This window comes from Aegilops tauschii, chromosome 3 (assembly GCF_002575655.3).
Source record: "Aegilops tauschii subsp. strangulata cultivar AL8/78 chromosome 3, Aet v6.0, whole genome shotgun sequence".
Lineage (NCBI taxonomy): Eukaryota > Viridiplantae > Streptophyta > Magnoliopsida > Poales > Poaceae > Aegilops > Aegilops tauschii.
In genome coordinates, this window is record NC_053037.3 from 187,023,258 (window position 1) to 187,167,436 (window position 144,179).

The 144,179-nt window shown below is 46.4% G+C and overlaps 6 protein-coding genes across 8 annotated transcripts; 2 read left to right on the forward strand and 4 right to left on the reverse strand.

Moving 5' to 3' along the window:
- The first annotated feature begins 19,449 nt into the window (after nucleotides 1-19,449).
- Nucleotides 19,450-22,544, forward strand: LOC120976614 (uncharacterized). The gene is made up of 2 exons (XM_073510258.1): nucleotides 19,450-20,719; nucleotides 22,019-22,544. Exons 1-2 carry the CDS (start codon nucleotides 19,570-19,572, stop codon nucleotides 22,135-22,137), a joined length of 1,269 nt encoding a protein of 422 aa, XP_073366359.1. The 5' UTR covers nucleotides 19,450-19,569; the 3' UTR covers nucleotides 22,138-22,544.
- Nucleotides 22,545-25,977: 3,433 nt separating this feature from the next.
- On the reverse strand, nucleotides 25,978-26,495 carry LOC109784138 (ethylene-responsive transcription factor ERF109-like). The gene is made up of 2 exons (XM_020342736.1): nucleotides 26,117-26,495; nucleotides 25,978-26,027 (listed from the first exon to the last, which is right to left on the reverse strand). Exons 1-2 carry the CDS (start codon nucleotides 26,493-26,495, stop codon nucleotides 25,978-25,980), a joined length of 429 nt encoding a protein of 142 aa, XP_020198325.1.
- A 7,218-nt stretch (nucleotides 26,496-33,713) lies between these two features.
- On the forward strand, nucleotides 33,714-36,371 carry LOC109784149 (uncharacterized). Its single transcript, XM_020342745.3, has 2 exons — nucleotides 33,714-34,737; nucleotides 35,978-36,371. The coding sequence occupies exons 1-2, from the start codon at nucleotides 33,714-33,716 to the stop codon at nucleotides 36,088-36,090; spliced, it is 1,137 nt and encodes a 378-aa protein (XP_020198334.2). The 3' UTR covers nucleotides 36,091-36,371.
- A 13,479-nt stretch (nucleotides 36,372-49,850) lies between these two features.
- LOC109739695 (presenilin-like protein At2g29900) lies at nucleotides 49,851-51,624 on the reverse strand. The gene has a single exon (XM_020298762.4). It carries the CDS (start codon nucleotides 51,461-51,463, stop codon nucleotides 50,084-50,086), a length of 1,380 nt encoding a protein of 459 aa, XP_020154351.1. The 5' UTR covers nucleotides 51,464-51,624; the 3' UTR covers nucleotides 49,851-50,083.
- A 7,380-nt stretch (nucleotides 51,625-59,004) lies between these two features.
- LOC109756105 (histidine biosynthesis bifunctional protein hisIE, chloroplastic) lies at nucleotides 59,005-62,596 on the reverse strand. Of its 2 annotated transcripts, none has more exons than XM_020314962.4 (5): nucleotides 62,291-62,596; nucleotides 61,523-61,768; nucleotides 61,335-61,430; nucleotides 61,113-61,264; nucleotides 59,005-59,518 (listed from the first exon to the last, which is right to left on the reverse strand). In XM_020314962.4, the coding sequence occupies exons 1-5, from the start codon at nucleotides 62,489-62,491 to the stop codon at nucleotides 59,317-59,319; spliced, it is 897 nt and encodes a 298-aa protein (XP_020170551.1). In that variant the 5' UTR covers nucleotides 62,492-62,596; the 3' UTR covers nucleotides 59,005-59,316. The 2 variants fall into 2 exon arrangements, with proteins under 2 accessions (XP_020170551.1, XP_040259702.1); XM_040403768.3 differs by having other exon boundaries at nucleotides 59,005-59,565.
- Nucleotides 62,597-110,643: 48,047 nt separating this feature from the next.
- LOC109739429 (crossover junction endonuclease MUS81) lies at nucleotides 110,644-118,549 on the reverse strand. 2 transcript variants are annotated; one of them, XM_020298515.4, is made up of 10 exons: nucleotides 118,043-118,549; nucleotides 116,444-116,541; nucleotides 116,210-116,340; nucleotides 115,497-115,639; nucleotides 114,588-114,645; nucleotides 113,412-113,570; nucleotides 111,986-112,065; nucleotides 111,572-111,806; nucleotides 111,380-111,466; nucleotides 110,644-111,162 (listed from the first exon to the last, which is right to left on the reverse strand). In XM_020298515.4, the coding sequence occupies exons 1-10, from the start codon at nucleotides 118,240-118,242 to the stop codon at nucleotides 111,058-111,060; spliced, it is 1,296 nt and encodes a 431-aa protein (XP_020154104.1). In that variant the 5' UTR covers nucleotides 118,243-118,549; the 3' UTR covers nucleotides 110,644-111,057. The 2 variants fall into 2 exon arrangements, with proteins under 2 accessions (XP_020154104.1, XP_020154105.1); XM_020298516.4 differs by having other exon boundaries at nucleotides 110,644-111,215; nucleotides 118,043-118,474.
- Nucleotides 118,550-144,179: the final 25,630 nt, after the last annotated feature.

A 144,179-nucleotide genomic window follows, 5' to 3' on the forward strand; every position in this document is an offset into this window, starting at 1 on the left:
GCAACCGTTACTCTTCGTGGGTTGAAGTCTCCATCAACGTGGACGTACGATAGCACCACCTATTAGAACCACGCCAAAAATCTCCGTGTCTACATTGCATTTGCACACTCCAATCCCATCCCTTTACTTTCTTGCAATTAGCATGATTTACCCTTTCCGCTGCTCATACTCTTGCCATGCTTGCTTGAAATGTATTGTGAATGCTTAAACTTGTGCTAAAACTCCACCTCAACTTGAAGAACTTAAAAAACTGCTACTTTTGCTTGTTCAGTGTCTAATCATCCCCCTCTAGACACCTCTTCTCTATCCTTTCAATGATTCCAATGATGCTCACATAAAAGATAAGAATTGAAACATAAAGAGAGCATCATGAAGCATATGACTAGCACATTTAAGTCTAACCCACTTCCTATGCATAGGGATTTTGTGAGCATACAATTTATGGGAGCAAGAATCAAGTAGCATAGGAAGGCAAAACAAGCAAAACTTAAAGCCTTTCAACACATAGAGAGAGGAAACTTGGTATTATTGAGATATGTAAAAGCATATGTTCCTCTCTCATAATAATTTTCAGTGGCATCATGAATGAATTCAACAATATAACTATCACATAAAGCATTCTTTTCATGATCCACAAGCATAGAAATTTTATTACTCTCCACATAAGCAAATTTCTTCTCATCAATAGTGGTGGGAGCAAACTCAACAAAATAGCTATCATGTGATACTTGATTGACATAATCAATTTAAGCATTAAAATGATGATGACAAGATTCATGGTGATCATTATTCTTTATATCATAAGTGTCATCACAATAATCATCATAAATAGCAACTTTGTTATCAAAATCAATTGAAACCTCTTCCAAGATAGTGGAATCATCATTAAATAAAGTCATGACCTCTCCAAATCCACTTTCATCAATATAATCATCATAAATAGGAGGCATGCTTTCATCATAGTAAATATTCTCATCAAAACTTGGGAGACTAAAAATATCATCTTCATCAAACATAGAATCCCCAAGCTTATGGCTTTGCATATCGTTAACATCATGGATATTCAAGGAGTTCATACCAACAACATTGCAATCATGCTCATCATTCAAAGATTTTTTTGTCAAACATTTTATAGAATTCTTCTTCTATCAGTTTAGCATAATTTTCCTTTTCATCATTTTCACGAAAGACGTCATAAAGATGAATAATATGATGCAACCTCAATTCCATTTTTTGTACTTTTCTTTTTTAAACCAAACTAGTGATGAAATAAGAAACTAAAAGATTCAACTGCAAGATCTGAAGATATACCTTCAAGCACTCACCTCCCCAGCAACGGCGCCAGAAAAGAGCTTGATGTCTACTACGCAACTATATTCTTGTAGACTCGTGTTGGGCGTCCAAGCGCAAAGTTTTGTAGGACAGTAGCAAATTTCCCTCAAGTGGATGACCTAAGGTTTATCAATCCGTGGGAGGCATAGGATGAAGATGGTCTCTCTCAAACAACCCTGCAACCAAATAACAAAGAGTCTCTTGTGTCCCCAACACACCAAATACAATGGTAATTTGTATAGGTGCACTAGTTCGGCAAAGAGATGGTGATACAAGTGTAATATGGATAGTAGATATTGATTTTTGTAATAGGAACAATAAAAAACATCAAGGTAGCAAGTAACAAAAGTGAGCACAGTATTGCATTGCTTGAAAATGAGGCATAGGGTCCGTACTTTCACTAGTGCAATCTCTCAACAATGCTAATATAATTGGATCATATAACCATCCCTCAACGTGCGATGAAGAATCACTCCAAAGTTCCTATCTAGCGGAGAACATAAGAAGAAATTGTTTGTACGGTACGAAACCACCTCAAAGCTATTCTTTCCAATCAATCTATCCTAGAGTCCGTACTAAATAACACCAAGCTATTCTTTCCTATCAATCTAACCAAGAGTTCGTACTAAAATAACACCATATGATACATATCAACCAACTCTAATGTCACCTAGATACTCCAATGTCACCGCGAGTATCCGTGAGTTGATTATACGATATGCATCAAACAATTTCAGATTCATAATACTCAATCCAACACAAAGAACCTCAAAGAGTGCCCCAAGATTTCTATAGGAGAAACAAAGACGAGAACGTGCATCAACCCCTATGCATAGATTACCCCAATGTCACCTTGGGAATCCGCAAGTTGAGTGCCAAAACACATATCAAGTGAATCAATATGATACCCCATTGTCACCACGAGTATTCATAGCAAGACATACATCAAGTGTTCTCAAATCCATAAAAGTATTCAATATGATAAGAACAAAATCCCAAATGGAAAACTCAATTCACAACAAGATAGAGAGGGGAAAACACCATATGATCCAACTATATTAACAAAGCCCGTGATACATCAAGATCGTGACATCTCAAGAACACGAGAGAGAGAGAGAGAGAGAGAGAGAGAGAGAGATTAAAGACATAGTTACTGGTACAAACCCTCAGCCCCGAGGGTGGACTACTCCCTCCTCATCATGGTGGCCGCCGGGATGATGAAAATGGCCACCGGTGATGATTTTCCCCTCCGGCAGGGTGCCCGAACAGGGTCTAGATTGGTTTTTCGTGGCTACAGAGGCTTGTGGCGGCGGAACTTCTGATCTAAGGTTATTTCTGATGGTTTCTCTATTTATAGGATTTTTAGCGTTGGTTTCACGCGAAGATGGACCTCGTTGTGAGCACAACCCACATGGGTGCGCCTGGGCCTCATGGCACGCCCAGGTGTCTTGTGCTCACCTCCTTCACCTTATGGTCCTCCCACAAAGCTTCTAGTGCCTCTTTTGTTCCAAAAAAATTGTCAAAAAGTTTCGTTGCATTTGGAGAAATTTTATTTCTGCACAAAAACAACACCACGGTAGTTCTGCTGAAAACAGCGTCAGTCCGGGTTAGTTCCATCCAAATCATACCAAAACATGATATCTTCATCAATTGACCTCATGACCCGTTGTTGGATCTATTGTCTTATCCAAGCTTTGGTTTGAGTATGGGCTATCATCAAATTAAAATAAGAACCAATGATTTTCATAATGTTGTTTTACTCGAGGATATTTCCTCGAGCATACACCATTATATCTTTTGCTCTGACCAATGCTATCACCTTGTTCACATAGTTATGGAATTCTATCTATATGGAAATCTAGGTGAATTTTTGTTGAGCCCATTGACAACATCTTCATCTTCTCCATGATTCGTGTTGAACATTTAAGTTAGTGTTGGAAACTTTTGTAAGCATTTTCTTCATGCCAACTCATGAAGCACATGTTTGGATGAAAGAAGTGACTTCCTCTAATTCACGTGTTTTTTATGTAAGTTGCCGTAGTGAATTCGAGAAAGCTTGTTTTTTGCTTCCTCTGGAATCATTCCAAGTCAGTCATGCTTGTGCGAAGTATTCTATGGTCTGGTACACTAATCATCTCCATTCCATATGTATTCCCTAGCATATCAAGCCACTGATTGACTTGTTCAAGGATAAGAAGTTCATCGATAAGTGCACAAGGATTTCGATATCCTCGATGATGGTTTCTATCGTGGAATTGTCACGGCAGATGTCCTCGTGCAAGGACTTAGTCGTGGAGCCATCGCAAATAGGAAGCTTAAAGGGGTTAAACAGGACAAAGGACACGAGGATTATACTGGTTCGACCCCTTACGGTGAAGGTAAAGCCTACTCCAGTTGAGGTGGAATTACTTAGGGTTTCGATGACCAGGGAGCTAAACTGCTACGCCTGGCTATCGATCTGATCTTACTTGTCCTGAACCGCCGCTGGGTCGTCCCTTTATATAGAGAGGTTAACGCCCAGCGGCTCTCAGAGTCCCGGCCGGCTTATAAACAGTGTCCGGCTCGGACTCTTAACTATTCTTGCCTTACACTACAAGTCATGCCTTAACGGCGGTTTATCACTATGGGCCTTAAGCCCCCTCTAGGCCTTAGGCCCATTACTGAACCGCCATCCTCAAGCTTGATATTGGGCTTCATGTGATGATCGTCATGACATAACCCGGCCCCTCCTGGGCGGGTGACTCCAGTAGTTATATCCCCAACATTAGGCCCCAGATTGATTTGAACCGGTTCATGTCAATCTTCAATACCTTAATAAAAAATCTTCTGGCTTCTGTCTCCGCAAAGGCTATAACCCGCCATGACGTCATCTTCTGGATTCTTTGTAACCCGCCGTGACGTCATCCGCCATTAATGCATGTTCTGCCCAACGTATCTCAACGGATCCTTGTTTTAATAACTATCCCGAAAATCGAGGCGTCTCTACAGCTGGATAATCACGTCTTCAGCCTCCTCGTTTCTCGTGCCCATTCATCAGCCGTCCCTTATAAGTAGGCCCGGCCCTTAGGTCTTCGTCATTCTTCCCTTTCCATCGTCTTCCTCCTCTCGACGCCTCAGAGCCCGAGCTCCGCCGCCGCCGCCGCGCATCCCGTCTGCACCAACCAAGGCTGCTGCATCGACCTGTCTTGACCAGAGAACCGCGGCGCACCTCCGCTGCTCATCAGCACCAGTAAGTCCTCGCCGTCCCGTATATTAGATCCGCATTAGGGTTCGCGAGTTCTTCTGTGTTCTTCGTGGTTCCTTGCGATTCCTTCGCAGTTCTTCCACAACGGCCTCCTTTGATCCAAGAGTAGTGCATAACTTTGGCGGTAGTCGTTTCACACCCATTTTCAATACTAGCATATCCCTTTTGCTTGCAAAAAGACCTCATTTAGAGCTTATGAACTTCTCTGTATCAGTTTTTAGGTCTAGAAATTTTTCTTTTCTGGACGATCGTTTGATCCAAAATAACCCCTGTAATCTGTGAAACTTGTTTGTGCAACACTTAGGCAGAAAACTACATCTGTTAGCCATGGCGGCTCATATCGCCGGCTTAAAAGAGGCCATGTTTGTGAAATTTCTGGATCATTCATAATAGAGTTAAATAACTTAATTGCTCATGATATCCACGTCGGTTTAAATAACCTGACACAATTAGCCATATATCATTAGGCCCCTTCATAAGCCGCCATCTTGAATACTGAACTGGAATCTTCCTCCGGCTTAAATTTGACCGGAAATTTTATTTTGTCATAGGCTTCCATCTTTCACAATGCCGCCTAGGGCTCCCAAAGCACCCGTCACATGCAACTGGGTTAGATCCAACGTCACTGACAGCATCTTAGCTGATTTTGTAAAGACGGGTTATCTGCCAAGGAAAGAGATCATGTCTTATCGTGCTCCTGACCCGTCAGAAGAGAAACCTCATCCCAAGGAGGGGTAAGTTGTCATTTTCACTGATCACATGAAACGGGGTTTTGCTCCACCCGGCTCCAAATTTTTCAGAGATATCCTGCATTTTTTTGATCTACGACCTCAATACATCGGACCCAACTCCGTGTCAAACATCTGCAACTTCCAAGTATCCTGTGAGGTGTACCTCGGAGAAGAACCCAGCTTGCTACTCTTTAGGGAGTTATTTTATTTGAACCGCCAGAATGAATGTGCCAACGGGCCTAGCTTGGAACTCGGTGGAATCTCAATCCAACGACGGAGAGATTGTCTCTTCCCTTATGCTGAGCCGCCAAGCCACCCGAAATACTGGAACCAGACATGATTCTACTGCCAAGACACTTCTCCGGCTGATGAGAACCCTCTGCCCGGCTTTCGCGCCCTGCGTCTGGAGTCAAATCACCCATTGCCAGACAAATTATCTCAAGCTGAACGTCAACCACTTACTCCCACCATCAACAAAATCAAAGCTCTTCTGGGGAACGGCCTAAATGGCATTGATCTGGTCCGGGTCTGGATTGCCTGGCGGGTGATTCCTTTAAGCCGCCGCCCCGGCTTGATGTGTGATTACACGGGCCAGAAGGATGATCCTCTTCGGCACAGTCCAGACGACTTACCTGAGGATGTGATTGATGATACAACCAAGTCTCTTCTGAACGAGAGCCTGGCAGATTGCGGGAGAGTGGGCTTAAGCCCTTTCTGCAAGGCTAACCCGGCTCCAGCGGTAAACCATTGACCTGAATACTTCACCTTCCATTTTAACGATTTTGTCTTAACTCAATAACCTTTGTTGTATTTTACAGGCTAATGATAAATTCTGGAAGGTCAAATATGACCACGAAGCTGCCAAGAAAGCCAGAAAAGTTAAGAAAGCCGCCAGGAAAGCCGCTCCCCGTAAGAAGGGGAATAAACCTAGCGCCTCGGACCTGCTTCATCTGGAAGACACCTCCGAGTCAGAGGTAGCTCTTGATTCTTTAGGCTCCTTCTTTAACCATCTTATTGACACGGATTATCAGCAGGAGGACACCGGAACAAGTCATGAAGTGAATGAAGAGGTAACTATAATTTCCTCCGACTCCGAGCCTTTGCCGAGACAGAAAGTCCGAAGAGTAACCCGGAAAGTAAGATTTTCACATCCTTTAGCTTATCAAGATCCTCAATTTCTTTTGAAGCGACAGATTTATGAGAGTCAGAAGCAGCCCCAGACCAGCAAAGATGCAGAGCTCTCCTCCGGCTTACCCGAAGCATCAAGGAAGCGCCGGACTGAGGTTATCTCCGACTTATATTCTTTGTATCCTTTGGCGGGCGTCACTCGTCAACCACTCAATTATTCTGACTCAAACTACCAGGGAACTTCACCTTCCTCCGGCGACTCAATGCAGTCCAGCTTGCCGGCTTTCAAAACCGCTCCTGGGTAATGATGATCAGTTTATTTTGTGCTTATCTTACTCATGTTTTTGCACTAACCCTTTGACTTGCAGTGTACAAGTAAAGCCCAGCAAGAGGGCGAAGAAAAATAAGCCGGCCGAAGAACCGGCCCTGGCTGAGCCGGAACTCAGAACGGCTGCTCCTGACGCCTCTGCTGATGAGATGCCGGCTGTACCATCTCCTGATGCCACCACTGCTCCAACTATTGAACAAGCTATGGAAGGTTCTGAGAACCCGGAGATCCCCAGCCCGGCTCATCCAGATGATCCGGACGTTGAGATCACCCGGACTGAGTTTGTCGAACCGGGACGACCTACCGTGCTGGCCAGGTGCTCTGCCAAGGAGGAACTTCTGGAGCACCGTCGGGCCAAGCTGGACATCACTGACTATGCTCATCTGAGCATTGAAGATATTGTCTCTGGCTATGTGAATCAAGTGCACAACAGCCGGGATCTGGAGATTGACATGGTGAAACAAATACAGCAAAAATCTGAGGTATAACTCTCTTTCTTACTCCATAGTTATACTTACCATGCCAGCCCCCAAGTCTATTACTTATGATAAAATATGTTGTAGACTTAATACCGGCTTAGTAATTACTGTAAGAAAACCGGCTTACCTGGTAGCACTCAAGGTCCGGTTTAATCAGCATATCTGAACCGGTCCTTACCTTGTTTTAATCAAGTAGTTGAACAGCAATATGCATTAGCCCCCAAGTGCCAAGTACCTTTGCTTGCAAAGTGATTGGGACTTATTTGCATGAACCGCCACTGTAAATAGAGCTCTTCAGCATACATTAGCCCCCAAGTGCCAAGTGTCTTTGCTTGCAAAGTGCTTGGGACTTAATGTTGCATTACAATCACCCTAACTGTGACCCGGAATTTATACAGGCCGCCTTCAAACAATTTGAATCGAAGATCTCTGATTTAAAGAACTGCCTGAAGACTCAAGAAAATGAAACCAAAAGGCCAACTCCAAGTTTGAATTCAGTATATCTGCTCAAGAGAAACTGAAGAAGAAGTTTGAAGCAGAGAGAAAAGCCTGGGCGGATGAAAAGACGGCTTTGCTCAGCCGGGCCGATCAAGCGGAGGCCACTCTTACTGAAACAGCCGCCGAGCTATCCGGCTTAAAACGCCATGTTTCTCAGATGGTCTCCGCAATCTTTGGTAAGTTACTCTATAAGTGTTTAGCTAGTTTACATCTTTTCCAAAGAGCATCTCAATTGTCATCAGCTTACCTGACTTTGCAATGCAGGTCCCAGGAGCTCCAATCTTAATCAAAACATGCTGACAAAATTGAAGGGGGTTTATACCTTGGTGGAACAACTTTACACCGGGTCACAACGTGCCTTAGCCATTGTGGCTTTGTCAAATGAAGTTCCCACTCACCTGGCGGATGTACTCAGGCGGCTTGCCGTACTTCCTCAACGCTTCCAAGAGTTGAGACGAGCTTCTGCAAGAGCCGGAGCCATAGCCGCTCTGAGCTGGGCCAAGGCATTTCTACCTGAGCTAGACCCGGCTGACATCGCCCTTGGGTATCCCAGTCTAAAGGAGGACGGCACCCCATTTGACCAGAAAGACTTCGCCGCTTGCGTGAAGAGCGTATGCCCTGTGGCCACACTAATTGGTAATGACACAGATCTTACCAAATATCAACCGGGCTATGACGCGGAGAATCAGAGGATCCCAACACCACGTTATGAAGCAATCAGCTTGATTCCGCCAACTCGTAAGCATACCTTCACCCCTGAAGCCGACCCGGCCGGGTTGATTGATGATGAAGCTCAATTTGAAGCCTTGAGTGGCATTGACTGGAAATCATCAACCTTCCAGGACATGGAAACAGCCGGAGGAGCAGAAAGGGATGAACCGGAAGCTTCAGCCCAACAGCACCTTTGAGCTCTCAGGCGGCTCATGGTTATGTCTTAAAAAACAATGCCTCACCTTTTGGACTCGGGGAGTCATGTAATAGAGTAGGACAAGTACTTAATTTTGTCGTGTCATTGCGCACGTGTGTAGCGCTCAACACTGTTTAAGCTGCCCTTTTATATGCTTCCGGGTTATGCTTGATCCTCTGCTTTCCTTATGTTTAAAAAGCTGTCTTTAATTGTCCTGCATAGGAAACAAATCACAAGTCCCTTGGCGGTTACCGCATGGAGAGTCATATATTTTACATATAACCCGGAATATGAATCAAAATCATAATAAACCGGTTCTCGATTATATCTTTGAGATAACCATAACAGCACACCTGTGATCCTTCAAGTACACTTCCGGTTTATTTAACCCAAATAATGAGGTTGAGAACTCCGGTTCACCAGCACATACAATGTTTATTATGTGCTATCAACGTTTATTGATCAAAGTTAAACCAGTGGAATAAAAACCACCCTTGAACACTTTTGATGTGATCAAAAGAACTTGTTTGCAACAAAGAGACTTCAAAAATTTGGAGGCTTCTGATTCGAATACAACCAGAGAACCGTCCCAAAGGGGTTAAGCTAAGATTCGAATACGATCATATAGCCCCCAGTGGCTTTGGCCTATGTTTGAACAGGAAGCCCCCAAATGACCTTGAAAGTTGTTTAACGACGCTGATTCGAATACGATCCACGTCGGTTCCCAAAGGGGGTTGAGCTATGATTCAAATATGATCAAGAAACTCCCTAGTGAGCTCGGCAATATGCCAATCAAGTGGGTATCGACAGCTATGTCCTCTTTGGTTCGAATACGACCTATGTTTGAAAAGAAGCCCCCAAGTGATCATATATTTAACGGCTAGATTCGAATACGATCATAAGCCGGATCAGCCTCCAAGTGATCATGTGATATCATAATGAAAATAACAATGACACATTTACCTTTGGAGGGGAAAAAAGGACAGAGGTCCTGCTTTATTATTCATCATAATATATACATGGCTATAGAAATATGTACATTATGAGAGCCGTTGGCTCAAGTGTAATACGACCGAAGATGAGCAATATTCCACGGCCGGCGGGTCTCCTCCTCTGACTTACGTGAATCTTTGTGCTCTCGAACATCGATGAGGTAGTATGACCCATTGTGCAAGTTCTTGCTGACCACAAAGGGCCCTTCCCAGGGTGGGGATAGCTTGTGTGCATCTGTTTGATCCTGGATGAGCCGGAGCACCAAATCACCTTCCTGAAAGGTCCTGGACTTAACCCGGCGGCTGTGATAGCGGCGCAGGTCTTGTTGGTAAATCGCCGAGCGAGCTGCTCCTACATCACGTTGTTCGTCCAACAAGTCAAGAGCATCTTGACGTGCTTGTTCATTGTCTGCCTCGATATAAGCCGCCACTCGAGCCGAGTCATGACGGATGTCGCTAGGGAAAACCGCCTCGGCTCCGTAGACCATGAAGAAAGGCGTGTAACCCGTAGACCTGTTAGGAGTAGTATTGATGCTCCACAACACAGAGGGTAACTCCTCCACCCAACAACCTGGCGTCCGTTGCAAAGGGACCAAAAGCCGGGGCTTGATGCCTTTCAAGATTTCCTGATTGGCTCTCTCAGCTTGACCATTGGATTGGGGGTGAGCTACTGATGAAACATCAAGCCGAATATGCTCTCGCTGGCAAAATTCTTCCATGGCGCCTTTAGACAGATTGGTACCATTGTCAGTTATAATGCTATGTGGAAAACCAAAGCGAAATATCACCTTTTTCATGAACTGAACCGCCATGGCTGCGTCACACTTACTAACTGGCTCTGCCTCAACCCACTTTGTGAACTTGTCAACCGCCACCAAGAGGTAGGTCTTCTTATCCTTGGATCTTTTGAAAGGCCCAACCATATCAAGCCCCCAGACTGCAAACGGCCAAGTGATTGGAATCATCCTCAACTCTTGAGCCGGCACGTGAGCACGTCTTGAGAACTTTTGACAACCGTCACATTTACTGACTAAGTCCTCTGCGTCAGCGTGAGCCGTCAGCCAATAAAAGCCATGACGAAAAGCTTTCGCCACAAGGGATTTTGAGCCGGCATGATGGCCACAATCCCCCTCGTGAACCTCTCGTAAAATTTCTTGACCCTCCTCAGGGGAAACACAACGCTGAAAAGCCCCAGTAACACTGCGATGATGCAGCTCGCCATTGATAATTATCATTGACTTAGACCGCCGGGTTATTTGTCTGGCCAAAGTTTCATCCTCAGGCAATTCTCCCCGGGTCATGTAAGACAAGTATGGCACTGTCCAATCTGGGATGACGTGAAGAGCCGCCACCAACTGTGCTTCTGGGTCAGGAATAGCCAAGTCTTCCTCTGTAGGCAACTTGACAGAAGGGTTATGCAGAATATCCAAGAAAGTATTAGGCGGCACGGCTTACGCTGAGAGCCTAGCCGGCTTAAGGCATCAGCCGCCTCATTCTTTCTGCGGTCAATGTGCTCCACTTGATAACCCTGAAAATGCCCGGCGATGGCATCAACTTCACGGCGATAAGCCGCCATGAGGGGGTCCTTGGAATCCCACTTGCCTGATACTTGTTGAGCCACCAAATCTGAGTCGCCAAAGCATCTCACCCGGCTTAAGCTCATATCCTTAGCCATCCGAAGACCATGGAGCAAGCCCTCATACTCAGCTGCATTGTTAGTACAGGGAAACATCAACCGTAGCACATAATGAAATTTGTCACCTCGAGGGGAAGCTAAAACGACTCCAGCCCCCGAGCCCTCCAACTGCCTGGACCCGTCGAAGTGAATAGTCCAGTATGTGTTATCTGGTCTGTCCTCAGGCATCTGCAGTTCTGTCCAGTCGTTGATGAAGTCTACCAATGCTTGAGATTTGATAGCAGTGCGTGGCACATACTTTAAATCATGAGGCCCAAGTTCAATGGCCCACTTAGCAACTCTTCCGGTGGCTTCTCTGTTTTGGATGATATCTCCTAGAGGAGCAGAACTAACCACAATGACGGGGTGGCCCTGGAAATAATGCTTAAGCTTCCGGCTTGCCATGAACACCCCATAAACAAGCTTCTGCCAATGTGGATACCGTTGCTTGGACTCAATGAGTACTTCGCTGATGTATTAAACCGGCCGCTGAACCGGATGTTCCTTACCCGCCTCCTTGCGCTCCACCACGACGGCCACACTGACGGCTCGTGTGTTAGCGGCTACATACAACAATAAGGGCTCCTTATCGACAGGAGCAGCAAGGACTGGCGGCTCAGCTAACTGTCTTTTCAAATCCTCAAAAGCAGCATTAGCAGCATCACTCCAGACAAAGTCATCTGTTTTCTTCATCATCTGATACAGTGGTATGGCCTTTTCGCCCAACCGGCTTATAAATCGACTCAAAGCAGCGATGCGACCCGCCAGACGCTGGACGTCATTTATGCACGCCGGCTTAGCCAGAGAGGTGATTGCCTTGATCTTCTCCGGGTTAGCTTCAATGCCTCTGTGAGAAACCAGAAAACCCAAGAGCTTGCCTGCAGGAACACCAAAAACACACTTGGCCGGGTTAAGCATCATCTTGTAGACCCGGAGATTATCAAAGGTCTCTCTCAGATCATCTATCAAGGTCTCCTTCTCTCTGGTTTTGACCACAATATCATCCACATAGGCATGAACGTTGCGCCCAATCTGGTTATGAAGACAATTCTGCACGCAACGCTGGTAAGTCGCCTGTGCACTCTTGAGCCCAAAAGGCATAGACACATAACAGAAGGCTCCAAAGGGAGTAATGAACGACGTCTTCTCTTGGTCCTTAACAGCCATTTTGATCTGATGGTAACCAGAGTACACATCCAAAAAAACTCAAACGCTCACAACCCGTCATAGCATCAATAATTTGATCAATACGAGGGAGAGCAAAAGGATCAGCCGGACAAGCCTTGTTTAAATCCGTATAATCCACACACATACGCCAGGTGCCGTTCTTCTTGAGTACGAGCACCGGGTTAGCTAACCATTCTGGATGAAAGACTTCCACAATGAACCCGGCCGCCAAGAGCCGAGCTACTTCCTCACCAATGGCCTTCCGCCTCTCCTCATTAAACCGCTGGAGGAATTGCCTGACTGGCTTAAATTTTGGATCAATATTAAGAGTGTGCTCAGCAAGTTCTCTCGGTACACCCGGCATGTCAGAAGGTTTCCATGCAAAGATGTCCCGGTTCTCACGGATGAACTCGATGAGCGCGCCTTCCTATTTAGGATCCAGATTGGCGCTGATGTTGAACTGCTTAGATGAGTCACCTGGAACAAAGTCAACGAGCTTAGTCTCATCGGCCGACTTAAATTTCATTACCGGCTCATGCTCCGTGGTTGGCTTTTTCAGAGACGTCATATCTGCCGGGTCAACATTATCCTTATAAAACTTCAACTCCTCTGTTGCACAAACAGATTCAGCGTAAGCAGCGTCACCTTCCTCGCACTCCAAAGCTACTTTTCGGCTGCCATGAACCGTAATGGTCCCGTTGTGACCCGGCATCTTGAGCTGCAAATATATGTAACACGGCCGTGCCATGAACTTGGCGTAAGCCGGCCGCCCAAATAAAGCATGGTACGGGCTTCTTATTTTGACCACCTCAAAAGTCAGTTTTTCCGCCCTGTAGTTGTACTCATCTCCAAAGGCTACTTCCAGCTCGATCTTACCAACTGGATACGCCGACTTACCGGGCACCACCCCATGGAAAACAGTGTTGGACTGGTTGAGGTTTTTATCAGTTAATCCCATACGACGGAAGGTCTCATAATAGAGGATGTTGATGCTACTGCCTCCGTCATGAGCACCTTAGTGAATTTATACCCACCAACTTGAGGAGCCACCACCAAGGCCAGGTGACCTGGATTATCAACCCGGGGTGGGTGATCTTCCCTACTCCATAAAATAGGCAACTCAGACCATCGCAAGTAACGTGGAACCGCTGGCTCAACAGCGTTCACAGCCCTCTTATGAAGCTTCTGGTCTCGCTTGCACAAACTGGTCGTAAACACATGATACTGTCCACTATTGAGCTGCTTTGGATTGGTCTGGTATCCCCCCTGCTGCTGCTGTTGATTACCCCGGTCAGATTGCTGGTTAAAACCACCTTGGTTACCTTGAAAATTCTAAAAATTGGAATTTGAACCGCCGCCCGGGCCATGAAAGCCGCCGCCTCCTGAGCCGCCGCCCTGTCCATTGTTACCGTTGAACATGTTGGAATTCTTGAAAGCTTTCATGATCGCGCAGTCTTTCCATAGATGAGTGGCCAGCTTCTCCCTAGAGCCATGCCTTGGGCAGGGCTCATTTAACAATTGCTCAAGCGTCGGGCCTGACCCGCCAGACCGGGGAGGCTGTCTCCCCTTACGTCGGTGATTGTTACCCTGCGTGTTGGTGTTGGCCACAAACTCCATACCATCATCGGCCTTACGCTTATTACCTCCCTTAATCGCCGGGTTATGCTGAGGGCCCTTGCCGTTGCCATTCTTCTTTCCCTTCCCTGTCTTTTCCTCATCAGACGCGGGATCCTTGGTACTATCAGAGTCGGCGTACTTGACCAGAGCCGCCATCACCGTACCCATATCATTGCAATCGCGCTTGAGCCGCCCAAGCTTCATCTTCAGGGGCGCAAAATGACAATTTTGCTCCAACATCAAGACCGCAGAGTCGGCATCCATCTCATCAGACGAATGTATTATCTCTTTGACCCGGCGTACCCAATGGGTTGTAGACTCGCCTTCTTGCTGCTTGCAGTTAGTCAAATCCACAATTGACATAGATTGTCTACATGTATCTTTGAAGTTTTGGATGAACCGGGCTTTTAGCTCTGCCCATGACCCGATGGAATTGGGTGGCAGTCCCTTCAACCAAGTGCGGGCAGTCCCATCCAACATCATGGTGAAGTATTTGGCCATTGCCGCTTTGCTGACCTCCAGCAACTCCATAGCCATCTCGTAGCTCTCAATCCATGCTCCGGGCTGTAAATCAGCCGTGTAATTAGGTACCTTTCTAGGCCCTTTGAAATCCTTGGGCAAATGTTCGTTACGGAGAGCCGGCACTAGACAAGGGACACCTCCGGTCCTCGTAGCTATTCCCGCCTCGATAGACGCCGTCGGATAAACCGGGAGGGGTTGGTAAGCTGTCAGCTGAGCCGCCTGTTCCGCCTCTTGACGTGCTCTGTCTTGGTCTACCGCGTTAAAGGCTCCATTATGCGCCGGGCCATGGCCAGCTGGCAAGTCACGGCGCCGGACGTTGCTTGAGCCGGTCGCTGAAACCATGTGTCTGCTATAACTTGGGCTCCGGTTTGGACGAGGAGTTGAATGAATCCTGTCCCGGCTATATGAATATGCCTCCTGTTGTGCCAGAGCCGTCTGAAGAAGTTCTCTGACCCTGCGGGTTTCGACCGCCGTTGGAGAGTCACCCTCGACCCGGAGAGCCGCCAGTCGCGCCGCTGCAGCGATCATGTTTTCCAACGGATTAGAATAATGACCCGGCGGTATTGGCACCTATTGAGGTAGGGCAGTATTCACACGGGGAGGCCCCATCACTTGCGGCTGAACCGGCATTCCAGCCCCGGGTGCTGTGATTTCTGGCGGATTACTGGGCCCTACACCGGGCGCGTTGAAGAGGTTTCGAGGATCATAAACCGGAGGGAGCCGAGATTGAGCCTTCTGATGCCTCCTTCTCATGATCTCATTGGATGCGTTCTGATCCATCGTGAGCCGGAAAGACTGCGCCTGAATCAGTTGAGTCTGGGCGTCCAGAGCCACCCGTTCTGCAGCCATCCTGATTCCTTCCCCTGCCAGATCTTCCTTGGCTCATGCTATATCCAGCTTTAACTGTGCCACCTCCACATCATGTTGAGCTTGCTCCGCTGGGACGACCGTGGCGGTTAGCAGGGCAGTCATCTTATCCGTGAGATCCATCAGCACCTGAGCCGGTGAGTGCGCAGGGCCTCCTGCCCCAGCGGCGGAGTTTTGAACAGGTTGCGTGCCGGCCATGAAGATTCCAACCCGGCTTGGCGGCTCAAAAGGGTCCGGAATACTGTTGCCATCGGAACAACCCCCGAGCCTGCCGTCTTGAAGTTGATACAACGAGTCCGTCTCACCTGTGGATGATTCATCATCAGAGCAGATGGCCGTCCCGTCGTTAGATCTAGATCCTTCAAAGAGTCCTCCGTGGATGCATCCCACGAAAGCACGTTTCAAGGCGGGCAGAGTCCGGGCGGGTCTCGCACGCTGAGCCGTCTCGATGAGGTCGGTGCCGATGTCCGGCTCAGGGCCCGGCTCGCCGATCTTGCCAATGAAAACGTGGATTCCGCCGAAGGGGACCCGGTACCCGTACTCGATTGAGACGGCGTCGGGGCCCCAGCCTGCGTCGTTGATGTAGAGCTTGCCGCGACGACTCTTGGTCATCCGGCCCACAGCGTATCCCTTGAGCCCTTCGAAGCTGCCCTTCAAGAACTCAAATCCACCGTGCGCTGGCCCCACGGTGGGCGCCAACTGTCGTGGAATTGTCACGGCAGATGTCCTCGTGCAAGGACTTAGTCGTGGAGCCATCGCAACTAGGAAGCTTAAAGGGGTTAAACGGGACAAAGGACACGAGGATTATACTGGTTCGGCCCCTTACGGTGAAGGTAAAGCCTACTCCAGTTGAGGTGGAATTACTTAGGGTTTCGATGACCAGGGAGCTAAACCGCTACGCCTGGCTATCGATCTGATCTTACTTGTCCTGAACCGCCGCTGGGTCGTCCCTTTATATAGAGAGGTTAACGCCCAGCGGCTCTCAGAGTCCCGGCCGGCTTATAAACAGTGTCCGGCTCGGACTCTTAACTATTCTTGCCTTACACTACAAGTCATGCCTTAACGGCGGTTTATCACTACGGGCCTTAAGCCGCCTCTAGGCCTTAGGCCCATTACTGAACCGTCATCCTCAAGCTTGATATTGGGCTTCATGTGATGATCGTCATGACATAACCCGGCCCCTCCTGGGCGGGTGACTCCAGTAGTTATATCCCCAACAGTTTCCAACCAGAACTCGGTAGCGTTTTGTTGTAAGACTTATATGTGGTCATGCTTCTCTTGCACAGCGTGTTCACATGTATCTTGCAATCCAACTCATGTTTTGGAGTTCAACTTTAATTTGGTTGTGTTTTTCTCGTGGGACAGGGTGCTCGAGGCCACATTTCTGTGGGACGTGCTTCGTGCTTGGTTCAGCATCGCTTGTCCGTTTGCGTTGCATGACCAATGGTTGCGTTTTGTGCTGCGTCCTTATAGTGTTTGTTTGTGACGTTTGTACACCATTTCTGGATGTTGTTTCCCTGTTGTTGGCCCTTTGCCCACTTGTCTCACACCTCATGTGGTGGGTTTAGTCCTCTTGCTTGCCTCCGCGATCTCGTTGGTCACACATCTTTTTTCTTACTATAATTGTGTTTTCCTTTCCGCTTGTTCCTTTATGCCGCACGTCAGACGCCGTGCACACTTAGCCTACCTCTTGCTTCACTTCACAACTTCTGGTTCATCCAACTTTATTGCTAGTGTTGTTGTTCATTTGCATTAGTCCTTGCTTCATCGGTCGGCGTGCCATTTGCTTCTCCCGTCGATTGAGTTTTTGGTACTTTCCCGTGATTGTCACGGATATGCCGCCTTCCTCACAATCCTTCTTATCTCGTCTTCGTGTTTGCATGTGTTTGGGTTTGTTTCTTTGTTCTTCAGTCCTGGCTGTTTCTGTCCTTCGCTTCACACGCTGACTGAGGTTCAGGTTTTGTTTCCCTCTTATCCAGGTTCGATCTGGCGTTCTTACTCAATGTGTTTTTCCTATTGTTGCCTAAAGGTGTTTGGAGCCCCATGTGTCTTGTTCAGCTGTACCTATTCCAGGGCCCTATGTCTTCTGTTTGGGGTCAGTAGCTCCTTCATTCCATTGCCCGTGTTCTCTTTCGTTACTGTCATTTTCCTTTCATCGTAGCATTACAAGACATAGGGCCCTGTAATAGGTACTGAACAATGAAAGTTACTACTGGTGTATCCTCTGGCTGTTTTTGTTGTTGTCGTTTTTTCTTCTCAAGAATAAAAGCTCTTAGTGTTACATTTTAGTGTGTGTTTCAAGAAAGGTTTATACAAGGATTTAACCATCAGCATGTATTTCAAGAAAGATTTATACAAGGATTTAACCATCCACTACGTCTAGGATTCCGATGTTGTTTCATTCTAGATAGTAGTATTCATTCCAAACAAAGATTTGAGCGTACGTACATTACAATTAGGATTTTGACGGGATTAGGATTACTCCCACCCTCTCTCATAGAACTTTCTCTCGGCGTGGTCCTCTTCAGTTTTGTCGGGGGAAAAGGCGTAGAGGTTTCTATAAGAGTGCGTGCGCAGTGTGTTTCGTGACCACGACGATGGCTTAGGCTATGCTAATAACATGGCAAAATTTCATGATAGCGAGGAAGCTCACTTTGTTTCATGATTTTGCGCATTTTCATGCGCCATGGATGTGTTTGCACAGAACACCACATATTGGGGTAATTCGTTGCAACTAGGTCTAATCCATCATTTGGGTGTGTCGACATGATTTCTGACAAGTGGGTCCAGTTTTTAAGTGCATCACGGCAAAAAAAAACATTTCGCATCAGCACCCAACTAGAACTGTCAATATCTCACAATTCTTTGCTTCAATTGAGCTGATTTTTTCCCAGAATATTAGTGAGTGTATGTACGATTTATTGGCTTTTTTACATTTTGTTAATATGTTAAATTTGAACATAAAATTGAACGAGTCAACTAATATTGCAAATATCTCACAAACTGTTGGTCCAAATGAGCTGCCTTTTTTCCAAAATAGTATTGGATACATGTGTGATTTACATGATTGTTCTGCATATTTTTTTTGAAAATTTTAAATTTTGAGTAAAAAAATTGTATAAGCCAATGTAAACTGTGAATATCTCATTATAATGTGATCCAAACCAGCTGAAACTTTCCAGATTCATTACTGGTTACATTTAGCTTAGCACACCACAAACTTTCATGTGAAACACGTAAGATTGCTATACAAATCTAAAACGATTCATAAATAGGCACAATATTCATAAAATAAAATAAGTAGCAGCAAGATATGCCAGATATTGTCGCTGTCAGGCTTTAGCATCCAAGTGGTTTCCATAAAGCCATTATTGACATCATCAAATCTCACGCACCAAAATATTACTGCCATAAGGTTTTAGCATCCAAGTAGTTGTCACGTGACTATTACAGACATCTTCAAGTCGTCCACACCAAAAGATTACCGCCATTAGGTTTTAACATGCAAATACTGGATAGTTTTGCAATATTAGTTGGCTCGTTCAATAATTTTGTTCAAATTTAACGTTTCCAAAAGGTGAAAAAAATCATGTGTGCACTCACTAATATTCTAGAATTTTTTAGCTCAATTGGAGCAAAGAATTGTGAGATATTGACAATTCTAATTGGCTGCTGATGTGGCTGTTTTTTATTACTGATGCACTTACAAACTGAACCCACTTGTTAGGAATTATGTCAACATACTCAAATGATGGATTAGACCTAGTTGCAATGAATTACCCTAAAATATGGTGTTTTGTGTAACAAACCTGTAAAATAAGGGTTGGGTGCAAAACTAGCACCAAAAGTAGGTGTTTGTGCAATTTTCTCAAGACCAGAAGGAACCGGGCAAAACGACAAGAAAATGACAACACAAAGCATTTGAGAGGACGCGACGTTCAAACTTCAAAGGCTGCCATCTCTTCTCTTCCGGCAGCTCTGCGCCCCCTCTTCCCCACCCACCACCACGCCAGGCCAGGCCAGGCTAGGCTTTCCCATTCCATTCCCCTTCCCCTTCCGTTGCGAGCCCAGCCCATCCCCAAATGGCGCCTCCGTCCTCCTCGTCCGCCCCGCCGCCGTCGTCGTGGGTCATCCTAGGCAGCATCCAGCGCGTCTCCGCACCGGCCGGCGGGGGCGACGCCTCCCTCGCGCTCGCGGCGCCGCCGCGCGTCTCGATCCTCAACGTCTCCCAGAGCGTCTTTCCGGAAGCGGCCACGCCCCATCACTTCCCCTTCGTCCTCGCCGCCGACCCTTCCGGCCTGCTCCTCCTCCAGGCCAACCTGAGCCGCCCGCCCAGACGCGAAGTCCTCGACGGCCCCGCCAGCCATGGCGTGTACTGGAAAGACTCCACCTCGCGCTACTTCGTTCTCGACGCCACCACCGCCCCGGGGACGGCGTTCCACCTCCCCGACCCCGAGCCCCCCAACACCATCCTGCACCAGGCCCTCCTCGGCCTTCTCGCCTCCCCTGCCGGTGGCGGACACTACATGGTCGCGGAGCTCCAGCCCATCATCGGCCTGGACAAAGCCACGCTCCTCTGCTTCTCCACAGAGGTCGGGGAGTGGGTCGAGAAGCGCGTCCACTGCCCGCTCCCGCCACGCCCGCTGGTTCCCATCGGCGTGGTCTCGCACCACGGGAGGTTCTGGTGGGTGGACCTCTCATGGGGCGTCATCCACTGCGACCCCTTCGCCGACAAGCCGGTCCTGGGCTTCGTCCCCTTCCCGCCGGAGAGGGTCCTCAAGTGCAGGGAAGGCTGGGGTGTCACCGACGAGTACCGCTACGTGGGCGTCAGCGATGGCAAGCTGCGGTTCGTTGACACGTACGTGCGCAGCGGCGACGCTCCCAAGGTCGCCGTGTGGACGCTGGCACATCCAGACTCCACGGAGTGGACGCTGGAGCAGGAGACGACGTTTGCGGAGATCTGGGGCGACAAGAGCTACAAGGCCACCAGGCTGCCCAAGAAGATGCCCGTGCTTGCACTCATCCACCCCAAGAACCCGTGCGTCGTCTTCTTCTTCCTGGAGCAGCAACTCTTCGGCGTCGACGTGCGCACGCGCAAGGTCGTGGACTGCAAGCCCTATGGGCTAGTTGCGCCGCCGAGCTGCTACATCGCCAGCCGATTCGTTCGCGCTTGGGAGTTGCCGCAGCCGCTCCCCTCAGATAATAACGCAATGCCATCCTCCTGTCCTGTCGGTATATATGTTTCTTGTCCATTGATCATGGTCATCTGCCGTATGTCCAATTCGTCAAAAATTTCCCCTTTCTAAGCCAGGGGATGTCTTGTGTGTACTATCTAGCTCTGTAGGAGTACTTCCTTGCAAATATCATGTGATCTCTTCCTATATGCCTCTTTGGTTTGAATATGCATCTTTAAGAGGGATCAGTGAACTGCCATAAAATTTGTGGGGCACATATACGCTTGAGTTATTACCATATGTTCAGTAGTCTTACTTACTGGTTGCTCGTTCCTTCATTCTCATGATCTCACCGATCGCATTGTTCGGCTGAGATGGTCGGCAAGCTTCAATTGCTATATGAGCAATGTTAATGTTTCTTATGCTGGTTCTTGCATCTGGAAGATCATTCTGTCGTGCTCATATAGCATTTCAGCTGTTAGACTAGTCCCATTCTTTCTCCAACCCTTATCAATGTAAAGAGATTTCTTGTTGTCATCAAAGTTACAAACTTATCAAGCTAAACTGAATTGCATCTGCTTATCGAACATTCTTATGTTGATAGGCATTGCTTCTTTATCCAAGGCTAGTTGTTATGTGTTCATGTATATCTGACATATTTAAATAGTTCATGCATGACTAACTGAGGATGATTTTTGGTCATAGATCTGAATATTTGCTCTCTTTGCTGTGCTTAAGTAAACACCACAGATTCTGCACCAGTATTTCAGTTTAAGTCCCCCAAATAGTGCACGTGGCCATAATAGCAGTCATGTTAGTTGGTTGTACGAGTAGCTTATAGTACATGCATACAAATTGATGCTTTTCTAATAAGCAAATTGATGCTGGCATACTAGCTACTCCCTCCGTTCCCAAATATTTGTCTTTCTACACATTTCAAATAGACTAAACATACGGATGTATGTAGACATATTTTAGAGTGTAGATTCATTGATTTTATTTCGTATGTAGTCACTTGTTGAAATCTCTAGAAAGACAAATATTTAGGAACGGAGGGAGTAGTAATCTTACCATGGACTGTAGGACTAACTTTTACTGTTGAATTTTCTGAGGAATTGCTGATTTTTGTGTGAACGATAGCTGTGATAGAATTAATGTATGTACTCACTGTGCGTCGTGAGTATAACATATCAGTTGTAACAAATGTATAAGAATTAGACCACCATTATACTTTACATATGCATATTATACATTATTTTCACAGATGATTGATCCATTAACATATTCAGACGATTGATCCATCACATTTTACATTGTATGTGCATTAAGTATTTATTAATACTGCTTGTGTTTGTAGGGATGCTTAACTGGTGCAAGGGCATCAAGGCTAAAAAAGATAAAGCACGAGCACCCCACAAGCCATCGCCAGGGTATTACCACTTGGTGGGACATACCAGGCAGACATTCATAGGATGAATTAGTGGGGGAGTATGAAGCAGGCCTAGCAGTTTTCTTGGTGAGCTAAATTTGAGAATCTCTATGATCTTGATTGCTGATTCAAACTCCAGGCAACCGTAGAAGTAATGTTCTTCTGTCAAAATTTCATTTCATCCTGGTTCTTCAGTGCTCAATTCAAGTTATGCTCAGTCCGGGTTACCTGCATGTTTTGGCATTTTGGCGCAAAGTAGCTTAATCTGTCTCCTCTCTTGGTCTCTCGGAATTGGATGGTGAAATGCTACTGGAACAATATCGGTTGCTGCATTCTTAATATCCCTTGAGTTTGGTTGGTCATGTTTCAGTGACAACTGTTGAACTGCAAGTCTATGCTGCAGTGACTTGTTGCAACTCTAATTCCCTGCACTCCTTAGTGTTACATGCTTATATATCTCGTTGTTGCTGCGTGCTGAGTAACTCTAGCAGTTACCTGTTGACGTCGTCACCTTTGTGGAATCAGAACGGGAGACGCGTTTCCATTTATTTTTCCTTGCTCAGTCGCTCCATACAATTGTGTGCATCCGACTCCGGTACAAGCTGCCAGTCATGTGCGTGCTTGGTTTCTTTTCATTCAGTCCTGATCATTTGAATACGGTACTCGAATTAGGCTTTCGCCCTGCTTTATAGTACATCATAAAGCCACTCAGACGAATGATGCATGGTGTTTGGAGAACCTCATACAAAGAAATTCCGATCCATTATGAGTTAAACACAGGGTTTAGGGTTTTGCGTGGGTGGTTGACATCCAGCCTCACGTCTCAATATATAGATGATCACAATTATAATACATACGTATACGAATACGTGTACAAGGACAATATACTAGACCCTACTTTACATGCCCCCTCAATCTGAACTACATACAAGATTCAGATTGGTTCTAAAACGGTCTAGCATATGTCTAGTAGCGGGTTTAGTAAATACATCCGCTAAATGATCATCTGTAGAAATAAACCTGACTTCCAGTTCACAAGCAGCTACTCGTTTCTCACAAAATGGAAATCAATCTCAATGTGTTTGATCCGAGCATGAAACACTGGATTGGCCGTCAGGTAAGTTGCCCCTAAGTTATCACACCATAATATAGGAGTGCGATGCCGTGGGACTCCAAGTTCTGTGAGAACTGAGTCTGTCCAAATGGCTTCAGCCGCGCCATTGGCCAATGCCTTGTACTCTGCCTCGGTGCTTGATCTCGAGACTGTGGGTTGTTTCTTCGAGCTCCAAGATAGAAGGTTAGGTCCAACAAATATAGCAAAACCACCAGTGGAGCGCCTATTATCAACACAGCCTGCCCAGTCTGCATCGGTAAATATACTCACTCCAATAAATCTGGACTTACGAATCCGTAGTCCCATGTCTAGCGTACCTTTGACATATCTCAGAATACGCTTGACTGCTTCCCAATGACCCTCCGTTGGCTGAGACAGGAACTGACACACTTTGTTCACTGCGAAGGAGATATCAGGACGAGTGAGGGTCAAATACTGAAGTGCTCCAACCACACTGCGATACCGAAAGGAGTCATCTCTACCCAGTAGTGCACCACTATGACGTGAGAGACTCTCGGAAGTAGCAAGCGGAGTGGAAGTGGCCTTGCAGTTCTCCATGTTAACGCGATGAAGAAGATTCAAAGCATACTTTTTCTGCGTCAAGGTCATGCCCCCCTGAATGAAAGGACGCTTCCAAACCAAGAAAGTACTCGAGGCGACCCAAATCTTTGATGGGAAAGCTAGCAGACAACGACTGCACAAGACGACCCACCACGGCGGGGGTAGAGCCAGCAATCACAATATCATCAACGTACACCAGCATGTATATCTGTATTTTACCCTGGGAGAAGATGAACAGAGATGCATCTGATCTGGAGGCAACAAAACCGAGCTGCGAAAGGCGCTGACTCAACCGAGCATACCAGGCACGAGGCGACTGCTTGAGACCGTAAATAGACCGCTGAAGTTTGCAGACATGAGAGGGATAAGTGGCATCCTCGAACCCAGGTGGCTGCTGCATGTACACATCTTCGGCCAAGAACCCATGTAAAAAGGCATTGCTCACATCAATCTGTCGGAGGCTCCAACCACGAGACACAGCAAGAGACAGAACCAAGCAAACCGTGGCAGGCTTCACCACCGGGCTAAAAGTATCTCCGTAGTGAATCCCATGCTGTTGAGTGAAACCGCGAGCAACAAGACGAGCTTTGTGCTTATCAACAGACCCATCCGGACGATGCTTGGTTTTGAAAATCCACTTGCAGCTCACAATATTAACACCAGGTGGCCGAGGCACCAACACCCAGGTGTTAGTGTGACGGAGAGCAGCAAACTCCTCGGACATGGCGGCACGCCAGGCAGGTTCACCCAGAGCATCACGATGGGAAACCGGCGCGGCGAAGAAGGCACGGCGGCGAGAGTCATACCGAACCGTGCCATCAGTGTAAGACTTCTCCTTGCGCGTATGACCACGATGGCGTGTAACCATAGCATGCGCCGGAACGGCATCGCCGGTAGGAGAATATGACGGCGACGAGGGTTCGGCCGAGGGTGTCGCGGCTGAGGGGACCTCAGCAAGGGGCGACACGGGCCGAGAGACAATGGTGTCCGACCGAGGCGAGGATGGCGGCCCAGGCGACAGACCGGGCGAGGGTGGCGACCCAGCTGTGCCGGGAGAGGGTGGCGACCAAGCCGCGTCCGCGGTCGCGCCATCGGGCGCCGCGCCTGCCTCGGGCGGCGGGACATGCACATCGGGCGCATCAGGAGGCGTCGGAGCAGCAACACGTACTTGGGGGGGACTCAAAGCAATATCACCTGCAAAAGACATGTATTGAATTCATGCTCCAACCAACTCATCCAAAAGTCCGAACTGATGGAGGGAGGTGGGCAATATATATCAACACTCCCCCTCACGTCTAGGCTATTTTAGTCCTTAGACGTGCGATCGATGTAGGCCGCAGAATCGTTTTATTTAATACTGCGTTGGCAGGGTCTTGAACTCAAGACCTCTTGGTTCTGATACCATATTGAATTCATGCTCCAACCAACTCATTCAAAAGTCTGAACTGATGGAGGGAGGTGGGCAATATATTTCAACATTATGGACGTGTCACTTTTACGGAGTGGAAGCATGTAGAGGAGCGTCTAGAGAAACGGTTGAGGAATTAAAAAGGCAAAGTGCTTTCAGTCGGAGGACGGCTGGTTCTGATTAACTCTATCCTCACAAATATGGTTCTCTATATGCTTTCTTTCTTCCAACTCCCAAAGAGGGTCTTGCAAAGACTGGACTATTTTAGATCTAAATTCTTTTGGCAAGGAGATGGTGGAAAGAAAAAATACAGACTGGCCAAATGGAGTATGGTTTGTAGGCCAAAAGACCAAGGTGACCTTGGAATTCATGACCTGCAGGTCAAGAATGAGGCCCTACTTAGAGCATCTCCAACAGCCGCCCAACGCGCGGCGCGCTAAAAACCCATTTGCAGTGCCGGATCGCCTGTTTTAGCGGGGCGCGGTGCGCTTGCTCCAGAAGCCGCTACAAAATTTACCGCGCGCGAGCCGCTCCAGCAGCCGCTGCAAAAAACTGCGCGCGCTCTCGCACAAACAACATATGCACACCGAACTAAATATACAAAAAACATATGCATAGCTTAAAAAAACGATACATAGATATTTCACAATGCGTACATAGTTCATCATAGCATAGATAGATAAAAAAAACTAGTCCAACACGATAGAAAAAAAAAGTGGTACAACTAGATAAAAACTACGGTGCAACTAGAACCTACTCCGAGTCGTCATCATCATTCTCGCTGGTGTTGTTCGAGGTATCGAGTCACACGTCATCCCAACGATCATCGTCTGACGAGAAGAACGACTTCCCAGCTGCGTTAACGAGATCGCACTGTGATATGGCCAATGCCTTCCGCCGACGCCTGTCCGCCCGCTCCGCGCGGCGCCTTGCCGTCCTCTACGTCTAGAAGGCGTTCTCATTGCGACGTCCTCCGGGTGGCGCCGACGCCACTCCGCCATGGCGCGCTCGTCCTCCTTGGAGATGAGGAGGCGGCGCTGCCGCCGACAGTGTTCCTCACGGTCCTGGTCTGTTATAAGACGAGGCGGAGGGGCGACGACCTGCGTCTGCTCGCGCGTGTAGACGTTGTGTAAGTTCATCTGCGCGCGAGGCCTCTCTAGGCACCACGCCGCCGAGTCGTACACGCGGGCGGCCTCGTGCGCGGTCTCGAACCTGTCGAGGCCGAGGCGGACATCGCTGGACCAGATCTCAGCGTAGAAGGCGCCGGAGGGGCGCTCGCGGACGCCGCGATAGCCTGAAGATCCCAGGCGGCGCGGCGGCATGGTGGTGCGGTGGTGGCGGGGCGGGGAAGCGGCGAGGAAGCGATAGAGGAAGCGGGGAGACCGCACGTGGCAGTGTGGATAGCACTGGGAGCCCACGTGGCGAGCGCCGCAATTTATAGGCGCGTCGGAAGCGGTGCGCCAAATCTAGCGCCCGACCGCCCGCTTTCTCCCGCGCGCACGCAATCTTTTCCCGCGCGCGCTAGTTTCCCGCCTCCGCTGGAGCGCGCGAAAACGTCCCGCGCGCGCTAAAATGGCAGTTTACCGCGCGCTCGTCTTTTGGCGCCGCTGTTGGAGATGCTCTTAGTAAATGGTTGTTCAAACTTCTTACTAAGGATGGTGTTTGGCAAACCATGCTACGTAGCAAGTATCTAGGCCAAAAGGCAGTGTCTCAGGCATATTGGAAACTTGAACACTCGCTCTTTTGGGCTGGGCTAATGGCGGCAAAGAAGCATCTTTTTCGCTTTGGGTCTTTTGCGATAAAGGACGGATCGGAGATTCATTTATGGGAAGACATCTGGCTAGGCAATGCAAGTCTACGAGAACAATATCCATACTTGTACATCATTGCTCGTGATAAGAATAATACTATTGCGCAGGTGCTCAGTTCATCCCCACCAAATCTTTCGTTCAGGTGGGATTTGATTGGCCGCCGTCTTGTGTCATGGCATAATCTATTGTCCCGTCTGGATTCGATTAACCTGACACAAGGTCGAGATGTGTTACGTTGGAACCTTACTACATCAAGGTCTTTCACAGTAGACTCTATATACTGTGTGCTCACGTATTTTGAGGTGCCAATGAGTAATAACAAAAAAAAACTGGAAGTCGAAGATCCCATTAGAAGTTAAAATCTTTATATGGTATCTTCGTAGGGGAGTCGTGCCAACCAAAGACAACCTCGCACGACGCAACTGGCAAGGGAGTAAGAAGTGTTGTTTTTGTACTCATGACGAGACAACCAAACACTTGTTTTTCCAATGCAAGTTTGCATGTTCTACATGGCCAGTTATCCAAATAGCGTCAAATTCGTACCGCCCACAAGTGTTGCCAATATTTTTGATCATTGGTTGAACGGTATTTCAAATAGATTCAAAACGTTAATAAAGGTGGGAGCGTATGCCTTAAGTTGGTCACTTTGGCTATGTAGAAATGATATGGTTTTTAATGACAAAAACCATATTTGTGTTTGCCTTAAGCTTGGCTTTGAGCGCTCGCTTTTGTCTGTCATGGATCCATTTGTTCCCATATTTACGTTTAGTTTGGGTCCAGGGCGGATAGTGGGCGGACGCTTTGTCCATTTCGGTCGCCTCGTTTGGCCATCTTTTCTGTCCGGATAATCCAAACGGATAAAATGGGTCGCCCCCATTGGAGTTGCTCTTAGAGACCATGTTTGAACTCAACTCCTTTTTTTTACAAAGAGGGGAGCTGTTGGAGATAGTTGAACGTTGCTTCAAAATCTGTCGCCATGCCATTTTGCAAAGTGAAGTAAAAGAAAAAAAATCTTATGGAAAGCTCATGTAGAAAGCGACAAGAAATAGGATGAGCGGAGAGGAGAAGAGACGAGACGTTCAAACTAGAAAGGCTGCCACTCCCCTGTTCCCCGCCGGCTCGCTCAGCTCTCCCTCTGCGCCTTCTTCTGCACCACCGCACCACCCATCCCACCCACACCATCTCCACTTTTCCCAGTCTCCTTCGCTCGGTTCCGTTGCGAACCCAGATCGATGGCGCAGCCGCATCCGCATCCGTCCTCGTCCTCGTCCTCCTCCGCGCCGCCGTCCTCCTCGCCGTGGGTCATCTTAGGCAGCATCCCGAGCGTCTCCGCACTGCCGGACGCCGGCGACGTCTCCGTCGCGCTGGCGGCGCCGCCGCGCGTCTCGATCCTCACCGTCTCCCCGCGCGTCTTTCCGGACTTCCCTGTAAGACTATCTCATATATATAAGGGGTACACCAAGGTGTACGATACAATATACAAGGCATATACAGAAGCTATATGTAAATACATTCTAACACCCCCCCTCAATCTTAACTATGCCCTGAAGTACAAAGTATGTTAAGATTGCGCCTGCAGCCTACAAACTGAGGTTGTGGAAGAGGCTTCGTGAAGATGTCAGCAAGTTGATCTTTGGAGGAGATGAACTTGATGTGGAGTAGCTTCTGTGCAACACGTTCCCGTACAAAGTGATAGTCAACTTCAATGTGTTTTGTCCGAGCATGAAACACTGGATTAGATGAGAGAATGTAGCTCCAATGTTGTCACACCAAAGAACAGGCGGCTGAGTTTGAGAAACTCCCAACTCTCTCAATAAGGATTGTACCCATATGATCTCAGCTGTAGCATTTGCAACTGCTTTGTATTCAGCTTCAGTGCTACTCCTGGACACTGTAGTTTGTTTGCGAGCAGCCCAAGCGATCAAGTTAGGACCAAAGAAGACAGCATGTCCCCCGTGGATCGCCTGTCATCTGGATTACCAGCCCAGTCTGCATCTGAAAAAGCAGAGAGCGTAGGAGACGGTGCTGGCTGAAGGAGTAAACCATATGAGGCAGTAAAGCAAACATAGCGAAGAATGCGCTTCACCGCTGTCCAATGAGAAGTCCGAGGAGCATGAAGAAATTGGCAGACACGATTGACTGCATATGAGATATCTGGCCGAGTGATAGTTAAGTACTGCAGGCCACCAACAATGCTACGATACTCAGTGGCGTCATCAGAGGTGAGAGGATCTCCATCAAAGGCAGACAGACGGTCAGTAGCAGACATAGGAGTCATGGCATGTTTGCAGTTCAGCATACCTGCCCGTCGCAACAGGTCCAGCGAATACTTATGCTGCGCGAGTGTCAAGCCATCAGAAGAACGTGAAACTTCCAGGCCAAGGAAGTAATGCAACGTTCCTAAATCCTTCACCGCAAAATCACCACTCAAGGAAGATATCAGACGATCAGCAGCAGCATCCGAGGAGCTAATGAGGATAATGTCATCAACATATACCAGAAGATACATCGTCACCTGAGGCCGATGCAGAAGGAAGAGCGAGGTGTCGGCAGTAGAGGGAACAAAACCAAGTGACCGAAGAACAGAGCCCAATCTGGCATGCCAAGCACGAGGAGCCTGCTTCAGCCCATAGAGCGCCTTGACCAGGCGACACAGGTGATGAGGGCGAGCAAGATCAACGAACCCCGGGGGCTGATGCATGTAAACCTCCTCATCCAAAACACCATGAAGAAAAGCATTCTGAACATCCAGCTGACGAAGAAACCAGCCCCGAGTAACAGCCAAGGACAACAGAAGCCGTATAGTCGCTGGTTTGATCACCGGACTGAACGTATCCTCGTAGTCAAGACCATACCTTTGCTTGAACCCTTTCGCCACTAACCGTGCCTTATAGCGTTCAATAGAACCATCGGCATGCTTCTTAACTTTGAAGACCCACTTGGAATCAATAATATTGACACCAGAGACCGGGGGAACAAGCTGCCAAGTACCATTTGTCAACAATGCCTGATACTCTTGCTCCATAGCTTGGCGCCAATGAGGAATCCCGAGAGCAACCTGAAAGTGACGCGGTTCAGCCAAAGGATCTTCCTTGACATGAGCAACACATGCCGCAAGCCAGGCCACCGTCACATCTGTGCGTTGCTTGGGACACACAATACCGGATCGACTGCGAGTATGTGGTCGAAGAGGAACAACCGCAAGTGGTGCAGCAAGTGGCGACGGCACCGGCGATGAAGAAGTATCCGGCGAAGCAGCCGGTGACGATGCAGTGGTGACAGGCGAGGACGAGGCCGACCCAGGCGAGGCAGCCCCGGGCGAGACAATCGACTGGGTGGGCGAATCAGTCGTCTCGAGGCCAACCAAGGCGCGGCAGCCCGGCCCAGGCAAGATCGCCGGCTCGGGAGAAGCAGGCCCAGGTGAGATCACCGGCTCGGGGGAGGCCGGCGCAGGGGAGACCAGCCCAGGCAAGGCCAGCCCAGGCGAGACCGGCCCAGCCTCAGAAGAGGCCGGCACGGGTAGAGCCCGCGCTGAAGAGCCCGGTCCAGACGCTGAAGAGCCCGGTCCAGGCGTGCATGGCGCATGCACGAGGCCACTCCCCACGTCAGGTGCAGTTGATGGCTCCGGCTCCTCCAGCAACTCAAGGCGAGCTCCACGACCCGTTCCTGCAGCATGATTAGGCAACAACGCAGGAGAATATGCAATATCAACAAATTGAGCAGGCAGTGGAGGGGTGGATTGCGAGGAGGAGACTGGAGGTGTGAGAGTGGTGGACAAAGACGAGAACGGGAATACACTCTCGTCAAACACAACATCACGCGAGATGTAGACACGGTTGGATGGAATATGAAGACACTTGTACCCTTTGTGAAGAGAGCTATACCCAAGAAAAACACAAAGTTTTGACCGAAACTCGAGCTTACGTTTATTATAAGGACGAAGATGAGGCCAGCATGCACAACCAAAAACTTTGAGAAAAGTATAATCTGGAACTTCATTAAGCAACAGTTCAAGTGGTGTTTTCATCCCAAGGAGTCGTGTAGGAAGCCTATTTATGAGAAAACAGACAGTGGAAAATGCATCACTCCAAAACCGAAAAGGTGCCGATGCATGAGCAAGTAAAGTGAGACCAGTTTTGACAATGTGACGATGCTTACGTTCAGCCGTGCCATTCTGCTGATGTGTATGAGGACAAGACACGCGATGTGAAATCCCAAGCTTATTAAAAAAGGAATTGAGGTTGTGATATTCACCCCCCCAATCTGACTGAACATGAATGATCTTATGCTTAAGAAGACGCTCAACGTGAGCTTGAAATTGTAGGAACACATCAAACACATCAGATTTACGCTTGATAAGATAAAGCCAAGTAAACCGACTATAAGCATCAATAAAACTGACATAATAATTATGACCGCTCACAGAAGTTTGGGCATGCCCCCATACATCAGAATAAATAAGCTCAAGTGGAGTTTTGACGACACGACTCGAATCGGAAAATGAAAGCTGATGACTCTTGCCTTGCTGACAGGCATCACAGACTGTGGCAACATCTTTATTGGGCACAACGGGAAGACTATGACGATGAAGAACACTATGAACTATGGGAGTGGCAGGATGGCCGAGCCGTGCATGCCAATGAGTAGGCGACACACGGACACCAGTGAGTGCTTGAGGGGCAGAAGGCAGATCAAGTGCATATAATCCATCGCGCAGGCGACCTCTAAGCAGAACGTCCCTCGTGGCCCGATCCTTGATAAAAAAAATAAAAAGGATGAAACTCAGTGAAAACATTGTTATCACGAGTAAGCTGAGGAACAGACAATAGGCTACGAGTAGCAGAAGGAACTCTAAGGACATTACGAAGATGGAGAGATTTTTGTTTATGAGTTAAAAGAGAGGCCTGACCAACATGTGATATGTGCATACCTGCTCCACTGGCGGTGTGAACCTGATCATGACCACGGTATGGCTCCTGAACCGAGAGTTTGCCCATCTCGCCCGTCAGATGATTCGTAGCGCCCGTGTCCATATACCAAGTCGGATCAATGGGATATGATGGTGTGTGGCCTGCTTGACGAGCAGGCTCGTGAGTGGCCAAGGCAGCTTGTTTCTCGTTGCCTTTGCCATTGTTGCCGACGCCAAGGAAGTCCTGCTTGAAGCGGCGATGACAACGGGAAGCAACGTGACCTGGAATGTTGCACAGTTGGCAGGGGAGCTGAACGCCACATGAAGGGCAGCAAGCACACGAACGGCCACCCCCGGTCGGGGGGGAGGGGGCAGCGGCAGGCGACCGTGGAGCCTGTGAAGTCAGTGGTACTGATTTGCCCGCTGCAGATGACTTGAAGGGCTTCCCTTTTCCACGAGTGGCAGCGTTGGCAGCAATGAAATTCGGGTTGGTACGGCGGGACTTGACGCGCTGTTCCGTGGCAAGGAGGCGGGCGTAGAGCTCACGGGGTTCAAGTGGAGTATCACGACCATTGATGTTCTCAGCAAGGTTATCATAGTCGTCGTCCAGGCCGTTCATGACGAAGGTGGTGAAATCCTCTTTGCGAAGCGGTTGACCAATGGAGGCCAATGTGTCTGCGAGACGCGTCATCTTGCCGAAGTAGTCGGTAATGCTGAGGTCAAGAAGCTTGGTCTCCCCCAGCTCCGTACGAAGAGTGTGAGCATGGGCCTGCTGCTGAGATGCGAAGCTGGTGTGAAGGGCAGACCACGCCTCCTGGGACGTGGCAGTGAAGAGGACCAAGGAGGACACCGCCTCGGTGAGCGACGACTGGATCGCCGAAAGGATGGCCTGATCCTGAGCCACCCACGCATGGTATGCCGGGTGATGTGGTGGAGGACACGGCAAGGAACCGTCGACGTAACCCTCCAGGTAGCGACTGCGGAGAAGTGGCAGCACCTGTGCACGCCACGACAAATAATTGTCCGTCGTCAGCTTCACTGGGATTAGATGCACGAAGTAGAACGGCGCACTGGCCACGGCATGATCAGCAGGAGGAGGCGACGTGTGGTAGCTCATGTGGGATGAACCACCAGGTGCAGCCATGGCCGGAGGGTAGTAGCCGCCGTAGGGCAATGGCGGTGGCGGGGCCCTGTCCGACCCGGCGTTCGCGGCGCCAGGTGCAGCCGCATAGGGTTGCGGGTTTGAAGACGCGTAGGGCGCCGCTGTGACGGCGGCAGGAGGTGCAGCCGCAGCGGCCGCGTAGGGCGAGGCGCCATACGCCGCGTTATACGCGGCACCAGGTGCAGGCGGCGCCCCGTAGTGGCCCATCGACGGAGGAGCCGCCCCGTAGGGGCCGTAGGGCAGCGATCCGGCAGGGACAGGCGCCGCCCCGTAGGGGCCTGCTGGCGGCGGGGGAGCGGCCCCGTAGGGCCCGTAGGTCGCCGATCCCATCCAGGGACCAGCGTACGAAGGATCTCCCGGGACCAGCGGAGGCGCTACCGGTGACGGCGGCGGTGGCTGATCCGAGGAGGCGCCCACCATCGAGGACTGGCCGGTGTAGACCGAGACCAGGGGGCGCGAGGAGAGGAACGGCGATGCAGGTGCCGTGACAGGGGCCGGCGCGACGGCGGCGACGGAGTTCGGTGCGATCGCGACGGCGGCAGCAGCGGAAGACATAGGACCGGTTAGGGTTGATACCATGTAAGACTTAGGGTTTTGGGAAACTGCACGACACCCGTAAAGGGTGTGGCTATCTCATATATATAAGGGGTACACCAAGATGTACGATACAATATACAAGGCATATACAAAAGCTATATGTAAATACATTCTAACGTTCCCCACGCCCCGCAACTTCCCCTTCGTCCTCGCCGCCGACCCCTCCGGCCTTCTCCTCCTCCAGGCCAACCTGCGCTGCGCCCCGACCCGTGAAGTCATCAATCGCCCCGACCACCAGGGAGTCACCTGGAAACTCACCGACTCTCGCTACTTCGTGCTCGACACCACCACCGGCTCGTCGTTCCAGCTCCCCGACCCTGAGGCCACCATCATGCACCAGGCCCTCCTCGGCCTTTTGGCCTCCCCCGGGGGCGGCGGCCACTACATGGTCGCTGAGCTCCAGCCCATCTTCGGCAGCGACGAAGCCACGCTCCTCTGCTTCTCCACGGAGGTAGGAGAGTGGGTCGAGAAGCGCGTCCACTACCCGCTCCCGCCACGCCCGCTGGCTCCCATCTGCGTGGTCTCGCACCACGGGAGGCTCTGGTGGGTGGACCTCTCATGGGGCGTCATCACCTGCGACCCCTTCGCCGACGAGCCGGTCCTGGGCTTCGTTCCCTTCCCGCCGGGGAGGGTGCTCAGGTACAGGGAAGGTTGGGGAGTCACCGACAAGTTCCGTTACGTGGGGGTGAGCGGCGGCAAGCTGCGTTTCGTCGACATGTACATGCGTAAGCGTGCAGGTGCTGGTCGTGGCGGCGCTCACACTCCCACGGTAAGAGTGTGGACGCTGGGCGATCCAGACTCGAGGGAGTGGACGCTGGAGCAAGAGGCGAGCTTTACCGAGATCTGGGGCGATGAGAGCTACAAGGCGGCCGGGCTGCCGGAGAAGATGCCCACGGTCGCGCTCATTCACCCCAAGAACCCCGACGTGGTCTACTTCTTCCTCAAGGAGCACCTGTTTGGTGTTGACGTGCGTGCTCGCAAGGTGGTGGAGTGCCAGGTGTATGGTCTTGTTGCGCCGCCGAGCATCTGCTTGGCCAGCCGCTTCGTTCGGGCTTGGGAGCTGCCACGGGCGCTCTCCTCCTCAGGTAAATGCTTTGCTCTGCTGCCCATCATCATGTTTTAACATTTGCCCTCCCGAATTACTAGCTTTTACAGTAGTATTCTCAATTGTTACATGAGTAGCTTCAAAAAATACCTCTTTTCTGATTGATATTGTGTTTGTTTCATGTCTGTACACGACCATTTCGTGAATCATACGTGCTGCCCATATACGTACATGGCATTTCCACCATATACTGGTCTGAGATTATTTGTTAGTGTGAATGTGATGCATTTACCAACTTATCTTGCTAAGAGCATAGCTAACTCTACTGCATCTGGATATTTCTGATTGATATTGTGTTTGTTTCATTCATGCTCTCTACACGACCATTTCTAACTCTACTGCATCTGCATATTTCTGCACAAGCATGGCTTCTCTAGTTGTTCAGTATTCATCTGATATATTCAAATGGTTGATGCATGGACTACTTGAGGATCGGTGCTAATTAAGGCCATAGAGTGTGCAGTGTGCACTAATATTCTTCTTGGGGTCCCAAAAAATGATGAACATGTTGATAGTATCAATAATATCAACTTAATTGTAGAACTACTTTTACATGTGTACAATCCATGCTGAGGAACTAGTTATCTTGACTAGGGGTATTGAATTCATGCTCCAGTCAACTCATCCAAAAGTCCGAACTGATGGAGGGAGGTGGGCAATATATTTCAACACTCCCCCTCACGTCTAGGCTATTTTAGTCCTTAGACATGGGATCGATGTAGGCCGCAGAATCGTTTTATTTAATATTGTGTTGGTAGGGTCTTGAATTCAAGACCTCTTGGCTCTGATACCATATTGAATTCATGTTTGAGCTAACTCATTCAAAAATCTGAACTGATGAAGGAAGATGGACAATATATTTCAACAAGGGGAATTACCCGGACCTTTGTGTTAAAAAAAAGAATTACCCGGACCTTTGTGTTAAAAAAAAGAATTACCCGGACCTCTTACTGTGAATTTATGAATGAGTGAGAATAAGATTTTACTACTGTGCTCTATAACCGATAGTATTAGTATATACACTTACAGTCGAGAATGTATTAGTTAGATCAACCATTTCCACTTCCCAGTATATAAATTTAGTCATTTGGTTTATCCTTGAAGTTTGCTAGCAGTACCAAGTCTAGTGGGAAAAGTACAAAAATAATAATGCTACAGTACATTATGTATTTGATATCCAGATTTGTGTGACTAGCTAATACTGCTGCTTGTCTTTGAAGGGGAGTGGTCTAATGGCATCAGCTTGGCTGAGAGCGCTAATGCACGTCCATACCAGCCATCGGCAGGGGATTATCACTTGGTGGGGGGCTCCAGGATAGCATGCAAAGGATGAACTGGAGGTAGGAACATGAAGCAGCTAGTAGCTGTTTATGGGGCTAAGTCAGTTTGCCATGGCATTTGTGCTTGCGGAAACACTATGGAATAGTACTTGAGTTTTTATCATCTCCCCTTGGATGGAGCACTTGTACCGGAAGTGTGACTTGGGTGTGTGTGCGTCATCGATGGTTCCAGTCACCATTTGAACCGCATGCCGGGCTGTGATTCTCTCCAGTGATTTGCTCTGTGTTGAACTCCTTTTATGATCTCTCCAATGCATTTGAATTTTGAACTGCATTTGAACTCCTCTGTTTACTTCCCTGCATTTGCTCTGTGTTGCATCCAACATGTGATGTGTGCTCCCGTCAAACCCTGCCTGCGTGGCACGTATTCTCGCTTCTATTCGTCAACCCTGCCTAGCATGGTCTCTTTCACGAGACCTCTTTCAATGCATTAGTGCTTTAAAAATGTTTTTTAAGTGTATTAAAAATCTTGTTAACTAATCTTCTCAATGCATAGCTGCTTGGCTTTTGGAGCTAAGATTTCTTCATTTTGATTGTTTAGCAACTAGTAAACTACTTCATGCATTGTTTAGTATACATTTTGCATAGGTCCGCACGCTTGACATCGTCTCTTCCTGTGCTCGCCGAAGTGCTCTTTTTCCTCCTTAATTGCTTTGTCACATAACCTTTTAGTCCATGTAGCATTGTTAGCACCCGTACACCGTGAAGCATTGGAAAGGGTTTGACTCGCAAGTCCCACTTGAGCTCTAGAGTCTAATTCAACAATGATATTTGCACAGCCTCTTCAGCAAGTCCAGCCCTTTTTGCAATGCCACCTCCTCGGAACATGTAATCAAGCAGCAGGAAGAGCCAGTTACAGCCTCATCGTCAGGGCTGATTCTAGGCCATGGCAAGAAGTGCAACGGGCAAGGGCCAATCACAAGTAAGGACCCATTACATCTACTTACATAAATACGTCATCAAAATGTGTTTTGTAGAACATAACGTCAACACTGATAAAAGAATTGGCTTTGCTAACGGACTCTAGACCTCATGTCCTTCGACCTCACCAGCTTCAATGCCCACAACCTCCCCTTTGTTGAGTAAATTAGTAATTTTCTTATTAATCTAATTCAGAAATAAATTATGAACATAGCATTGACAATATTAATCCATGTAGACACGTACTACGCATACATCAAATATATCTGTGTAAACCGCAAGTATATCCAACACAAGAATATACAAGGAAGGGATAAACCGAAAATCCGTTTTGGAGGCCGAGCTCCAATGAGGCCGGTTTTTGAAAAAAATTATAACTCATCAAAATTCATATCTTCACATTTCAAAAAATTCTGAAAAAAGTATATGGATATATATGGAGGCATAATGCACAAGTGTGTAAATTTTCAGGACGAAATACATTGAAATGAGGGTTCTGCAAAAAAAGATAAATCTTGGGCTTTTTTTTGGATGGTAATACGTGTCTCATTTATATCATAAAGAACAAAGTACAAGTCACGTAAAGACCGACATGACAAAACCGAAAAGATAGCAGAACATCTCTGAGCTTGACACCAACGCCCGTCACCTGCCTCCGGTACCACCACAGCAGCCACCGAAGAAAAGAATGACGAATCACCACCTCACCCGAGCTCGACGCTGCTCCATCGCTGATATGCAGCTATTTAACACAAGTGTGTAAAATATGGGGCTTTTTAACATATGATACTATTCAAATTTATCTCTTTTGTACAGATCGCATTTCAAGGTATTTCGTCCTGAAATTTTACACACATACGCATAACATCCTTGTTTACTTATACAAAAAATTTCAGATTTTTTTGAAACTGAAAAGTTTGAGTTTTGGTTTTATTTTATTTTTAGAAAATAGTGAAAGCTGAATAAAACTGTTGCTTATTGATGATTTGGTGCGGCATACAAGAGTATATAAGAGGGTACAAACCGACTTGGGGTAGGGGTACAAAACTGACTTGGGCTAGAAGTCGTATACCATAATGACTACTCTAACATCCCCCCGCAGTATCAACGGCAGGCTCGATGACGTTGAGACTGAAACAGATATCTTGAAACGGCTTAGTAGGCAGTGCCTTGGTGAAAATGTCAGCAAACTGACCCGTAGAGGGAACATGAAGCACCCGAACCTGACCAAGAGCAACCTTTTCACGAACAAAATGAATATCAATCTCAATATGCTTTGTGCGTCGGTGTTGAACTGGATTGCTGGTCATGTAGACTGCTGATATGTTGTCACAGTAGACAATAGTGGCCTGCTCAATAGGCCTATGTAGCTCGGAGAGTAACTGCCGAATCCAGATTGTATCTGCAACGGCATGTGCCACAGCGCGATACTCAGCCTCGGCCGACGAACGTGAGACTGTAACCTATCTTTTCGAAGACCAAGAAATCAAATTGTTACCAAGAAAAACACAAAAACCGAAAGTGGACCTTCGAGTGTCAGGACAACCAGCCCAGTCTGCATCAGAGTATGCGGTAAGCGAGTTTGGAGAAGAATTATTGAGGTGGAGACCATGATTGAGAGTTCCTTTTAAATACCGAAGAATGCGTTTAACATGATTATAGTGAGGAACCCGGGGATCATGCATATAGAGACATGCTTGTTGAACAGCAAAAGAGATTTCAGGACGAGTAATGGTGAGATATTGGAGAGCACCTGTTAGGCTACGATAGAGAGTAGGATCGGAAAAGGGTTCACCGGTAGCCGAAAGTTTAAAACTAGTATCGACAGGAGTGCGAGATGATTGACAGTCAAGCATACCAGCACGATTAAGAAGATCAAGAATATACTGGCGTTGGGAAAGAAAAAGGCTGGAGGAATCTCGAACAACAGCAATGCCTAAGAAATGATGAAGGAGTCCTAGGTCAGTCATAGAAAATTCAGATCTAAGAAGAGAGACAATATGATGTAAGAACTTTTGAGAGGAGGCGGTAAGAATGATATCGTCTACATAGAGAAGTAAATAGGCAGTGTCAGAAGTTTGATGATACACAAAAAGAGAGGTGTCAGAGAGAGATGGAGTGAAGCCTATTGTTTGAATGAAGGAGGAGAAGCGTTGAAACCAAGCTCGTGGGGCCTGTTTAAGACCGTAGAGAGATTTCTGAAGAAGAAATACATGAGTTGGAAAGGATGGATTTTCAAAACCCAGAGGTTGCTGGCAGTAGACAGTTTCTTGAAGGGAACCATGAAGGAAAGCATTTTTCACATCAAGTTGGTGAATGGGCCATGAAGAGGAGACAGCAACACTAAGAACGGTGCGAATGGTGCTAGGTTTAACAACAGGAGAGAAGGTTTCTTCGTAATCAATTCCTTGTTGCTGAGAAAAGCCACGACAAACCCACCTGGCTTTATATCGTGAGAGGCTCCCATCGGAGTGGAACTTTTGGCGAAAAATCCATTTGCCAGAAACAATATTTGTATTGGGAGGACGAGGAACAAGTTGCCAGGTGTTGTTTTGAAGTAAAGCATTATATTCTTCTTGCATGGCAGCGGCCCAATTGGGATCAAGTAGAGCAGTTTTGTAATTCTTTGGAAAAGAAGTGAGAGATACGGAGGTATGAAGGTTTAGGCGGTCTTGGGGTTGATGAAATCCTGATTTGGTCCTAGTACGCATGCGATGATCATTAATCGGGGTTGCTGTAGGAATAGCACGAGGGGGTAAGGTGGGTACTGGTGAGTCCGGCGCAGCGGAAGAGTCGGACGAAGGAGTAGGGCTGGGTGGTGGAGTGGGAGCAGGGCTGGGTGGTGGAGTGAGAGGAGGGGCCGGGGGTGTTGGGGAGGGAGCAGGGGTCGGGGGTGTTGGGGACGTCTCAGGTGGGGTGAGTGTATGGTTGGGATTGGCTATGGTGGATGTTAATGGTGGTGGTGATAAGTTGTGTTCGGCAGGTAGGGGAGTATATAGTTGGAAAGGACGGGGAGAGGGGGTGTTTGCGGAGCTAGGGGTGTTGGATGGTGTAGTAGTGCGTTGTGAGAAAGGAAAAATGTGCTCAGCAAACGTGACATGACGAGAGACATGAACGTGTCCGGTGTGAAGGTCGAGACAGCGATAGCCTTTGTGCTCGTCAGAGAAGCCGAAAAAAGCACATGGGATAGAGCGTGGTGACAATTTATTTGCAGAAGTGGCGTAGGCATTGGGAAAACAGAGACAGCCGAAAACACGAACCGCGGAGTAGTCGGGGTGGGAAAGAAAGAGGGAATAATAGGGAGTAGTGTTGGGTTTATTTTTAGAAGGTCGAATATTTAGAAGGAAGGTGGCCATGTGTAGGGCTTCAGCCCAAAACTTGGGAGGCATAGATGATTGAATGAGGAGAGTGCGAACTATATCATTGAGGGTGCGAAGAGAGCGTTCTGCTTTACCATTTTGAGGGGAGGTGTAGGGACATGAGAACCTAAGCAGGATGCCATGTTGTAAGAAGAAAGTACGATTTTTAATGTTATCAAACTCACGACCATTGTCACATTGGATAAAGCGAATTAGGAGGAAGAAGTGAACACACACATAGCGTTGAAAATTAAGGAAAAGAGAATGGACCTCGGATTTGTTGCGTAGAGGAAAAGTCCAGACAAAGTGGGTGAAATCATCTAGGATAACAAGGTAGTATTTAAAACCCGAAACACTTGCAATGGGAGAGGTCCATAAATCACAATGTATTAATTCAAAGGGATAAGTGCTACAAGAACTAGAGGAACTAAAGGGAACACGCACATGTTTGCCTAATTGACAAGACTCGCAAAACACAGAATTATGAGAGTCCCTATTACATGGTATGGTAAATTCACTAAGCATAGAAGCTAAGACGGCGGGGTTGGGATGGCCCAAGCGACGATGCCAGAGATCGACGGAGGCCAGCATGGATGTTGGAGGGGTGGCGGCAGGAACTCCATTAAGAGAATAAAGATCACCGGAGCTATTGAAGCGAGCGATCTCGGCCTTGGTCAGGTAATCCTTCACAGATAGACTAAAAGGGTCAAATTTAGCCGAAACTAGATTGTCGCAAGTAAATTGGCGAACAGAGATAAGATTTTTAATGAGGGCGGGTGCAACTAGAACATCGCGAAGTAAAAGAGGTTTGGTGGAAGAGGGAAGTTGAGCCTGACCAACACAATATATAGGAATAGATGATCCATCTCCAAGGATAATGGAAGGGAAAGGAGATTTAGTGCAAGAAGATAACCAATTACTAGATGCACACATATGACTAGAGGCCCCTGAATCAAAGATCCAATCCGTACCTGAGTTTCCTTGTGCAGCAAAGTTATTCATGGCCTGGAGAAAGGCAGCTTGATCCCAGCTCGGCGTCGCAGGTGAGGGTGGCGTCGGAAGCAGTGCCGGCGGATACGATGGTGAAGGCAGTAGGGCCGGCTGGGGAGTGTAGTAGGCATTGGCCGGCTGTGGTGGAGATCAAGCTGCCTTCAATGGTAGTAGTTGTGGGCGGCGAGATCAAGAACTATGGGGATGTAGGGGCTGACGTCGGAGATTGTGTCAGCAAGAGATATTGGTGCGGCGAGGATGGGTGCAGGGTAGTTTTGTGGAGCTATGGTGAGGGCCGAGAGAGAAGCGGCCGCGGCGTTGGCAGCCTTGGCGATGAGTGCGGCCCGACGCTCGAAGTAGCCGGGCGGCGGCGGCGGTGGCGTTGGCGGAGCCATACCCTAAACCCTAGGACCGGCATCTGATACCATGAAAGCTGAATAAAACTGTTGCTTATTGATGATTTGGTGCGGCATACAAGAGTATATAAGAGGGTACAAACCGACTTGGGGTAGGGGTACAAAACTAACTTGGACTAGAAGTCGTATACCATAATGACTACTCTAACAAATAGGGCTCCATGGAGGCCGAGACGCAAAACGCCTCCACCCTGGATAAACGGATTATACCCTCTGGTCAGCCCGTCATTGATCCTGACGGTGACCCGTTATCCAAGCGCCAGGATGTATGGCGGTAGTAAAAGGGTCACATCCGGTTAAACTTTCAAACAAAGGTCAAATTGCGCCAAAGTTTCGTCAAAAGGTCAAAATAGTGGTTTTGGACCGGGATGCGCACGCGGGGAGAACATGGGCAATGGCGAAATCACTAATTAAGGAGTACTCGATGCAAAGAACACTCCACTTTCCTAGGTCGCGACAAGTGGCGCACATGCAGCGCGCCACTTGTCGTAACCTGGGAGTTTTCCCTTTTTTCGTAGATCCGTTTTATTCAAAACGTTTTATCTCTTAAACCGTGCGTCCAAATCTTGAACCGTTTTCATCATTGAATTCTTCGCGTCGAGATCTTCAAAAATAGATCCCATGTTGATAGGTTCTGACGAACTTTTTTTTCACGAAAAAACCGGGGCGAAAAAACTGAACCGAGAGCACGGTTTTTTTCCTTTTCCGAAAGAGGCACGCCCGTGCCTCTCGCGAAATCACAACCGTGCCTCTCGTGGAAGCAAAATCTTGACTCCCGTGGAAGGAAAAAAACAGAAAACGCGTTTTTTTTTCGTTTCCGAGAGGCACGGCCGTGACTCTCGCGAAAGTACAACCGTGCCTCCTGCGAAAGCAAAACCGTGACTCTCACGAAAGAAAAAAACAGAAAACGCGTATTTTTTTCCCTTTCCGAGAGGCACGGCCGTGACTTTCGCGAAAGCACAACCGTGCCTCTCGCGGAAGCAAATCGTGACTCTCACGAAAGAAAAAACAACAGAAAACGTGTTTTGTTTTTCCCTTTCCGAGAGGCACGGTCGTGACTCTCGCGAAAGCACAACCGTGCCTCTCGCGGAAGCAAAACCGTGACTCTCGCGAAAGAAAAAAAACAGAAAACGCGTTTTTTTTCGTTTTCGAAAGGCACGGCCGTGACTCTCGCTAAAGCACAACCGTGCCTCTCGCGGAGGAAAAACCGTGACTTTCGCGAAAGGAAAAAAACGCGTTTTTTCGCACAAAAATTTTTTTTTTATTTTTTTTATCGAAAAGCTAAGAAAGACCGGGGGGAAACCAAAACGTCAAAAAAACCCGGGGAAAAACCGTTCAAAAAGCCGAAAACGCGTGCGGAAAAATAAAAAAAACAAAATCCAAAGGAAGCGTCCAGAGCGCGACACGTAGCGAATGGCTGAGAGCGCGCCAAGTGGCGCTGATCGTTGCGAGGCTCCCGAAGGAGCGCTCGTTAACTAGTTGCTCCCGGGCGATGGGTTTCGATTTTCACCGTGCACACGCTACTCCGTGCAGATTCTAGGCTAATTGGGCTTTTCCAAGGTCCAAACGTGGCCCAATCCAGCCCATTGTCTCTCCCGAATGTACCTCTTGTTCCTACCCCTAAAAAAAAGAAATCCAGTCTTGTTCCTACCCCTAAAAAGAAAAATTCCAGTCTTGTTCCTCCTACGACACAGAATTATAGATGCCGCGCCGCCGCTGGCCTGGATTGAACTGACTACACCCGCCATCGCCACCGCCTGCCTGCTAGAGGAAGGATAGGTAGGGAGAGAGACTACTCCGCCACCAGCGACCGACCCTGCTCAGAGCACGGGCTCGGCTCGGCTCGCTGGCAGACGCGGCCTCCTCCCTCCCTCAGGGTCAAGCAGCAGGTCTGAAACATAACGCAAGTCTCAAACACCCTTCATTACCTGAAGGCACGCACACTGAGGCCTCATTTGGTTGCAGTGTATCCCGGGGGGATCCCGGCCTTTTCCCTGGGGGAGGAAGCCACGGGCCGACTTCGCCCCGGGCCGCCCAAGGCGCCATTTGGTAGCGCACTGTCGGGAGGGACCCCCGCCCTTTCCACGGCCGTTCCCAGGGAGCGATTTCCTGATCTCAACAGGTCGGGCAGGAAATCCATGAGAAGCGATGAGCCGATGACGCTGACTCAGATCCTCCCGAGCTTCTCCGCGACTGCCTGTCTCCTCGGACGAACAGCAACGAGACACCTAATCGAAAACTTAGCTCTCCGCTTCTTCAGTTTTTTGTTTCCCAGGTCTACCGTCGGCCAAATGAGGATGTTGATCTTCCACGGGATGTCAGTTTGCATAAGATGATTTCACCCCGGGGGGCTCTTCCCTGGGAATAGCTCCCCTAGCATCCAAATTAAGCCTGAGAGGATGATGGGCAATTCTGCCCCTGGATGGATACTCAACAAACGCCACATTGTATGTACAACAAAAATGTTGTGAGGTGACAAATCAAATTATATGTCAAAATGACACGAAAACAAAGAACATGTACAGCTCAAGTACTCCTAGTAGATTCTGTTAGAGTATACGTAGTGTACCTGCGTACGGATTGTGTATACGGCACGACCTCTGGTCTGTGCGTGCGTGAGAGTAGTGGGCATGCTGTTAGCCCACGATCGCCTGTAGTGGCACATGAACCTCTATAAAACTGTATATAACCTTAGCCTGCAGAGCTAATGAATGTGTGTTGAATCCCATCGCTTCTTCCTCTTCCATCATGGTATCAGATACCGTCGACCAGGCCAATCCCTTTGCTCCGGTCGTCGATCCCGCTTCCGCTGCCATGGGTGACCACCCCAGCCCTCCTCCCTCTCCTACTGCTAGCGACTCCGGCGCTCCCGTCGCTCCTCCCCCATCTCCAGCGCTCCTCCCCGCCGTGCAACCGGCTGCTCCCGCTCCGCCTGCCGCCATCGCGCCGACGCCCGTGTCCCCGCTCCCCTCTTCAGTGCTTCAGACCATCGACATACGCCGCCACGTCCCCGTCACTCTCGATCTCCTTGCCGGCAACTATGCGCAGTGGCGCCGTCACTTCGACACGGCGATCGGCATGTTCGGGCTGCGCGCTCACCTTGACGTTGCGGCGGTGCCGCACTTCGACGATCCCGAGTGGGCGATGGCCGATCATGCTGTCGTCCACTGGCTCAACACCACTGTTGCGCCCGATCTCCTGGACGCCGTGATGCAAGAGGAGGACACGGCGCTCTCCGTGTGGACGTCGATCGACGGCGTCTTTCGCGACAACCAACTCGCCCGGGCGGTCTACATCGACGCCGAGTACCACGCCGTGGTGCAGGGCGACCTGACGATCATGCAATACTGCACCAAGCTGAAGACGTACACCGACCAGCTGCGCGACCTCGGCCAACCGGTGACGGAAACGCGCCAAGTCTTCCATCTTCTGCGTGGGCTCGCGCGCCAGTACCATGGTGCCATCCCGCACATCACTTCGCGCAACCCCCTCCCCACGCTTCTTCAGACGCGCTCCTTCCTCCTCCTTGAGGAGGACCGTGCCGAGCAGACGGCGCGTCTCCAGGGCACGCACGCGCTTGTCGCCGGGCGCGGCACTTCACCACCAACCGCTCCGCCTGTCGCCGCTCCCCCCGCCGCTCCCGGGCGTGGTGGCCGCGGGCGCGGCTCTGGCAACGGTGGCGGCTCCGGCACCAGTGGTCTCCCTTAGCAAGCGCCTCCACGCGTCCCCGGCTTGCCCGCACCCGTGCCCGGCGCCAACTCTTGGACTGGCCTTGTCCAAGCGTGGCCCATGCCCTGGCGTGCTCCGGGTTCTGGCGTCCTTGGGCCCCGGCCCGGCACTCCACCACAGCAGGCCATGTATGTTGCTCCTGCGCCCCCGCTCCCTGGCGCATATGGCTACGGCGGCTACGCACCGCCCGGCTACGGGCCCGTGCCCAACTACGCCACCGTGCCCCCCGGCGTACCCCAGCGGCACCAGCACCAAGCTCTGGACATGACTTCGCTCCAGGCCGCGCTCCACAGCGCCATGGCTGGCCCGTCGTCCTCCGGCAGCTCCTCCGAGTGGTACATGGACTCCGGCGCCGCTGCACACATGACCAACTCGCCTGGTACTCTCCAGTCCCTCCTCCCCTCCTCCTCTTCCTCTCATATTATCGTTGGCAGTGGTGAGCATCTTCCCATTACACACACTGGTTCTGGTTCTCTCATTACTAGCACCTCCCCCGTACAGCTACGCAACGTTCTTGTCTCACCTTCCCTCATCAAAAACCTCCTTTCTGTCCGTCAAATTTGCCGTGACAATCCCGTTTCAGTGGAATTTGACTTGCTTGGTTTCTCTGTCAAGGACATGCGAACTCAGGTGGTGATCCTCCGTTGTGATTCTGATGGCGACCTCTACTCTGTGACGGCGGCCCGGTCCACTGTGCTTCCCTTCGCCGGCGCTGTCACCACCGATTGCCTGCACCAGCGCCTTGGGCATCCAGGACTCGCACAATTTCAGCATGTAACTAGTCAGTTCCCATTTAGTTTCACAAAATCAGCGCCTCACTCTTGCCACGCATGTCGCGTTGGCAAACATGTGCGCTTGCCTTTTTCAGATTCTCTTAGCTGTACTTATTTCCCATTTCAACTACTGCACTTGGATGTATGGACATCTCTTGTTCCTAGCATTTCTGGCTACCAATTCTACCTGGTTGTTCTTGACGATTACACTCACTATGTCTGGACCTTCCCTCTCAAGAACAAATCTGACGTGCTGCCCATTTTGCGTGATTTCTATGCCTACACGCGCATTCAGTTTCAGTTGCCAGTGTTTTCTGTTCAGACTGATAACGGACGCGAGTTCGACAGTCACGCTTCCCGTGCACTCCTCGCTTCCCACGGCACCGTGCTCCGGCTGTCTTGCCCGTACACCAGCCAGCAGAACGGCAAGGCGGAACGCACTCTTCGCACCCTGCTCTTCCATGCCTCGCTGCCGCCACGTTTTTGGGCCGAAGCCCTGAACACTGCCACCTACCTGCTCAACAGACGCCCCTGTCATCGCACCTCGCCGTGCACTCCACATGAGCTCCTGCTCGGTGTGGCACCCGATTACGCCTCGCTTCGTGTTTTTTGGCTGCCTGTGCTACCCTAGCACTGCTGCTACTTCGCGCCACAAACTCGACGCTCGCTCGTCGGCCTGCGTTTTCCTTGGTTATCCCTCTGATCACCGCGGTTACCGCTGCCTCGACCTTGCGTCTAAACGAGTACTCACCTCACGCCATGTCTACTTCCATGAAGACACCTTCCCCTACGCTTACAGCACTCCACCTATTGCTCCGCCGGCGCCTCCGCCCCTTGGCGCGCCGCCCCTGCTTCAGATCGCCCGTCAGGTTCCTTCTTCACCTGTCGTTCGACCATGCACGCCGCGGGCCGTCGGATCAGGACTGGACGGCATCGCCATCCCGTCCCCTCGCGCGCCATCTGCTGGTTCAAACACAGCCGCTGGATCGCGCGCGGACGGCTCCCGCGTTACTCGATCAAGCGCGTGTTCTGCTACTTCAAACACGGCCGCTGGATCGTGCACGGACGCCCCCTGCTCCTCATCGTCGAGCACGCCTTCCGCTGACTCCAGCGTCTCCTCCGCACCGCCCGCTCCGGCCGGCCCGTCGCGGCGTGTGCTGACCCGGGCTCAGGCCGGCATCTTCAAGCCGAACCCCAAGTACTACGACGCTGCGGCTGCTCTGCCTTCCACTTCGCTCTCTCCCGTGCCAAGCTCTGTGCGCGTTGCCGTCCGCGATCCGCACTGGCTCGCGGCCATGCGCGAAGAGCACGTCGCGCTCGTCGCCAACCGTACTTGGGAGCTGGTTCCACGTCCGCCTGGCGCCAACCTGATCACAGGCAAATGGGTCTTCAAGCACAAATTCCGCGCTGACGGCTCTCTGGAACGCTACAAGGCGCGGTGGGTCGTCCGCGGCTTTCATCAGCGCGCGGGCGTGGACTACGGCGAGACCTTCTCGCCGGTGGTCAAGCCGGCCACCATCCGCACTGTTCTCACCATAGCTGCTTCGCGAGGGTGGCCCGTCCACCAACTGGACGTCAAGAATGCGTTCCTGCATGGGACGCTCGCCGAGGAGGTGTACTGCCTCCAGCCCGCCGGCTTCGTCGACGAGGCTCGGCCGCACCATGTCTGCCGTCTGAACAAGTCGCTTTACGGGCTTAAACAAGCTCCCCGCGCCTGGTTCCAGACGTTCGCCGGCTTCCTCAAGACGGTCGGCTTCACGGCGACGCGCTCCGACTCCTCCCTGTTCATCTACACCAGCGGGGCGGACACAGCGTTTCTTCTTCTTTAGGTCGACGACATCGTCCTCACCGCCTCGACTCCGGCTCTTCTTCATCGCATTGTGCACCGGCTCAGTGGTGAGTTCGCCATGAAGGACCTTGGCGCGCTCCGCTACTTCCTCGGCATCCAGGTGACGCGCACGCAGGCGGGCTTCTTCCTCTGTCAACAGAAGTACACCGAGGAGATCCTCGAACGCGTGGGCATGGACACCTGCAAGCCGTCGCCCACGCCCATCGACACCAAGGGCAAGCTTCCTCAGGCTGGCGGCCCGCGTGTGCCTGACTTGTCGGCGTACCGCAGCATCGCCGGGGCTCTCCAATACCTCACCATCACGCGACTCGAGCCCGCGTACGCCGTCCAGCAGGTTTGCCTGCACATGCATGATCCGCGGGACTGCCACCAAGCTCTCGTCAAGCGTGTGCTGCGCTACGTGCGCGGCACGCCCGCCCACGATCTCCATCTACGCGCCTCGTCTACACTGGTTCTCCGCGCCTACACCGACGCCGACTGGGCCGGCTGCCCGGACACTCGCCGCTCGACATCTGGCTTCTGCGTCTACCTCGGCGACGCCCTCGTTTCCTGGTCGTCCAAGCGCCAGGCCACGGTGTCGCGCTCCAGCGCCGAAGCCGAGTACCGTGGCGTCGCCAATGCTGTCACCGAGTGCGTGTAGCTTCGTCAGCTTCTCGGCGAGCTGCTCCTCCCAGTCCGCACGGCGACAGTGGTCTTCTGCGACAATGTCTCGGCCTGCTACCTCTCCGCGAACCCAGTGCATCACCGGCGCACCAAGCATGTGGAGCTCGACATCCATTTTGTACGAGAGCGCGTGGCGCTAGGCGAGTTCAGAGTCCTTCACATCCCAACCAAGCAGCAGCTCGCCGATGTCATGACCAAAGGCTTGTCCACGGACGTTTTCCTCCAGCTCCGGGACAGTCTTTGCGTCGCTCCGGCCGACGCCAAGACTGCGGGGGGTGTTAGAGTATACGTAGTGTACCTGCGTACGGATTGTGTATACGGCACGACCTCTGGTCTATGCGTGCGTGAGAGTAGTGGGCATGCTGTTAGCCCACGATCGCCTGGTAGTGGCACACGAACCTCTGTAAAACTGTATATAACCTCAGCCGGCAGAGCTAATGAATGTGTGTTGAATCCCATCGCTTCTCCCTCTTCCATCAGATTCACTGAGCAATGCAAAGGGCACAACAAAAGACTCGGGCACTTCTGCTCACTACAACTAAATACAGCTAAATGCGTGGCTCTCCAGCGTCCATGATAAACAACATAAAGCACAATGCAGTAAAATAAGCACCTACAAACTAACCAATGGCTTGATTTTGTTACTCCTATCACTCGAAACGCTGTGAATTTGAACACAAGGAGTTTCATGCTATTTTTCCTTCAAAAGACAAACAAAAACGAATATTCTCAGCTTGTCAATTCAAGCAGACAGGAGGAATATGGTCCCTAGAATCAAATGAGAAAGGCAAACATTACCAAGTGCTGCTGAACTCCTGAAGTGCACATAAATGGTTTTCAAATTAATGCATTTGCTTGATAACTCTATTCTCTATTTACTCCCTCTGTAAGGGGGTACCATATAAGAAAAAAAATAACAGACATGAAAAGAAAATTGCAGGCTGATTGTTTAAAAGCATGATCACTTTACTTTATCACTATAATCTAAGGGAGAACACCAGCAAAAAACAAGAAGAACGCAAGAATGAAAAATGAAACTGAAATGCAAATGTGTTCTTCTCGAATACCATGCCATGTTGATAGAACTATACGACGAGACATGGACTAGTTGATCCCAGATAAAACTGACGTTACGTAAAGTCTCAATGACATTTCCTAGTCATAACTACATGACTCTCTACCTACAAGATGTGACCAACAAAGTAGTAATCACTCCCACATGATGTTCTCAATTGCTTTTTAGCTTGACAAACATGTAACAACGACAACAGAACATTAGTCAGAACTCAGAACATCACCAAATTGGTCGAAGCACCGACAACGAATGGCTCCATCAGCAACCGCGTCAAGAAGTAGAACACGACTCCCAGCATGATGGAGACCGGGAGTGCGGGCAATGCGTGCCTGCATATCGACAGCAGGATGAGGGTGCAGCCAAGCCCAGCGATGATGGCAAGGTAGCACGCATACACCGTCATGAGATCATACATGGCAGCCCTCCCCACAAGCACACTGTAGAAGACAAAATCGCCAAGCCCCAGCTTGATGCCCCTGCTAGACTCAAACATCTCAAACTCCTCCTCGGGAGGTTCTGATGAAGAAATTTGTGTATGCTCCTCATTGGCGACAGTAGGGTTGGCCGATGCTCCTGACACCAATGGAGCTGTTTCTTCTTCTTCCTGACGCTGCTCGATCTGAATGACAGCATGCTGTGCGCTCCCACCTTGATTTGATGTCTGCCCTGTTACACCTTGATTTGAGGTAGCCATGTCACGGCTTGTTGAGCCAAGATCCCTCATTTCTACCATGGCAGGACCCGAATCATCCTGCTGACCCACCCTGTCATACAGGTTTGGGCCCGATCGGGCGGCAGAATCGGGGTGCTGCGACTCCTCGGACCACATTGCCGGAGCATAGGAGGAGGAAGTCTCGGCTGGGCCTACCGTGGGGCGTGATTCGTAGATGAGCGCCGGGAGTTCGTCGTCCCTGGAGGATGCGAGCTCCACAAGCATCCTGAGCGGGCCCCTTGGCGCGAGCACGGCGACGAGGTCATAGACTGCGAGGGCGAGGAGCATGATCCAGGTGGTCCACTCGGGGAGCCTGGAGAGCCAGGCGGCGACGATGACGGCGAGCGCGACCATGTAGCCCTGGCGGACGAGGATGGGGACCGCGGAGGCGAAGACGGAGAGGACGCCGACGGCGGATGCGTTGAAGAGGAGGAGGAGCGCGGTGGGCGCGTCGAGCGGGGCGTCGAGGCGGCGGAGGAGGGCGACGGCGATGGCGCCGCCCATGGAGAAGAGGACGAAGAAGGCGGAGAAGCGCATGTAGTTCTTGAGGAAGCCGGTGCAGCGGTAGTAGTAGAGCGCGACGAGGATGAAGGTGACGACGGCGACGAGCGCGACGAAGACGGCGGCGTCGAGGAGCGCGCCGACGAGCTTCTGGGCCGGGGAGTCGGAGGGGGACTCGAGGTAGACGAGCGTGGCGGCGGTGACGGGGGGCGGCGCGGAGGGGGAGGAGGAGGGCGGCGCGAGGAGCGTGATGAGGAGGACGACGAGGGCCATGCAGATGGAGACCGGGGACATGACCGCGAGCACCTCCTCGCCCAGGGTGTCGAGGACGGTGGCGGCGGAGCCCGGCGGGTCCGGCGCGTCGGCGACGGGATCCATGCCGTGCGGCGGAGGGGAGGGGATGGGAGGGGGGAGATGGGGAATTTTTCCCGATCTCGGCCTGGGTCGGTCGCTCCCCGCGGCGGTCGGTGTCGCACGGGTACGGCGGAGGGTTTGGTGGTGGGTGTCCCTTTCAGTTGGACTCACTCTCACACGTTCCCTGAAAAACTCTTGTGCAATGTTCAATAGTATGTCAATATGGACTTCCCAAATGGACAATAATGACTCGCCAGTAAGACTAGCTACAATGGGTAATAACATAGAGTAGTACTATGTTACTACCTCTATAGTGGTGAGTAATATATGTGTGGTAACATGCAACACTTCATTTATTAGACTATAGATTCATCTTGCCTTGATATGTGTGATGTTACTCATACTAATATTAACTAGCTATGTTATCACATGCCTCTTTTTTTCATTTATTGCTTGACACATCATCTATTTTATCTAGATATATGCGATGTTACTATCTATATTACTTTTATTGTGGGTAGTCTAAGTTTGATTTAGCAAGGAAAACTCCTCCTTCTACTACTACTGTAATTAATAATAACCACATTAATCGAGCCGGTGTTTCAGTTCAGAACTCGTAGGTTTGGCTATCCGATCAATTTCACGCGTTTTGTTGTTAGAATTAATGGGCTAGGCCCATAGCAATTTCTGAAATCTCAAAGCCCATGTGTAAAATGGCAAGTGGTGGTGCTAAGTTTAGTCCCACCTTGAAATATGAAGAAGAGTTGGACCTCTTTATATAGTGGGTTCTCTCCACCACTCTAAGTGGTGTGTGGGAAGAGAAAGGGAAAACCACACGCGCGCTCGCTCGCCTCGCCTGGCCGGGCCGTGGCGAGGCGAGGCGTACATGCGACATGCGCGTGAATGGTCCGCCGAAATTCGGTCCGTCTCCTTGCAGGAGCGCAGCTTCCTTTTGCCGTTTTATTTTTATGTCTTGGCAGACAAGTTTTTGATTTCTTGTCCGGTAAGTATACGAATTAGAAACCGAGTCGGTTTGAGATTGTGGTCGCGACACAATACCGCCTCTGGTCCTAATATATATACAGCTACCGGCTGCGGCCAGAGACACACCGAAAAACACCTAGGGTTTTGCCTCATCTCACAACTTGCGCCGCCATCGTAGTCTACTCCATCCCAAACGCCGGCGTGCATCGGCGCGTGGGAGAGCAGGTCTCCGGAACCGTTCGTCTTTGCGATCCTGCACCGGGAGAGGACGAATTAGGTTTTTGGGAAGCGCTGTGCGCGACTGCTCAAATTCATCATCACGGGTCGTCTTCCGTCCAAGTCGGGCGGTGCTACTCATCGTCGTATTCATCGCCGTCAGCAGCAGATCGTCGCCAACATCGTCATCAACACTGTCGCACCCATAATAGCTAACGATCAGTACGTCCAACATCCTCTGCTCATGTCTGTTTCTACAGCTATTGTTACGTGTTTGCTGCTGTTATGCATGTCTTGCTGTTCTTCTAGTTTGCTAGATTATTGCATGCTAGTATCTCTTCTAGTCATGAATTATTTACTGGAATTAATCATGAACTTGCCTAATATTCCAACAATCCAAAAACCTAATTATAGGCAATTTCCTGAGTTAACTATGGCTGGATTCGCTGATGCACTGAGGCCGGATAAGTTTACCGGTGTGCACTTTAAGAGGTGGCAGGTGAAGACCACGCTCTGGCTTACTGCTCTGAAAGTTTTCCACGCTAGTGTTGGTGCTCCAGAGGGAATGACCGACGAAGATCGGAGAAAATTCCAGGAAGCCAATACTATGTTTGTGGGATGCATTCTGAGTGTTCTTGCTGACCGTCTGTGTGATGTGTACATGCACATAAACGACGGAAAAATTCTGTGGGATGCACTGAATGCAAAATTCGGTGCAACAGATGCAGGCAGTGAACTGTACATCATGGAGAGTTTTCATGACTACAAGATGGTGAATAACCGTTCTGTGGTTGAACAAGCTCATGAGATACAGTGCATTGTGAAGGAACTTGAACTCCTTAAATGTGTTCTACCCGACAAATTCGTGGCTGGGTGCATGATTGCAAAGTTGCCTCCTTCATGGAGGAATTTCGCCACAACTCTGAAGCATAAGAGACAGGAGATATCAGTTGAAAATCTGATTGCATCTCTTGATGTTGAAGAAAAAGCTCGGGCTAAAGATACCACTGAAAAAGGAGGTGAGGTTCAGCCTACTGCTAACATGGTGCAGAGGTACCCACAGAACAAGAACAAAGGGAAGAACAAACCTGTTTTCAACAAGCCTACCAAGACTACTACCTTCAAGAAGAAGAAGTTCAACAAGGCTGAGCTAGAGTGCTACGCCCGTGGGAAGCCTGGACACTTTTCCAAGGAATGCCCTGAACGTGCAGACCGCAGAGGGAAAACAAGCTCCAAGACTGTCAACATGGTGACCGCTAGCAATACTGATGGGTATGGTAATTTACCTATTGTGCTTTCAGTATTTCAATCATCTTCGTGGTGGATTGATTCGGGTGCTAACGTTCATGTGTGTGTTGACATCTCCCTGTTTACTTCTTATCAGGTCGCAAGGGATTCTTCCGTCCTAATGGGGAATGGGTCACATGCTTCTGTTCGTGGCATTGGCACGGTGGATCTGAAGTTTACTTCGGGAAAGATCGTGCAACTAAGGAACGTGCAGCATGTCCCTACTATGAACAAGAATCTAGTTAGCGGCTCCCTTCTATGTCGAGATGGATTTAAGGTAGTTTTAGAGTCCAATAAAGTAATCGTGTCAAGATTTGGACAATTTATAGGAAAAGGCTATGAGTGCGGAGGCTTGTTCCGCTTTTCTCTTTCAGATTTTTGCAATAAGTCAATAAACCAAATTTGTGCTAATGTTAATGATGATGCAAGTATTTGGCACTCTCGTTTATGTCATATTAATTTTGGTTTAATGTCTCGGCTATCCAGCATGAGTTTAATTCCGAACTTCACAGTTGCCAAAGGTTCTAAGTGCCATAGTTGTGTGCAATCTAAGCAACCTCGAAAGCCTCATAAGGCTGCCGAGGAGAGAAACTTGGCACCTCTAGAACTCATACATTCTGATCTTTGTGAGATGAATGGTGTGTTGACAAAAGGTGGAAAGAGATATTTCATGACTTTGATTGATGATGCGACTAGATTTTGCTATGTTTATTTGTTGCAAACTAAAGATGAAGCATTAGACTACTTTAAAATCTATAAAGCTGAAGTTGAAAATCAACTAGAGAGAAAGATCAAGCGTCTTAGGTCCGATCGTGGTGGAGAGTATTTTCCAAAAGTTTTTGATGAATTTTGTGAGGAACATGGTATTATTCATGAGAGGACGCCTCCCTATTCACCTCAATCAAATGGAGTGGCCGAGAGGAAAAACCGCACATTGACTGACTTGGTGAATTCCATGTTAGACACTGCTGGTTTATCTAAGGCATGGTGGGGGAGGCTCTATTGACTTCATGTCATGTCCTGAATAGAGTTCCCAACAATAATAAAGAGAAAACCCCTTATGAGGAGTGGGTTGGGAGAAAACCATCACTTTCTTATTTGCGCACTTGGGGATGTTTGGCAAAGGTCAATATTCCTATTCCTAAGAAACGCAAACTTGGACCAAAGACAGTGGATTGTGTCTTTCTAGGGTATGCTCAACGGAGCATTGCTTATAGGTTTTTAGTGGTAAAATATGAAGTACCTGATATGCATGTTGATACTATAATGGAATCTCGTGATGCAACATTTTTTGAGAACATATTTCCTATGAAAGATATGCATAGCATTGCTAGATTTTCTTCTGAGATAATTCCTGAATCTAGTACAACTGATGAATATTTCGAACAATCACATGAGGAAGTCCTTGAGAAGGATAACAATGAAGTTCCTAGAAGGAACAAGAGACAAAGGATTGCAAAATCCTTTGGTGATGATTTCATTGTATACCTTGTGGACGACACACCCAAGACGATTGCAGAAGCATATGCATCTCCGGATGTAGATGATTGGAAAGAAGTTGTTCATAATGAGATGGACTCAATTCTTTCTAATGGAACTTGGGAACTAACTGATAGACCATATGGTTGTAAACCTGTGGGCTGTAAGTGGGTGTTCAAAAAGAAGCTAAAGCCTGATGGTACTATTGATAAGTACAAGGCGCGGCTAGTGGCCAAGGGCTACACTCAGAAAGAAGGCGAAGATTACTTTGACACCTATTCACCCGTTGCTAGAATGACCACCATTCGAGTGTTACTTTCCTTGGCTGCCTCTTATGGTCTTATCATTCATCAAATGGATGTAAAGACAGCTTTTCTCAATGGAGAGTTGGAAGAGGAGATCTATATGGATCAGCCTGACGGGTTTGTGGTAAAGGGTGAAGAGAGAAAGGTGTGCAAGTTGTTAAAATCTTTGTATGGTCTGAAACAGGCACCTAAGCAATGGCATGAGAAGTTTGAAAGAACTCTGACTTCTGCAGGATTTGTCATTAACGAGGCTGATAGGTGTGTTTACTATCGCCATGGTGGGGGGCAATAGTGTCATATTATGTTTGTATGTGGACGACATACTGATCTTTGGTACAAACATTAATGCAATTAATGAGGTCAAGTCTTTTCTATCAAAAAGTTTTGACATGAAAGATCTGGGAGAAGCCGATGTAATTCTAAACATCAAACTTATTAAGGATGAGAGTGGGATTACATTAACGCAATCTCACTATGTTGAGAAGGTCTTGAACCGATTCGGTTTTATGGATAGCAAGCCTTCTCCAACACCTTATGATCCCAGCGTGACACTCAGAAAGAACAAGAAAGAAACGAGAGATCAATTAAGATACTCTCAAATTGTCGGTTCACTCATGTACTTAGCTAGCGCTACAAGACCAGATATCTCTTTTGCTGTGAGCAAACTGAGTAGGTTCATGTCCAACCCGGGTGATGATCATTGGCATGCACTAGAAAGGGTCTTGCGCTATCTGAGAGGTACTATGAGTTACGGAATTACTTATTCAGGGCATCCTGCTGTGCTAGAAGGATATAGTGATTCAAAATGGATCTCCGATGTTGATGTACTTTACGCAACAAGTGGGTATGTATTTACTCATGGTGGTGGCGCAGTGTCATGGAGGTCTTGCAAGCAAACCATATTGACGAGGTCAACTATGGAAGCAGAATTAACTGCTTTGGACACAGCTACTGTTGAGGCAGAATGGCTGCGTGAGCTCTTGATGGACTTGCCGGTTGTTGAAAAACCTGTACCGGCTATTCTTATGAATTGTGATAACCAAACGGTTATCGCTAAAGTGAACAATTCTAAAGATAATGCAAAGTCATCAAGACACATGAAAAGACGTTTGAAGTCTGTCAGGAAGTTGAGAAACTCCGGAGTAATAACTGTTACGTATATACAAACAGACAAAAACCTGGCAGATCCCTTTACAAAGGGACAATCACGAAATGTGATAGATATTGCATCGAGGGAGATGGGTATGAGACCCATAGATGTTACACCATAGTAGTAACCCAACCTTTGTGATCGGAGATCCCGTGAATTAGGATCTGGGAAGAACAAGCTATTGGTTAACTGAGGAGAGTAATAACTTATGATCGTCTCCAAGTGAAGATGCAAAACTCTCAGAGCTGTAAGGCTCAGATCTGTAATGCAGGTTGGCAACATGCCTTAATGTGGTTCTATTGGCTATAATTAGCAAAGATGCTGTCCTACAGAGCAGTCTTGAAAGAACACACCTATATGAGTTCTGACTGTAAACGTCGCGGTCTATGAGATTTGGGTGATCTCTAGTAAGCTCACGAAGAGACCAGGGAGTATGACGTATAAGCTCCAAACCGCGGGGTAGCCTACTGGCGGTCAGGTACTGGTTAAGACTTTGAGTGAAACCTGTTCACACAAAACTAGCAATTCAAGGCATAGTCCATTGTCAAGTTGTGAATGGATGTAGCTTAAAGTTCTAGGCAGAAGTTCAACTTAACAGTCTCTGCTGAAACACTGGTATATTAAACAAGTGGTGAGAGAAGGCAAATCTCTAAATGGGTATTTGAGATCTGGTGGGGGATTGTCAGAATTAATGGGCTAGGCCCATAGCAATTTCTGAAATCTCAAAGCCCATGTGTAAAATGGCAAGTGGTGGTGCTAAGTTTAGTCTCACCTTGGAAGTTGAAGAAGAGTTGGACCTCTTTATATAGTGGGTTCTCTCCACCACGAGAAGAGAAAGGGAAACCACACGCGCGCGCTCGCTCGCCTGGCCTGGCCTGGCCTGGCCGGGCCGTGGCGTGGCGTGGCGAGGCGGCGCGTACATGCGACATGCGCGTGAATGGTCCGCCGAAATTCGGTCCGTCTCCTTGCAGGAGCGCAGCTTCCTTTTGCCGTTTTATTTTTATGTCTTGGCAGACAAGTTTTTGATTTCTTGTCCGGTAAGTATACGAATTAGAAACCGAGTCGGTTTGAGATTGTGGTCGCGACACAATACCGCCTCTGGTCCTAATATATATACAGCTACCGGCTGCGGCCAGAGACACACCGAAAAACACCTAGGGTTTTGCCTCATCTCACAACTTGCGCCGCCATCGTAGTCTACTCCATCCCAAACGCCGGCGTGCATCGGCGCGTGGGAGAGCAGGTCTCCGGAACCGTTCGTCTTTGCGATCATGCACCGGGAGAGGACGAATTAGGTTTTTGGGAAGCGCTGTGCGCGACTGCTCAAATTCGTCATCACGGGTCGTCTTCCGTCCAAGTCGGGCGGTGCTACTCATCGTCGTATTCATCGCCGTCAGCAGCAGATCGTCGCCAATATCGTCATCAACACTGTCGCACCCATAATAGCTAACGATCAGTACGTCCAACATCCTCTGTTCATGTCTGTTTCTACAGCTATTGTTACGTGTTTGCTGCTGTTATGCATGTCTTGCTGTTATTCTAGTTTGCTAGATTATTGCATGCTAGTATCTCTTCTAGTCATGAATTATTTACTGGAATTAATCATAAACTTGCCTAATATTCCAACATTTGTTTTGCGCAGGTTCTCAGAATTTTATCTCGTAGGTGTTTCAGAATTTTATTATCTCAGGAAAATGGGACGTCGCTTGCACGCCGGGGGTGATAGGCCTGTCCTGGCAAAAACGCCCAAGCGCGATAAATTATTGCACATGGTCGTCAGTCGCTTCCAAACAAACGAAAACAAAAGAGTGAAACAACCATATGAATCACTGTACACGATGTTGGGTCTAATGTGGAAAACAGTACGCGTGCATTTTTCGCTTTCGGTGATCGCACAGCGACCTAATGACACTAGTCAAATTCCTTTTTTTTTTCTTTTTTCTTTTTTTGCGGGGAACACTGGTCAAATTCCAACTAACAGCACCACCCACATGAACATTGTAAGGGATAAAACACAACTTTTTCACCCCCAACAAAGAGTAGGAGTATTTAGCAAGTCCTCTTGCTTTAATACTTCTTTCTTCCAGTAAACTTTCGGTCTATTCGTAATCCCTGTCATGGCACAGTACATAGAACACCACAAGTACAGTAACAACTAGGTCCTCTCATTTTCCATTTTGCACGACAAAACATAGTTTCCATACTATAAATCACCCACATATATCATGGGTCAGAGACTCATATTATGCTTTATTGGCCAAAGCAGCAACAACGCCACTGCGACTGTGCAAGGGAAAAGGTAAAATAAAAAACACAAGACAAGTTCACAGTCTTCTTCTTAGAGAGCATGATGAGAAAACATAAATCTCAGGTGGTACCATAGCAGAACTGGACTACTCCATACTACACCCTGCCCAATCACATGGAATTCATCCATCCACCTACATGCCATCATGCTAAGATTTCTTGCGGCTAGCCTTCTCCTCAACGCCAGACTGCGAAAATCGTCTCCTCAGGACCTCCAGCACCTCCTCCATCTTCACATCCCTCACGCTGAGGAGCACCATTGCGTGGTACAGTAAATCAGCCATCTCCGAGGCTGTACGAGATTTGTCCTCATTCTCAAGCAGTGTTTCAATTAGTTCACCTGCTTCTTCACTGAGATACCGGAAACAAATGGCCACCAGCGTTAACAGAGAAATATTCTGGCATCAAAAGAATAACTGGAAGAGGTCAAACATGGAATGGTAACAAGAGAAAAGGTACTATCAAGTATGCACTTGCCAATACTTTCACACCATGCCATCAATATACTTAGAGAGAGATGAATCGTTACAATGGTACAAGTATTGACAAACAACTCCTTACATCGACACCAAATAATGTCGAATAACCCACCTATCAGTCTAAATCTTGCAAGTTTTTTTTTTGAGAAAAATGGTATGTTGAAATTGTCGCTTATATTGTTATACACGTAGCAATACTCCATACCAAATGGCGCCGTTGCACCTCATATGTACTCGAAAAATTATACTGATATCTTCTTAGGTTAGCCTCTGACAAAAGTTATTCCAGCTGATACATTGTGCCAAATTTACTGGTATGGGACAAGCTCATGATAATTATATCCAAAATTCACATGTTTGTAAAGACATATTAGGTGACAAAACAAACTGTGCATGCATGGAGCATGGATAACTCTATGCTCTGAGTAACTGTTATGGTGATATTTTCGGACAAATGCATTCTGTCATATAAAATTGTTCAAAGGAGCAGCTAACAGAAGCAAAACTTTAAGAACTATACAAATAACAGATCTAAACAAATTATTGTGATACTGTCGGACATATGAAGTTGAGAACAAAGCTGATCAGATAATGATCAATACCCATACCGTACAATTGCAAATAATCTAATGAATAGTCTTATCTAATACAGTATATCACCTAAAAGCATAATATGGACCGCAGAGAGAATTGTTTCTATCAAAAACAGGAATACATCATGGCTAACCTCAAGTTATATGCTTTTAATCAAAACAATTGTCACAAGCTACCCCTACTTATTTTATAGGAGTCCTATATATCAAGAGTTGAACTGGATCTACTAAAAATGGGTTCTATTAAGACCTCTGGTACCTTTTAAATCTTACTAATGAGCCAATATCAACAAAGTTTTGATGTAAAGTTTCATGCACAAAATTTGGGCATTAGCTTCCCATTCAACATTTGCAAAATGCAGGTCATCAAACCTGAAATAAATGCAGTCTACACTCTACAGTCTGTTGCAGAATTAGATTTTTCTAGTAGATTACTTCCTCCAATAAGAAAAACTTAATGTGGGAGGATCACTGCCAATCTTTTTAACCCTTGGGCAATACCTTCTTGCAAAACTACATTCATCCAGGAACTACTGTCATAATGCTGTGCTTAATTCCATAATACTGTGACAAAAATGCGTAATGTTCATGTGAACAACGCTAGTATACACTAAACAATGTTATATAGCGCTTTTCAACAAAAAAAAGGAAGAATTCTGTTGTAGGCTGCCGTTTAGTAACAATTGTGCCCATCCCCACCAGATCACCAGTATATGTCCATATCGAACAATAATGATGACAAGATTAGAACAAGATAAACCAGGCTAGAGAAACAAAGAACTACTACGCTATTCTAATCGATTGTCTTGACACATTAATGATATATAGACAGATATATAATAGAACATGAGAATTAAACGGAGCAACACTTACCGTATTTTTGAGCAAAGCAGCTGGTTATCAAGCAGTAGTTTTTTCGTCCATGATGGCTTACCACTCCCTTCAGTAACTATCTCCTCCTTCCGCCTACTGATCGTATCTTCAAGCGAGTAGAGAGTTGTGGCGACCTGCCTCTCTTGATTGGACTGTGAAATACAATAATACTTCAATTCAAGTAAATTCATATTCACAGGAAGGTTCATTAAAGATAAATACCTTTGAACCTTGTAGTGCATCATAGACTGAAGAATAGTAGCAGGTCTCTGCCCCTGTATGGCATGTAGGTCCATCTGGCGTACCAAGGTATATTATCTAACTTCCAAGAAAACACAAACACCCCAGTTAGTATCAACTGAAGCCAGACTAACCGCTCTGATGCATAACACAAAGCAGAAGATGCTTACTGAATCACGGTCACAGTCCAAGAATATGTCATGCACATTGATGAAGTTCATGGATGTCTCCCCTTTAGTCCACAATGAAGACCGTGAACGGCTATAGAATGTAGCTTTTCTGGTTGATATAGTTGCTGCAAGGGCCTCTTTGTTAGCAAAGCCCTGCATAAGAATGGCTCCAGTATCCACATTTTGCGCAATAGCAACTGCCAGCCCTTTGACGTCCCACTTCACACTGTCTAGTAACGCTTCAACCTAAAATTTTCACACGACGATGACAAGCCGATGTTAGATATTTGCTGTGCTTTTTTCTATTTCTCTAAGGGCAATACTATCGCAAACAAAGGTTCTCTTTCCGTGTACACTACAAGCTGCTAACAGTGGCAATGCATCTGAGAAAGCAAGGACTGCTAAGTAGTTTTATTTGTACTAATGTGGGGGCATAACAGGACCATTTGATTATATTCCTGCAGAATTGGTTTGCATTGCAACCAAATCCCATGAAAAATAATTGATGGATGAATTCCTCCCACTGTCTTAATGCTTTGCTAGTGCATATCAACATACTTGTGATCTCCATCAGGCAAACCATAAACCATTACTTTCATGATGTCACTATATTGTGCAGGTTTCGCATAAGAAGCCACCAAAGCCAAAGCCTAAGATAAATGTTCAAAGCAGAGGAGCACACCAGTCCACCCCAGTTCCTAACTTAGAAGGCCTCCCGAGTGAGAAGGGGGAGGGGAGAAGATTTTGCGGGTGAATCAATCGACAGACCTTGGGATCGACGGCGAGGGCTGCTGGCGTCGACCGGGCGGAGCCCGGCGCAATGGAGAGCACCGGGCAAGGCTGCCTGCGCCGCCACCCGAGGGCCCCCGAGGATGGCGCCGCGGCCGTGCAAGGGTTGGAGCGGGCTGGACATAGGGCGGCGCGGCTCGCTGGGGAGGAGACGGGGGCGCGAGGCAGTGGAGCCGCCATGGGAGCCGACTCAATCGGAATGGGAAGCAGTCGCTGCTCGACGCGGCGGTTGGTCGAGTTCGAGTCCGGTCAAGTCAATTGAGTCTCTCAAAGGCACACCAGCGACTAGCTATGCTTGATGGAGGAAGTTCGTTTAGAGCATCTACAACCGGACCCCTTAAACCCGTCTCAAACGTCTGGGCAGACCGCCCGGTCACAACCCGGTCATGACTTTTTGATTCAGACGAGCCTCTCAAACGGCTCTCAAACGCCCGGGCTAACCGGCACCGCTCATATCCAGTCCAAATATGAGATGGATATGGGGATGCCCAGGCACGCCCGCTACGTCGCACCCGGCCCACGCTGGCCTACCCGACCCCACATAAAATCCTTCCCATCCGTTCGCCGGACCAAACCCTAGCCACTTCACTCCTCCTCCCTTCCACTCCCCTCCGCCACCCAAGCTCGTCTCCGGCTCCTTCTGGTCCTCTTCGGCATGGCGGGCAGCAGATCCGAGTCCTTCACCTCCAGATCCGTCGACCCCGAACTCATCCCGAGCGGCCCCCGAGGAGATAGTCGTTTGGCTTGTGCTCCGCCATGCCCGGGAGGAGGCCCGTGGACGGCTGCGCTCGGACTCCATCCATCGGGAATCCATTGCTTCCGCCCAAATGGGGCATGGATCCGGCGCTAGGCCTGCCATAGCTGCCTTGCCGGAGGCCGTGCGGCCCATCTAACGTCCGAACGCGTTGGCGGACGCGCAACCCCTCCGGTGACGCGCCGAGCATCGGGACGCACCATGGACGAGGCCATGGCACGACGTGCCCGCCGTGCAAGGCACCGGGCGCGGGAGGAGGCGGCAGCCCTCGCGGCGGCGGGTGTCGGTGAGGCGGAGTCGCATTCTCCGGCGCCCTGTATGGTGCATCAGTCCGGGCGCCGCAACCGCATCGTGGTGGAGGTCGGCGGCTCGTCCCCGGATGGATCCATCATCGATCTGACGTCCACCGGCACCGTTCGGGTTCTGGTGTCCGACGAGGAAGAGTAGGGCATGGGAGACAGCGGGGCCTTGAGTCTCGTGAGCCAGCTCGTGTCCCATGCCCTACCCTACCTTGCCGGCGACCGGCCCAACACTCTGAGGAGCGCAGCCGGCCGCCGTACATGGCCAGGGCGGAGCCGGGCGAGCGGGGAGCGGAACTGGACGAGCGGGACTAGACGAGCTCCGCGTAGATTAGGTTTCACGTTGCATGTAATAATATGGACTTGAGGTTTCTGAAGGAAATATGCCCTAGAGGCAATAATAAAGTTGTTATTTATATTTCCTTATATCATGATAAACGTTTATTATTCATGCTAGCATTGTATTAACCGGAAACTTGATACATGTGTGAATACATAGACAAAACAAAGTGTCCATAGTATGCCTTTACTAGACTAGCTCGTTAATCAAAGATGGTTAAGTTTTCTGACCATAGACATGTGTTGTCATTTGATGAACGGGATCACATCATTAGGAAAATGATGTGATGGACAAGACCCATCCGTTAGCTTAGCATAATGATCGTTAAATTTTATCGCTATTGATTTCTTCATGACTTATACATATTCCTCTGACTATGAGATTATGCAGCTCCCGAATACCGGAGGAACACCTTGTGTGCTATCAAACGTCACAACGTAACTGGGTGATTATAAAGATGCTCTACAGGTTTCTCCGAAGGTGTTTGTTGGGTTGGCATAGATCAGGATTAAGATTTTCCACTCCGAGTATCGGAGAGGTATCTTTGGGCCCTCTCGGTAATGCACATCACTATAAGCCTTGCAAGCAATATGACTAATGAGTTAGTTACGGGATGATGCATTACGGAACGAGTAAAGAGACTTGCCAGTAACGAGATTGAACTAGGTATGAGGATACCGACGATCGAATCTCGGGCTAGTAACATACCGATGACAAAGGGAATGACGTATGTTGTTATTGCGGTTTGACTGATAAAGATCTTCGTAGAATATGTAGGAACCAATATGAGCATCCAGGTTCCGCTATTGGTTATTGACCGGAGATGTGTCTCGGTCATGTCTACATAGTTCTCGAACCCGTAGGGTCCGCACGCTTAACGTTCGATGACGATTTGTATTATGAGCTATGTGTTTTGGTGACCGAAGATTGTTCGGAGTCCCGGATGAGATCACGGACATGACGAGGAGTCTCGAAATAGTCGAGAGGTAAAGATTGATATATTGGACGAAGGTATTCGGACACCGGAATGGTTTCGGGACGTTTCAGATATTTATCGGGGTACCGAGGGGTTACCGGAACCCCCCGGGGAAGTAATGGGCCTTCATGGGCCATAGGGGAGAAAGAGAGGGGAGCCCGCAGGGTGGCGCCCCCCCCCCAAGGGAGTCCGAATTGGACAAGGGGGAGGGGCCGCGGCCCCCTTTCCTCTTTCCCTCTCCCTCTCCTTCCCTCTTTCCCCTCCATGAGAAAGGAAAAAGGGGGGGCGAATCCTACTAGGAGTGGAGTCCTAGTAGGACTCCCCCCTTGGCGCGCCCCTTGGTGGCCGGCCTCCTCCTCCCCTCCTTTATATACGGGGGCAGGGGGCATCCCAAAGCACAACAGTTATTCTCTTAGCCGTGTGCGGTGCCCCTCTCCACAGTTTACTCCTCCGGTCATAGCGTCGTAGTGCTTAGGCGAAGCCCTGCACGAATCACATCACCATCACCGTCACCACGCCGTCGTGCTGACGAAACTCTCCCTCGACCCTCTGCTGGATCAAGAGTTTGAGGGACGTCATCGAGCTGAACATGTGCTGAACTCGGAGGTGCCGTACGCTCGGTACTAGATCGATTGGATCGTGAAGACGTTCGAGTACATCAACCGCGTTAACCTAACGCTTCCGCTTTCGGTCTACAAGGGAACGTGGACACACTCTCCCCTTCTCGTTGCTATGCATCTCCTAGATAGATCTTGCATGATCGTAGGACATTTTTTGAAATTGCATGCTACGTTCCCCAACAGTTTCTAATTTGAGGCATCCGGATGTGGAATGCGTTTTTTGAGGGGTGACCGATCACTGTCCATGGACGCGCCTGGGCGCATCCGCGGGCGTTTGAGGGGTTGGATTTGCCAAGTCCGACTGTAGATGCTCTTAGATACAATTGTTTTGGACGCCAATCATCACGCACGACAGAACACCACCTGTTAGAGCCAACCCTAGTAACAAACGCTGCACCGGGCAAGAGGAGTGAGGGCTCATATGTCTTATTTTCCTTTCTTAGGTTTTTGATTCCCTGACGATATTGACGGGGTGGCGATGCCTATAGCGTGTTGGAATAAGGTCTCTTTGGTCTTTCCATACCTCGACGACGCCAGATCCGGCGTCAACAAAGGGTCTGTGAGATTTGTCTCCTTAGATCTGTTGGTTCCCTTCAAATCTTGACAATTGGTGTGTCTTTTTTTTCAAAGAAACTTATTGGCTGTTGAAAGTGCAACTAATCCCCGGGTGGTTTTGGTAATTCATAACAACATATAGCTCATTGAACTAATATGCATTCAAGTTTAACATTTCAGAAAGTTCAATGAATGGCATGGCATGGACTAGAGATGTGGATCCCTCAAAATGCTGGCAAAAGCTCAAGACTCTTCATTTCTATTTTAGTGATCCAAGATCACATTGAGTCCATAGGAAAGCCAATACTATTAAAAGGGGATGAGGTGTTTCTTAATGGTCTACTTGCTCAAATTGCTTAGTGATATTGCTCCAAAGCCCTCAACCACTTTCTCATTCTAAATATGCCAAAAACCCAAAGTCAAACTCGGCCCCACCGAATCATCCTATCCGGCGCCACCAAGTTCATATGAGATAACCACTGCCAGAAACCCTAAATAGTTTGGTCACACCGATATGGATCTCGGTCTCACTGAGATGGCCTTGCAAACGCTCTGTGACTTGTTGCATTATTTGGGTCTCACCGAATCATGCAATCGGTCCCACCGAGTTTGCTTGACATTCTCTCTGTTGCCTTATTGCTGTTGGGGAACGTAGTATTTCAAAAATAATCCTACGATCACGCAAGATCTATCTAGGAGAAGCATAGCAACGAGCGGCGAGAGTGTGTCCACATACCCTCGTAGACCGAAAGCGGAAGCGTTTAGTAACGCGGTTGATGCAGTTGAACGTCTTCGCGATCCAATCCAAGTACCGAACGCACGGCACCTCCGTGATCTGCACACGTTCAGCTCGGTGACGTCCCTCGAACTCTTGATCCAGTTGAGGCCGAGGGAGAGTTTTGTCAGCACGACGGCGTGGTGACGGTGATGATAAATTTGCCGGCGCAGGGCTTCGCCTAAGCACTACGACGATATGACCGAGGTGTAAAACTGTGGAGGGGGGCACCGCACACGGCTAAAGATCAACTTGTGTGTCTATGGGGTGCCCCTGGCCACGTATATAAAGGAGGTGGGAAGAAGTGGCCAGCCCTAGGGGGCGCGCTAGGTGTGGGGAATCCTACTAGGATTCCCCAGTCGAAGTAGGATTCCCCTCCTCTTTCCTATTCCTAGTAGGAGAAGGAGGGAAGGAGGAGGAGGAGAGAAGGAAAGCCCCCCCCCCCCCCCAACCTATTCCAATTCGGCCTCCTGCCCAAGGGGGGGCGCACCAGCCCCTTGTGGGCTGGTGTGCTTCCCTCTTATGGCCCATAAGGCCCATAACTTCTCCCGGGGGGTTCCAGTAACCTCCCGGTACTCCGGAAAAATGCCCGAACCACTCGGAACCATTCCGATGTCCAAATGCAACCCTCCAATATATGAATCTTTACCTCTCGACCATTTCGAGACTCCTTGTCATGTCCGTGACCTCATCCGGGACTCCGAACAAACTTTGGTCATCAAATCACATAACTCATAATACAAATCGTCATCAAACATTAAGCGTGCGGACCCTACGGGTTCGAGAACTATGTAGACATGACCAAGACACATCTCCAGTCAATAACCAATAGCGGAACCTGGATGCTCATATTGGCTCCTACATATTCTACGAAGATCTTTATCGGTCAAACCGCATGACAACATACATTGTTCCCTTTGTCATTGGTATGTTACTTGCCCGAGATTCGATCGTCGGTATTCTCATACCTAGTTCAATCTCGTTACCGGCAAGTCTCTTTACTCATTCCGTAATGCATCATTTCGTAACTAACTCATTAGTCACATTGCTTGCAAGGCTTATAGTGATGTGCATTACCGAGAGGGCCCAGAGATACCTCTCCGATACACGGAGTGACAAATCCTAATCTCGATCAATGCCAAGACCCCCTTGGTCTTTTGGTCGACAAATAATGTCCCATTTGGCGAGTCTGTATTTTCTTTTTAGTTCATCACTTTGCTAAAAGAAACGGGATCGATAGAAGTCCAGCCTTTTCCTAACTCCAACTGGAACCTCAAAAAAAGACAAGATAAACGTAGGCATACTCGTGAGAACCGAATTAATAAGAATTAATCGGCCTCCGTATGACATGAGCTTGCCCTTCCAGCAACTCAGTTTCTTCTCAAATCGATCCTCAATACACTTCCATTCTCTGTTTGTTAGCTTACGATGGTGAATTGGTATACCTAGATACGTAAAAGGTAGAGCCCCCAATTCGCACCCGAACAATTGCCTATAAGCCTCTTGTTCCTCATTGGCTCTTCCAAAACAGAACAATTCGCTTTTATGAAAGTTAATCTTTAACCCGTTCAAATAAGCATAACACCAGCTTCATATTTCTCGCTTTTGCCAAGTCATGCTCTATAAAGATGATAGTATCATCGGCGTACTGTAGGATGGACACACCTCCATCCACTAGATGAGGCACCAAGCCACCCACCTGACCAGCTTCCTTAGCCCTTCCTATTAGAATTGCCAACATATCAACTACAATGTTGAACAAAATAGGAGACATCAGATCACCTTGTCTCAGACCCTTATGTGTCTGGAAATAATGACCTATGTCGTCATTCACTTTAATTCCAACACTCCCTTTTTGCATGAAAGATTCTACCTGTCGTTGCCAGGCTTCATCAAAACCTTTCGTACGCAAGGCCTGTTGAAGGAAAGGCCATTTGACTTGATCGTACGCTTTCTCAAAATCCACCTTGAAGACAACTCCATCTATTTTTTCGTGTGAATTTCGTGGAGCGTTTCATGAAGGACCGCAACCCCTTCTAGGATGTTTCTATCCGGCATGAAAGCAGTTTGGGAGTGCTGCACCACAGAATGCGCAATCTGTGTGAGCCTATTGGTCCCGACCTTGGTGAAAATTTTGAAACTAACGTTAAGAAGACATATCGGCCTGAACTGCTCAATTCTCACAGCCTCTGTTTTCTTAGGAAGCAAGGTTATTGTTCCAAAATTCAGGTGAAATAACTGAAGCTGTTCAGAGAATAAATCATGGAACATCGGTAACAAACCCCCCTTAATAATATGCCAGCATTTTTTGTAGAACTCCGCCGGAAATCCATCCGGCCCTGGAGCCTTATTATTTTTCATCTGTGAGATGGCTACAAACACCTCTTCTCCGAAAATGGGGCAGTCAAAATTTCATTCTCATCTGCAGCCAGTTGAGGAACATCCTCAATCCTAGACTCATCCAGGGATACACAATTATCCTCCGGAGGCCCAAACAACTACTTGTAGTATTTGGTTATGTATAATTTTAGGTTTTCTTGTCCTAAAATCGTTCCTTCGTCTTGTTCAAGCTGAAAGACTCTTTTCTTTATGTGCTTTCCATTAGCAATCATGTGAAAGAATTGAGTGTTCGCGTCCCCCTGGACAAGTTTGCGAACCTTAGCCCACAGCGCCCACTTCAATTCCTCTTCACGGAGAAGCTCTTTCAATCTCATCTCCACCTCAAGTTTAGCAGTAAGCTCCGTAGTGTGAAGGATTGTGGACTCGACTTTTAAATCTAGGGACTGAATAAGTGTAAGGAGCCTTTCCTTTTCAACCTTATAAATCCCACTAAGATGCTTAGCCCACCCACGCAAAAAACTCCTCAAGTGTCGTATCTTATTCTGCCAACGCTCAATCAAAGTTCTACCTCCTGCATCCTTAGCCCATTCCCTGGCTACCAGATCCAAGAATCCTTCTCTTTCAAACCACGCTAGTTCAAACGAAAAATAGTTTTTGTTCCCCACGTGGGTTGCCTCACCGGAATCCACTAGTAATGGCGTGTGGTCCGAAATTCCGCGCGAAAGCGCCTGGACCGTTACCAAGGGAAACTTCTATTCCCATTCGACGCTCGCAAGGACTCGATCCAACTTCTCAAACGTCGGGTTTGGCAAGGTATTATCCCAGGTGAATTTTCTACCCAGAAGCTCTATCTCTCTCAGATCCAAGCTTTCAATGATGGTATTGAACATAAACGACCACCTGCCATCGAAATTATCATTGTTCTTTTCCTCTATCCTTCTAATAATGTTGAAATCACCCCCAACCAAGATTGGAAGCTGCTCAGAACCGCAAATTCAAACTAGATCTGCCAAAAACTCCGGTTTGAGTTTGGGCTGTGCAGCACCATATACCGCCACCAGTGCCCAATTAAACCCATCGGCCTTCGACCTAACCCGAAACTTAACTGAGAAATCTCCCATCACGACACTTCGCACTTCTAGTGATTCGCATCTAACTCCAAGTAAGATCCCTCCCGATCTTCCTCTCGGAGGAAGGCAGTGCCAATCAAAATCAACACCTCCTGATATGGTACTAAGAAACTGGGGAGAAAAATTATCTCTACCAGTTTCCAAGAGAGCAATAAAATCCAACTTATACTCGATGGAAGCATCTGCAAGAAACCCTCTTTTAGCCAAGTCTTTCAGACCTCTGCTATTCCAAAAGATTCCTCTCATATTTCGTCATGAAATTTTTTAGTAGTACGGATCCTAGCACTCCTGCGCACCGCCGAAGCCGGGTAAATCTTCCGCTTCCACTTGCGTTTAGGTTTGTTTTGATCCTCCACCCGGTCCTCACAACCGGGCTCCATGGATCTAACTACTTCACCCTCGAAAGTGCCATCCTCTTCCTCTGACTCAGGAAGGGATGGTGCAAGGTCCGCACAAAAATTATCAAGCACCCTAACTCCCAATGCATCTATATCAGAGTCATTCATGGGTTTGACCGCTGCTAAGTTTTGAATCATTTCTAAAGCGAGCTTCCAAATCCAGGATATCATTAACAGACTTAGAGATTTCACTATCATTACTACCTAGTGAAACTCCTAATTGATTTGCATTATTAATAATCTCATTATTAGAAAAATGCAAAATGGAATTAGAAGTGTTGACCGACATACCAGTGGTGACCTCAATGTCATGAAGCTTGGCCGCCCTCATTGCGCACCGCTGCTGCATGTCATCAACCTCCGGAAGATCCTGGAGGCGGCAGCTCATCCGTCGCCCCACAGATATCGGATCCGAAATCCCTCCAAACACGGTGACCTCCTCCCGAGTGGCCCCGCATGAAGTACGCCCTCCGGCCTCACCCCGAACACACTGCGGGGCTGCACCCGTCGAAGAAGCTGCAGGAGCTGCCGTGAGCAACGGAGGGGGGCTCCAAGGCCTCGTCGACATCGGCCTTGAACCGACGCCCTGGGGCGCAGGCGCGTAGCGGGAGGGGATTACGTAGGCCGCCTGCCCGTACTCCCTGCCCGCCCCGGTCCTCTGGCTAGAGGGAGTCGCAGGCGCCACAGGTGGTGCAGCCACCCTAGCCGCGGGAGGAGGAGAAGGGGCCGCACCTGCCCAGGACCCCTCCCCTAGACTTAACCACTGTCGTCGTTTCTGTCGCCCGGGCTGAGGCAACGGTCAGAGCGGGAGAAAGAGGGGCCTCCTGCCCAAGCTCCTCCCCCCTCATCGACCGAGGTCGTCACAGAGACAATCACCTCCGAGCCCCTGAGCACGGGACCATCAGCAACATCAATGTCTAGTGGAGGTAGTGTACGCTCAAGCACGTCATCGGACTCCATCCGGTCACTCCAGAGTCTGGGAGGGGCAGAAGCAGGTTCAAACGACCCAAATCTCAGAGCGTTCATCGGCACCGAAGAGGATGGTGTCGTCCCATCCCCGGGCATCTGAGAGACGGACCCCGAACCGTTGGACAACTCTCGTCCAGCATCATCCACAGGCGCCTCCTTGGCACCAGAACTATCATCTCCCTCGTGCATGTCTACATCAGTCCCATTGATGGCCTCAGCGAAAAGATCGGTATCCTCAAACTCAATCTTGAGGGTGAAAATTTCGCCCTTATATGTCCACTTAACCGCATCAGGCACAAACTCAATATCCAGAACACTCACCAACAGCCGGGCCACCCCGTGAGCTCGGGTGAAGGCCATATCCACTCTCTCAGTTTTCCCCACCAAAATACCCAGGCTAGCAAAGACCCGAGCATCCTGCATCGGCTTCGAGGGAGCCCCAGAGAAACGTAACCAGACCTGAGTAAGAGGCTTGCCCTGTGGCTCATCCTTCTTCCACTCATGGAACTCCAGGATACATTATGTGCCAGGCACTCTGCACAGCCCAAAACTCAGTAGTCTCTGCAAATCCTCAACAGAGGGGAAGTCAACCTTATACATGTTGCCCTCGAGACTGACAAGCTCTCACTGGTAGTCACCTGGAACTAACTCCATAAGCCTCTCCACAATCTGAGTCTCAGAGACATCACTTTTGGTAACTTTCACAATTCCAGTGGTCATGCTCTGGGTCTCCTCTGGGATCTCCCTCGCACTAGGAGACTCAAAGAATATCAACTCAGCACAATACACTCCATAAATAGTAATAGTCGGCATCTGATCACGCAAAATCGGGCACTCCCCCGTATCATGTGCTGGCTTGAGGCAGGTATCACAAAGCTCAGTCACGCATTCCGCAATAAAGTGGCCCTTCTCACCACAACGATAGCACAACATCTTCTCCTTCTTGCATGCCCACTTGGATGCTCTATCAGAGTCTGCCTTGTCTGCAACCTCGACCGAACCCGTCGCTGTGGTGTCAGCCGTAGCCAGCGCGGTGACCACCTCCATAGCGTGATCAGACAGTTCCGGCATCTGACCGGGATCGGCCGCCTCCGTGGAGTCCGTCTGCTCAACGACGACAGGCGGAGGAGGCTGACGTTGCCGGTATCGGCCACCTCGACCACGATGACCACGGTAGCCACCTCGCTGCCGGTAGTCAGGGCCTGATGCCCCCTCAACAAAGCCACCCGGAGGGCCATAAAAAGGTCTCTCAGCTGTACCATCGCTCTGCCAAGCATAACCACGGCCGCCACCCATCGACGACAAACCTCGGTGTTGACCTTCACCATACACATTGTGACCATCGTCCCCCCCCCATTGTCCTGGGGCGGTCCGTTAGCACCACTGTTGGCTGGGCCATGGGGCACACTCGCCCCTCCAGCACCAGACTGAGGCGGCGGAGTCTGTGTGTGCGGCGGCCTCGCGACATGGTGCAGCGGCGGCGCAGCGCGAGGCTGATGGCCGGGCGCCTGAACAAGCCCAACAGTAGGCCTAGGCAGCGGTGGCCGTGGCCCTTGCGCAGCGCCACCCTGTCCCGCAGCCGCAACCGGACCTTGCGGCGGTGGCCGAGGCCCAAGAGCAGCCCCGCCCCGACCCGCGGCAGGCACCGCAACCGGTCCCTGCGCCGGCGGCCTCTGCCGAAGCTGACCTCCACCGCGTCCCGCAGCGGCCGGCGCTGCGCGGGGCAGCTGGGTCGAGGCCCCCGCACCCGGCGGAATCTGCTGCTGGACGGGCGGGCGAGGCGGAATAGAGGACCCAGGCGCCGCCGACTTGGGCCCTGGCGGCCTGGCACTGCAATCCGCCATGCACGCGTTGAGGGGAGGGATGCGGGCCACACGTCCCGCCGGGCACGACGGGAACCCAGGGACCGCACGGCGACGAACCCTAGGCGGCGGCGGAGCTTCACGATCGGAAACAATGATCATGCATGCAGGAGGTACATCGACTACAGGAGGACTCGGTTTTGCCCGGGTCTCATGCCCAGCTAGTCCCGATCCAGACTGCAGCGAATCCCGCTGGGCCAAAAGCCCAATCGATGGCCCACCCGAACCTCTCTTCGCAGCCGCTAGCTCGCCAGGGCCCAACAGCAAATTCAAACGCGTGATCCGCGCTTCACGGATCATGGCAGATCGGTCGACCACCGGCGCCGACACCTGCGCTGCCGCCGGCCACCGTCGCTTCTTCCTCTTCACTACTTTCCACGAATGATCCGTGACAAAATCAGACAGAGCAGTTTCGGAAGACTTACCTTAGGAAGCGGTCCCTTCCAAGGCCTGATCGCCGTCACCGCTGTTCGACCGGACGTGCCACGTCTCAACGCCGGCTTACTCACCGGAGCCGGATAAAGATGAATTGACCCCGCCGGCTTCAATACCAATGGCACTGACGGCACCGGCGCGGAGCACCCGTCCACGACCTCCTCATCTGTGTCTTCGTCCTCCTCCTCGGCGAGTACCCAAAATCTTCCTCCGACCCTCGGCTCCGTCTTCACATCGTCCCGCTCGGTCGATAAATCGACCACCTCGATGCAGTCCTCTTCAATCTCCGGGACCTGTAACAGGTTAAGAACAAACACCTCATAATCATCAATCATGAACTCTGCACCTTCGGAGATGTGTTCGCCGTCGTCGAGGTATCGGCCAGCGAGGATGTCTTTGTCATGATCCATCATCACCATCCAGCGCGACGGAGAATGTGCATGCAAGAATCCGTCAAACCAAGCCTCTCCATTCCGGACGACGGCGAAACGAATCCACCACCGCGTTGGGTTCAAAAAACTGACATCTCGATCGGAATGCGGATAAGGCGATCCGCCAGGATCCCTCTGCGAGAGCCCGCGGTCCCCATGCGGCGGCCGTGGGTCGAATAACCATATCGCAACAAACATGATCCAATCATATTTATCCTCAACGCAAACACCAAATAACATTTATTTAGTTCCAATACTAATCCCGAAGGTAGAGGGAGTATGCGATGGTGATCTTATCATCCTTGGAATCATTTCCAACACACATCCTCACCTCGCCCTCAACTAGTCTTTGTTCATTTTGTAACTCCTATTTCAAGTTACTAATCATAGCAACTGAACCAGTATCAAATACCCAGGGGCTACTATGAACACTAGTAAGTACACATCAATAACATGTATAACATATATACTTTTGTTCACTTTGCCATCCTTCTTATCCGCCAAATACTTGGGGCAGTACCGCTTCCAGTGACCAGTCCCTTTTCAATAGAAGCACTCAACCTCAAGCTTAGGTTTAGCTTTGGGCTTCTTCATGGGAGTGGCAACTTGCTTGCCATTCTTCTTGAAGTCCCCTTTCTTTCCCTTGCCCTTTTACTTGAAACTAGTGGTCTTGTCAACCATCAACATTTGATGCTTTTCTTGATTTCTACCTTCGTTGATTTTAGCATCACGAAGAGCTCGGGAATCGTTTTCATCATCCCTTGCACATTATAGTTCATCACGAAGTTCTAGTAACTTGGTGATAGTGACTAGAGAACTCTGTCAATCACTATTTTATCTAGAATATTAACTCCCACTTGATTCAAGCAATTGTAGTACTCAGACAATCTGAGCACATGCTCACTGGTTGAGCTATTCTCCTCCATCTTGTAGGCAAAGTACTTGTCAGAGGTCTCACACCTCCCGACTCGGACATGAGTCTGAAATACCAATTTCAGCTCTTGGAACATCTTATATGCTCCGTGGAGTTCAAAATGTTTTTGAAGTCCCGGTTCTAAGCCATAAAGCATGGTGCACTAAACTATCAAGTAGTCATCATACCGAGCTTTCCAAACATTCATAACATTTGCATTTGCTCCTGCAATAGGTCCGTCACCTAGCAGTGCATCAAGGACATAATTCTTCTGTGCAGCAATGAGGATAATCCTCAGATCACGGACCTAGTCCGCATCATTGCTACTATCATCTTTCAACATAGTTTTTCTCTAGGAACATATCAAAAATAAACGGGGAGCTACATCGCGAGCTATTAATCTACAACATAGTTCTGCAAAGACTATCAAGACTAAGTTCATGATAAATTAAAGTTCAATTAATCATATTACTTAAGAACTCCCACTTAGATAGACATCCCTCTAATCATCCAAGTGATCACGTGATCCATATCAACTAAACCATGTCCGATCATCACGTGAGATGGAGTAGTTTTCAATGGTGAACATCACTATGTTGATCATATCTACAATATGATTCACGCTCGACCTTTCGGTCTCAGTGTTCCGAGGCCATATCTGCATATGCTAGGCTCGTCAAGTTTAACCCGAGTATTCTGTGTGTGCAAAACTGGCTTGCACCCGTTGTATGTGAACGTAGAGCTTATTACTCCCGATCATCACGTGGTGTCTCGGCACGATGAATTGTAGCAACAATGCATACTCAGGGAGAACACTTGTACCTTGAAATTTAGTGAGAGATCATCTTATAATGCTACCGTTGTACTAAGCAAAATAAGATGCATAAACGATAAAAATCACATGCAATCAAAATAAGTGATATGATATGGCCATCATCATCTTGTGCCTTTGATCTCCATCTCCAAAGCACCGTCATGATCACCATCGTCACCGGCTTGACACCTTGATCTCCATCGAAGCATCGTTGTCATCTCGCCAACTATTGCTACTATGACTATCGCTACCGCTTAGTGATAAAGTAAAGCAAGTACATGGCGTTTGCATTTCATAAAATAAATTAACAACCATATGGCTCCTGCCAGTTGCCGATAACTGTTACAAAACATGATCATCTCATACAACAATTTATATATCATCACGTCTTGAGAATATCACATCATAGCATGCCCCTACAGAAACAAGTTAGACGTCCTCTACTTTGTTGTTGCAAATTTTACGTGGCTGCTACGGGCTTCTAGCAAGAACCGTTCTTACCTACGCATCAAAACCACAACGATTTTTTGTCAAGTGTGCTATTTTAACCTTCAACAAGGACCGGGCGTAGTCAAACTCGATTCAACTAAAGTTGGAGAAACAGACACCCGCTAGCCACCTGTGTGCGAAGCACGTCGGTAGAACCAGTCTCATGAATGCGGTCATGTAATGTCGGTCCGGGCCGCTTCATCCAACAATACCGCCGAATCAAAGTAAGACGTTGCTAGTAAGCAGTATGACTATTATCGCCCACAACTCTTTGTGTTCTACTCGTGTGGGGAATCCTACTAGGACTCCCCAGTCCAAGTAGGATTCCCCTCCTCTTTCCTATTCCTAGTAGGAGAAGGAGGGAAGGAGGAGGAGGAGAGAAGGAAAGGGGGGTCGCCCCCCAACCCTAATCCAATTTGGCCTCCTGCCCAAGGGGGGCGCACCAGCCCCTTGCGGGCTGGTGTGCTTCCCTTTTATGGCCCATAAGGCCCATAACTTCTCCCGGGGGGGTTCCGGTAACCTCCCGGTACTCCGAAAAAATGCCCGAACCACTCGGAACCATTGCGATGTCCAAATGCAACCTTCCAATATATGAATCTTTACCTCTCGACCATTTCGAGACTCCTCGTCATGTCCGTGATCTCATCCGGGACTCCGAACAAACTTCGGTCATCAAATCACATAACTCATAATACAAATCGTCATCGAACGTTAAGCGTGCGGACCCTACGGGTTCGAGAACTATGTAGACATGACCGAGACACATCTCCGGTCGATAACCAATAGCGGAACCTGGATGCTCATATTGGCTCCTACATATTCTACGAAGGTCTTTATCGGTTAAACCGCATAACAACATACGTTGTTCCCTTTGTCATCGGTATGTTACTTGCCCGAGATTCGATCATCGGTATCATCATACCTAGTTCAATCTCGTTACTGGCAAGTCTCTTTACTCGTTCCGTAATGCATCATTCCGTAACTAACTCATTAGTCACATTGCTTGCAAGGCTTATAGTGATGTGCATTACCGAGAGGGCCTAGAGATACCTCTCTGATACACGGAGTGACAAATCCTAATCTCGATCTATGCCAACCCAACAAACACCTTCGGAGACACCTGTAGAGCATCTTTATAATCACCCATTTACGTTCTGACGTTTGATAGCACACAAGGTGTTCCTCCGGTATTCGGGAGTTGCATAATCTCATAGTCAGAGGAACATGTATAAGTCATGATGAAAGCAATAGCAATAAAACTAAACGATCATTATGCTAAGCTAACGGATGGGTCTTGTCCATCACATCATTCTCTAATGATGTGATCCCGTTCATCAAATGACAACACATGTCCATGGTGAGGAAACATAACCATCTTTGATTAATGAGCTAGTCAAGTAGAGGCATACTAGGGACACTCTGTTTTGTCTATGTATTCACACATGTACTAAGTTTCTAGTTAATACAATTCTAGCATGAATAATAAACATTTATCATGATATAAGGAAATATAAATAACAACTTTATTATTGCCTCTAGGGCATATTTCCTTCAATTGCTTCATTTCGGTCTAACCGAGTTGATGCAATCGGTGCCACCAAGTTTATGTTTGCCCTAAACCCTAGCACATCGGTCACACCGAGTTGTTCCAATCGATCCCACCGAGATTCCCAACGTTCACATTTTGAACTAAATCGGTCTCATCGAGTTCTTTTATTCGGTCTGACCGAGTTGGGTCAAATGTGTATAACGGTTGGATTTTGTGTGGAGGCTATATATACCCTCCACCCCTTCTCCATATGTGAGAGAGCCATCAGAATGTGCATACACTTCTAGCATACATTTTTTGAGAGAGAACCACCTACTCACGTGTTGAGATCAAGATATTCCAATCCTACCACAAGATTCTTGATTTCTAGCCTTCCCCAAGTTGCTTTCCACTCAAATCATCTTTCCACCATATCCAAATCTGTGTGAGAAAGTTGAGTGTTGGGGAGACTATCATTTGAAGCACAAGAGCAAGGAGTTCATCATCAATACAACATCTATTACCTTTTGGAGAGTGGTGTCTCCTAGATTGGTCAGGTGTCGCTTGGGAGCCTCTGACAAGATTGTGGAGTTGAACCAAGAAGTTTGTAAGGGAAAGGAGATCGCCTACTTCATGAAGATCTACCCGAGTGAGGCAAGTCCTTCAGGGACGATGGCCATGGTAGGATAGACAAGGTTGCTTCTTCATGGACCCTTCGTGGGTGGAGCCCTCCGTGGACTCGCGCAGCCATTACCCTTCGTGGGTTGATGTCTCCATCAACGTGGACGTACGATAGCACCACCTATCGGAACCACGCCAAAAATTTCCGTGTCATCATTGCGTTTGCACTCTCCAAACCCTTCCCTTTACCTTCATATGCAATGTTTTACTTTCCGCTGCTACACTCTTAGAATTGCATGTGTAGGTTGATTGCTTGACTTGTGCTAAGTTGCTAAAATCTGCCAAAACTAAAATTAGGAAAAGGTTAGATTTTTATTTGGTCAAGTAGTCTAATCACCCCCCATCTAGACCTACTTTCGATCCTACAAGTGGTATCAGAGCTTTGGTCTCCATTTGCCTTGATTTCCATAGCTTTGGTGATCATAGCATTGGTTTCACAACCTAGGAGAGTATGGCGTCTAGCGAGGGAAATTACCATCGTAGAGGTCCTTACCTTGATGGTACTAATTTTGCTAGTTGGAAGCATAAGATGAAAATGCATATTCTTGGTCATAACCCCGCCATTTGGGCTATTGTGTGCATTGGCTTGTAACGTGATTTCTTCGAAGATGGAAAAGAACCGGATCGTGAAGCGTCCGCGGAAGAAATGAAGATGTTGCAATACAATTCACAAGCTTGCGATATTCTCTTCAATGGATTGTGCCCTGAAGAATTCAACAAAATCAACTTCCTTGAGAATGCAAAGGAAATTTGGGATACTTTGGTTGATATGCACGAAGGTACCGAGTCCGTCAAGAAATCCAAATTGGATGCATGTGCTACAAAGTCAACTTGACAAGTTCAAGATGAAGGATGGTGAAGGAGTTCCTGATGTACTCTAGGCTTGCTATCATCACAAATGAGATTGCCGACCTAGGAAGCGAAGAGATGGCCGACAAATTCATCATCAAGAAGATCCTAAGAGCCTTGGATAGAAAATATGATATTGTGTGCACCTTGATCCAAATGATGCCCAACTACAAAGATCTCAAGCCCACGGAAGTCATTGGTAGAATTGTTGCTCATGAGATGTCACTCAAGGATAAGGAAGAGCTCCACAACAAGTCAAGTGGTGCTTACAAAGCTTCATGTGATGCTCCTACAACATCAAGTGAGAAACAAGTCTTTAATGAGGAAGTCAAGATCCTACAATGACAAAAGATCTTCTAGTCATGATCGTAATTGCTACAATTGTGGAAGACCTGGACACTACTCCAATGAGTGTACGGCTCCCTACAAGAAAAGAGAAGATTCACCAAAAAGGAGGATTAAAAGAGATGAATCACCTCCATGAGAGAGAAGGAGTAGAGATGATCGTTATGAACGAAGACCCTCTCGTAGAAGCAAGGATTTGGAAAGGAAGGACAAGTCATCAAAGAGCTACACAAGACGAAGACATCAAGCTCACGATGGTGAATGGGTATCTGGTTCCGACTCCGACAACTACTCCGAGAGAAGCTATCACCCCGACTCCGAATATACTCAAGATGAAGGTGTTGCTGGTCTTGCACTTGTGTCATCCAACTCCTACGACATATTTGACTCACCAAATGAAGGAATTGGAAGATGCTTCATGGCTAAAGGCCCTAAGGTATCACACCCCGAGTATGTTGATTTCAATAGTGATGAAGATGATTTGCTAGGTGATGATGATTTACTTGTTGACAATGCTAGTGATCAAAACTATGATGAACTTGCTATTAATCATGCTAATCAAGATTAAACGAATGACAATGATAAGAAGGAGATTGAGCGTCTAACTAAAGAACTAAAAACTCTTAAGTTAGCTCATGAAACATCTGTAGAGGATCATCGAGAGCTCCTAAGGACTCATGAGAAGCTAAATTTAGAGCAAGAGCATGAGTTCCTAAAAGCTATCAATGATGATCTTTGAAAGAAGAGTTCTTATTATCTTGCCAAGCGTCTCGTCTTGTCTACTTATATGCCACAAGTAAAATCTAGCAACAAGAACAAGAAGGATTCTTCCTCTAGTAGTAACAATAACAATGTTAAATCCAACATTGTTGCTTCTAGTAATTCTCTTGGTTCCACTAATGATTCTCTTAGCCAAGTCACACTTGAGCAAGAAAATAGCTTATTGAAGGGAATTATCGAGAAAGGTGTTTACAAGAGCCTTGCCGGAAGTAAGCAATTTGAGGAATTTGTACGCAAGCAAGGAAGGCACCGAAAGAATCAAGGTGTTGGTTTTGAACGAAAGTTCAATGCCAATGCAGTTGAGTGGGAAGAACATCAATATCCTAAGACGAAGTTCGTTCCTCAACAAGAGAAGTATGACCCCACTTATTTCAAGGGAACACAAGCTCAAGATGATCTTCCACCACAAGCTAAAAGGCAAGGACAAGCTTCAAGAAGAGATTGATTCATTTGAAGAAGCTCCTAAGGCCATGGTAAAGTGGGTTCCCAAGACTACGTCAAGTTCTACTTCATCAAGTACGACCACAACTCCAAGGATTCCCATCAAGTTGATGTGGATCCCAAAGAAGAAGAACTAGAGAGTTCTTGAGGGTGACTCCGCCAACATACTTCACTCATATTCATTTTGGCGCGGACATGTGCACTCAACTTTCATATCTTGCACTAGTTCAAGGAGTCACAAACCCTCTTGTTGGTAAGACAAGGGACAAGGTAACCTCAAAGTGCAACTATCCCTGGGTGGTTTTGGTAATTACTAACAACATATAGCTCATTGAACTAATGCTATTTCAAGATGATCATTTCAGAAAGTTCAATGATTGGCATGGATTAGGAATGTGGACCCCTCAAAATGCTAAGGACACATATTGGCTCAAGATCAAGACTCTACATTTTCATTTTAGCGATCCAAGATCACATTGAGTCCATAGGAAAAGCCAATACTATTAAAAGGGGATGAGGTGTTGCTTAATGGCTTACTTGCTCAAAATGCTTAGTGATATGCTCCAAAAACCCTCAACCACTTTCTCATATCCACATATGTCCAAAACCAAAAGTCAAACTCGGGCCCATCGATTTGTTCTATCTGGCGCCACCGAGCTCATTTGACATAGCCACTGCCAGAAACCCTAGTCACTTAGGTCTCACCGATAGGGATCTCGGTCTCACCGAGATGGGATTGCAAACTCTCTGTTTCCCTTCGTAGCGTTTCGGTCTAACCGAGATGAGCGATCGGTCCCACCGAGTTTGCAATGCAAACTCTCTGTTTCCCCTAAGTAACATTTCGGTCTCACCAAAATGAGCTAATCGGTCCCACCGAGTTTGCCTGACCAACTCTTTGGTTAGCTTATTACCAAAGTCGGTCCCACCGAGTTTGTGTAATCGGTCTCATCGAGATTATGTTATGCCCTAACCCTAATGACATCGGTCCCACCGAGTTGACATGTTGGTCCCACCGAAAAGCCTAACGTTCACATTTTGAACTGAATCGGTCTGACAAAGTTTTCTGATTCGGTCCCACCAAGTTTGGTGAATTGTGTGTAATAGTTAGATTTTGTGTGGAGGCTATATATACCCCTCCACCCACTCTTCATTCGTGAGGAGAGCCATCAGAACATGCCTACACTTCCAACATACATTTTCTGAGAGAGAACCACCTACTCATGTGTTGAGGTCAAGATATTCCATTCCAACCACATAAATCTTGATCTCTAGCCTTCTCCAAGTTGCTTTCCACTCAAATCATCTTTCCACCAAATCCAAATCCATGAGAGGGAGTTGAGTGTTGGGGAGACTATCATTTGAATCACAAGAGCAAGGAGTTCATCATCAACACACCATCTATTACCTTTTGGAGAGTGGTGTCTCCTAGATTGGTTAGGTGTCACTTGGTAGCCTCCGTCAAGATTGTGGAGTTGAACCAAGGAGTTTGTATGGGCAACGAGATCGCCTACTTCGTGAAGATCTACCCTAGTGAGGCAAGTCCTTCGTGGGCGATGGCCATGGTGGGATAGACAAGGTTGCTTCTTCGTGGACCCTTCGTGGGTGGAGCCCTCCGTGGACTCGCGCAACCGTTACCCTTCGTGGGTTGAAGTCTCCATCAACGTGGATATACGATAGCACCACCTATCGGAACCACGGAAAAAATATCTGCGTCTACATTATGTTTGCTCCCTCCAAACTCCTCCCTTTACCTTCATGTGCAATGTTTTACATTCCGCTTCCGCTGCTATACTCTTAGACCTGCATGTGTAGGTTGATTGCTTGACTTGTGTTAAGTTGCTAAAATCTGCCAAGACTTAAAATTGGGAAAATGCTAGATTTTTATTTGGTCAAGTAGTCTAATCACCCCCTTCTAGACATACTTTCGATCCTACAAGTGGTATCAGAGCTTTGGTCTCCATTTGCCTTGATTTCCATAGCTTTTGGTGATCATGGCCTTGGTTTCACAACCTAGGAGAGTATGGCGTCTTGTGAGAGAAATTACCACCGTAGAGGTCCTTACTTTGATGGTACTAATTTTGCTAGTTGGAAGCATAAGATGAAAATGTATATTCTTGGACATAACCCCGCTGTTTGGGCTATTGTGTGTATTGGCTTGCAAGGTGAATTCTTTGATGGCAGAGAACCGAACCGTGAAGCTACTGCGGAAGAGTTGAAGATGCTGCAATACAACGCTCCAGCTTGCGATATCCTCTTCAACGGATTGTGCCCCGAAGAATTCAACAAAATCAGCCGTCTTGAGAACGCAAAGGAAATTTGGGATACTTTGATTGATATGCACGAAGGTACCGACTCCGTCAAGTAATCCAAATTGGATGTGCTTCAAAGTCAACTTGACAAGTTCAAAATGAAGGATGGTGAAGGTGTCGCTGAAATGTACTCTAGGCTTGCTCTCATCACAAATGAGATTGCCGGCTTAGGAAGTGAAGAGATGACCGATAGATTCATCATAAAGAAGATCCTAAGAGCCTTGGATGGAAAATATGATACCGTGTGCACATTGATCCAAATGATGCCCAATTATAAAGATCTCAAGCCTATGGAAGTCATTGGAAGAATTGTTGCTGATGAGATGTCACTCAAGGATAAGGAAGAGCTTCACAACAAGTCAAGTGGTGCTTACAAAGCCTCATGTGATACTCCTACATCATCAAGTGAGAAACAAAACTTCAGTGAGGAATTGAGCCTAACGATGAAGAATTTCAACAAGTTCTACAAGAGTAGAAGCAAGGAAAGAAGTTCCAAGTCAAGGTCCTACAATGACAAAAGATCTTCGAGTCGTGAATGAAATTGCTACAATTGTGGAAGACCCGGACACTACTCCAATGAGTGTACGGCTCCCTACAGTAGAAGAGAAGAATCACCGCCAAGAGAGAGGAGGAGTAGAGATGATCGTTATGAATGAAGAACCTCTCAGAGAAGCAAGGATTCGGAAAGAAAGGACAAGTCATCAAGGAGCTACACAAAACGAAGACATCAAGCTCATGTTGGTGAATGGGTATCCGGCTCCGACTCCGACCATCACTCCAAAATAAGTTATCACTCCGACTCCGAATATACTCAAGATGAATGTGTTGCCGGTCTAGCACTTGTGTCAACCAACTCCTATGACATATTTGACTCACCAAATGAAGGAATTGGAAGATGCTTCATGGCTAAAGGCCCAAAGGTATCACAGCTCGAGTATGTTGATTTCAATAGTGATGAAGATGATTTGCTAGGTGATGATGATTTACTTGTTGACAACTCTAGTGATGAAAACTATGATGAAGTTGCTATTAATCATGATAATCAAGATAAAATGAATGATGATGATAAGAAGGAGATTGAGCGTCTAACTAAAGAACTAAACACTCTTAAGTTAGCTCATGAAACTACCTTGGAAGATCATCGAGAACTTTTAAAAACTCATGAGAAGTTACACTTTGAAAAGCTCAATCTTGAGCAAGAGCATGGGTTCTTAAAAGCAATCAATGATGATCTTCGCAAGAATATTTCTTCTTACATTGCCAAGCGTTTACTCTTGTCTACTTACATGCCACAAGTTAAATCTAGCAACAAGAGTAAGAAAGATTCTTCATCTAGTAGTAACAATAATCATGCTAAATCCAATATTGTTGCTTCTAGTAGTTCTCTTGATTCCACTAATGATTCTCTTAGCCAAGTTACACTTGAGCAAGAAAATAGCTTATTGAAGGGAATTATAGAGAAAGGTGTTTACAAGAGACTTGCCGGAAGTAAGCAATTTGAGGAAATTGTACGCAAGCAAGGAAGGCACCAGAAGAATCAAGGTGTTTGTTTTGAACGAAAGTTCAATGCCAATGGAGTTGAGTGGGAAGAAGATCAATACCCCAAGACGAAATTTGTTCCTCAACAAGAGAAGTATGATCCTACTTCTTTCCAAGGGACACAAGCTCAAGATGATCTTCCACCACAAGACCACAAGAAAAAAGGCAATGATAAGCTTCAAGAGGAGATTGATGCATTTGAAGAAGCTCCTAAGGCCTTGGTCAAGTGGGTTCCCAAGACTACATCGAGTTCTACTTCATCAAGTACGACTACAACTCCAAGGATTCCCATCAAGATGATGTGGCTCCCAAAGAAGAAGAACTAGAGAGTTCTTGAGGGTGACTCCGCCAACATACTTCACTCATGTCATTTTGGCAAGGACAAGTGCAAACAACTTCCACATCATGCACTAGTTCAAGGAGTCACAAACCCTCTTGTTGGTAAGACAAGGGACAAGGTAACCTAATGCTTTCATGGACATCATCTTGTGTGAACATCACTCTATGTCTACGGATATCATTGTTTGTTCCTTGTGGGACTAACCCATGTAGGTATTGAAAGTGCAACTCACTCCAATGGATTGCTCTAAATGATCTACATCAACATTGAGCATCCACATCTTCAACATCTACATGAAGTCATCATCGACAAAACCCAAGGTTAGTTCATCCCTCTTAGGGGGGATATCACATCTAGGGGGAGCTTTACTCTAATCAATTGAGCTAAAGCAACTCTAATGATGTGAACACAACAATGCTTTATGTAAAAGTGGTAACCCCACTTGTGCTTAAACGATGAGTATGGCCTATGATCAAATGTTCTCATTTGACTCCTAAGTCAATATACTCATATATAGATGACCTAGTCATCTCCAATTGCTTGATAGATGCTAGAATGTTTGTGCATGCTTTGTCACATATTTCATTTGCCATTTTATTGTGTGAGCATGTTGAATGCATATTTTACTCATTCGAGGACATCCACTTGTTGTTTTGATTGTTTGGCTTTTTCTCGTTTGCCAAGTGGATGGACAAGAATGCCTAAGAACCTCCTCTAGCTATCTATGCTTTTCTCGTCTCAATCTCTATTCATGCTACCTCACAAAGTTTGATCAAGTCAGATTCGAACCACTCTGTGTGAGGAGCACTCGGAGTCCCCAATTCGTCATAGACTTAAACTTCCAAAACCTCTCTGTGCATTTCGGTCTGACCGATTCATCCTTTTCGGTCTGACCGAGTTCACTGAGTTGATCTAGGTTTTCAATCTCGGTGCAACCGATTAGAACTTTTCGGTCACACCGAGTTGCAGTAACCGCTTGCGATTCTGCATCTCGGTGCCACTGAGTTGTTCCACTCGGTCACACCGACAGGGTCGGGATATATATACCACGGGTGAGATTTTGGAAATTTCTTCAAAATTCCTCAGCCCGCGCGTGTCCTGCTCTGCCGCCTCGGGTCTCCAGATTGTCTCCTTGTTTCCAGCAACCTCCCGCCACTAGTCTCTGTCGCCGTCAACGGGATTCTGCCCCGCCATTGTCGCCATAGCGAACTCACCACCGAGATAGGATATGAGTTCGATCATTTGTGCTATTTCCTTACTCTGATTCGTAGCACATTGCTTTGCCATGATCTTTACCAAGTATGAAATCAATCTATCCAGAGAAAACATCCTTTAGGTTAGGTTTGATTCGAAAATTTAGGGTTAGGTTTCCGCCGAACTCATCTCGGACCGACCGAGTTGTAGAAATCGGTCTCACCGATTTGGCTTAGGCCATTGCACATGTGTTTTTTGGTCTGACCGAAAATTGCAAATCGGTGCAACCGAGTTCAACTCTCTGTGAAACCCTAGCAATCTCGGAGCCGCCGAACTGTGACTCGTTCTGACCGAGTTCACTAGTTTAGACTCCAAAAGTTGCTTTGGTATCACCGAGTTTAACAAATCGGTAGCTCCGAAATGATTTCTGTGGAGAACTAAAACTAAGTTTTTGACTCATCTGTTTTGCAAAAACTCTGCACTTTGTGATACTCATCTACTCTACCTCATCTATATCTATTCATAGGGTTTGCTGTCAGTTTGCTTGCCAAGATGTCTGACCAGAGTGATAGCCAAAACAGGTCTGAAGAGCAAGTGCAAATGAGTGAGGGCACTAGTCCCTCAAGTACCTCTGATGATGGTAGCAGGAGCACTCCCAGTAACTTGCCAAAGGCAGCCACCAGAACAAGGAAGAAGAGAACCTTAGATTCTGAGGATGAGGACTGTGTGGCTACAGAGGAGGAAATGAGCTCCAAAAAGAAAGTCTTGAAGGAGTATGGCACAACTGCTGCAACCAAGCCAGGGTTGCATAAGAAGGCACCAGCAAAGAGAGTTCCAATGTCTAAGGCCAGGGCCTCCACTCAGGAAACCATGGAATTCACACTTGAACCAAAGGAGGCTGGTGAGGGCAAGAAGAGGAAAGAAAGGGTCAAGAAGACCACTGCCAGAGTCATTGGGAGATCCTCTATGTTTAGAGATCCAGAAGAAGAGGAAGAGGATGTTGCTCCAGCACCCAAGTCCCACAAGCTCATGGGAGATGCTATCAAGTCAGGGGCTGCTCCATCAAAGCCCAAATCTTCTCCCAAAGCTACTGCTCAAGCTCAGAAGCCTTCTAAGCCCAAGAGAAGCACCAGGAACATACCAGCTGAAGAGAAGAATAAGGCCCTAGTGCCTAAAGTTGAAGAAGAAGAAGATGAAGCCCTAGTGCTGATAAAACTCAAACCAAAGATTCCAAACCACAATGATACTCATCCAGTGGCAGAGGACATGAACATCAGGAAGGATGCAGGACTGAGACTTTGGAGATAGTCTGATTCATATGCTGTAAGGAGGAGGACTGTTGTGGACTACATGTTCCACACCAAAGAACAACAAGACTTCTATGAGACCATTCTGCTTGACAAGAAGCCTATTGTCTGTGCTATGAAGTGGGTTGATTGGGAGTACGTTGATGAGAATGAAGATCACTTCCCAGGTGTACATGAGAGCTTCAAAGCTTGTGGAGTTGACAAGTGTGTTGGACAGAAGTTGACCAAATGGAATGATGAACTCATCATGCAATTCTACTCCACTGCTCATTTCTATCCAGATGGTAGAATTGTTTGGATGTCTGAAGGTACAAGGTACCAGTCAACTATAGATGAATGGGCCAAGTTGATCAATGCCCCAGAAGAGCATGAGGATGATTTTGATGTGTATGCCAAGAAGAAGAAAGACCACAACTCAATGGCAAATATGTACAAGGAGATCCCAGAAAAAGCTTTGGAGAGACACAAGTTTGGATCTGTACATTATTTGTTGTCTGGTCTGCCTACTATCAACACCATCTTAAGGCATACTCTGCTACCCAAGTCTGGAGATCACAAGATGATAAGAGGACATTCCATCAACCGGTTGCAGATATTTGATGTGCCTCAAAAATTCAAGGTCATGAGTCTGATTGTAGAGACAATCAAAATGACAGCTGCTGATCAGAAAAGATCTTGCGGGTATGCTCCACACATTCAGGTGCTCATCAACTCCAAGATGGGCACAGACACTTACTTGTTAGACAAGGAGCATTTACCTTTGCACCCAGAATTTGAAGATAACACAGTTGTGATGAATGAGGATGAACCATCATTAGTGCAAGCATAAGAGAAGAAAGCAAAGGCTAAGGCAGAAAAAGCTGCAAGGATGCCAAGTGTTGAGGAGGCATCAGAAGTGTTCTTGAAGAGCAAACAAGATCAACTAGCTTATCTAATTCAGGCAACATTGAGGATTGAGAAGGGCTTGGCCACCCTGACTCAGAATCAGGAGAGCTTGGAGAGGATTATAGAAACAAAGTCCTATGATCTTGATCTGAAAGTCACTGAGATACAGACTGTAGTTGAGCAGCTTCAGGAGGAAGCAGAGGAGAAGAGAGGACAGGGTACTACAGATGCTTTTCAGCGAGTGCCTAGAGGTCAGAGGTCTGCTGCAGTGCCAGTACCAGATACTAGAGCTACTTCATCTGCACCAGCAGCAACAGCTTTAGTGCCACCTCCAACAGCCACTCCACCAGCTCTAGCTACATCAACTGATGCCTCCGTCCTTGGAGTTCTCTCTACACCACCTCCCGAAGACCAGGCCTGAGAGACGCATAACACTATGCATTTTCAAACTTTTTGGTAACTTGTTGCCAAAGGGGGAGAAATGTATAGATCATAGGCTTCGAGAGAGAGTGTTGCTTTCTTTGTCTCTCTTGCACTTTGGTTGAACTTTTGTGTGTGCTCGTTTGATACATTATGTCTGTGTGTGAGATACTTATATGATCATGTGTTTGATCATATCATACTTAATGCTTGTTTGGATGATAGTATTTCTTATATCCCATATATGATCATTCACTTTTCTTGGTGATGAGTGCATGTTTTAATTCCTATCATTTTGAGCGCTCCACCAAGATGTATGTGACATGGAAGAGTAACCCATGATCCTAATCGATTGTGCATTTGCATTCAACAGCAAATTTTAAATAATGCACAAATTTAGGGGGAGCTCTTGCTTATCACATACTTCTCAAAGCGACGATGTATTTTAAATCTTATTATCATTTGTCGAAGCTTTGATCTATATGTTGTCATCAATTACCAAAAAGGGTAGATTGAAAGTGCAACTATCTCTGGGTGGTTTTGGTAATTACTAACAACATATAGCTCATTGAATTAATGCTATTTCAAGATGATCATTTCAGAAAGTTCAATGATTGGCATGGCATGGATTAGGAATGTGGACCCCTCAAAATGCTAAGGACACATATTGGCTCAAGATCAAGACTCTACATTTTCATTTTAGTGATCCAAGATCACATTGAGTCGATAGGAAAAGCCAATACTATTAAAAGGGGAATGAGTGTTGCCTAATGGCTTACTTTCTCAAAATGCTTAGTGATATGCTCCAAAAACCCTCAACCACTTTCTCATATCCACATATGTCCCAAACCAAAAGTCAAACTCGGCCCCACTGATTTGTTCTATCTGGCGCCACTGAGTTCATTTGACATAGCAACTGCCAGAAACCCTAGTCACTTCGGTCTCATCGATAGGGATCTCGGTCTTACCGAGATGGGATTGCAAACTCTCTGTTTCCCTTCTTAATGTTTCGCTCTAACCGAGATGAGCGATTGGTCCCACCGAGTTCGCAATGCACACTCTCTATTTCCCCTTCGTAACATTTCTGTCTCACCAAAATGAGCGAATCGGTCCCACCGAGTTTGCCTGATCAACTCTCTGGTTAGCTTATTACCAAAGTCGGTCCCACCAAGTTTGTGTAATCGGTCTCACCGAGATTACGTTATGCCCTAACCCTAATGACATCAGTCCCACCGAGTTGACATGTCGGTCCCACCGAAAAGCCTAATGTTCACATTTTGAACTGAATCGGTCTGACCGAGTTTTCTGATTCGGTCCCACCGAGTTTGGTGAATTGTGTGTAACGGTTAGATTTTGTGCGGAGGCTATATATACCCCTCCACCCACTCTTCATTCGTGAGGAGAGCCATCAGAACATGCCTACACTTCCAGCATACATTTTCTGAGAGAGAATCACCTACTCATGTGTTGAGGTCAAGATATTCCATTTCAACCACATAAATCTTGATCTCTTTCCTCTCCAAGTTGCTTTTCACTCAAATCATCTTTCCATCAAATCCAAATCCGTGAGAGAGAGTTGAGTGTTGGGGAGACTATCATTTGAATCACAAGAGCAAGGAGTTCATCATCAACATGCCATCTATTACCTTTTGGAGAGTGGTGTCTCCTAGATTGGTTAGGTGTCACTTGGGAGCCTCCATCAAGATTGTGGAGTTGAACCAAGGAGTTTGTACCGGCAAGGAGATCGCCTACTTCGTGAAGATCTACCCTAGTGAGGCAAGTCCTTCATGGGCGATGGCCGTGGTGGGATAGACAAGGTTGCTTCTGCGTGGACCCTTGATGGGTGGAGCCCTCCGTGGACTCATGCAACCGTTACCCTTCGTGGGTTGAAGTCTCCATCAACGTGGATGTACGATAGCACCACCTATCGGAACCATGGAAAAAATCTCCGCGTCTACATTGCGTTTGCTCCCTCCAAACTCCTCCCTTTACCTTCATGTGCAATGTTTTACATTCCGCAGCTATACTCTTAGACTTAAATGTGTAGGTTGATTGCTTGACTTGTGCTAAGTTGCTAAAATCTGCCAAGACTTAAAATTGGGAAAAGGCTAGATTTTTATTTGGTCAAGTAGTCTAATCACCCCCCCTCTAGACACACTTTCGATCCTACATGACCTAATGCCTTCATGGACAACATCATATGTGTGTTTCACTCTATGTCTATGGATATCCTTGTATGTTCCTTGTGGGACTAACCCATGTAGGTATTGAAAGTGCAACATGATACGTCTCCATCGTTTCTACTTTTCCAAATACTTTTGTCCTTGTTTTGGACTCTAACTTGTATGATTTGAATGGAACTGACCCGGACTGACGCTGTTTTCAGCAGAATTGCCATGGTGTTATTTTTGTGCAGAAATAAAAGTTCTCAGAATGACCTGAAACTTCATAGAGAATATTTTTGGAATTTATAAAAAATACCGGCGAAAAAATCAAGACCAGGGGGCCCACACCCTGTCCACGAGGGTGGGGGCGCGCCCCCTGCCTCGTGGGCCCCCTGGTGCTCCACTGACCTCAACTCCAAATCGATATATTCACGTTCGGGGAGAATAAAACAGAGAGAAGGATTTATCGCGTTTTACGATACGGAGCCACCGCCAAGCCCTAAACTCTCCCGGGAGGGCTGATCTGGAGTCCGTTCGGGGCTCCGGAGAGGGGAATCCGTCGCCATCGTCATCACCAACCTTCCTCCATCACCAATTTCATGATGCTCACCATTGTGCGTGAGTAATTCCATCGTAGGCTTGCTGGACGGTGATGGGTTGGATGAGATTTATCATGTAATCGAGTTAGTTTTGTTAGGGTTTGATCCCTAGTATCCATTATGTTCTGAGATTGATGTTGCTATGACTTTGCTATGCTTAATGCTTGTCACTAGGGCTCGAGTGCCATTAATTCAGATCTGAACCTATTATGTTTTCATGAATATATGTGAGTTCTTGATCCTATCTTGCAAGTCATTAGTCACCTACTATGTGTTATAATCCGGTAACCCCGAAGTGACAATAATCGGGACCACTCCCGGTGATGACCGTAGTTTGAGGAGTTCATGTATTCACTAAGTGTTAAAAGGAGGCCTTAATATCCCTTAGTTTCCAATAGGACCCCGCTGCCTTGGGAGGGTAGGACAAAAGATGTCATGCAAGTTCTTTTCCATATGCACGTATGACTATATTCGGAATACATGCCTACATTACATTGATGAACTGGAGCTAGTTCTGTGTCACCCTATGTTATAACTATTGCATGAAGAATCACATCCGACATAATTATCCATCACTGATCCAATGCCTACGAGCTTTTCACATATTGATCTTTGCTTAGTTACTTTACCGTTGCTACTGTTACAATTACTACAAAGCTGCTACTGTTACTTTTGCCACCGTTACCGTTACTTCCATACTAGTTTGCTACTAAATACTTTGCTGCAGATATTAAGTTTTCCAGGTGTGGTTGAATTGACAACTCAACTGCTAATACTTGAGAATATTCTTTGGCCCCCCTTGTGTAGAATCAATAAATTTGGGTTGAATACTCTACCCTCGAAAACTGTTGTGATCCCCTATACTTGTGGGTTATCAAGACTATTTTCTAGCGCCGTTGCCGGGGAGCATAGCTCTATTCTTTGAGTCACTTGGGATTTATATCTGCTGATCACTATGAGGAACTTGAAAGACGAAAAAACCAAGATTTATCCCTCAACTACGAGGGGAGGTAAGGAACTGCCATCTAGCTCTGCACTTCATTCGCCTTCTGTTTTGAGTAAACTTGCGACACCTAAACCTGCTTCTGCTATTTGTTCTGATATGTCGCATGTTAGTGATGATGCCACTTCTGCTATGCATGATACTTATGATGAAACTACTTCTATGCTTGATAATACTGTGCCTCTAGGTGAATTTCTTGATGAACAACTTGATAGGGCTAGAGAGAATGAAATTATTGAAACTGATAATATTGATGAAAGTGATGATGAAGATTCTCCCCCTAGATATGAATTGCCTGTTGTGCCTGAGGGTTATGTTATGGATGAAGAAACTGCTAGAGAATTTCTTGCTTGCAATGATAGATATGATCTTAAGAAATTATTAGCTAAGCTGAAAGAAAAATCTTTGAATGCTTGAATGAAATATGACCCTGCTTTTGCTACTTCACCTATCTATATTTCTGATAAGGATTATGATTTCTCTATTGATCCTGAGATGATTACTTTGGTTGAATCTGAAACTGTTGTGGCAAATCTTACTAAATTAAATGATATAGCCACCCTATTCACTAATGATGAGAAAACTCGATACTACTATATCCTTAAATTATTCCCGTTCTCATTAAAGGGTGATCCTAAAACTTGGTTTAATTCTCTTGATCCTGGTTGTGTGCGTAGTCCCCAGGACATGATTTATTACTTCTCTGCTAAATATTTCCCTGCTCATAAGAAACAAGCTGCTTTAAGGGAAATATATAATTTTGTGCAAATTGAAGAAGAGAGTCTCCCACAAGCTTGGGGGAGGCTTCTCCAATTACTTAATGCTTTGCCTGATCATCCTCTCAAGAAAAATGAAATACTTGATATCTTTTATAATGGACTAACCGATGCTTCCAGAGACCACCTGGATAGTTGTGCTGGTTGTGTTTTCAGGGAGAGAACTGTTGATCAAGCTGAATTGCTATTGAATAATATGTTGACTAATGAAAATAATTGGACACTTCCTGAACCAACCCCTAAGCCAACCCCGAAGAAGAGGGGTATTCTATTTCTCAGTCCTGAAGATATGCAAGAGGCAAAGAAATCTATGAAAGAAAAGGGTATTAAAGTCGAGGATGTTAAGAATTTACCACCTATTGAAGAAATACATGGTCTTGATAACCCGACACAGGTAGTAAAGGTAAATTCTCTCTATAGATTTGATGAAGGTGATATCCCTCATTATAAGTCTGCTAGCCAATGCTTAGATGAGTTTGATAATTTTATTGTTAAACAAGAAAACTTCAATGCTTATGTTGGTAGACAATTGAAACGTAATGCTTATATGATTGAACACTTGAGTGATTATATGTCTAGAGTTAAAGGTGAACTTAAACTTATTAGTAAACATGCCTCTATGGTTACCACTCAAGTAGAACAAGTGCTTAGAGCTCAGAATGATTTGCTCAATGAATTAAATAATAAGAAAAATGATAATGTTGTTAGAGTTATGACTAGAGGGGGTAAAATGACCCAGGAACCTTTGTATCCTGAAGGCCACCCTAAGAGAATTGAGCAAGATTCTCAGAGAACTAATGTTGATGCATCTAGTCCTTCTAAAAAGAAGAAAAAGAAAAATGATAGGACCTTGCATGCTTCTAGTGAACCTGTTGTTGACACACCTGAGAATCCCAATGATATTTCTATTTGTGATGCTGAAACACAATCTGGTAATGAACATGAACCTAGTGATAATATTAATGATGATGTTCATGTTGATGCTCAACCTAGCAATGACAATGATGTAGAGATTGAACCTGCTGTTGATCTTGATAACCCACAATCAAAGAATCAACGTTATGATAAGAGAGACTTTGTTGCTAGGAAGCACGGTAATGAAAGAGAACCATGGGTTCAGAAACCCATGCCGTTTCCTCCTAAACCATCCAAGAAAAAGCATGATGAGGATTTTGAGCGCTTCGCTGAAATGATTAGACCTATCTTTTTGCGTATGCGTTTTACTGATATGCTTAAAATGAATCCTTATGCTAAGTATATGAAAGATATTGTTACAAATAAAAGAAAAATACCGGAAGCTGAAATTTCCACCATGCTTGCTAATTACACTTTTAAAGATGGAATAGCTAAGAAACTTGGAGATCCAAGAGTACCAACTATACCATGCTCCATTAAAAGAAACTATGTTAAAACTGCTTTATGTGATCTTGGAGCCGGTGTTAGTGTTATGCCTCTCTCTTTATATCGTAGACTTGATTTGAATAAGTTGACACCTAATGAAATATCTTTGCAAATGGCCGATAAATCAACTGCTATACCTGTCGGTATTTGTGAGGATGTGCCTGTTGTGGTTGCAAACGTTACTATTTTAACAGACATTGTTATTCTTGATATTCCCGAGGACGATAGTATGTCTATTATTCTTGGAAGACCCTGTTTGAATACTGCAGGGGCTGTTATTGATTGCAACAAAGGCAATGTCACTTTTCATGTTAACGGTAATGAGCATACGGTACACTTTCCGAGGAAACAACCTCAAGTCCATAGTATCAATTCTATTGGAAAAATTCCAGCGATTACTATTGGAGGTTTTGAATTTCCTCTTCTGTCAAGAAGAAATATGATATTCTTATTATTGGGGAAGTGCATATCCCCGTTGAGGTAACTTAGTGTTATTGGTTTCATGCGATTCGGAATGAGATTGTTAACAAAACTTGATCGACCTTGTTAGTGGATTCCTTTTGATGAGCATGAGATGGATGAAGTTAGAAAGCACAACCTTCTGTACCCTCCTTTTAATTTCTGTTATTTAGAATAAATAAAGCAAAAATAGTATTTTCTGTCTATTTTCTGAATTATTCGTGCAATAAAAAATACCCCGAAAATAAAAGTTCTCCAAATGCCCTGAAATTGAAATATGATTTTTTTCTAGAATATTTAAGAATATTTGGCACTGAGAACACACCAGAGGGAGCCACCACCTGGCCACGAGGGTCCAGGGCGCGCCCTACCCCCTTGGGCGCCCCCTGCCTCGTGGGCTCCACGTGGCCCCCTCCACTTATTCCAGCACCCACACACTTCGTCTTCCTCCAGAAAAAAATCACCACACAGCTCAAACTCGTGTTCTAGCTCATTTTGCTGCGATTTTTGATCTCCTTGCTCAATGCTCCACTCACAAAACTGCTTTGGGGGATTGTTCTTCGGTATGTGACTCCTCCAATGGTCCAATTAGTTTTGTTCTAGTGCTTTATTTATTGCAAATTTTTGCTGCTTAGGTGACCCTGTTCTTGAGCTTGCATGTCAAATTTATTTGGTCCCAAGTAGTTCTAATGCATGATATAATCTCTAGGCACTTGTGAGAGTAGTTGCTATCAATTTTGTTGAGTTTGGTTCACTTTTATTTTGAGTCACTAAAAATTTCAGAAATATTTCAGAGGAAGAAATATGTTTAGGAAAATGTACCAAGGTGGTTCTTCAAGGAAGCAAGGACCCAGGCCTGCAATATCTGAGCCGGACCATGAACCACCAAGAGAAGCTCAAGTGCAGCCTTGTGAATGGCCGTCAGAAAATTTCATGGTACAAGCAGGAATTAAGGATGAATTTGACGCGTATGTGCGTAATGCTGAACTTGAGGGTTTCATGTCAGATAAGTGCCCCCAACATTACTACCTAACTGACTCCTTTGTGAGGAGGTTTAAATTTACATCATCACGCAATTCTCACATGGTCCTGTTTGATCTTTATGATAAATCTTATACCATGGATTTAGAGGATTTTAATACTGCTTGTAAACTCCCGCAGTGGGGTAGTGCTAGTGAACCTCGACAATATGAATATAAAGACTTTCTTGCTAGTATAACAGTGGGGGAATCTAGGGAAATCACGCAAGCTACCATAGGGAGTATTCATTTTCCCGCCATGCATTATTTTGCTCTCTTTATAGGTAGATGCATTAACGGTAAGGACGAGGCATGTCACATGTGCGTTCCCGATCTTAGTGTTCTCAAGAGTGTTGTATTAGGAGATAAACAATATAACTTGGGAGCTATTGTTGCACGAAGGTTGCATCATAACAGTATTAGCGGAGATTTTATTGGTGGAATTTATGCAACCCGTTTAGCTAATTTTATTGAGGTACCCATTCGTGAAAATGATATGGAGTTACCTCCTGCTTTTCTAGACTTTAATGCTATGGTTCGTCATCAGTTTGTTGAGAGGAATGAACAGACTCTCCAGTACCGACTAATCTTTGACAGAAGTCGTGTTGTCCATATTACTCTCCCTGCTCCTACTTTCTTTGACTTTCAGGCAAAAAGGAGATATGTTATAACCAGGGAGGAGGCGAACGAGTACGAGAGGAGGACGGAGGCATCTCGCCTCCAAGCTGCAGCTCTTGAGGCAGTAGCTGCTGCATCTCAGTATGACCCCAATTACAACTTCGGATATCCGCCAGGCCATCTGTGGCCATAGACCAAGTTAGGCCGAAAGCCTAAGCTTGGGGGAGTACGTATTTCTCACAGACATTACATTCATGTTCACACACTCATTCTAGTTGTCGGTGCTCATACTTTTTCACTTTACTATCCATGCTAGTTTATTTTCCTTTTTCTCGCTTTCTTCTTGTGTGTTTGAAAAACCTTAAGAAAACAAAAAAATTGTAGCTTTTAGTTAGTTTACTTTCCATGCCTGTAGTAGTAATAATTAAAAGAAAACCCAAAAAGATTTCGCGTTCTTCTTTTGCTTGTTGGGAGCTTTCCTGTGTAAATAGTTTTATTTCTTTTCTTTTCTTTGGGGGTCGAGAGGAGAAGACCATAATGGAAATGTTGAAGTGGCTCTTATATGCATTATTGTTGATTTAACCAAGAGCCCATATTACCTTGTCTTCTTCCTTGAATTAAATGCTCACAGATTCCAGCTTAGTCCAATGCACGTGAACTATTATTATTATCCACACCGTTCGGTCGTGCAAGTGAAAGGCAATAATGACGATATATGATGGACTGATTGAGATGAGAGAAGCTGGTACGAACTCGACCTCTCTTGTTTTTGTAAATATGATTAGTTCATAGTTCCCGATTCAGCCTATTATGAATGAAACATGTTTGCAATGACAATTAGAGATTATATTTGCTTATGCCATGCTTAATTAGCTAGGATTTTATAATGGTTTACCTTGCGTGCCAACATGCTATTAAAATGGTTGTGATGTGGTATGATAGGGTGGTATCCTCTTTTTAACGATTTGAGTGGCTTGACTTGGCACATGTTCACGCATGTAGTTGAAACAAAATCAACATAGCCTCCACGATATTTATGTTCATGGTGAATTATATCTTACTCATGCTTGCACTCAGTGTTGATTAATTTTTAATGCATGTTCATGACTGTTGTCGCTCTCTAGTTGGTCGCTTCCCAGTCTGTTTCTGGCCTTCACTTGTACTAAGCGGGAATACTGCTTGTGCATCCACTTCCATAAACCCCAAAGTTATTCCATATGAGTCCACCATACCTTCCTATACGCGGTATCTACCTGCCGTTCCAAGTAAATTTGTATGTGCCAAACTCTAAACCTTCAAATGAAATTCTGTTTTGTATGCTCGAATAGCTCATGTATCAACTAGGGTTGTCTGTATCTTCCATGCTAGGCGGGTTATTCTCAATAGGAGTGGACTCCGCTCCTCACTCACGAGAAAATGGCTGGTCACCGGGATGCCCAGTCCCATGCTCAAATCAAATCAAAATAATTGCAAACAAAACTCCCCCAGGATTGTCGTTAGTTGGAGGCACCCGCTGTTTCGAGCAAGCCATGGATTGATGCTTGTTGGTGGTGGGGGAGTATAAACTTTACCATTCTGCTTGGGAACCGCCTATAATGTGTGTAGCATGGAAGATATCGAGATCTCTCGGTTGTTATGTTGACAATGAAACTATGCCACTCAAAATATTATTTATCTCTGTTTCAAAAACCAATCTCTGGCACCTCTACAAATCCCTGCTTCCCTCTGCGAAGGGCCTATCTATTTACTTTTATGTTGAGTCATCATCCTCTTATTAAAAAGCACTAGTTGGAGAGCACCGCTGTCATTTGCATCCATTATTATTAATTTATATTGAGTATGATTGGATCTCTTTTACCATGAATTACAATGTTTAGTCAGTCCTTGATCTTCAAAGGTGCTCTGCATTTATGTTTTGCGGTCTCAGAAAGGTCTAGCGACATACCATCTTGTTATATCATATTATGATTGTTTTGAGGAAGTGTTGTCATTCGAGATTTATTATTATTGCTCGCTAGTTGATTATGCCATTGATATGAGTAAACATGAGACCTAAATGTTATTGTGAATATGGTTAGTTCATAATCTTTGCTGAAAACTTGAATGCTGGCTTTACATATTTACAACAACAAGAGCAAACAAAGTTTGTAAAAGTTTTTCTTTATCACTTTCAGTTTGTCAACTGAATTGCTTGAGGACAAGCAAAGGTTTATGCTTGGGGGAGTTGATACGTCTCCATCGTATCTACTTTTCCAAACACTTTTGCCCTTGTTTTGGACTCTAACTTGTATGATTTGAATGGAACTAACCCGGACTGACGCTGTTTTCAGCAGAATTGCCATGGTGTTATTTTTGTGCAGAAATAAAAGTTCTCGGAATGACCTGAAACTTCACGGAGAATATTTTTGGAATTTATAAAAAAATACCGGTGAAAGAATCAAGACCAGGGGGCCCACACCCTGTGCATGAGGGTGGGGGGCGTGCCCGCCCTGGGCGCGCCCCTGCCTCGTGGGCCCCCTGGTGCTCCACCGACCTCAACTCCAACTCTATATATTCACGTTCGGGGAGAATAAAATCAGAGAGAAGGATTCATCGCGTTTTACGATACGGAGCCACCTCCAAGCCCTAAACTCTCTCGGGAGGGCTGATCTGGAGTCCGTTCGGGGCTCCGAAGAGGGGAATCCGTCGCCATCATCATCATCAACCTTCCTCCATCACCAATTACATGATGCTCACCGCCGTGCGTGAGTAATTCCATCGTAGGCTTACTGGACGGTGATGGGTTGGATGAGATTTATCATGTAATCGAGTTAGTTTTGTTAGGGTTTGATCCCTAGTATCCATTATGTTCTGAGATTGATGTTGCTATGACTTTGCTATGCTTAATGCTTGTCACTAGGGCCCGAGTGCCATGAATTCAGATCTGAACCTATTATGTTTTCATGAATATATGTGAGTTCTTGATCCTATCTTGCAAGCCATTAGTCACCTACTATGTGTTATGATCCGGTAACCCCGAAGTGATAATAATCAGGACCACTCCCGGTGATGACCGTAGTTTGAGGAGTTCGTGTATTCACTAAGTGTTAATGCTTTGGTCCGGTACTCTATTAAAAGGAGGCCTTAATATCCCTTAGTCTCCAATAGGACCCCACTGCCACGGGAGGGTAGGACAAAAGATGTCATGCAAGTTCTTTTCCATAAGCACGTATGACTATATTCGGAATACATGCCTACATTACATTGATGAACTGGAGCTAGTTCTGTGTCACCCTATGTTATAACTGTTGCATGAAGAATCGCATCAGACATAATTATCCATCACTGATCCAATGCCTACGAGCTTTTCACATATTGATCTTTGCTTAGTTACTTTACCGTTGCCACTGTTACAATTACTACAAAGCTTCTACTGTTACTTTTGCCACCGTTATCGTTACTTCCATACTACTTTGCTACTAAATACTTTGCTGCAGATATTAAGTTTTCCAGGTGTGGTTGAATTGACAACTCAACTGCTAACACTTGAGAATATTCTTTGGCTCCCCTGTTGTCGAATCAATAAATTTGGGTTGAATACTCTACCCTCGAAAACTGTTGTGATCCCCTATACTTGTGGGTTATCACAACACTCCAATGGATTTCTCCAAATGATCTACATCAACATTGAGCATCCATATCTTCAACATCTACATGAAGTCATCATCGACAAAACTCAAGGTTAGCTCACCCCTCTTAGGGGGGATATCATATCTAGGGGGAGCTTTACTCTAAGAATTGAGCTAAAGCAACTCTAATGGTGTGAACACAACAATGCTTTATGTAAAAGTGGTAACCCCGCTTGTGCTTAAACGATGAGTATGACCTACGATCTAATGTTCTCATTTGACTCCTTGGTCAATATACTCATATATAGATGACCTAGTCATCGCCAATTGCTTGATAGATGCTAGAGTGTATGTGCATGCTTTGCCACATGTTTTACTTGTTATCTTATTGTGTGAGCATGTTGGTTGCATAATTTTCTCCATTCAAGGAAATCCATTTGTAGTTTTGATTGTTTGGTTTTTCTTTAGCCAAATGGATGGACAAGAATGCCTAAGTACTCCCTCTAGCTATCTATGCTTTTTCTAGTCTCAAACTCTATTCATGCTATTGGAAATATGCCCTAGAGGCAATAATAAATGGTTATTATTATATTTCCTTGTTCATGATAATTGTCTATTGTTCATGCTATAATTGTGTTATCCGGAAATCGTAATACATGTGTGAATACATAGACCACAACGTGTCCCTAGTAAGCCTCTAGTTGACTAGCTCGTTGATCAACAGATAGTCATGGTTTCCTGACTATGGACATTGGATGTCATTGATAACGGGATCACATCATTAGGAGAATGATGTGATGGACAAGACCCAATCCTAAGCATAGCACAAAAGATCGTGTAGTTCGTTTGCTAGAGCTTTTCCAATGTCAAGTATCATTTCCTTAGACCATGAGATCGTGCAACTCCCGGATACCGTAGGAGTGCTTTGGGTGTACCAAACGTCACAACGTAACTGGGTGACTATAAAGGTACACTACGGGTATCTCCGAAAGTGTTTGTTGAGTTGGCACGGATCAAGACTGGGATTTGTCACTCCGTATGACGGAGAGGTATCTCTGGGCCCACTCGGTAATGCATCATCATAATGAGCTCAATGTGACTAAGGAGTTAGCCGCGGGATCATGCATTACGGTACGAGTAAAGTGACTTGCCGGTAACGAGATTGAACAAGGTATTGGGATACCGACAATCGAATCTCGGGCAAGTAACGTACCGATCGACAAAGGGAATTGTATACGGGATTGATTGAATCCTCGACATCGTGGTTCATCCGATGAGATCATCGTGGAACATGTGGGAGCCAACATGGGTATCCAGATCCCGCTGTTGGTTATTGACCGGAGAGGCGTCTCGGTCATGCCTGCATGTCTCCCGAACCCGTAGGGTCTACACACTTAAGGTTCGGTGACGCGAGGGTTGTAGAGATATTGTATGCGGAAACCCGAAAGTTTTTCGGAGTCCCGGATGAGATCCTGGACGTCACGAGGAGTTCCGGAATGGTCCGGAGGTGAAGAATTATATATAGGAAGTCCAGTTTCGGCCACCGGGAAAGTTTCGGGGGTTATCGGTATTGTACCGGGACCACCGGAAGGGTCCCGGGGGTCCACCGGGTGGGGCCACCTATCCCGGAGGGCCCCATGGGCTGAAGTGGGAGGGGAACCAGCCCCTAGTGGGCTGGTGCACCCCCCACGGGCCTCCCCCTGCGCCTAGGGTTGGAAACCCTGGGGGTGGGGGGCGCCCCACCTGACTTGGGGGGGGGGGGGGGGGTTCCCCCCTTGGCCGCCACCCCCCCCATAGATGGGATCCCAGGGCCGGCGCTCCCCAGGGGGCCTATATAAAGGCGGGGAGGGAGGGCTGCGGTACCCTAGCCCCTGGCGCCTCCCTCTCCCTCCCGTGACACCTCTCTCTCCCGCTTGCGCTTGGTGAAGCCCTGCCGGGATCCCCGCTACTTCCACCACCACGCCATCGTGCTGCTGGATCTCCATCAACCTCTCCTTCCCCCTTGCTGGATCAAGAAGGAGGAGACGTCGCTGCTCCGTACGTGTGTTGAACGCGGAGGTGCCGTCCGTTCGGTGCTCGGTCATCGGTGATTTGGATCACGACGAGTACAACTCCATCAACCCCGTTCACTTGAACGCTTCCGCTCGCGATCTACAAGGGTATGTAGATGCACTCCTTCCCACTCGTTGCTAGTAGACTCCATAGATGGATCTTGGTGATGCGTAGAAAATTTTAAAATTCTGCTATGATCCCCAATAGTGGTATCAGAGCCAGGCCTATGCGTAGTTACTATGCACGAGTAGAACACAAAGCAGTTGTGGGCGTAGATGTTGTCAATTTTTCTTGCCACTACTAGTCTTATCTTGTTTCGGCGGTATTGTGAGATGAAGCGGCCCGGACCGACCTTACACATACGCTTACGTGAGACAGGTTCCACCGACTGACATGCACTAGTTGCATAAGGTGGCTAGCAGGTGTCTGTCTCTCCCACTTTAGTCAGAACGGATTCGATGAAAAGGGTCCTTATGAAGGGTAAATAGAAATTGGCATATCACGTTGTGGTTTTACGTAGGTAAGAAACGTTCTTGCTAGAAACCTCTAGAAGCCACGTAAAAACTTGCAACAACAATTAGAGGACGTATAACTTGTTTTTGCAGCATGTGCCTTGTGATGTGATATGGCCAAAAGGATGTGATGAATGAGATATATGTGATGTATGAGATTGATCATATTCTTGTAATAGGAATCACGACTTGCATGTCGATGAGTATGACAACCAGCAGGAGCCATAGGAGTTGTCTTTATTTTTTGTATGACCTGCGTGTCATTGAATAACGCCATGTAAATTACTTTACTTTATTGCTAAACGCGTTAGCCATAGAAGTAGAAGTAATCGTTGGTGTGACAACTTCATGAAGACACGATGATGGAGATCATGATGATGGAGATCATGGTGTCATGCCGGTGACGAAGATGATCATGGCGCCCCGAAGATGGAGATCAAAGGAGCAAAATGATATTGGCCATATCATGTCACTATTTGATTACATGTGATGTTTATCATGTTTTGCATCTTATTTGCTTAGAACGATGGTAGTAAGTAAGATGATCCCTTATAATAATTTCAAGAAAGTGTTCCCCCTAATTGTGCACCGTTGCGAAGGTTCGTTGTTTCAAAGCACCACGTGATGATCGGGTGTGATAGATTCTAACGTTCGCATACAACGGGTGTTGACGAGCCTAGCATGTACAGACATGGCCTCGGAACACACACAATACACTTAGGTTGACTTGACGAGCCTAGCATGTAGAGACATGGCCTCGGAACACGGAAGACTGAAAGGTCGAGCATGAGTCGTATAGAAGATACGATCAACATGGAGATGTTCACCGATCTTGACTAGTCCGTCTCACGTGATGATCGGACACGGCCTAGTTAACTCGGATCATGTTTCACTTAGATGACTAGAGGGATGTCTATCTGAGTGGGAGTTCATTGAATAATTTGATTAGATGAACTTAATTATCATGAACTTAGTCTAAAATCTTTACAATATGTCTTGTAGATCAAATGGCCCACGTTGTCCTCAACTTCAACGCGTTCCTAGAGAAAACCAAGCTGAAAGATGATGGCAGCAACTATACGGACTGGGTCCGGAACCTGAGGATCATCCTCAAGCTGCCAAGAAAGATTATGTCCTAGAAGCACCGCTAGGTGAAGCACCCATCCCAGAAAACCAAGACGTTATGAATGCTTGGCAATCACGTGCTGATGATTACTCCCTCGTTCAGTGCGGCATGCTTTACAGCTTAGAACCGGGGCTCCAAAAGCGTTTTGAGAAACATGGAGCATATGAGATGTTCGAAGAGCTGAAAATGGTTTTCCAAGCTCATGCCCGGGTCGAGAGATATGAAGTCTCCGACAAGTTCTTCAGTTGTAAAATGGAGGAAAATAGTTCTGTCAGTGAGCACATACTCAGAATGTCTGGGTTACACAACCACTTGTCTCAGCTGGGAGTGAATCTCCCGGATGACGCGGTCATTGACAGAATCCTTCAGTCGCTTCCACCAAGCTACAAGAGCTTTGTGATGAACTTCAATATGCAGGGGATGGAAAAGACCATTCCTGAAGTATATTCAATGCTGAAATCAGCGGAGGTGGAGATCAAAAAGGAACATCAAGTGTTGATGGTGAATAAAACCACTAAGTTCAAGAAAGTAAAGGGTAAGAAGAACTTCAAGAAGGACGGCAAGGGAGTTGCCGCGCCCGGTAAGCCAGTTGCCAGGAAGAAGTCAAAGAATGGACCCAAGCCTGAGACTGAGTGCTTTTATTGCAAGGGAAGTGGTCACTGGAAGCGGAACTGCCCCAAATACTTAGCGGACAAGAAGGCCGGCAACACCAAAGGTATATGTGATATACATGTAATTGATGTGTACCTTACCAGTACTCGTAGTAGCTCTTGGGTATTTGATACCGGTGCGGTTGCTCATATTTGTAACTCAAAACAGGAGCTGCGGAATAAGCGGAGACTGGCGAAGGACGAGGTGACGATGCGCGTCGGGAATGGTTCCAAGGTCGATGTGATCGCCGTCGGCACGCTACCTCTGCATTTACCTACGGGATTAGTTTTAAACCTCAATAATTGTTATTTAGTGCGAGCTTTGAGCATGAACATTGTATCTGGATCTCGTTTAATTCGAGATGGCTACTCATTTAAATCCGAGAATAATGGTTGTTCTATTTATATGAGAGATATGTTTTATGGTCATGCCCCGCTGGTCAATGGTTTATTCTTGATGAATCTCGAACGTGATGTTACACATATTCATAGTGTGAATACCAAAAGATGTAAAGTTGATAACGATAGTCCCACATACTTGTGGCACTGCCGCCTTGGTCACATTGGTGTCAAACGCATGAAGAAGCTCCATGCAGATGGACTTTTGGAGTCTCTTGATTATGAATCATTTGACACGTGCGAACCATGCCTCATGGGTAAGATGACCAAGACTCCGTTCTCCGGAACAATGGAGCGAGCAACCAACTTATTGGAAATCATACATACTGATGTGTGCGGTCCAATGAGTGTTGAGGCTCGCGGTGGCTATCGTTATGTTCTCACTCTCACTGATGATTTAAGTAGATATGGGTATGTCTACCTAATGAAACACAAGTCTGAAACCTTTGAAAAGTTCAAGGAATTTCAGAGTGAGGTTGAGAATCAACGTGACAGGAAAATAAAGTTCCTGCGATCAGATCGTGGAGGGGAATATTTAAGTCACGAATTTGGCACACACTTAAGGAAATGTGGAATCGTTTCACAACTCACGCCGCCTGGAACACCTCAGCGAAATGGTGTGTCCGAACGTCGTAATCGCACTCTATTGGATATGGTGCGATCTATGATGTCTCTTACCGATCTACCGCTCTCATTTTGGGGCTATGCTTTAGAGACAGCCGCATTCACTTTAAATAGGGCTCCGTCGAAATCCGTTGAGACGACACCGTATGAATTATGGTTTGGGAAGAAACCTAAGCTGTCGTTTCTAAAAGTTTGGGGATGCGATGCTTATGTCAAGAAACTTCAACCTGAAAAGCTCGAACCCAAGTCGGAAAAATGCGTCTTCATAGGATACCCTAAGGAAACCATTGGGTATACCTTCTACCTCAAATCCGAAGGCAAGATCTTTGTTGCCAAGAACGGGTCCTTTCTGGAGAAAGAGTTTCTCTCGAAAGAATTAAGTGGGAGGAAAGTGGAACTTGATGAGGTGATAGTCGCCCCTTCCGAACCGGAAAGTAGCGCAGCGCGGGAAGATGTTCCTGTGGTGCCTACACCAACTGGGGAGGAAGTTAATGATGATGATCATGAAGCTTTGGATCAAGTTACTGTTGAACTTCGAAGGTCCACAAGGACACGTTCCGCACCAGAGTGGTACGGCAACCCTGTCCTGGAAATCATGTTGTTAGACAACGGTGAACCTTCGAACTATGAAGAAGCGATGGCGGGCCCGGATTCTGACAAATGGCTAGAAGCCATGAAATTCGAGATAGGATCCATGTATGAAAACGAAGTATGGACTTTGACTGACTTGCCCGATGATCGGCGAGCCATAGAAAATAAATGGATCGACAAGGATGGTAACGTGACCATCTATAAGGCTCGACTTGTCACTAAGGGCTATCGACAAGTTCAAGGGGTTGACTACGATGAGACTTTCTCACCCGTAGCGAAGCTGAAGTCCGTCCGAATCATGTTAGCAATTGCCGCATTCTATGATTATGAGATATGGCAAATGGACGTCAAAACGGCATTCCTTAACGGCTTTCTTAAGGAAGAATTGTATATGATGCAGCCGGAAGGTTTTGTCGATCCTAAGAATGCTAACAAGGTATGCAAGCTCCAGCGCTCCATCTATGGGCTGGTGCAAGCATCTCGGAGTTGGAACATTGGATTTGATGAGATGATCAAAGCATTTGGGTTTACACAGACTTATGGAGAAGCCTGTGTTTACAAGAAAGTGAGTGGGAGCTCTGTAGCATTTCTCTTATTATATGTGGATGACATACTATTGATGGGAAATGATATAGAATTCTTGGAAAGTATAAAGGCCTATTTGAATAAGTGTTTTTCAATGAAGGGCCTTGGAGAAGCTGCTTATATATTAGGCATCAAGATCTATAGAGATAGATCAAGACGCCTCATTGGTCTTTCACAGAGTACGTACCTTGACAAGATATTGAAGAAGTTCAATATGGATCAGTCCAAGAAGGGGTTCTTGCCTGTATTGCAAGGTGTGCAATTGAGCACGGCTCAATGCCCGACCACGGCAGAAGATAGAGAAAAGATGAGTGTCATCCCCTATGCCTCGGCCATAGGGTCTATTATGTATGCCATGCTGTGTACCAGACCTGATGTAAACCTTGCCGTAAGTTTGGTAGGAAGGTACCAAAGTAATCCCGGCATGGAACACTGGACAGCGGTCAAGAATATCCTGAAGTACCTGAAAAGGACTAAGGATATGTTTCTCTTTTATGGAGGTGACGAAGAGCTCGTCGTAAAGGGTTACGTCGATGCTAGCTTCGACACAGATCTGGATGACTCGAAGTCACAAACCGGATACGTGTATATTTTGAATGGAGGGGCAGTAAGCTGGTGCAGTTGCAAGCAAAGCGTCGTGGCGGGATCTACATGTGAAGCGGAGTACATGGCAGCCTCAGAGGCAGCGCAAGAAGCAATCTGGATGAAGGAGTTCATTACCGACCTAGGGGTGATTCCCAATGCGTCGGGCCCGATGACTCTCTTCTGTGACAACACTGGAGCTATTGCCCTTGCCAAGGAGCCCAGGTTTCATAGGAAGACCAGGCATATCAAGCGTCACTTCAACTCCATTCGTGAAAGTGTTCAAAATGGAGACATAGATATTTGTAAAGTACATACGGACCTGAATGTAGCAGATCCGTTGACTAAACCTCTCCCTAGAGCAAAACATGATCAACACCAGAACTCTATGGGTGTTCGATTCATCACAATGTAACTAGATTATTGACTCTAGTGCAAGTGGGAGACTGTTGGAAATATGCCCTAGAGGCAATAATAAATGGTTATTATTATATTTCCTTGTTCATGATAATTTGGGTTGATTTCTAGCCTTCCCCAAGTTGCTTTCCACTCAAATCATCTTTCCACCATATCCAAATCTGTGTGAGAGAGTTGAGTGTTGGGGAGACTATCATTTGAAGCACAAGAGCAAGGAGTACATAATCAACACAACATCTATTACCTTTTGGAGAGTGGTGTCTCCTAGATTGGTTAGGTGTCGCTTGGGAGCCTCCGACAAGATTGTGGAGTTGAACCAAGAAGTTTGTAAGGGCAAGGAGATCGCCTACTTCGTGAAGATCTACCCAAGTGAGGCAAGTCCTTCATGGACGATGGCCATGGTGGGATAGACAAGGTTGCTTCTCGTGGACCCTTCGTGGGTGGAGCCCTCCGTGGACTCGTGTAGCCGTTACCCTTCGTGGGTGGAAGTCTCCATGAACATGGATGTCCGATAGCACCACCTATCGGAACCACGCCAAAAATCTCTGTGTCATCATTGCGTTTGCACTCTTCAAACCCTTCCCTTTACCTTCATATGCAATGTTTTACTTTCCGCTGCTACACTCTTAGAATTGCATGTGTAGATTGATTGCTTGACTTGTGCTAAGTTGCTAAAATCTGCCAACAACTAAAATTGGGAAAAAGGTTAGATGTTATTTGGTCAAGTAGTCTAATCACCCCCCCTCTAGACCTACTTTCGATCCTACAACTGCCTATTGATGCGGCGACTTTGATTTCTTCCGTGTTGTTCCACGACATGGTTCGGTTTCTTCAACCCTCTAAATTGGTTGTGATGCATTGCAAGCCTGCACTACGTGGGGGTGATGCTCCAGCCGATGTTGCTTCAGTGATTTGTAGACCTCGTCTCAAGGAACGAGTGACTATTATGGTTTTAAAAATCTGGTATGATGTGGGCATTTGCAGGTGTCCCTCACCTTTACTGTTAATCAGTGCAATTTTGCATACAATTGGAGAAAGAAGAATGATAGTATGATTTTCAATGTATATTTTCTTACTCATAATTCTGTGGCTAACTATCTGTCCATTGTACTAGCTTTCATTTTTCTTGATATTAATTAGATATAAGATGCATTTGGGTGTCATTATTAAATAAAGTACTCTATAGAAAATCAGCCTCTAGCGCTCCTTTGCGGCTGCAAGTGCCCCATTGTTCAGAAAAACCTCACACACGCCAAGGAATCCCAATCGAGACTTCTTCGCTTGAGGGGGTCGTGAAAGCAAGGTAAAAACACAAATTCCTTTACATTTGCAATTGGCTATACGATTCTTGTTGCTTAGAACAATACACGCATGCATAGAGGATTCACTTGCAACACATGGATATGGGCTGACCTTATGTAAATCAAATGTTAGACTAGTTTTATTAATCATTGAGAGAGAAGCTAGATGATGTGATGATAGACGCACGCGAGAAACAAGTCCAAATCAACGAGAAGCAACTCCAAATCAACAAGATGTAAACCGAGTGAATGAAATTTAAGAAGCTTCTTCTTTCACTCATAGTTGTTGTAATAATTTGGTTCATATTCGTCAACAATAAATGTTCTTGTGTGGGAACCATGTCATTGATGATGTTCTTAGTTTCAGCGACGACGATAGAGCCGTCTAGCATTAAGTTTTTATATGTTTTATCTTGACACTTAACCGAGTTCAATGTCGATGTGGTAGGTAATTAACTATTTAATTATGTTATGTATGATGTTAATGTGGTACCTAAATCGAATTATGCACCGAGCTAGTTCTTGTGTTTCAAATGGGTTTGTGTACAAAAGAAGTTGTGCTTAAATTTTGTTAAGGGATTTAGAGAAACTATTAGATAAAGAAAAAATTTATTCCCTAAAAACACAAGGAACTGACTGCCAAAACATCTTACATTTATGAACGGAGGGTGTACATTTTGAACTTTTAGGTGAGATGGGAGATTGGGGATCGGATGCAGGCCATTTAATTAACTGTCTCCTTGTAGCAGCCCAGAGAACAATGACCAAAGCAGAGTGGAGCACTAGGAACCAGGGGAGATGAGGGGACATGACCTCAAGTCTGATACCATATTAAGATATACTCCCTCTGCTTATAAATATAAAGTCTTTAAAACGTCTTATATTTATGAACAGAGTGAGTACCTATCAACCATCTTAAAAGACCGATGTATAGGAAGATGAGATATAATATACTTAACACTCGTATCCAACAATTGTGTCATATTTACTGGTAAACGGAAATATGTTTCCAACTAAAAAAACAAGCTTTCTTATGACACAAATAACACACCGAGTCGCTCTTCTATTGATTTGCACAAGCCACATGGGGCAATCCCAGATTCAAATTCTCTTATCATCTCGGAGGCTTCCATTCAAACTTGTTTCAAATAACACAAGACAATGCATAGTACAAGACACTTAATACATTTTGTTTCGACACTTAATAATACTCCCTCCGCCCCACAATATAAGACGTTTTTGCAAGCTAACATAGCCAGCTCATTGCACGGCATGCAGGTCTACTACAACAGGGAGGTAACCACCTGATCGGGAGGTTTTTAGGTGATGAAACTTCCAGCGCCCAAGGCACCACGGCACAGAAATAACCGTCTTAATTTACCTTCGGAACATACAGGTTATTATGCGACGACAGCTCCAGGAACAATGGAGCTTCATCACAAGAGCTGGCGCCAAAATCATCGAGATGGTGACAAAAGGCCGGTTGAACCAAGTCAAGTCAGGAAGGAGTCCATATAGGCAACTAGGTAAGGAATAATATTTCACCCTTCACCCCAGACAAGCTTGAAGATATTTCTGCTAGCCCCCGCATTTACCATCTTGCTCTTCATGTTCAGCATCTTCTCTTGGGCAGGGGTATCACCATCCTTATAAACATTACAGGAGCAAGTTTTAGTTCAAACACCAAGTTATAACCCATCTAGCAGAAATAGAAGCAATATTAGTACCCTTTCCTTTGGCTGGGCATTCTGAATACTGAGTTCAACAAAGTGTTGCAAGTATTAATTTTAAAAAATACAGCTAGCTAACCATGATGAACATCGTACGAGACTTAAATTTAAAGGGGAAAGGAGGACTGCTCACAAGCATGGAGTACGCCCGAGCAAGTGAGACAAGAGTAGGGTAGAGCTCTATAACTGCAATTGCAGTTTCTTCTGTCACCTGTGGTACCTGCATTAATTGCCAAGAAATTGATGGAATAAATCTTGCACCAAATTAGGCCACCAAATGAATTAGCAGTATTTATTGGGTGAACTGTGAAGGTTGACTGGATACCTGCATAAGTTGTAGGGCGAATATGTCGCTCACAGTTAACTTCTTGGGGTCACAACACTTCTTCACAAACTCGTCATAAGTTAAGCAAACTCGACAAGTGTTAGCACCGATTGAGAAATTTGTGCTGTAGTAATCAATTATCGAGAGTGTCAGGTGGCCGTATGTGCTTTCAGTATCAGAATATCCAGTGGTTCTCTGAACATCAAATCCTTCAAGAATCTCAGTGGTGAAGCAGCTGAAATTTAAAGACACGGAACAGTTTAAAGGGTATACACCTGATTACCCCAGGTATCAAATTTATTAACTGACCACTAGATGTATTATTATCAAGGAGGAGAGCACTAGAAGTTTCACACCAAAAAAGTCTATGTAGGGATAATTTGATCACCAAGGTTACATAAGCAGTATACATACGCTGTTTTGATGCTCTCTGATGCGCCTAAAGGGTTTGGATCACCTTCAACCAGATATATCAGCTTCCTTAGTCCACATTTCTACAAGATACAAGAAACGGAAGCATCATATGATATTGTTGCTAAATACATAAAATATGCTAGCGGAAGTTAGAACCCACTAAGCCATTGAACCATAAACATGGACAAAGAGTACAATGTCTGGGAAAAAATATCAAGGGATAAAACTTAAATCTCACTGCCCAAGAGGGGTCGCCTACTTATGCCATTGAATTCTGGATAAAAAATAAGTATAAATGAACAAAGGTAAATTTCACGAGCTACATATATTTTAGTACAACTATCAGAAAGTTACACATCTTAGTTTGCATTTCACAGAACTATACGTAATTTTAACATTTTGATAAACCACACATCTGTTGAATCCTGTTAAATGAAATAGTCTGGACATACGGGACCAAAGTCTAGTGCAACTGAAAATGTAGGGCCTGCCTCTTTAGAAGCAAAAATATTTGTGGATTTGTGGAATGTGTAGATTCATAATATATATTAAAAAACATATGTAAGTTTAAAGATATTGAATTTGAACTAACATTACACGACAGCACCTTACATACTGTAAACTTGCAGTACACATACAGGTCCCTAAGTTTTAATTCAGTAAGAATTTAATTTGGAATTATACATATATTAAATACAACATTTTGTAGTTTTTGCTGTTGTTTTGACTAATTTCAGAAGTACATTTATTTTATCAAAACTGACAGAAGACTGATATTTCACCAGATAATACAACATTTGGCGGCTGACTAGTGGGTCCTGCATGTCAATTACACTGACCACCTCATATCAACAAGAAGTGATGGATGTGGTGGGCCTTATTAAATATTATAGCAAAGTATGTACAGTGATGTGAAACGCAAACTTCTTTTTTAGCTATTATGAAATCTGTGTGCTTTATGAAATTTACTCCCAAGACTAGACTAAACGCAAACATCTGGTCACTATGGGCAAAGCATGTGGACACACAAGACAGGCCAACGACACAACTTCTTGAAGTGAAACACTTGTCCTATTCAGCATTTCTTAACGATGTAAACTGTAGGATAGAAATACAGAGCATATAAAACAAACATAGTTTAGACTTTAGACAACGCTGGTACACATTCACTGCGAGTTACGTTCAACCATCTGTCGCATTATAGAAGCCTCCACGACTATGCTGCCCGACAAACTAATGATTTAAACATCAAATTTTGACCTGGTCACTGGCTCATGGATAAAACAATGTTTTAGGTTGCTACAATCACTGACTGGGATTACACAAGAAAACTAGAGTCTTAAGACACTAATTGGAAGCATAAGAACAGGGGAAGTTAACATGAGATTATAATAATGACAATAGTTAATACTAGTTCAGATGGTACCTTTAGCCTTAATTTCTGATCTTTGTACCTGCTGTCTCTAATTGAGCTAACTAAATCTGTTACACTTTTCCTTTCAACAATGAAATCAAGAACATACTCCGTATGAGATCTTCTATGACGAGCAATCCAAATACCATCTCCAACAGGCAGGCGTTTTATCTGGATGACATGATTCAACAGATTCATCAACGCCACTTTCTCTGGCACAGATAACATGAACAGTTCAATCCATGCATAAAATCTTCAGTCATCATTTTTAGTTCGCTTGAAATGAAGACAAGATCCACGTCTCATGAACATTTTATGTTAAATTCGTTACAGTAGTACATTTATACTATTACCCAGCATATATTGAATTTTTTAAAGTATATAAGCAGAATCTGACAAGTTGGCAGATTGTGTCCAATTTGATACGAGGCAATAATGCTATATGTGCCATTCCACTGAACACATGCAAACAAACACTGGGCAGCAAGTATCAGGACAGTGAGGGCAAGAGACCATATATATCAGCCAAGCAATCTAGCAGTATGAGAAAATATCACATATCCCCTCTCCTCAACAACATAAATGACATTTTGTGCATAGTCTGCAAAGTGTCACTCTTGAGACTTGACATGAGTTTCCAACCCTGCGTTCATAGTACTTTACATGCTAACCCTGATTCAAACAGATTCATCACCCTGTGTTCTTAGTACTTTACATGCTAACCCTGTGTTTGGGCATAGACTTGACACATGCATCTGCTCAAGTGATGATATGTTTGAATCATTGATTCTGCCAACCCTGTGTTCATAGTACTTTACATGCAATTCAAATTTAACATAAGAGACGCCCATCCAAGCAGCATTTTTGCATTAGCTGTGGGCTAGCAGAAGAAATCAGATGCCCGGTTCGTGCTCACATAACAAAAAAGGTACCCTAACATTTCTTTTCTAGACTTCTCTAATTGACAGGGCAGCATAATGTAATATGTCTCATCAAATCATCATCGATTCAGTTTAGACATTAAGGACATGCTGATGCAGTGCCAATCATATTTAGCAGCAACGTTTAGTGATCTGAGATGTGTAAAAAGAGACAAAGATAATGCCCAAACTAGAACAAATGAACTTAGCATTAGGAACATGAAGACTGTTAGTAAGGCAAGCCCACACAAGTCTGAATCTGACCAACCTCTACAGGTACATGAAACTTCGAATGTATGTTACCAACAACTCTTTTGCCACGGGATCTGCACAAAAATGTAACAATCATGAGAACAAAATTCTGATATACAATTAAAAGAAAGACCGAATAACATGAAACTCTTGTGCAGGAGGTGTGGTGGGGGGTAAGCTTCAAGCAAATGGCAATGTATGCAAAATCAGACATGCAACTACATGTGAGCCAACCAACATAGTAGCTTATAACTATTCATGAAAACTAAGGAAGTCATTATGTAGTCCTGGAACAAAAATGAAACTACTTCCAGAGAAAAGGCTCAGTTCAATTCATTTTGGTGGTTTGATATTTCTATAAAACGACCAAGGGCAACCATGATCGACTTACTTTCTTGAATTATAAACTGAATATGTATCTGAAATACGGCGCATAGAACATAAAGGATAGAAACTAAATGAAACAAACATTAACAGAAAAGGGTTAAATTCAAATTAACAGAAGATACTATGTAGTCAAATTGTCTTCAAATTCAGGAAAAGAGCGACATTAAGCAAGTGGCAACCATTAGCTTGTTTTAACAGGAAAAAAATTCCAAGGACAATGACATAGCTCATCTTCCAACTCATAAGTAAAGAGAGAACAAAGACATATGCTACATAGCTCAAATTATCACCCCAAAAAGACCAGGGGTCAATCACATCGTTCAAAACGTTGAAACTTGCATCAAGGTAGCAACATTCATTGTGTTAAGTAACCTCCAATGTTGTACTGGTTTGAACAAGTTTGGAGAATGTGCAGCAAAGGCCATAAAGTTTTGAGTATTACACATACAGTAAGACAAGCTTATAATCCCACTTAAAGATCAGATATATCTATAACGCAAGATCGATTAATTCTTGAGTAAGATATAATCTTACGGACCCAAAAATTTCACGATCATCCAATATCAACACCACTTCATAAGCTTCAAGAAACTTTTCATTGGATAGACGAGGTGGCATAGCTAGTATAGAATTGCCCATACCACCAGTGTCCTTGTCTAGCATAGTGAATTCAGCAGAACCCTGGTAGTGGAAAAGAAATAATAGCATTAAGTTCTATTTGAAAATAAACAAGGATACCATTGTACCATTGTACTGGAAGACTGCAGCTCAAATTTTGTTGGAGAAATAATAGCACTAATCTACTGAATTGAAATTAACTTCTTCTCTATTTGTGTCACATTATTAAACGTTAGCAATATGGTGATTGGTGAGGCTGCAAGATCTGGTTGGGGTATGTAAGTGATAGATGCTATATCAACCATTTCGAATTTTGCACAACACACACCATGTTAGTAAAGCATTGCTCCGCACTAAATATTAAACCCTCAGTTTTATGTGAAACAATGAGACGGGAAAGTGAATTAGTAAGACTGAAGAGATGGGAAAGTGAATTAGTAAGATTGAAGACTATAAAACTCAAAAACTTCACCGGGAGAATATGACAATAAAAGCATATGATTGCATTCATCTTCGTAGCTAACCATTTAGAAAAAAACTGTCATTTAATCTTTATAGCTTCAATAATATTTTTGGCATGGAAGGAAGAAAAATGAAAACTATAAAAACAATGTTGGTCGAAGGTAGACGTACGGTAGTTTGAACTTCAGAACTGTAACTGAGCTGCTCTTGACTGGTCAACTGTATCAGTTCTTGGGATGCAATAGAAGCAGAATTGCTGCAAACAAGTTCAGGACTATGCTCTGGTATTTTTATTTTCTTCCCTGCGGAAATGAACAGTGATGTGTAAGATTCAACAGACAAAATCTTTTGGCCATCCCTACGCCAAAATATGGGTGTTAAAAGATCAAGCATGAAAAAAGTTACCCTTTTCCCCTTTCTCTTTACATTTTGGAGGAGATAAATCCGGGCTGGACGCTGGAAAGGACTCTTTTATGAGACGGATGACCCATGGTCCAACACCCCTGACAATAATAAGAGACCATCAATACACTAATACCTTAAGATGCAATGCTACTTTATTGCAGTAGTTAGTTATAAAAGAGACAAAATAAATGTATAGTTTCAGTGCAGCATAGTGGAATCAGAGGAACCAAATGACATTACCTTTCCTAAAAATTAACTCACTACAAAAAATGAAGTCTTACCAATGGACAACTTTATTAGGAAGAAAAAATAGCATGTATAAGAAGCAATAGCTAAGATTGAACTAATTAAAATAGTGCGAAATTAATGAACACTTTTCTGCGATCGAAGCACAAACAGACACGTCATAGTGAAAAGTTCTGGCATGTCCATCTCCCAATTCAACTCACGAAATAAAGTGCAAAGTATCCAGATGAACCCAAACTAGTGAAGATCCATACTGTTACAGCACTTGTCTGATTGTACAACTTAAAAGTAATTACTCCCTCCATCCCAAAATTCTTGTCTTAGATTTGTCTAGATACCGTATCTAGACAAATCTAAGACAAGAATTTTGGGACGGAGGGAGTACAAGTCTTTTTAGAGATTCTAATATAGACTACATACGGAGCAAAATGAGTGAATCTACATGCTAAAATGCGTCTATATTCATCCGTATGTAGTCCATATTCAAAACTCCAAAAAGACTTATACTCCCTCCGTCCGAAAATACTTGTCTTATAAATGAATGTATCTAGACGTATTTTAGTTCTAGATATATCCATTTTTATCCATTTCTACGACAAGTAATTCCGGACGGAGGGAGTATTTAGGAACGGAGGGAGTACAATTTTGGGTTGTAACCCAGAACCCAATCCCTATGTACTATACTCCCTCCGTCCGGAAATACCTGTCCAAGGAATGGATGTATCTAGATGTATTTTAGTTCTAGATACACCCATTTGTATCCATTTCTATGACAAGTATTTCCGGACGGAGGGAGTACATATTAACATATCCAGCTAAGTCGCATCCAAAATATCGCCACAAGACCTCACACCCAGAGGAGAATATCTTAGGTTCAGGAGTGCTACTCTGCAGGAGATGGACCGACAGTGCGCAGAGGTAATGGTCATTGCTGGTTTGCTCTGGTTATACAATCAGTTTCGCCACACACATTGCAACAAACTTATGCCTTACCGCAGAGTGAACTGAAATATGCAAACCAAAATTGATGTTACTGTGGGCTCATGGATGATCAGATCAGTTCACCACAGCTCAGATCTCTGTAATTAAATAGTTTCCATCAAACCAAATTCAAAAATTTGATGTTAACACAACAAACTATCTGCACACCAACATTACAAACCGGTCCACTCGTCTTGACGCATTCGAAAATAAACCTTTCCGTCTACTTATATATATGGAACAAATACGCGACATTATACTACACAAACAAACCAAAGCGACAAGACGCAGTCGGTCAAACCCTAGTTTTAATGCGACCGCCCCAAGAACGAAAACTGAACAAACAGCGGAGAGGAATGGAAAGATCGGTACTTGATCTTGAGCAGGTCCTTGAGGGTCCGGATGGGCTCCTTGGCGGCGCAGACGTTGCGGTAGGCGTTGGAGAGCGTGAGGCTCAGGTTGTCTGGGATGTCTTTTTCCAGCATCGACCGGTGCTTCTCCAGGAGGAGGCGCGCGACCTCCTCGTTGTCGGGGAGATGCACCGCGCGCTGCTTCGGCATCGCCGGAGCCATCTGCCAGGATTTAGGGTGAGGTAAGGGGGGAGCTTTGAGGTGGAGGGGGAATTGCCGGATTGGGGATTAGGCTTGGGGTTTCGACGTGAGTGAGCACTTGGAATCCTGGCCCGTCGAGTGGACAATGGCTGGGGTTGTGGCGGCGCCGCCGCGTGGGCTGCGTCGGGGGCCAGGAGGGAGGCGGCGGCGTGGGTGCCGTGGACGCCTATGCGTGGGTGCCGTGTCAAGATCTGAAATTTAAATTGGGTTTGGGGGCTTTTCGTTGGGAGGTTAACGGCTAAGTACGTCGGTAGAGACAATCCGGGATGATTGAGGCCGTGTTTGCATAAGACTTTTTCTAGTTCCGACTAAAAAGTCTCTTCTTGTTTGTTTTTAGGGACTAAAAAGTCTGTAGTTCCTCCCTAAAGGTTATTATATGACATGTAAAAGACCATGTTACCCCTAATATACAGAAAGATAACAACCAAACAACACCATGGGACGGCGGGGCAATGGGTGCAGGAAGGGACATTGTTGAAAAAGTCCCAAAAAAGACTCTCCTTGAGAGTCTTCTTCATTTAGTCCCAAAAAGCAACTTTTAGTCCCTAGTAGTCCCCCTATTTGGTTAAAAAATCTTTAAGAGAGACTTTTTCTAGTCCCTACACCAAAAAGTCCCTGGAAACAAACACCCCCCGAGGCTTGGTCTCCAGTCTGAACCGGGAATTCATGAACTGAGAGCATTTCTAGCATACCCGTATAACGCCGACCCGAAAATGCGTTTGCAGTTCACGGAAAAACGGCTTTGCGGGCAGGTGTGGGCGGCCGCAGAGTCAGACCCCGCAAAACAGACCTATATAAAAAGATATTGCGGAATATGCTCTTTTACGGGTCGGCTTTGCAGGGTCTGATCCGGCGCACTCGTGCCGGACCGTAAATCCGAAATTTGCAATTCAATTTTACACAAGAAAATACATTTCTTTGCTTTTTAACGGCATTGGATACATAGTACTTCACCAAATCTTTGCTAGAATAGTAAGACCAAAGACAACAAGAACCACAATTATGCATTTTAGAAGATATCCAACTTCCATAACTGCTCCCATTAGTTGGACTAATATCTTCTCCATGCATTCGTTGTTGATCTGTGAATTCTTAATTTTGCATTCTTCATTCTTCTTCTTTGGTTCTAAAGAAGTAGACGTTGCTTCCCCTCTATTTTCTTCTCTAATCGCACATGCAGCCGCATCATTAGCTTCAATTCTACCAAGGAGTGCACGAACATCTATTAAGTTTCTTTCTATCAATAAATCAATGGTTCTCCTTCCCAAAACCAAAATGAGCATCCATCTTCCTACACACATAACGATGTTCAAAATGAGCTATGGCAATTGAACCGAAGAATAAGGTGACAAAGCCGAATGGAGACAACACATACCCCGTCGTTTTCACATTTGAAGAACACCCATCCATGGTGCTTCGGCGTGCCCGAAGTTAGCCGCTGCACTGTCCGCGTGAAGTCGTCGCACTGTATGAGCGGCATCGGCGAGCCAAAGAGCCGCTGCATGAGCGCCGAGCCCGGCGGACGGCCGGCCGAATCCCTGTCGGCAAACTGGCGGCGGCGGCTACATGACGAACCCGTACCTGCATGCGGCGATGGGGCTTTGCCGGGGCTGCGCGGGGTGCTCCCCGACCATTCCATCGCTTGGTGCAGCCACCGGTGGCCGAAAAAGGCAAATCTGGACGCATGCGTTGAACGGTCGCCGATCTGCAACTTTCCGGCCCGCCGACTCAAGAGGGAGTGGTGGAGGGCAACCTCGGGCATGTGGTGGCCTTGCGGCGTGATCCCGCCGGCTACTTTCGCCGGAATCATGGGCGGCGGCCCGGCGGCGAGGCGAGGGGGAGAGGGGCGGTGGTAGGTGGGGAAAAGCGCGGGCTGAAATGTCCTCCCCACCAACCGCTCCCGCTATATACAGGGCACCGACAGGCCAGGGGGGACCCGCGATTTTGCGGGTTGGGACGGGAATTATGCCGCGCCCCGCAAAAAAAATTACGGGTCAGACGCGTTTGCGGGGTCTGGTCGGGCAGGATTTTTCGTGCTGACCCGTATTTTGGCAGTTATTTTGCGGGTCGCGGCTTTTTACGGGGTCTGCTAGAGATGCTCTTGCAGACACCGTATATCGCCGACCCACAAAACTCGTTTATAGTTCGCGGAAAAATGGTTTTGCGGGCCGACGCCGGCCGAGCAGACCCCGCATAGCTGTAAAACAGAATATTCACGAATATTCCATTTTACAGTTCCGCTATGCGGGGTCTGCCCGGCCGGCGCTCGCGCCAACCCGCAAATCAGATGGGTTTTTATTTGAATTTGACACATATGCCACATATTCAGAATTACAATACAATATAAGATAAAATGTCAATATTACAATACAATAATCATCCAAATTACAATAATTATTGAAATCACCGAAGCAAACTAAATAATTCAATGCTGAACTTGTCCTGAATACAAATCACACATGAATTAAATGAAATGAATGCAAAAATGGAATGTGTTACTGCCCAACCCTCTGCAAATGATCTCAATTCTTGATTCATGCCGGAATAAGGGCGCTCCCAGATCATTTGGAATAGGGGCCATTTGATCTGTGGGTCCTAGATGACGTGTCCCGATCTTGGCTGCTCGCTCGTTCCAGTTCAGGCTCGGTTTCGTCCTCCTCTGGTTGACCCTCGTCATTTACATGCGGGCCTGGATGCAGGATCGCGGTCATTCCTCGTCTCTGTGGGTGGCCGTTCTAGTGCGAGTGTTCCGCGCGTCGGGGAGAGGCTCGGGGTGGGGGGCTGCCTCGTCGACGTGCCTGTGCGCCGTTCGTCGCCGGGTACATGGTGTGCCCCGCCGGGTGAGCTGCACGCCTGCGATAAAAACCAGCACCGAGCGAAACCTCGCGACGCCTCCCACTTGTTCCCATTGAAGGAAATATGCCCTAGAGGCAATAATAAAGTTGTTATTTATATTTCCTTATATCATGATAAATGTTTACTATTCATGCTAGAATTGTATTAAACAGAAACTTAGTACATGTGTGAATACATAGACAAACAGAGTGTCCCTAGTATGCCTCTACTTGACTAGCTCGTTAATCAAAGATGGTTAAGTTTCCTAGCCATAGACATGTGTTGTCATTTGATGAACGGGATCACATCATTAGAGAATGATGTGATGGACAAGACCCATCCGTTAGCTTAGCATTATGATCATTTAGTCTTATTGCTATTGCTTTCTTCATGACTTATACATGTTCCTCTGACTATGAGATTATGCAACTTCTGAATACCGTAGGAACACCTTGTGTGCTATCAAATGTCACAACGTAAATGGGTGATTATAAAGATGCTCTACAGGTGTCTCCGAAGGTGTTTGTTGGGTTGGCATAGATCAAGATTAGGATTTGTCACTCCGTGTATCGGAGAGGTATCTCTGGGCCCTCTCGGTAATGCACATCACTATAAGCCTTGCAAGCAATGTGACTAATGAGTTAGTTGCGGGATGATGTATTACGGAACGAGTAAAGAGACTTGCCGGTAACGAGATTGAACTAGGTATGAGAATACCAACGATCGAATCACGGGCAAGTAACATACCGATGACAAAGGGAACAACATATGTTGTTATGCGGTTTAACCGACAAAGATCTTCGTAGAATATGTAGGAGCCAATATGAGCATCCAGATTCCGCTATTGGTTATTGATCGGAGATGTGTCTCGGTCATGTCTACATAGTTCTCGAACCCGTAGGGTCCGCACGCTTAACGTTTGATGACAATTTGTATTACGAGTTATGTGATTTGATGACCGAAGTTTTTTCGGAGTCCCGATGAGATCACGGACATGACGGGGAGTCTCGGAATGGTCGAGACATAAAGAATGATATATTGGATGATGTTATTCGGACACCGGATGAGTTCCGAGAGGTACCGGGTAACTATCGGAGTGCCAGAGGGTTAGCGGAACCCCCGGGGGAACTAATGGACCTTCATGGGCCTTAGTGGAGAGAGAGGAGGGCCGCAAGGGGCTGCCCCCCCCTTAGCATTCCAAATTGGACTAGGGGAAGGGGGCGGCGCCCCCCTTTCCTACTCCCTCTCCCTCTCGTTCCTTCTTCCCCCTTCCACCAAGTGGAATCCTACTAGGACTTGGAGTCCTAGTAGGACTCCTCTCTCTTGGCGCGCCCAACAGGGGCCGGTCGGCCTCCCCCTCTCCTCCTTTATATACGGAGGCAGACAGGCACCCTAGAACACACAACATCAATTATCTTAGCCGTGTGTGGTGCCCCCCTCCACAGTTTACCACCTCGATCATATCGTCGTAGTGCTTAGGCTAAGCCCTGCGCCGGTAACTTCATCATCACCGTTGCCACGTCATCGTGCTGATGGAACTCTTCCTCGTCCTCAACTGGATCAAGAGCTCGAGGGACGTCATCGTGCTGAATGTGTGCTGAACACGGAGGTGCCGTACGTTTGGTGCTTGGATCGGTTGGATCGTGAAGACGTTCGACTACATCAACCGCGTTACTAAACGCTTCCGCTTTCGGTCTATGAGGGTACATTGGCACACTCTCCCCGCTCATTGCTATGCATCTCCTAGATAGATCTTGTGTGATCGTAGGATTTTTTTTGAAATACTGCGTTCCCCAACACTGGCATCCGATCCAGGTCAATGCGTAGATGATATATGCACGAGTAGAACACAAAGAGTTGTGGGCGATAATAGTCATACTGCTTACCACCAACGTCTTACTTTTATTCGGCGGTATTGTTGGATGAAGCGGCCCAGACCGACATTACATGACCGCGTTCATGAGGCTGGTTCTACCGACGTGCTTCGCACACAGGTGGCTGGCGGGTGCCTGTTTCTCCAACTTTAATTGAATCGAGTTTGACTACGGCCGGTCCTTGTTGAAGGTTAAAACAGCACACTTGACGAAAAATCGTTGTGGTTTTGATGCGTAGGTAAGAACGGTTCTTGCTAGAAGCCCGTAACAGCCACATAAAACTTGCAACAACAAAGTAGAGGACGTCTAACTTGTTTTTGCAGGGCATGTTGTGATGTGAGATGGTCAAGACGTGATGAGATATAAATTGTTGTATGAGATGATCATGTTTTGTAACCGTTATCGGCAACTGGCAGGAGCCTTATAGTTGTCGCTTTATTGTATGAAATGCAATCGCCATGTAATTGCTTTACTTTATCACTAAGCGGTAGCGATAGTCGTAGAAGCAATAGTTGGCGAGACGACAACGACGCTACGATGGAGATCAAGGTGTCAAGCCGGTGACGATGGAGATCATGACAGTGCTTTGGAGATGGAGATCAAAGGCACAAGATGATGATGGCCATATCATGTCACATATTTTGATTGCATGTGATGTTTATCTTTTATGCATCTTATTTTGCTTAGTACGGCGGTAGCATTATAAGATGATCTCTCACTAAATTTCAAGGTATAAGTGTTCTCCCTGAGTATGCACCGTTGCTACAGTTCGTCGTGCCGAGACACCACGTGATGATCGGGTGTGATAAGCTCTACATTCACATACAACGGGTGCAAGCCAGTTTTGCACGCGTAGAATACTCGGGTTAAACTTGACGAGCCTATCATATGCAGATATGGCCTCAGAACACTGATACCGAAAGGTCAAACGTGAATCATATAGTAGATATGATCAACATAGTGATGTTCACCATTGAAAGCTACTCCATCTCACGTGATGATCGGACATGGTTTAGTTGATATGGATCACGTGATCATTTAGATGACTAGAGGGATGTCTATCTAAGTGGGAGTTCTTAAGTAATATGACTAATTGAACTTTAATTTATCATGAACTTAGTACCTGATAGTATTTTGCATGTCTATCACTACAAAAAAATACACTTCCGTGATGATATGTGTTTGTGACAGTAGGTCACGTTTTCTGTCATGCATGTACATCCATGACGATTTTATGACAGAATCAAGGTAGTCATACATGTGTTGTCGTAGAAGTGTTCCATGACATTACCAAAATTATCATCACAAAAGTGTTCACTTCCATGACGATAAATGCCGTGTCATGGAAGTGCTTTCGTCAAGGGTGACCGACACGTGGCATCCACCGTAACGGGTCGCCGTAAAGCTATTGGGTCCGGTTTTGGATCCGATAACCCGCTAACAGCCACGACCAATGCCGATTTTGCATGTGTAAAATTCTCATTGGCCTACGGAACCACGTGTCAGCTCCGCGTTGGCACAGGTGTCACTCATCCAATGGGCGAGATGCGCCTATGATATGTTGACACGTGGACCGACCCAAAAGTGGCCCATAAAGATTAAATGGGCCGGCCCAACTAAAAGCCCACAAGATTTTGCAACCCATAATGGGCCGACCCAGCTAAAGGCCCACAAGATTTTGTGGACCATAATGGGCCGGCCCAGCTAAAGGCCCCCGAGATTTCGCCGACCATAATGGGCCGGCCCAGCTAAAGGCCCACAAGATTTTGAGGACACTAGTGGGCTAGCCCATTAACAGGCTGCCATGTTTTGGGCCAAATGCCGACCCGTATTTGATCTGGTCCATTAACAGCCTGCCATGTTCCGGGCCTAATAAAGGCCCATATGAGATCCGGCCCGTTAAAAGCCTACCACGTTTTGGGACAAATTACGGCCCAGATCAGATTCGGCCCTTTAAGAGGCTTTGGGCTAAATTATGGCCCATATCAGATTCGTCCCGTCAATTGGACGCTATGCTTTTGGGCCCACTTTTTTTGACTATTTACTGTAAAGCAACAGCCCCACAGTCCTTTTATTCCAGAAATTTTTGCCCAGGCCTGTTTAAATCCGCTCCCACCGGGAGTCGAACCCAGGACCTGGGGTGCTACTAAGGTTGCTGCAACCACTAGGCTACAGTCCCATTCGCCTTTTGGGCCCACTTGCTAAAGGCCCATTTAGTAATTCGGCCTGATATTAGTTTCGGCCTATTAAAGGCCCTTTTAACATTTTGGCCCTATATTTATTTCGGCCTGTTAAAAGCCCGTCATATAGTTGGGCCTAACTACGGCCCGGTTTGCATCCGGCCTGCTCACAGCCGATAATCTGATTGGGCCAAACAAGGACCGAGACCATTTTGGCCTGTTAACGGCCCGTGATGTGATTGGCACAATCATGGGCCGGGGTCTATTTTGGCCTGCTGCCGGCCCGTGAGCTATTCGACACGTTTCAGGCCCAACCTACTTTTCAGCCTCCTAAAAGCCCATTGAGTTTTCTTGCAAAAATAGGGCCGGCGGTTTACTCGGCCTATTAAAGGCATGAATCTACTTGTGGGTCAGTTTACATTTAGGCCTGTTAACGGACCAAGATGACTGGGCCCATGATGCGGATCATACATAGTGATTTGCATGACGGCCCGATTATGTACCGTAATTTTACGGTTTGGCCAGTTTACTGCGAAGACAGGATATATATATAGTAAAATAACTGCAGCATCGTGAATAAGAAAAAACCTAGACTATACAATAAAGAAATTACGGCATATTACATCTACTGGGCATCAAAGTTCGCCACTATGATAATAAACACAAGCAGACAGCAGATTACATACACTGGGCATCAAAGATCGCCACCAGTGCAAATAAACACGCCGACAAAATAATATACAAAATCGACAGCACTTCAATAGAGTTCAAGAAAGGTTAGCCCTGCTCGGGAGCTGCAGCGCAAGCAGCTGAGCAAGCTGATGAGACCGCGCTTGTTTGACACTATATCCTCCTCACTCTGAAATATAAACAAGCAGACAGATGACATATTTTGCACATATAAGTATCAGTTCTGACAATTCATCACATTTCTTACTGACGAATAAAGTGACACAGTTTAAAATAGCATTAACACAATATGGTATTGTTCAGGTCAAGACATGGCAGGAAATGACATTGTGAAGGAGTTGGCGGCTTCATGACACCACTGGATTACAGATCAAGAACTCATAAGTATCAATAGTTAGTGTGCTGTCAATTTATCCATTTCAGATTGGCAAATAAAGAGACGGTTTAAATAATAGTAGAATGATATGACATTGTTCATAGTTAAGACACTTCAAAATATGACATTGTGCTGTAGTGGGTAGATTCACCACACCACTGGATTATGGATCAAGAACAAAAGCATACATGCAGTGCAAAAGAAGATCACTTGCTCTATATAGTTTAATTTACATGGTATGAAGAAGAAACTTGGTTGTACAACTGAAAACTTAAATTGAGAAGGACAAACTTTTGTTTATGAACTGCGTAATAAACTTTAAATATGCAATTTGATGCGAACACCAAAAATAAACAGCTGTTGCTGTCATGCCTAACCAAATATACACAACAAAGTTTGAAGACTTGAGAAGGTCAAATTTACATTATTGGTGAAGACAGGCTCTATAAAGCCCTTGTCCATGCTGATGGGGGGGGGGCAATTCAAGAAGTTTACCACAATATCTTCTTCATAAGCATTGCCTTTATTCTACATTTTGTTAAGAGTAAATATAGATGTGAAAATATAAGAAAAAAACGGAGAATACTTAAGATAAGATGAAGAGTGATGCTACATAACCAAGTAGCTATAAATGTAAGTACAACAATACAGGCAAAAGGTACAACCAAGAGCAATGCAGAGCTAAACTTCTTCAGTACCATCGGTGTTATCCAACCTTATGGTAAGAGTAAATATAGATCTGATGTATAGAAAATGGAGGGCAAAGGAAAATAAGCTGCAGAGTGATGGTACATGAACAACTACCTATTGTTGGAATATGCCCTAGAGGCAATAATAAAATGGTTATTATTATATTTCCTTGTTCATGATAATTGTCTATTGTTCATGCTATAATTGTGTCATCCGGAAATCGTAATACATGTGTGAACACATAGACCATAACATGTCGCTAGTGAGCCTCTAGTTGACTAGCTCATTGATCAATAGATGGTTACGGTTTCCTGACCATGGACATTGGATGTCATTGATAACGGGATCACATCATTAGGAGAATGATGTGATGGACAAGACCCAATCCTAAGCATAGCACTAGATCGTGTAGTTCGTTTGCTAACGCTTTTCTAATGTCAAGTATCATTTCCTTAGACCATGAGATCGTGCAACTCCCAGATACCATAGGAATGCTTTGGGTGTACCAAACGTCACAACTTAACTGGGTGGCTATAAAGGTGCACTACAGGTATATCCGAAAGTGTCTGTTGGGTTGGCACGGATCGAGACTGGGATTTGTCACTCCGTATGACGGAGAGGTATCTCTGGGCCTACTTGGTAGGACATCATCATAATGAGCTCAATGTGATCAAGGAGTTGTTCACAGGATGATGTGTTACGGGAACGAGTAAAGAGACTTGCCGTAACGAGATTGAACAAGGTATCGGTATACCGACGATCGAATCTCGGGCAAGTATCGTACCGATAGACAAAGGGAATTGTATACGGGATTGATTGAATCCTCGACATCGTGGTTCATCCGATGAGATTATCGTGGAGCATGTGGGAGCCAACATGGGTATCCAGATCCCGCTGTTGGTTATTGACCGGAGAGTTGTCTCGGTCATGTCTACGTGTCTCCCGAACCCGTAGGGTCTACACACTTAAGGTTCGGTGACGCTAGAGTTGTAGAGATATTAGTATGCGGTTAACCGAAAGTTGTTCGGAGTCCCGGATGAGATCCCGGACGTCACGAGGAGTTCCGCAATGGTCCGGAGGTAAAGATTTATATATAGGAAGTCCAGTTTCGGCCACCGGGAGAGTTTCGGGGGTCACCGGTATTGTACCGGGACCACCGGAAGGGTCCCGGGGGTCTACCGGGTGGGGCCACCTATCCCGGAGGGCCCCATGGGCTGAAGTGGCGTGGGAACCAGCCCCTGGTGGGCTGGTGCGCCCCACCCAAGGGCCCAAGGCGCCTAGGGTTGGAAACCCTAGGGGGCCGTTGCCCCCGAGGGGCATGCGCCCCCCTGGTTGGAAACCCTAAGGGGCCGCCGCCCCCCTCTAGATGGGATCTCCAAGGGGGGCATGCGCCCCCCTAGCCCCTATATATAATGGAGGGGAGGGAGGGCAGCCGCACCCTAAGCCCTGGCGCCTCCCTCTCCCTCCCGTGACACCTCTTCCTCCTCCAGTAGCGCTTGGCGAAGCCCTGCTGGAATCCCGCTGCTTCCACCACCACACCATCGTATTGCTGGATCTCCATCAACTTCTACTTCCCCCTTGCTGGATCAAGAAGGAGGAGACGTCTCTGCTCCATACATGTGTTGAACGCGGAGGTGCCGTCCGTTTGGCGCTAGGATCATCGGTGATTTGGATCACGACGAGTACGACTCCATCAACCCCGTTCTCTTGAACGCTTCCGCTCGCGATCTTCAACGGTATGAAGATGCACTCTCCTCTCTCTCGTTGCTAGTTACTCCATAGATTGATCTTGGTGATGCGTAGAAATTTTTTAATTTCTGCTACGATCCCCGACAGTGGCATCATGAGCTAGGTCTATGCGTAGTTTCTATGCACGAGTAGAACACAAGTTGTTGTGGGCATCGATTTTGTCAATTTACTTGCCGTTACTAGTCTTATCTTGATTCGGCAGCATTGTGGGATGAAGCGGCCCGGACCGACCTTACACGTACGCTTACGTGAGACAGGTTCCACCGACTGACATGCACTAGTTGCATAAGGTGGCTAGCGGGTGTCTGTCTCTCCCACTTTAGTCGGATCGGATTTGATGAAAAGGGTCCTTATGAAGGGTAAATAGAAATTGGCATATCACGTTGTGGTTTTGGCGTAGGTAAGAAATGTTCTTGCTAGAAACCTATAGCAGCCACGTAAAAAAATTTGCAACAACAATTAGAGGACGTCTAACTTGTTTTTGCAGCAAGTGTCATGTGATGTGATATGGCCAGAAGGATGTGATGAATGATATATGTGATGTATGAGATTGATCATGTTCTTGTAATAGGAATCACGACTTGCATGTCGATGAGTATGACAACCGGCAGGAGCCATAGGAGTTGTCTTAATTTATTTATGACCTGCGTGTCAACTGGAACGTCATGTAATTACTTTACTTTATTGCTAACCGTTAGCTACAGTAGTAGAAGTAATAGTTGGCGAGACAACTTCATGAAGACACGATGATGGAGATCATGGTGTCATGCCGGTGACGATGATGATCATGGCGCCCCGAAGATGGAGATCAAAAGGAGCAAAATGATATTGGCCATATCATGTCACTATTGGATTGCATGTGATGTTTATCATGTTTTACATCTTATTTGCTTAGAACGACGGTAGCCTAAATAAGATGATCTCTCACTAAAATTTCAAGAATTGTGTCCCCCCTAACTGTGCACCGTTGCTAAAGTCCGTTGTTCCGAAGCACCACGTGATGATCGGGTGTGATAGGTCCTAACGTTCGCATACAACGGGTGTAAGCCAGATTTACACACGCAATACACTTAGGTTGACTTGACGAGCCTAGCATGTACAGACATGGCCTCGGAACACGGAAGACCGAAAGGTCGAACATGAGTCGTATAGAAGATACGATCAACATGAAGATGTTCACCGATGATGACTAGTCCGTCTCACGTGATGATCGGACACGGCCTAGTTGACTCGGATGATGTATCACTTAGATGACTAGAGGGATGTCTGTCTGAGTGGGAGTTCATTAATGATTTTATTAGATGAACTTAATTATCATGAACTTAGTCTAAAATCTTTACAATACGTCTTGTAGATCAAATGGCCCACGCTAATGTCAACCTCAACTTCAACGCGTTCCTAGAGAAACCAAGCTGAAAGATGATGGTAGCAACTATACGGACTGGGTCCGGAACTTGAGGATCATCCTCATAGCTGCCAAGAAAGCATATGTCCTTGAAGCACCGCTAGGTGAAGCACCCGTCCCAGAAAACCAAGACGTTATGAATGCTTGGCAATCACGTGCTGATGATTACTCCCTCGTTCAGTGCGGCATGCTTTACAGCTTAGAACCGGGGCTCCAAAAGCGTTTTGAGAAACATGGAGCATATTAGATGTTCGAAGAGCTGAAAATGGTTTTCCAAGCTCATGCCCGGGTCGAGAGATATGAAGTCTCCGACAAGTTCTTCAGTTGTAAAATGGAGGAAAATAGTTCTGTCAGTGAGCACATACTCAGAATGTCTGGGTTACACAACCGCTTGTCCCAGCTGGGAGTTAATCTCCCGGATGACGCGGTCATTGACAGAATCCTTCAGTCGCTCCCACCTAGCTACAAGAGCTTTGTGATGAACTTCAATATGCAGGGGATGGAAAAGACCATTCATGAGGTATATTCAATGCTAAAATCAGCGGAGGTGGAGATCAAAAAGGAACATCAAGTGTTGATGGTGAATAAAACCACTAAGTGCAAGAACGGCAAGGGTAAGAAGAACTTCAAGAAGGACGGCAAGGGAGTTGCCGCGCCCGGTAAGCCAGTTGCCAGGAAGAAGTCAAAGAATGGACCCAAGCCTGAGACTGAGTGCTTTTATTGCAAGGGAAGTGGTCACTGGAAGCGGAACTGCCCCAAATACTTAGCGGACAAGAAGGCCGGCAACACCAAAGGTATATGTGATATACATGTAATTGATGTGTACCTTACCAGTACTCGTAGTAGCTCCTGGGTATTTGATACCGGTGCGGTTGCTCATATTTGTAACTCAAAACAGGAGCCGCGGAATAAGCGGAGACTGGCGAAGGACGAGGTGACGATGCGCGTCGGGAATGGTTCCAAGGTCGATGTGATCGCCGTCGGCACGCTACCTCTGCATTTACCTACGGGATTAGTTTTAAACCTCAATAATTGTTATTTAGTGCCAGCTTTGAGCATGAACATTGTATCTGGATCTCGTTTAATTCGAGATGGCTACTCATTTAAATCCGAGAATAATGGTTGTTCTATTTATATGAGAGATATGTTTTATGGTCATGCCCCGCTGGTCAATGGTTTATTCTTGATGAATCTCGAACGTGATGTTACACATATTCATAGTGTGAATACCAAAAGATGTAAAGTTGATAACGATAGTCCCACATACTTGTGGCACTGCCGCCTTGGTCACATTGGTGTCAAACGCATGAAGAAGCTCCATGCAGATGGACTTTTGGAGTCTCTTGATTATGAATCATTTGACACGTGCGAACCATGCCTCATGGGTAAGATGACCAAGACTCCGTTCTCCGGAACAATGGAGCGAGCAACCAACTTATTGGAAATCATACATACTGATGTGTGCGGTCCAATGAGTGTTGAGGCTCGCGGTGGCTATCGTTATGTTCTCACTCTCACTGATGATTTAAGTAGATATGGGTATGTCTACCTAATGAAACACAAGTCTGAGACCTTTGAAAAGTTCAAGGAATTTCAGAGTGAGGTTGAGAATCAACGTGACAGGAAAATAAAGTTCCTGCGATCAGATCGTGGAGGGGAATATTTAAGTCACGAATTTGGCACACACTTAAGGAAATGTGGAATCGTTTCACAACTCACGCCGCCTGGAACACCTCAGCGAAATGGTGTGTCCGAACGTCGTAATCGCACTCTATTGGATATGGTGCGATCTATGATGTCTCTTACCGATCTACCGCTCTCATTTTGGGGCTATGCTTTAGAGACAGCCGCATTCACTTTAAATAGGGCTCCGTCGAAATCCGTTGAGACGACACCGTATGAATTATGGTTTGGGAAGAAACCTAAGCTGTCGTTTCTAAAAGTTTGGGGATGCGATGCTTATGTCAAGAAACTTCAACCTGAAAAGCTCGAACCCAAGTCGGAAAAATGCGTCTTCATAGGATACCCTAAGGAAACCATTGGGTATACCTTCTACCTCAGATCCGAAGGCAAGATCTTTGTTGCCAAGAACGGGTCCTTTCTGGAGAAAGAGTTTCTCTCGAAGAATTAAGTGGGAGGAAAGTGGAACTTGATGAGGTGACCCCTCTCGAACCAGAAAGTAGCACAGCACAAGAAAATGTTTCTGTGGTGCCTGCACCGACTAGAGAGGAAGTTAATGATGACGATCATGATCAAGTTACCACTGAACTTTGTAGGTCCACAAGGACACGTTCCGCACTAGAGTGGTACGGAAACCCTGTCCTGCAAATCATGTTGTTGGACAACGGTGAACCTTAGAACTATGAAGAAGCAATAGCGGGCCCAGATTCCAACAAATGGCTTGAAGCCATGCAATCCGAGATAGGATCCATGTATGAAAACAAAGTATGGACTTTGACAGACTTGCCCGATGATCGGCGAGCGATAGAAAATAAATGGATCTTTAAGAAGAAGACGGACGCGGATGGAAATGTTACCATCTATAAAGCTCGACTCGTCGCTAAGGGTTATCGACAAGTTCAAGGAGTTGACTACGATGAGACCTTCTCACCCGTAGCTAAGCTGAAGTCCGCCCGAATCATGTTAGCAATTGCCGCATTCTGCGATTATGAAATATGGCAAATGGACGTCAAAACGGCATTCCTTAACGGCTTCCTCAAGGAAGAATTGTATATGATGCAGCCGGAAGGTTTTGTCAATCCTAAGAATGCTGACAAGGTATGCAAGCTCCAGCGCTCAATCTATGGGCTGGTGCAGGCATCTCGGAGTTGGAACATTCGCTTTGATGAGATGATCAAAGCGTTTGGGTTTACACAGACTTATGAAGAAGCCTGTGTTTACAAGAAAGTGAGTGGGAGCTCTGTAGCATTTCTCATATTATATGTGGATGACATACTATTGATGGGAAATGATATAGAATTCTTGGAAAGCATAAAGGCCTACTTGAATAAGTGTTTTTCAATGAAGGACCTTGGAGAAGCTGCTTACATATTAGGCATCAAGATCTATAGAGATAGATCGAGACGCCTCATAGGTCTTTCACAAAGCACATACCTTGACAAGATATTGAAGAAGTTCAATATGGATCAGTCCAAGAAGGGGTTCTTGCCTGTATTGCAAGGTGTGAAATTGAGCACGGCTCAATGCCCGACCACGGCAGAAGATAGAGAAAAGATGAGTGTCGTCCCCTATGCCTCGGCCATAGGGTCTATTATGTATGCCATGCTGTGTACCAGACCTGATGTAAACCTTGCCGTAAGTTTGGTAGGAAGGTACCAAAGTAATCCCGGCATGGAACACTGGACAGCGGTCAAGAACATCTTGAAGTACCTGAAAAGGACTAAGGATATGTTTCTCGTTTATGGAGGTGACGAAGAGCTCGTCGTAAAGGGTTACGTCGATGCTAGCTTCGACACAGATCTGGATGACTCTAAGTCACAAACTGGATACGTGTATATTTTGAATGGAGGGGCAGTAAGTTGGTGCAGTTGCAAGCAAAGCGTCGTGGGGGGATCTACATGTGAAGCGGAGTACATGGCAGCCTCGGAGGCAGCACATGAAGCAATCTGGATGAAGGAGTTCATTGCTGACCTAAGAGTTATTCCCAATGCATCGGGGTCGATGACTCTCTTCTGTGACAACACTAGAGCTATTGCCCTTGCCAAGGACCCAGGTTTCACAAGAAGACCAGACACATCAAGCGTCGCTTCAACTCCATTCGTGAAAATGTTGAAAATGGAGACATAGATATTTGTAAAGTGCATATGGATTTGAATGTCACAGATCCGTTGACTAAACCTCTTCCACAGGCGAAACATGATCAACACCAGAACTCTATGGGTGTACGATTCATCACGATGTAACTAGATTATTGACTCTAGTGCAAGTGGGAGACTGTTGGAAATATGCCCTAGAGGCAATAATAAAATGGTTATTATTATATTTCCATGTTCATGATAATTGTCTATTGTTCATGCTATAATTGTGTTATCCGGAAATCGTAATACATGTGTGAACACATAGACCATAACATGTCCCTAGTGAGCCTCTAGTTGACTAGCTCGTTGATCAATAGATGGTTACGGTTTCCTGACCATGGACATTGGATGTCATTGATAACGGGATCACATCATTAGGAGAATGATGTGATGGACAAGACCCAATCCTAAGCATAACACTAGATCGTGTAGTTCGTTTGCTAAAGCTTTTCTAATGTCAAGTATCATTTCCTTAGACCATGAGATCGTGCAACTCCCGGATACCGTAGGAATGCTTTGGGTGTACCAAACGTCACAACGTAACTGGGTGGCTATAAAAGTGCACTACAGGTATCTCTGAAAGTGTCTGTTGGGTTGGCACGGATCGAGACTGGGATTTGTCACTCCGTATGACGGAGAGGCATCTCTGGGCCCACTCGGTAGGACATCATCATAATGAGCTCAATGTGATCAAGGAGTTGTTCATAGGATGATGTGTTACGAGAACGAGTAAAGAGACTTGCCGTAACGAGATTGAACAAGGTATCGGTATACCGACGATCGAATCTCGGGCAAGTATCGTACTGATAGACAAAGGGAATTGTATACGGGATTGATTGAATCCTCGACATCGTGGTTCATCCGATGATATTATCGTGGAGCATGTGGGAGCCAACATGGGTATCCAGATCCCGCTATTGGTTATTGACCGGAGAGTTGTCTCGGTCATGTCTACGTGTCTCCCGAACCCGTAGGGTCTACACACTTAAGGTTCGGTGACGCTAGAGTTGTAGACATATTAGTATGCGGTTAACCGAAAGTTGTTCGGAGTCCCGGATGAGATCCCGGACGTCACGAGGAGTTCCGGAATGGTCCGGAGGTAAAGATTTATATATAGGAAGTCCAGTTTCGGCCACTGGGAGAGTTTCGGGGGTCACCGGTATTGTACCGGGACCACCGAAAGGGTCCCGGGGGTCTACCGGGTGGGGCCACCTATCCCGGAGGGCCCCATGGGCTGAAGTGGCGTGGGAACCAGCCCCTGGTGGGCTGGTGCGCCCCACCCAAGGGCCCAAGGCATCTAGGGTTGGAAACCCTAGGGGGCCGTTGCCCCCGAGGGGGCATGCGCCCCCTGGTTGGAAACCCTAAGGGGGTCGTTGCCCCACGAGAGGGCCGCCGCCCCGGGGGCCGCCGCCCCCCTCTAGATGGGATCTCCAAGGGGGGCATGCGCCCCCCTAGCCCCTATATATAATGGAGGGGAGGGAGGGCAGCCGCACCCTAAGCCCTGGCGCCTCCCTCTCCCTCCCGTGACACCTCTTCCTCCTCCAGTAGCGCTTGGCGAAGCCCTGCTGGAATCCCGCTGCTTCCACCACCACATCGTCGTGCTGCTGGATCTCCATCAACTTCTACTTCCCCCTTGCTGTATCAAGAAGGAGGAGACGTCTCCGCTCCGTACGTGTGTTGAACGCGGAGGTGCCGTCCGTTCGGCGCTAGGATCATCGGTGATTTGGATCACGACGAGTACGACTCCATCAACCCCGTTCTCTTGAACGCTTCCGCTCGCGATCTTCAACGGTATGAAGATGCACTCTCCTCTCTCTCCTTGCTAGTTACTCCATAGATTGATCTTGGTGATGCGTAGAAATTTTTTAATTTCTGTTGCGATCCCCGACACCTATCAATATAAGTACACTGATAAAGGACAGTAGGTACTTACAAGAACAATGCAGAGCTAAAAAAATTCATTGGCATTGGATATATTCTACACTAATGTAACCATTCATACAGATCAGATAACTTGGAGCGAACAATTGATAAACAAGCTATCATGCATACTGCTGTCACATAATGAACCAGGTATGTATGCAAGTACAGTGATATAGGTCAACAGGTACTAACAAGAGCAAAGCAGCGGGCAGCATATTTGCGATATCCTGTCATCCTTTTCACACCGGAATTCTTCTTCGAGCAGATTTCCTACAAAAAAGATCCGTAAGGCACATGCGGAAAAGTAGAAGTTCAAATTGTCATGTGATATCATAGACAATACCTCATCCTGGGAACGAGACTAGTGCATAACAAGGTTTTTCCATTCAATGTCTTCTAAATTTAGCACAAGAGACTTCACAGGAAATTCGTTTATAGACTTGCCATCAAAATGTGATTTCCTCAGGTAACATCGATACTGCTGCAATGCTTCCTTGAAAAGCGCAAGCAAGCTTTGCTCGTCATGACTATCCAGATTGACCCTCGCCTACTTACAACAATGTAATGTAAATCATTGATGTGTTCAATCAGCAGAAAACAGGAAAATAATCACCATGAATAATAGCACTTACACGTAAGTGGGACAGGAAGATGTGAAAATGGTGTTTGTCTTCACTATAATCTTCCCATGATGGGAATATATGCACGTAGTCCCTAACAACATTCAAAGCATTGTCTTTTAAACTAGGAATAACTGGAATGGGATTCCAATTTGCAGGAATTGCCCGCCTCTACAGTTGGGATAGGTCTTCGGCCGGTGGACTTGCTGTACTTTTTGCTGGAGTGGGATTTTTCTGTGGTACGGCTGGTGCTATGGCAACTAAAACCGGCATACCTTTTGCTGGAGTGCAGGTCCTGTGTGGTGGGGCTAGTGGTGTGGCCAGTGAAGTATGGGTACAGTCTACTGGAGTCGGTCCTAGGTTTTGTGTCACTGGTTGTAGAGCCAATATAAGTGGGATGATGTCTGATTTCTCCGGCACCACCACGTTTTTCAAGGAGTTTGCTGGTGCTCCTTCAGGTTCGGCAATCACCCTCTTCCTTTTTGTTGTCTGATGCACAAGAACAACATTTGAGTGGAAAAACATGGTATTATGACAGATGGAATATGTATTGATAATGGATGGGCATGGCATATTGACATATATGATGAGTAAACTAAGCAGATGGCGGTGCAACAAAGTAGAAGAAATGCAAGACAACTTATGCAAGATACGCGCAATCAATAAAACCTTGTCAAATTAGAACAGGCACCTTGATGGGTGAATAGGAAAGCCATCTGCCTTTGACTCCTCGAGGTCAGAATAGTCATTAGGATCATATTCTGAACAAGAATCTACAGGTGGGGAGCGTATGAGTTTCATTGCATCCAGAATGGCACTCTATGCCTTAGTGCCAATTTTGTAAGTCGTTGCAGTGTTCCACAATATTCTTCTTATGCGCGGATTCTGATATTCACTTTGATTATGTATAATATCTGAGAAGCATGAAAACATAAATAGTTGTGAGATTATCTTTGTAATGCAGAGGATATTCTAATATAGGGGCGCCCCCGTAAACCCTTGTGTGCTATCACTGGATTCTGATGAGAGAGCCCATGTGTGCTGTAATATGGTGCGTGCATTAATATAATCTGGCACAAGTACACAAAAAATAGGCTCTAGAAGTAAGGATAGTTGGCAGATGATAGGTTCATAATATACTGTATAGAGAGTTTATTGCCAAAACATGATAACAAAAGTACATAACAACTAGGCAGATCGTAGTGTACATAAAAGGGGTACACCATAACTAGGATATATAAATCGGGAAAGTGGTACTAGCTGGAAATTATGGTGTTGTATTGCCGCTACTAATTGAAAGCCTATCGGTCACGTATAGGCCAGCTCTATCAGCTGTTGACTGCAGATGTCCCTGCCCCCCTTCCTGACAAGGAACATACTGTACGTACTAAATACAGAATAACAAAAGAGTAACATGTTAAAGAACAGAAGAGGAAGCATATTCTTGAGGTTCCGCGTCATTGCATACAATGTTGGTTGCCCACTCATGATGAATCACAGCGCCCAAAGAAATGCAATTCCATGCTGTCTCTCTATATGTGGCCACATGCATTTGGAAAATCAAGTGGGAACATTACTTGACCAATTAAATGTGTGTCTGTTAACTAATATTAGTATCATATCACAATTCGTATTTGAAGAAGTAAGCTTTGGACTTATGATTGGTGTGTTGTTTAGCTTCAAGAGTGGACTGCTGCTAGTGCGACACAAAGCAGCTACGCAGATCATAGTGTAGATATAACGGGAAAACCGTAAGCATCACAAGTAAAATCAGCAAAGTGGAACTTGCTGGAATATATGTGCTAGTATTGCCGGTACGGCAAGAAAGGCTTCGGATACCAGCTCTCTTAAAATGAAGGTGCAGTACTGTTAATATCCATGTAACTCTGAAAGGCGGCATAGCTCCCCGCATTTCCTTGCTAATCTTATAGGATTCAAGTGGGCAGACCACTACAATTCCTATTCCTATGTTTACCAAATCCTACGAATCAAAGAGGCCTGAAGAGTTCAAAGTGTCCATCACAACCGACCGTATAGACCTCTACACTGCAAATGTCCCTGCTCATCTTCACTATAAGGAACATACTATACTACTATCATACTCCCTTCGTTCCAAAACATAAGTCTTTGTAGAGATTTCCATTATGGATCACATACAGATGTATACAGATACATTTTAGAGTGTAGATTCACTCATTTTGCTCCATATGTAGTCCATGGTGGAATCTATACAAAGACTTGTATTTAGGAACGGAGAGTATACTTATTAAAGAAGAACGGAAGAGGAACATGCTAAAGAAGAGCAAGCAGATTTTGGATAATAAAATGTTCGTTGCGCAGTGCCCACACATGATGAACCAGAGCGCATTAAGAATGCAACTCCCTGCTGTCTCTCTATATGTGGTGCACGTGCTTTTCGAAAGTAAAGTAGGAACATTAGCTGACCAATTAAACGTTATCTGTTTTAGTAATATCAGCATCATATCAGATTCGTATTTGAGCAACAAGTTTGGAATTATGGATTCAGGAGCAGTGCTAAGCAGGTGCGATGATGGTACTGAATATAAAGGCATGTATGTGTGCAAGTCGCGTAACTTTTGTCATTTGGGTCAGTCGCCCATTTCAGGCGGTTGGATGAAGATCCTACGTCTCCTAACCCTTCTTCTTCCTCGTCTCTGATTCTTCCCATACAGAACACCGCACGGGCCGCCGGCCGAACCACCGGCCCCCACCGCCTGTGTTCCTCCGCAACCCCCACCCCCCACCCTCGCCCCCACCCGCGTTGAGTTTTCTTTGTTCGGCGAGGCCCCACCACCGCCCCCACAACCACCGTTCCCACCCGAGCCCCTTCCTTCGCACCGGCGAACTCCGGCAAGCTCTCAAAAATCGACTGACCCAATTTTGAAATTTAGTCTACTGTCATTTAACTAGTGTGGAATATATAAGGGAAAACCATAAGCATTGCGAGCATAGTGTTGAGCGTGCCATGGCGGATCTGAAGGTGCAAACCGGACAAAGGCAACTTCGCAACCAATGTTTGCTTTCAACTAACAAGTAAGTGATGGACAAGAAATCAGAGTAAAGCAGTGGCGATCTATTTTCTTGCCGCGATAAATAAGTTGAGTAGATACGGAAGTGTACCGCCTCTCGTGCGGCGCCGTGTATGCATCTGCTGAGAATTTGACGGTGCTGCGGTAGCGATGGATGTCGGCAGTGTGGAAGTAGATCTAGGAGGGTAGACGGTGGCGGCGGGGCGCGGTGGATGAGACGGTCGTAGGAGCGGCGCCGGCAAGGTGGACGATGGCGGGGATGAAGCGAGAGGACGGGATGCAAGGATCCCGGTCCGAAGTCATGGATGAGAGAGGTCGATCTCTTGTAATGGACGACGGCGTCGGGGTATCAACTCCGGCATGGTGGAGGAGGACGGCAGTGGATGGTGTGGCGGACGGAGGAGGCTGGGGTGGAGAGGGTGTTTTGGCGCCCACGGAGTACGGATGGGGAAATGGAGGGAGAGAGGAAGGGGGAACCATGTCTTCAGGGCGTGCTTGTCTCAAATGCAAGGAAATTTACAAACTTAGCCCCCATTTAAAATTTCCTACATCACATCAATATTAGTCGGTTGGGGATAGGACGGTAATCTCGCATACACCGAATATTTGCCGACGAGCGTTTGTTTTTGGCTTCCACCGTGTATGAATCGGGGAGGGAGTCGATTTCGGCCGAGGAGACATTGTGTTTTGGCGCCCACCGTGTATGAATCCGGGTGAGAGGCAGTTATGTCACGTTTGAGTGAAATTACAAACCTACCCCTATCGAAACCTATAGAAATCGAGCTGATAGGCTTTGCGTGTCAAGGATAGGCGGTAATTTCCATCTCGTAGATTTTGGTTTCGGGCGGTTACTGCGAATTTCCCCGCTTCATTCAAATTTTTGCAGAGCAAGAGTGCACGTTTACCGTGCCAACTCAATTCGAATCCAGTTTGTATTTTATTTTAGTTCGGGCAGGATCCATTTTCGATTGGAATAAAATTCTATATGCATCATTTTTTATATATACTTTCAAAAGCACAACAAAGAATTCTGCTCCTTTATATGTATAATATGATTTACAAATACAATGATCTCAAAATCATAAGGTTGAATTCAAAAAATTTAAACCAAATTATGTTCTACTAAAATGTATGGATCAGTAATATCTACATATTAAATAACATAGATGCGCATGAATTCATATGAGTATGCATGTTTGATAGATCAATTTTGGTTCGAGTATGAATTACATGTATCATCATCTCGAATTCAAATATTTGAATCCCTTTTATGTTGACTCCTTTCACGCCCATCTCTCTCGCATGCATGCTCCTTCATGTAGCTATCACTCTCTTTTCTCCAGCTCACCCGCACGCTCACGTCATGTTTCTCCTATCGTTGCAAACATGGTCTCTCAACGTCTCCCTTGAGAAGTGTCACACTCTCCCTATCATTATACATTACACGGTTTTCATTATCTCTCACGTCTCTACCGTTCTCTGGTATCACTAGGTACCTAAGCTTTCTTTTTCACCGCCACACACACAGTCTCACTCGTCTTTCACTTTGTCTTTCTCTCTATGGGGTTCTCTCACACACCCTATATGTCTCTAGATATGACTCATACCACTAAAATTACTCTCTCCTGCAGACACAACATTTGTTGCAGTCTCCTTTCCGTCTCCATCCCAGTTATAAAACTGACACTATTCATTTGTTTACCGATCAGACAAACTCCCCCCCTCTCTCTCTTGCTCTCTCTCTCTCTCTCACACACACACACACAACTCCTGCTTCCACTCCCCTTCCCGACTACCGTCTCTCTCTCTCTCACACAAAACTCTCGCTTTCGCACCCTCGACTTGTATTTCTCTCACAACATTTATCGACTAGCCTCTAGATAGGTTTATACACCCGCACACTCGTGCTTCCACTATCGCATACATGTCTCTCTCGCGCTCCTTGTATCTATGTAGATTTTTCTTCCCTTCTTGAGACACGCCCTCTCGATCGTGCACACACACTATAGCCTCATTTTAAGCTGATACCTCTCGCACACACACTCTTTGTGTCTTTATCACACATGCACTCCGTCCTCCTCCTCTCTCCCTCTCTCTCACACACACATGGGCTTTTTGCAACAACTAGCAAGATGCCCATGCGTTGCACGGAACATCAAGATGCATTTGTATGAGTAGTTTATCTTGTGGGAGAAAAGGATGAACGAGGGAAGGCCTTATTTGCAAATGTGGAGAGGGGTGTGGGTATCTTTTTGCAAAATTGCCATAGTTTCCTTCCTATCCGTCAGATATAAATCGGACGGCCTATATTGCAGGATGGTAGGCACACCATCATCACCAACTCTGTTTTTTATCTCTACTCTTATAAAAAGAATAGTCGGTGATGATGGTGTGCCTGCCATCCTGCAATATAGGCCGTCCGATCTATATCTAATGGATAGGAAGGAAACTATGGCAATTTACCCGCACTCCTCTCCACATTTGCAGATAAGGCCTTCCCTCGTTCATCCTTTTCTCCCACAAGATCTTGATGTTCCGTGCAACGCACGGGCATCTTGCTAGTAAGAGTAGAAATTAGACATATACCACTTCTCGAATCTTGAAACCAACAACATTCCTCCCTTATCTCATCAAAACCGCCAAAAGAATATATTTTGAGTGAAACATAACATATTTTTAGTGATATACGTATTTCAAAACTAGACTCTATTTTCTATCAAATCGGTGGATATGTATTAATCTACTTTGATCGTGTGGCAACGCATTGGCACATTGCTAGTAGTTATTACCACTGTATAATTTTCTGGACACCAGACAAACCGTGGAGTACATATACAAAGAGAAAGGCGCATGCACACAGTCGGTCTCTCGCTGTCTCGCACACATGAGAGTTACGTAAAGGCACCGTTAACAAATAAACCCTAAAACCCTAGGTGCACGATTGCTACATGCGCAGGTACCGGGTACGTGGTAGAGCGTACCTTTGTAGGAATAGTCAGCTCGCGTGATAATTTGATCCGTACGAGTTGATGGTCGGGACCACAGGTGAACGACCTAGAGGCGGTGGCTCGCCAGTTGCCACAGATCGAGTAGCCATGTTTAAAATATCATTTTTTAGCGGGGTAAGAGTTCCGATTTTCAATGGCGCGTTATAAGTACTAAGTAGTTTTTAGAACGATTGGTATGGAGTGAAAATGGAATTCATAACTACTACATCCTTGGCGTATGGTTGTATGGGTTTATGTTGCGAGATGTTGAACCTGGTAGTTCTAGGGCAAATACTATGGTTTAGATGTTGGTTTTCAGTAATGAAAATCAGAAGGGGGAAACCCTTCTTTGATAAAAAAAATCACTACCTCTGTTCTGGTTTACTAGTCCCCATCGTAGTTTGGGTCAAAGTTTGTCCATGATTTTTACTTGTAAAATGTGAATGGAAAATGAGATTTTGTTATACCCAAACAAAAAAGGACTGGAGGGAGTGATTGCTCTGACACGGACACGACCTCTCATAGCGTAGGCATTGAACCGGTGCGCCGGCCAAGAGGGCCCCACTCGCTGCAGGCCCGGCTGAACATGCCTCCTCGCCGCATGCAACCGGCTTCAGACTGCCCCGCCTGCCTCCATTGAATCCACGCGTGTGCCGGCAACACGTCCTTCCGCGAGCTGGCCGGCATTTTAGAACACAAAAAATGACCAAAATATAATTAATTACGCATGGCCTTAACTTGTTGTGCTCGCACTGGTAGCAGGAACTAGAGGTTTTTCTTTATTTATAACTCTCCTCACATTTTTTTGGCTTTGAAGTGAATCATGGTTGTGGACATTATCTATGAATGTGCAAATATCTGTGAACATGATTTGATGTGGAAGTTGAACTTGGAATGTCGGGCTTGCGCATGAACTATACCATGTCCAATGCTTCGTCTGTTATTGTTTGGAAAGTAATTGTTGTTATTACATGACCCGAAAAAAATTATTTTGTGCCACATCAGAAGATGCACGGACATCACAACAGGCACGCTGACTGGATAAACATTTGAACCTAGCTATTATGAAGGAAATTTTGTATTGACAACAATTTTAGATAGCAGGAGACGCCTAGCCTGCTCTGCCTCTGCTAGCTTATTTCTGGCTTCTTCCATCTCTTCTTTGGCTTGGGTAAATAGAGCATCTGATTGCTCTTTTCGCTTCTTCAGGAACTCAGCTACATTCTCAAGGGATGCTGCACGCTTTCTTTCAGCCTTTACTAGAGCCATGAGGACACGAACAGCTGACGACTCCACCTGGCTTGTGTGTAATCCAGCATCATTTGGGAATTTGCACCTTGTGTCTAGTCCAGCATCATTAGGGAACTGGCACCTTGTGTGTAATCCAGCCTCATTTTGGAAACATGATCTCGAGGTTGACCATACTTCCCTCCTCGCAGGAACTGCATCCTGACATGAAGTTACTTCTTTTTTAGATCAATACTCAGAGCAACCCAGATCCATTTAGTAGAAGCCAGATAAACAGGACTCGGAGAAGTGAATTCAAAATAAAAAAAAGACTACAAGGTGAGAACACCCACTTCCTACATCAAGCTAAAAACGAAAGCATTAGGACGATTAGGACTCTTCTTATTACACATCGAAGAACACGAGGCTAAGAGAAACAGAAACTACAACATATACACATCGAAGAACACGAGG

Excerpts from the sequence above, each read along its gene's own strand:
- LOC109739429 (XM_020298515.4), bottom strand. The coding sequence starts at position 118,242 with ATGGCTCCGGCGATGCCGAAGCAGCGCGCGGTGCATCTCCCCGACAAC. Across the intron at positions 116,341-116,443 it reads TAAAGAGAAAGGGGAAAAGG|GGAAGAAAATAAAAATACCA; the intron begins GTAACTTTTTTC and ends TCATTTCCGCAG. Across the intron at positions 111,807-111,985 it reads TCAGAGAGCATCAAAACAGC|CTGCTTCACCACTGAGATTC; the intron begins GTATGTATACTG and ends TTTAAATTTCAG.
- LOC109784149 (XM_020342745.3), top strand. The coding sequence starts at position 33,714 with ATGTACGATACAATATACAAGGCATATACAAAAGCTATATGTAAATAC. Across the intron at positions 34,738-35,977 it reads ACGGGCGCTCTCCTCCTCAG|GGGAGTGGTCTAATGGCATC; the intron begins GTAAATGCTTTG and ends TTGTCTTTGAAG.
- LOC109739695 (XM_020298762.4), bottom strand. The coding sequence starts at position 51,463 with ATGGATCCCGTCGCCGACGCGCCGGACCCGCCGGGCTCCGCCGCCACC.
- LOC120976614 (XM_073510258.1), top strand. The coding sequence starts at position 19,570 with ATGGCGCCTCCGTCCTCCTCGTCCGCCCCGCCGCCGTCGTCGTGGGTC. Across the intron at positions 20,720-22,018 it reads GCCATCCTCCTGTCCTGTCG|GGATGCTTAACTGGTGCAAG; the intron begins GTATATATGTTT and ends TTGTGTTTGTAG.
- LOC109784138 (XM_020342736.1), bottom strand. The coding sequence starts at position 26,495 with ATGCCGCCGCGCCGCCTGGGATCTTCAGGCTATCGCGGCGTCCGCGAG. Across the intron at positions 26,028-26,116 it reads AATGAGAACGCCTTCTAGAC|CTGGGAAGTCGTTCTTCTCG; the intron begins GTAGAGGACGGC and ends TCGTTAACGCAG.
- LOC109756105 (XM_020314962.4), bottom strand. The coding sequence starts at position 62,491 with ATGGCGGCTCCACTGCCTCGCGCCCCCGTCTCCTCCCCAGCGAGCCGC. Across the intron at positions 61,769-62,290 it reads CCCTCGCCGTCGATCCCAAG|GTTGAAGCGTTACTAGACAG; the intron begins GTCTGTCGATTG and ends TGAAAATTTTAG. Across the intron at positions 61,431-61,522 it reads TGGACTGTGACCGTGATTCA|ATAATATACCTTGGTACGCC; the intron begins GTAAGCATCTTC and ends CTTGGAAGTTAG.